Source organism: Taurulus bubalis, assembly GCF_910589615.1.
Source record: "Taurulus bubalis genome assembly, chromosome: 13".
Taxonomy (NCBI): Eukaryota; Metazoa; Chordata; class Actinopteri; order Perciformes; family Cottidae; genus Taurulus; species Taurulus bubalis.
The window spans coordinates 18,982,013-19,118,776 of NC_136601.1; the positions used below are offsets into that span (position 1 = coordinate 18,982,013).

Consider the following 136,764-nt stretch of genomic DNA (forward strand, 5'->3'; position numbering starts at 1 on the left):
AGCACAACTAATTGTGTGTTATTCCAGTGGCCAAATGAAGTGGAATTGATGGTGCATCGTTAGATTTGCTTGGATGCAACAAATAGGAATCACTCCACCATATTATGAGGGGATTATTCCATTCCCCATTGATGGCTGGCATTAACATGTACCTGATGGTGTGTGACTGGATGACTATCAGATCTAGTTCTTCCTTCAGTAAAATAGGATATTAAGGTAGTTGCTCAAATGACTTGGTGGGTGGCTTCAAATGCAACGGATCCATATGTTCCTGTCTCTCATACAGGATGTGATTTCACGCACGTCGGCCACGTCAACTCGGCTGCAGTTCCTCCAACGGCCACTAGAGGCGATGCCACCAAGAAAACTGTGAGTGCACTGCAGAGAGACTGAGGAAGATCCCAACTTCTGTCTTGAAATGAGCTGCTGAGGCTTGTTAAAAAGTCCTGACCTCATATTTCCATTTTTTGGTAATGTTTTTGATAGGCAGGATACTGCAACTCCAGCAAGACACCCACACGTTAGCCTACATTTGGATTCTATGGCTCCATTAACTGCAAAGACGGCACACCTGACCTAAAGCTTTCAAGTAGCAGGACATCGCAGATGCTACTGCTATTTTCACGGCCCAGTGATTCACTGCTAATGTGGCCATCTTGCATGTAATTCAGGCATGGAGTATCGAATGCTGCAGATACGAAACAACAAGCTGCAAATATGTGAATGCACTGCTGACCAACCACTATGAAATAAAACAGACTGGCAGTGACAGACGTTCATTTGCATTTCAGTAGAAACAGAACATTCAATCTATATATGTGGGGGTGCGGATTGTTAGCACCCGCTCTGGTGCAATCGACACACTGATGGTGACCATGGTTACCGCTATAGGCCGAACATGGGCATTTTAGCATGCTGACGTCAGCATTTAGCTCAAAGCACCCCTGGGCCTGTAGCCTCACAGAGCCGCTGGCGGGGCTTTAGATGATATTCGGAGAGCGTCACATGATTTCTGTGGTTCACTTCTATTCTGCTGCTGCTGCGCCGGCTTCACTCACTAAAGGGCTCGCTGCTTGTGGAGCTAATGAAGTCTGATCTCTACCCACACCTCATTGCTTCGGGGGAGTCTCCAGGGTCGCAGTACACACTCTCTCTCTCACACACACACACACACACACACAGCTCTCCTTCCTTTTATCACTGCCATGTTTGATAGTACACAGAGGAAAATCTGTTCTCCTCTCATTATATCATTTGTGTGCATCACAACACCACAAATGACCATGTGAAACACTTTGTCTGGGGCTTAAATTGTCAGACACACAACAAAAAAACAGTTTTATTGTTTCCTTAACTTCTTTACTTTAGCCGATGAGGCTAATGGTAGACATGTCGCAGCCCCATTTTCTGTGTTGGAAATACATGTTTTTCCTGCATTGGTGTTCAATCTTCTTCCATTTCTCTCTATGTTCTACATTAGAGCCTTATCTCCTTCCCTTGATGTAACATGTCTCCGTCCCTTCCCCAAACATGCACCGTCGCGTGGCACATTGCAGCACACACGGTTAGCCGAGACGCGCTAGTGAAGGTCAGCGGGCCACTCCGCCGCTCCCACTGGGCCCTCGCCCACCTGATCCCTGTCGGCTCCCCCTCAGCCCCCCTCTTCACATTATCCTATCAGGTTAATTTGAGCCGCTGCCACAGAGGAAGTCCTCAGTTTGATGCTAATAAGCCAAGACACTATGAAATTAATAAGAAATTTCTTTTTTTTCCAGCTTTTTACCTTCCCACTTCTTGCGGGTGGAAATCCGCAGTGCAGCCCACTATGGTCTGCTCTCAACTAGTATTTATTTCACAGTCTGACTATCAGACTGTGAAATAAATACTCTAAAGTAGTTTTTTTAAAATTGATACACTTTTAAAAATGGAGGGACTTTTATATTTGGGAGATGTGCCCATATGTGCATGGCACTGACAGTAAAAGTACTTCAAGTCAAAGTGGATTTATTGAAATATTTGAGATATGGTAAATATTATTGCGATAAAAACACACTTGCTGGTAGCTCCCTTTCCTCAGCATAGTTGTATTACTAGATCACACACCATCTTTCTGACAGTGATGAGGCTCTCATAGCTGGTAGTGTATAGCCTTTACTAACGCTTCGTGATCATTTCACAGGAACCCTGACAGCATACATTTCCACAAGCTTCAGTGTAATCAGATGATCTTAATTCATTTGTAGTGGTTTGGATGTGGCAGAATGGCTTTGTTCCCCTAATTGGTATAATGCTGATGCAAGTGGAGATTCGGGTAGTAATGAGTTCTCATTGGATTAATAGTGTGTCACTACTACTAAATTATTCTTAGAGGATTATCTTTTTCAGTGGGTCACGTCCACTGTGTTTTTCCACTATTCTGACCTGTTAGATTTTTTTTTTAAAGCGCTCACGGAGAAAAGATCCTGCTCGACGGTATTTCTCTTCAGGTTCCGAGACAGAGATTTGAAAGCTATTAGCACGCGCTGAACCTTTTCCTTCCATCACGACACCCCGGGGCGAGAGAGAGGGTCAGGCGGGGTGTGTTTGATTTAGCTGCGGTGACAGCTCTGGGTTCAACTACTCTTTTAGGATTTTTCCTAAAGACAACAGAAAGTCTCCGAAAGCTCCAAGCTCAGGCGCGACAGGTGAGACGTTAGCGCCGCCGCCGCCTCTCCACGATTGTGGCTCGCGGAGGGAGATGTGACATGTTATTTCTCAAGAGCAAACTCCACTAGATGTTGTTTTCTGCCTTTCCATTTTCTGTGCCGGCAAATTCCGCCAAGAGCAAAACATCAGGCTGCACCCTGTTTGTTTTTTTCTTTTTTAAATTTTCCCCGGTGCCGTTGTGGGATAGGTTTCTCGCTGCTCCATGTGGAGACGGAGGCCAGCATCGTCTCGAGATGAGGAAAGATGAGAAGAGAGAAGAAAAATATTAGCTAAACAAATCAATAGTGCATTTTAGTCTCCAGGAGGCATCCTAAAGAAGAGTAATACTCAGAGGCAGTAAGCAGAGAGTCCCCAGCCAACTCTAAACACACACACACACACACACACACACACACACACACACACACACACACACACACACACACACACCGACAGCTAGACATTCATCCGTTGATGGTCCCACAGTAGCTGACTGTGGAAGCTACTGGCTCGGTAAATCGGATGAAGTGGAGTGTGTGCGTATGTGAAATGGGGTGGGGGGTGCGGGGTGGGTGGATCTGTTATTCCAGTGATGTGGGGGATTTTATTACAGGAGCAATAACGGGATGAGGAGACGACTACTGTGGAGTTCAGTTTCCACTGAACTCCTTTCAGTATGGCGAGGAGAAACAGTAGGACTGCGTGTGAAATATAAAAAACAAGCCATAAAGCCTCCCTGATTGCTAATCCAAATTTGATTGATGCTTTATCATTACTCTTATGTCTCAGAGTTATGATACTCACTCGGCTGCTGTGTTATCGTCTGCTTTTGACTGCCGCATGGGGTTCTTATCAATCCAGTAATTCTTTCTGACAAACTGATAAATGATGAGTGGATCAGATGAGCAATTTGGACTATTTCTTATTTTTATTTTTTTAATCATGACTTCACTCTTTGTGCATTTACATGTCATAGCCAGTGAAGATTGAGACTGTGTGCTGCTGGTGCAGTTCACTTAAATAGCTGTGGCTGCTGCCTCAGGCCACCAGTAAATCACAAGCAATACAGCGTTTATGCAAGATAAGGAGTCAGTGATCGTCAAACATGATCCCTGTGGGCTAATGAACAGTGGAGAGATAACTTACTCTTCATCTCATGCCATTGTTGGCTTGTCTATGATATTATGATAGTTTTTTTTTATGAACTTGTTTTGCAGGGCAACTACGGTATGTTGAAGTCGGGGAAAGTTTGTGAAGAAACTTTTGGTTTGTATCCAGGGAAAGGTCATGGTTGCAGTTGGGATAATGAAACACTTAGTCAAGAAGAGATAATGGTCAGGGTTTAAGGGGAGCGTTAACTGCAGGTCTGTGACAGGACGCCGTCTCCTGCATTGACAGTGGTTTATGGCGCCTTGCCCACTCCAGCTTAAAGGGCACACTTGCTACTTCCTGGGGCTGAACTTTGGCACTCGACTAATTCATTACCCTCTTGTTCTGTGTTACAGTATGAGTAGCACAATGCACAGAGTCTCAGCGGCATACCGCCCGACTGAAAAGAGTGGCATCATTTTAAACGGATGTAATTAATGGATGGAGACGTGCAGAGGTGGGACTGAAAGCTCCAGAGTGCCCGTCTCCGAAGTAGAGATGTTCCTCTGCTCAGCGTTTTTTCCTGTGGTCGCGCCTGCTCGTGGTTACAGTCCATGTTTTGGCTCTGGGACTGGGGGCTAAGGGTCTAAATTTAGACTCAGCGTCTTCCACTCAAAGCGCAGGTAGAGATCCTAAAAAATTAGGTTCCTACAGTGAGTTAATTGTGTTGTTTTGGGAGATATCTCTGCAAGGCACCTGCATTAAAAAGTCAGTTTTATATAGTTCAGTGTTCCCCATTAATTATCCAGGCTGCTGCGGCCCACCACAGTTTCATAATGAATCCATCTTGGCCACCCACCCGACCGGATACGCACCCTGTCTCGTTTACTGTGCTTTGTGGGTGGGACTTTTTGTTGTTGTTGCAGTGTCATCACTATTCATATCTATACAAACAATAAGATTAATGTGTTGGCAAGAGCTCAAATCTGTTTAAGAGAGGAGAAAGTTCTTCATAGATCTAGCAACTTATTTTTGCTCTCAAAATCCACTGACGTATTTAAAATCTACCAATTTATTTAGCTGAACCTAGTAATTGTTTATCTAATCATGTACCTTTAGGAGACATGTTGACAGCATCGGTATTGGCCTTCCACCCCCCATCTAAGCCCACATATGTTTTACCTGAACGAGTCGTCTGCCCTTTTTTTCGTCTGTATTTGTAAGGATGTAAGTTCTCAAACATTACGACACCCATCATCCATCCATGAATGAATGGTCTTGTGACATACAGGTTCCTGTATGTCAATATTATAATTCTCCGCTGGTCCCAGGTCAGCTCTCTCTCCCACTAAACTCACATTATCCATGTGCCACTGAGAAACCCCACTCCACAGAAAAGTGCTCTGCACTTGTGTAATTACCCGGGATTTCTTTTTCTATGTTCCTGTGTCTGTCTCAAGGGGTCTCCCTCTGTTGCAAAAGGAACAATTAATTTTGGGTCACTGCTTTGGGGCATTTGGAAATTAAAACGGTCTCACTTGGATTATTCCTACTAAAATAAAACAGCTTGATTACTCCCTCTAGATGTTTTCCACACGACTCATTTCCCTTACCTTTGGTAGCCTTGATAATGGATGACCAACCCCTTGATAGTTTTTGGGGGACTGGAATATTCCTTGCCTCAAACTTAAAGTGAGTTTTTTGTTTTCTATATTAGATTCTGCCATACCAACCGTCAGGGACCGTACCCACTATTTCCCCTTTTTTAAACGACGCAAGACCCTCCTCTGCATTATTCATATTTTCTTCCTCTTTACTTAATGTGAAACCCTCCAACCATTATCCTAAACTAAACAGTATTGATTGGTAAAACTCCTTCAACAGTACACATTACAAAAAACATGACGTGTCCCCTTTATCAAATATTCCAGCATGTTTGACATGTGGTCCTCCATGCAAAGTGAGATGTGCAAAGCATCTTGGGTATGCAGTTCGTTTAATGAATGCTAGCATTGCACTCACGCGACATTGTAGGACTCGCCGTGGACAGTTTTGTAATGTAAGTGTAGCGGACTTTTGTGTTCCACACGTTCTTTTTGCCTGCCGAAACCTGGCACCAACGTGACCCACAATGCAACTGGATTGCAGACAGTTCAGTTGCAGATTTGGCCGTGTTGTTGTTGTAGCGGCCAAAACGGCCTCGAGCAATTCATAAGGCTTTGCTCAGCTCCATCTGGAGCTGCAAAAAGGCTGCAGGTCGTGAAAAGGCTTTCCACGACCTGCAGACGAAACCTGAATGTGAAGAAAGAACGGACGATGAAGTGTGTTCAGCTCACGGACAGACTGAACACGCACCAACAGAACCGATCTCCAGCAGCGTTCCAAATTGTTAACAGGCGTAGTAGTATGTTGAAATCTTAAAACAAAAGCCAAAAGCTTGGATCAAAACTGAGTCGTGTTGTCACGTTTTATTGCACTGCGTAAATCGCTGTCCCATGCAGATCAGTGTCCTCTTGAAAACGAAACGTGACTTTTGGATCATCGATTTGTGTCTAGACGTCCGTACGGCTATCTTAAAGGTTGGGAAACAAAATTAATGTACACTTTTTGTCCAAATGACTACTTTAAGCCATTAGGAGAGGTACTCTCATTTTAACGATCTGCCCAGGGACAAGACAACCATGAATCTATTTTGAGAGCAGTTTGGGATTCTCTCTCCCATCAATTATCCCGGCAGCCCCACCCCTTCGTCTTTACCTCCAGTGCTTTGGAAAAGTATGGCACTGGGTGAGTAGGGAAGTGCGGGCTGTACATCGCAGGCGTCCCTCTCCTGATTTAATTAGACTTATCCTGGTGGCAAAAGACACGCTCCGATTTCTATTAACCTCACCGGAGAGAGGGGAGGGGTGGAGGGCCTCTGCAAGACCCTGATGAAATATTTACTTGGGAGATTTACATGCTCCTTTAGGTGGCGGGCATCCGGAGAAGAGGTTGAGGGAAAAGGAATATGGTGTTAATCACCTGGTGATTATTCTCTCTGCTGTATGTTGACTGCAGGCACATGCAGATTGAGAGAGGGGGGGAAAGGCATAATGAATCATAAAGATGCATCTTAATCCAAACATTACTTCCAGTATGTACGTAAAAGAGTCCTCTTTTATGTAACTGAAACGTTGATCCTTATGCAAACACCAGTGACCTTATCCCCCACCAGCTATGAGTTAAGGGTCATATTAGGAGCTGCTGTACAGTACGTGGGCTCTGCGCTGCCTTCTGCAGACACAAAGGACAATTCTCGCCAAAGGCAGTGACATGCAGCCGGGCTTGTTAACAATGTAGAAAATGTCACACTCGTGCTTTTTTTCTTTTTACTGGTTCAGCGATAAATAACAAGGGCAGAAAGGTGCAGTTTATTCGACTGGCGCTTCACTTTCGGGATCACAGCGAGATGCTTTGAGCATTTAATTTCCTCACCTTCGCGGCAGCCGGCCTCTCTAAAGAGAGCATTTAAGTGCCGTCGCACAGGGAGAAGTCTCGATGCGTGGATCGAGAAAGATAATGGAATTTGAGCACAAATGGGAAAATGAAAAATACCAAGATAGATATTCCAATTTAGCGATCGGAGATTTCATTGAACATCTTCCACGTTTGATCGAGCGGACGGATTCGCGGCTGAAACGAGAGTAAGGTGCTGAACGAGGTCAATCTCGACGTGGAAGAGCCATCAGAAAAATCTCATTCAGTTATTTAGGGGAGGTGGTCTCTTTCCCAAAGGAGGTGAACCACATGTTTTTTTTTCGACAGGTGGTGATTGGATTCTCCTTTGCGGGGTTGCTCCGTAATGTATGTGTGTGTGTGTGTGTGTGTGTGTGTGTGTGTGTGTGTGTGTGTGTGTGTGTGTGTGACCGCGGTGTTGTGGGATGAACATGTTTACCTTCACGTGTCAGCGGGAGGTTATTTAGATGTTTCTAATCTGGTGACCAGCAATTAAGGCTCACCATTTTTTCGTTTTCTTTCACTCGTATTTGAGCTCTCTGTTCATGATTCCTGCTGAGGGAAGATCTTAGTTACTCACTTCTGTTTATAATGAAGCTCAGAAAACTGACAAGAAAAATGGGACCAAAACATAAATGAGCCCCGGAGTCCTGAAGAAAATAAATAAAAAGCAACAACTAGGTTTGCACTGCAGGTAGTATTTTAGTAGTCACTTGTTACGTGGATATTCATGTTGACAAGCTTTGTGCTAGGGGTGGGGGTACTTCTCAAACTGCCTCTCCAGCTTAATCCACTTTTCTGTCGTCCATCTGCGCGCTCAATATGTTCCAAAGATTCACATTTTCCCCAAAATACTTCAGAGCCTGTAGGAACGGCACGGCACGGAAGCCGTGTATTTAGCCGTGTTTTGGCCGCGCTGCGATTGTAACATCCTGAGCATACGGGTGGACAGTGGGAAAGGAGATTATGCTGCAGCAGTGGCTCGTGGATGTTTCAGAATCCATTATAACTGACGGATTCGAGCTAACAACATAGCCGCTGGGGGGGGGGGGTAAGTCTTACTCAAATATGGTGGTATATCACCTTAGCAGAATTACAAACGCCTCTCACTCCGAATCATTTCTAAATCGATGCACATTTTGCAGAGCAGCTGAAGGAGCTCCCCCGAACACAGACTCACACAGGACTCCACGGGAGGTCACGCAGATGTGGAGGCGGCTGCGCTGCATTTCAAGTGGAGGGCATAAATAAGCAGGTACACCGTTGGATGCACCTGCACACTTTCTTCCATTAGCAGGAAACAGCTGAGACACTTTGTGCGTCCAGCTGTTGCCGTTTCCCTGGAAATGCTTCGTTTCCTCAGACCGTCGAGCATATCCTGTGATGAATACGGTGGGCTCCGATGATGCGGGCACGTACAGCGATGTCAATGAAAAATGCATAGACATACTATTGGTCTTCAGCTGCCGTGACAAGCCGTCTTACCTGATGCTCGAGCGATGAGGATGGAGAGATGAAGGTATCGCACAGACGTGATGTTTGTACTGCGCTTATGTGGCTATAAACAGCACGTATCCCACAGTTTTACTTTGGAAACATCTGAATTTAGCAACCAATGGTGAACAATGACACCTCTCGTAATAAAAAAAAGAAGATCACAAAATTGATGTACAGCTACGGAAATGATCACAAGTCCCATCACCAGGATATGGATGTTTAAGGACATTTGACTGTGGTTGTCCAGGCATCTGTAAATTAAAGTCCCGTATAGTTTTTGCATGGACAATGTTGAATTATCAGCACAAAATATTAGGAAATGGGTTGGAGAAGATCGAAGCCAGGAGGAAAAAAACACACCAGGAGACTTTAACTACAACTCCCAATATGCATTTTGATAAGAACAAGTCACGTAGCTTCACATGCTGTTGCCTCTAATGAACGGAGGAAGCTAAAGCTTATACCATTGAGAAAAATGAAAACAATTTGCAGCTTGAATTCACTGTCCTAAATTATGGGTCACTGACTTGCTTGTTCTACAGAGCAACTGCAGCCGATGCTCATGGGTAATGCAGTATTTAGAGCGACACGCCATACCAGATGTACGAAAACGCATTGAAATCGTTTCATCCCATGAGACTTTCATCTTTCTATGGTTGAGGAACATAGTGTGGGGGGGGGGGGGGCACAAATACAAAATGCATTGTTTTCAAGTTGTGTGCCACTTTTGCCTAAATTGCTGTGAGTGGACTTTACCCTCCAAATGCTGCAACAGCCCATCACATCGGCCGCGGTTGCCGCTGTACTTGCTGGCATTCACAGCTCACCCTAATGATGCTTCTCCTCCCAGTAGTCACACTCCCACCTGTTCGACTGCTACCGTCTAATTGACACCGACTGGATGTCGTCACCCGGCAAGGGACCGCTAATGAACAAACTGCTGTTAGGCTACTAACCATGCTAAGCTAGCTCGCTGCTCAGAGCAGTCGAGGGCAGGCACAGCGAGCTGTTTCCCTCCCACCCTGCAGCCCTCCCGGGGTGGAAGCCAGGCCTTTCATCCCCACCCAGGCCTCCTGCCAACCACGCAGTGAATAATTCACAACCTTCTGGATGGATGAGCTGCAACAAAGTGTCTGCTTTTGCAATGCCTTGATGTCAACATATAACACAGCAGGTCCATGTTTTTATTCCTTCACAAAAAGAATGCAACAAGTCTCCTCGGAAAAGACTGCATGTCAAGTGTCAACGGCATTTGAGAAAAACAGACCGGCAAAATAACATTGTTATTTGCAGGATTTTTTGTAGAATTTGCTAATTGTTCTTGACTCCCACTTGCAACAAGAATATTCTTCATTATACATCACGTTCAAGCCGACACATACAAACAGAGCTGGGAGTGAAAATAAAAGATGAGGTGGTGGAAGTGTGTACACTTACAATGTCAGCACAAAGCCATATGCTTCCTGGCAGCATAATGAAGACAAGCCAGAGCGAGAGAGAGGAAACACTGTGTGAGCCACAGCGGTTGTGTCTGCAGGCATTGGATACAAACTTCTCTCAGTGAAGAACTCTGTGACCTTGGGAGTGCTTACAATAGCTGGAGTTTGCATCATCAACAGAACAGACACGAGAGTGAGGAACTCAAGATGCCAAAATTCACAATGCAGATTTTGCTATAGTTGCTTTTGAGATGTTATCTTGATTACCACATTTCCCCTCTCTGAATTGCCATCTTGTTGCAATTTTTTTTCCAGAGAAATCATCTTTTTAAGTTTGGCACAAGGGATGCCTCTAAATACTACAACATGCATCCTAGCCACAATTGCTATGGAGCAGAAGCTGGTAAGAGAGTAAGATATTTACAGCAGTTGTTGCTGTTGGGTCCAAAACTGAGAAAAAAAGACGTTCCAAAAAGTGCACACCGTGACTTTCAGCTGTCGTTGGTGGGAAAAGCATGAAGAGCTCGGTGATTCATACCTGAAAATCCACCTTGAGAATTGTCGTGGACTTCTTCCTGCACATTTGTTCTGTCTTGTGAGAGAACCAGAAGCTATTCACGTCCATCCACTCCAGTTATCAGTCACCTACTCTTGTCTTAGCAACAAATGAAGGTTATTTTTACTTCTAGAAGCAGGGCTGCTCTAAACTACTCCTCCCCTTGGCAACTGTCATGACTGTCATTTCTGTCATTTTACCGATTATTAGAGTTATTGCATCCACTATTATAGTCTCAACCCCTCCTTGACTGGCTCATTGTGGGAGCCAAAATAGAAACAATTTGTGCTCATTACATACTTCCTCACAATGCAAGATGGGGAGGGGAGGATTGATAACATCAGAGCTGCCGGTGAGGAGTGGTGAAAACCTCATAAACCAGAGCCAGACTCCCAGATAAATCAGTAGCTGAATGTCAATATGGCCTTTGGATCTCTCTCTCTCTCTTTCTCTTTATCTCTCTCTCTCTCTCTCTCTCGGCTGTTTGGGGTTTCTTCCTCTTTCTGATTTTGTGCGATGTTATTTTCTAGCTGTGGGCTCTTGAGAGTAATCAGATGGAGGTCTTTGAACACTTTAATTTGTTGAGCGGAACAAGCTGAGATGTACTGCTGGCTCTTCATTCTCATTTCAATAAAACATGCAGACCTTGAGCAGCGATGATCACCGTACCACTACTCGGATGAGATATTTTCTACTCGGCTCACGCCCGTGTGTTGTATTCAGGGGAGCTTTGACCTTTGCTGCGATGCGCAGGCCTTCTCACGAGTTGCTGACACTTAAGTTATTGATATGAACTACAGCCTGAAGGCCACATCCAGTAGAACGCCGTAAATGAGACTTTGCACAGCAGTCAAAGCTGTATTATTAGCAATATGGCGCCCGTTTACTGATGCTTTTACATATAATCATGCAGCGGACGGTCTCGATATCTTACGTTGTCTACTGTACATCCTCGACCTCGTCTCAGGAGGTGACTGTGACTTTGTAGAAGTGCGGATGTGCTACTGGTATTAAACAGCTGGCTTTGAACAGATCAGCCTACAGCTTTGATCCCTTTCTGCAAATAGATTTAAAGGTCGCGACCGTGAGGAGCCGTTCTGTCCTGAAAACAAATTACGTCTCAAGCCTCGTCTCCTTTTTGACACTTCCCCACAGTTAATATTAAAAGAAGGCAAGGTCTTGTTTTCCAGCAAAACCGGATTATTGGCACATTTGCCATTATTTGACAGGACAGTGTGGAAAGGCCACAGGCTGGAACCACCCGTCTTCCAGCCTCAGGTGTCTAATCAGTAACGGTACAAGCTTGGTCTCGTTGTATCAGGTTACACAATGTCCCCGAAATGAACAATTACCGAGATTGCTTTGAATTATGTTCAAACTAGGATGATTGTTGCACCTCGGTGTGCAGTTTGAGGACATGTGTCGGTTTGAGGACATGCATCGGTGTGCTGCAGAAGCCCTGGCCGCACCAAAAAGACCCCGGGGCCAACAGAAGTGTCCCCAGATGGATTGCCTGGGGCTTGGCCAGGCTGACCGCAAAAACCAAGAGAGGAGATTCATCGTGCTTATGTGATCAACATGATAAGTGTGGTGACAACCCCACTCCCAGAGAAAGAAAAACAGAAAGTCACAGAGGGGTGACTTTGTTAAATCGAAATAAGTTGTTGCATCACTGGCGGCTTGTCTGGGAGGGAATCTGACCTTGATGAATGTTCACACTTTATTTGTGGGCTCTGTATTTACTGGGAATGGAAGATATATATCGGTCGGTAACGCAAAAATAAGTAAAACTCTCCAAACTTTTGTCGTATTTCAGTAAAAGAAAATGAAAAGAGAAGATTTAACCCTATGGATTTGAATCTATGAAATTAAAGCCGTTTGTTTTGTTAGCGATGGAGAAGAAGTGGTTCTGAATCAGTTGAAGAGGATATTAAAAAGCAAAGATACAATGCCACGAAAAAAAAATCCATCCAGATCCAGATATGTTTCACTGTAAGTTATGAACGTAATAACAGATAATTAGCCAGATCCATTTTATGGGTTAGGCAAGCGTATACAGGGAAAGATAGACAGGGATGGAAGGAGAGCCGGCGTGAGCGATGATGAAGAAGAGAGAGAGAGAGAGAGAAAGAGAGAGAGAGAGTATTGACTAACCAACAGGACATCACAATAAAAGCATTATCTGATGGCTGAAACTGTCTGTCAGAGGCAACAGTGTGATAACATTAAGACGGGGGCATCTTTCATTCCATTCCCTTCGCGCCCCAAGTTACGGGATGAATCATTTTTAATGCATTCCATCAGTATTCACTCAAGTTAAACAGGCCTCTTGTGAGGAGGCTTCCTCCATGGTGGGATTTTATTAATATGCATACAAGTGCTCTTCTCTGGATAGAGCCATATGTTTATATGTGCGGGGAGCAGCACGGAGCATCTGCTGACACTCTGGCTCGCCAGATAAGATGTTCAACAGGAAATGAGCTTTTGGTCAAATTATATGTGAAGTTACAAACTGAGACAAACTTGGGAAAAAAGGGCTGATGAAACGTACCGCGAGCAGAAAATAAAGAATTTCTCATTCAAAAAGTAATTGCATTATATTGCATGTTGTCACTCAACACAGCAATGCCACAACAACAACAACAAAACTCTCCACACACACGGCCGTATACGACTCCTTAAAAAAGTACCATCTCATGGGCGGAGCTACGTGGAGATACCATAGAGACCGCAGGAACTGGATGATTTGAAGGGAAGCCACCGTTGAGAAAGCTGAGGAAAGACTCGGTGGTCTTCTCCTCCTCGCCAACACACACGTCTGCTGAGAAGATGATTGGCTGAAATCTGCCGTCCCTTCAGGACTTGTTCTCCTCCAGAACCCGGAGGCGGGCAAGACGGATTGTAGCCGACCGCTCTCACCCTGGACTCAAACTCTTTGAGGCCTTGCCCTCAGGAGGCGGGGGGCCACAGTTGGGCTCATCAACAAATCCCCCCACTGACTCGGACTCGGACACCCCCAGGACAATTACATACCTTCACACACCCTTTAACTCTTCACTTTATATATATTGAAGAGTATTCTTTAAATTCAGGGAAGTAATAGTCCGGAATGCGATGAGGTATAATTAAAAAGTATTTAATAAAAGGTTGATCACAAAAACAGCTTATGCATTCTCGATTGAGGCCCTCTCTTGCTCACAGATTCACAGTCTGTCCCCCAGTTACCTGCCGCCTCTGTCGTCCAAGAGAAGCCCCTTCCAGTCTCGCGTGTTAGTTTATCCCAGACATTCACATAGCTACATAAGGCCCTTCCATTGGTTAGTTATATTTTTCACACCTTTTCATGCCTTTTTACTCGTTCATTGGCCTGCAGCTTCAGGGGCGGAGCTATTATTCTTCTTCTCTAGAAAAGGGTAGATTCTATCATCTCAAAAGTCAATGTTCAGCTCCGCCACCTCAGGCGAACAAGAGAACTACACTTCCTTCTAATAAAACAGTACCCTGGCATCCACATGCACTATGCAAACGTTGTTTTAAAATCCATTCACACATTAATCATTAATAAAAACAGTGACCTTCATATGCATACATTTACACAATCTTCATAATAATATCCCTTATTAATTATCATATTTCATGCATTGTAATGTACACAAACAATTTCTTTATATAGATGTGCAAGTCCAAATGTGACAAACAAAGTTTAAAAAACCCTTCACTATACACAAAACACTTTTATAACAGACTTGTTTTGTCTTCTCTTAATTTGTTTGTCAGATTTTATTGTATAATTTAATATTTTCTATTCTTAAATAGTGTTTTTGTCATGCACCAATTGCCAAAGCCAAATTCCTGTATGTGCAAACGTACTTGGCAATAAACCGCTTCTGATTGTGATCGAGCAAAGCCATTTCCACAGCAAACGCTCTGCTATCACCAGGTCAGTGCAGTAAAGATACAGAGGGCAAAAGGATTGACCTGGGTGGGTTTGTCATTTGTGTGCATGTGAAGCCCACTGTTACTCTGCATGACACAGTAAACAGTAACAGTAAGTGGGAATATAACTAAAGCACAATGTGTGACACATCCCTCCAGTGTGGCAGAGATGCGATCAGTGGGTGAAATCTGACGCTGAACTATCAATCAAAAACACAACTTGACATAAAACAGCCTCGACGTTACTCATCAGAAAAATAATCACGCTACTGTACACATTCCTGAGTGATGCATTGGTGCCCGACACCGATTGCTTTTTGACTTTTTCTGATTTGTTCACCATATTTATATATCTGAAGAATTATGTATTCTTTTTTTTTCTTTTCTCGTCCATCTCTCTTTGCCTTTCACTCCCCTTCCTTCCTGGTGTTCTTTGCTCTGCCACTTCTATCTCATGGTGTTTTCTATTTTTCTCCTGTAATCAGACACACAGATTCATCTCTGTCGCCCTCAGACACCACCGAAATCAATTTCCCGGCACTCTCCCATCTTGGATGGCTGCTGTCAGTGTTTGGCACCTTTTTCAGCCTGGGACACACCTCTACGCGTACACACTCGCTTTCTCTTTCATTCACCCACACAGTCACTAAGGCACACAGACAAGGCCCATAAAACACACACACACACACACACACACACTCACGCGCCAGTGATTCACCACATCACTGTTCTCTAATGTCTTACTTGCTTCATCTTTGCAACATCCATTTGTCACCGCTGACAGGTCCTGGCAGCGGCATCTATCCATCCTACCTTTATCCTCACTCCTACAGCCCACACTCTGTCTCTCTCAGCACCCCTCCCCCTCTCCTGAGCTCGGTCTCTGTCTGAACTTCGGAGGACGACCTGAGGATGCTACACAAATGGTAGCCATATTGATGCAGGGCCATGTCCTCGAGTTGGGCACCAGCGTCTTCAATCCCAGCGCGTGGCTTTGGGTTAAGCTGTTTGCCAACCAGTTAGTCAGCCAGCCGCGATCAGTTCGTGTTGAGGGGGGCATGTGATGCATTAGAAAGGAGGACTCAGCTCAGGCTGGCATCTTGGGGAGGATTACTTAGACATGGTGTCATGGCTTGTGTGGGAGTGAGCGCCCATTGGGTATAATCTATCATGCTGGATACACACATACATGAATTGGTCCGAGGCCCATTTTTAAATGGGGGAACAGGAGGGGCTTGATCCTGGAGTAAATGCTTTAAGAGGGAAAATGTGAATGTGTCACTTAGAGAGAGAGAAATACAAAAAGGGCGGATAATGAAAGATGTGGAGTTATCTACAGTCCTGACCTTTCGTCCTGCTCCTCCAGATCATCCATCTCTTCCTGGTTGCTCTATCGTTTCCCCAACACTGCCACACACTGTGTGTGTGTGTGTGTGTGTGTGTGTGTGTGTGTGCTTCCACCAATCTGGAAATGTCTTGCCCTAATCAAATATTGATCCGTAGAGCAAAGACAGAAGTAGGTGGAGTTACCGCTCCCACTCCATAAGTCAACATCTTGGACAAATTATTGTTTTGAGTATTTTTTTGAATTTTTTTTTTATGCCCACCAGCAAAGCAGTAAATATCCCACAATCCCTTTAAATCCATGTCCAGGTTCACTATCACCTATTAGCTTCCGTGTCCTCTCTTTGTAGATGTACGTCTGGCTGTTTGCCGTTAGCCAAAGGCCCTTTGCTCACGACAGCTATTTCATCCGGCCCTTCAGAGCTAATGAATACGTGGAGGCAGCGTCGTCGTTGTGTTTTTTTTGCCTCGGCTTTGAAATGCTCCGTTATTAGAAGTCACTCTCCGCTGAGGCCGCGAGTCATCAGCGCACACAGAACAAAATCTGTCTTGGCTTTTCGATTCTGCTCACGGTCGTGATACTTGTCAACACTGGGGCATTTAACTAAGGGGCCTGGCCTCTGCCTGACAGGAGCAGCAACAGGATGGTATCGAGGCTGTCACAACACACAGCTGTCTCTACGCAAATTGAATACATCGCTTTTTTGGGTGGATGCTGCTGCTTTCGAATCCCATGGTCTGAGATGTTGATCTGCATTGAGTTCTTTATTGTAAAGAGCAACCAAACGCAGACTTAACCTGCCGAGGGGGGAGAGCATTCAATGCGAAGCGATGTCCAATAATTGTGCTGACGTTGATAAACCGTGATGTGTTGAGGCATACAGGACCATAAATCACATGCGACAGCTGTCATGAAGCGCGGCTGGAAGACGTGCAAGCATGACGGCATCTTACAACCTGAGACTGTGTTATCGGCCAACGCTCTCTTCTCCACTCTTGTTTTGTTCACAGTGGATCCCGCGAGCCCCTCAGGTTTTATCGCACAGTTCTGTTGGAGTTTCAGACACGTTCTTCTTTTTTATCAGGCAGAAGTGATCCGGCCATTTCCCAGCTTTATGTATTTGTTTGTGACCCGGTGATATACCCCGCACAACGGAGAATACGTACCAAACATAAGTTTTATTGATAAATTGAGTAAACTATACCTAAATCAAAAGTGCACAAACAAGAAAAATAAATCATGTGGGACTACAACTGCACTGTCAGGGAGGTCAGTGTAGAGCTGAATAAAAACAGTAAATAGTCATACAAACCAAATAAAATGTACTTATTGAATAAGTACATTTTATTTGGTTTGCTGTGAATAATATTCACAGCAAACCAAATAAAATGTATTTATTCACAGCAAACACAATTAAATATACTTATTCAGAGCAAACACAATAAGTAACACAATAGTAAAATGCCCATGCAAAATATATGGCTGCTCTATCACTCTGTCCCTCTCTTCAGCACAGCACAAAACCCCACAAGCTAAAATCAAACATAAAAAGGCCCATGCAACTTTAAAAAGGACATGGAAATATAAAAGGCCTGGGAAAAACAGTGGTCGCTCCTTCAAGGACTCAAATTAGTCCCCCAATACGGCTGGCCTCAGCTGCTCTCAGGTGTGTGTCGCTAGGAAGAAGGGTGCAGGTGAGCTTCTCACCCCTTTTTAAAGGCCTGTGGCCTGCTTTACCACAGGTTGATAAATCAAGATGGATTTGTTGTTTTTCCAAGTGAATGAAAAATAATTACAACGTTCAGCCGAAGCTGACATGAGGCTTCAGCAGTCTGAGTTGTGCTGCATTCACCTGGAATCAGGTCGACTGCGAAACGGATGTCATGTTAGTGGTCGCTAAATTTAGGTGAGGCCGGAAGAGAATATTTCATTATAGTCATGTAGCACCCTCACACCGCAGAAGTATGCAATAGAATATTAATAGAAAGCTGCATTTTCTAGCTTATGCACTGCTAGAGACACAACTTTATGTAATCTTATATATAATTCTCCTTCACCACAGCAACACATCCTCATGCCGGTTTTGGTTTGCCTCCCTGATTTCTTTCTTCTTTTTTTCTCCGTGCCTTCCAGAAGGTGCTGTCCGTCTGCCGTCTGCCGTCTCCCATATTCCACGTGACTGCACTAGCCAAATCTTCCAAAGTTAGTCTTAATCATGAGATACTTTACATTGGTGGTTGCAGGTTTGTTGCTGGCCATGTGTCGAAGTCTGTTCTGTTCATAGAGCGTTTCAAAGGGTGCTTTCCGTAGTTCTGCCCTCCGTTGTTGGTATTGGGTCTTAGGTTAGGTCATGTTTACATGTGTGGGTATAACTTATTGGGTTTAGGGTCGTTTGTGGTTAGGCCTCAATAACAGGGACTTATGCTGCGTTCACACCAAATGCCACACGATTTTTCACGCCGCGTTCACGCTACAAAGGGGGCGTGGCTTATCACTCCTTCTCTCCATGAAAGGAGCTCTCATTTCCACTATCGATCATGGAGTAAATAACCATTATTTCTGCGTTATACTTGTTGTGGAAGTCCCAAACATGTCGGAACATCAAACGCCCTCGTGTTTGGGTTCATAACACCATCCGTAGCCGCACACGGCCGCTACTAGCGCTACTTCAGGCAACAGTTTGATTCAGCAATGGCAAGACGGCGGTGATGACGGGCGCACCTTCTCAACGCTGATTGGCTGTTGCAACTATGACTTGCACGATTTTTTTTGCCAGAGTTGGGATATTTCAACTCGCGCTATTCGCGCCGCCTCAAACGCGTCTATCGCGCCGCCCAGCGGAAAATTTGCGTCTTCGCAACCTGTGCATTGACTTTGCATGTAATGTACTCGCGTGAATAATTCGTGCCGCATTTGGTGAGAACACGGCATTAGGGACTTGTGGGAGATATAAACAAGCTACAAACATTTCTCAGACCCTCTCAGACACAAGAAGTCACCTGACCCGTTATGGAAATGTCGCTTAAAGCATCGCAGAAGAAGACTGGTCGAGTTAACTTAAGCACTAAGGTTGGGTTCAGGTTGAGGTACGGGGGACACAAATCAATGAGGGAATTTGACGCAACACTGCAGCAAAACACCAGCTTTAAATCTAGCTGACTACTAAGATGAAGATCCCAGCTCGTATTAGCTTCAGCTGAACCTTGTTTGATGGGTTTGTTACCCAGGTGTGACAGTGTATTTTCCTCAAGGCCAGGAGGAACATTAACATGTAATTAAAACATAATTTTTTTTTTACCCATATTTGAGAATGAAAAAGGTCAAACTGGAGACAGTGTGTCAGAATCAAATTCAGCTGTGTCTCCGTGATACAAATCTATCTGTGTGTCAGCCTAGCTCTGTGAAGCAAAGTGATCCTCGTGATCTCCACGCTTGGCTCGCCTCTCTGGCATTTGAAGGAAGCGTATATTTGTCCTTGTTGTTTATGTTTTGCGAGCCTCAGATGGTTGGCAGATATCTTGTCTCTCTCTATGTGCGTAAAGTCTCTCGTGTGTGAGATAGGTACACTTTCATTGTTCTTAATGTCGCAACACGATTTTCAAAGAGCACTGCAGCGTATTTACCGTAGAACTCAAGCTGCTGATGCAGTCCACCCCCCCTCCACATGTACTTTAAGATAAAAAACAAACTTCATTCTGCCTCGTGATCCTCTCATCCCCCTGTAAAGCTGTCCCCCGGAACAGTGATCAAGATAAGTCTGGCAATTTTACACAGCAACACTCCAGTAGAGCCACAGGGAATACATCTGTATACGGTGTCCAATGCTCGCCGAGGATTACGAGCTATGGAAGTAAAGAGATCAATGAATGAAAAACTCACCAGTCATTATCAGGAGTGCTGGGCTCAGCAGTTTGCTGAAGTTTTTGTACTTTTACACCCAGGAAGAGGACACAACAGAGGGGTTTTGAGTTACACTGGATTTATTGATGAAGAAGCAGAGAACGCAATCAACTTTTGTTGCATTGCTAGCAACTTTTGGAGCTCGCTCTACATTTCTAGGGGTGACCTTGGTGTGAGACTGACGCTCCGTTATTGCGATCAATCTTTTAAAGGGCGACAACTGTTTTTTACTGCCTTAACCTGCAAACTGGATAGTTCTGGAAAAACTGCCTCTCTATTATCAGCTTCTCTGTTCACGGAATGGGCCTCACGTGACTCATCGTATCGCCCGGGCAATCGCCGTTCACGGGTAATTTCACGCGCTCGTAAAAAATGTTAATCTGCAACGATAATACTGCAAATGGAGTTCAATAATTTGATATGGCCTGGTAAAAACACCTTTTGTCTGCTCCAGCCGTTCCCTTCTCTCAGCCTGCCTCTGCTCCTGTCTGGCTTCTTCCTGCTCGACACCCAGTGTAAATTCAGCTGCAGAAACCACTGCACTGTCGTGCATGAAATCGCATTAGTCATAGCTTTGCCTTCCTGGCTGCAGCCACGCTTCAGAGTCGTCTAATGGAGGCTTTTAGTCGGGGTAACTTTCAGACGGCCAGTTCAGGTCACAGGGGTCTTTTGGGTGAAGCCCCTTCCTCTGGGGAGAGTCAGCAACAACCACTTCCCAGATGTCTTCCAACTTCCATCGCCATTAAGTCTACTTAGGCTGGGTTGTATGCAGGTTAGCATGAGGAAGACAGGGTCAGGTAAAAACAACTGATGAGGTACGGTATTACTCACCGTGTGTTGATGGTATTGACTCAATGAAAGCATGTTGACTGAGATGAATGAAAGAAAAAACTGTATTGATTGTAAAATGATCCATACAGTTCTAAGCCAAACCACTTGCTTGTAAGCACATGGATTAAGGAAGAATATAATCATTTCCTGGCTACGGTGAGTGTTTGCTGGCCATGCTTCAAAATGGATGTAATCAGCTTTAGTTGCAATAGATTCTCAAATCAGCTTGCACCCATTCAGTTGTGTGTATATATATCGTTTTCACTTTATTCAGAAGTTCAGTGCAGGCTCTATGGTGTAATGGCTCACGTGTTAAACCAGAATTCCGATTTTTAGGCCACATTTTTTTAAGTGTGTTTACATATTAACTGGAAAAGCAATGAATGCATGCACTCCTTCATTATTTTGTACAGGTTGCGCTGTGATGTATGATGTTGAGCTCTGAGCCCAGCTGCTGTGACCGTTGGGAGTGCTACAGTGGCTGTAGGCTACTGCTATGCCTGCAGCTTGTGATCTGACTACTGCTATATACATGAGCATTGACTCAATCTCAACCCCAAAACTTTTCCTGACAGAAATGAAGCATACAGACACCTGATTCTGTGATGGAGCTGCTGAGTTAAAGCTTGCCGGTTTGCACTTGGCTAATGACATTGTAAGGCAGTGGAGACACCAACTTTTGGTCCGTAGATATGCTACAATCATGCACAAATAGTTCTCGTCGACGGGTTAAATGAATAATCCATTCATTAATTCGTTGTGACAATCGAGTGATGAAGGGAACAGCTCCTGCATTGATTTACCTCCTCGGGGCAGCTTGATAAAAACCGAGTTACCTAAGAGTATCAGTCCAACCCCCGCAAGGTATTAGGGAGAACAGTGGTTCATGTTTAGCACAAGAACTGCACAAGGCAGCAACACGTTATGTCTCCTAATGGTCATTGAATTGGATCACCAGCCACAGTCAATATCAGCCCTCAGTGTGTGTGTGTGTGTGTGTGTGTGTGTGTGTGTGTGTGTGTGTGTGTGTGTGTGTATGTACGTGTAGGGGTCAGCGAGACAAACACAGTCTGGAGGGAGGGAGAGTAGAGGAAGATGTCCACCCAGAGCACCCAATTAGTATCACATTGTTTCTGGTCGCTAAGCAGAACAACAAGAGTACAGCGTCCTTTCATTGGGCTTCATAGACGGCAGTAAACTCAGCCCCCGTCTGTATTTTTATTTATAACATATTTCTCACTTCATCATCAGTGATGAGCCGAGATTTATTCCGATTACATCTCTGCCACAGTCAGCTGTTCATGCAAATCACAGGGCGAGACTGCTCTGTTGTCCATACGTGATATATGAACACACTGTGCATCCGAAGCTACCCCTCGAGATACTAATGAAATGATGCATCATGGGTGATTTTGACTGGTACATTAAATCATTGATTCACACTCGGCTTGAGGAATGGTTGCAGGTTGTTTGCATTATCTCACTGATGTTAGCAGCCTGATATAACCTATGAAAAGCCTCATATAGAAGGTTAAAGGATCAAGTCTCTGGACCATTTGTTAGTAGTAGTAGTTGACTTACCCCAGAACTCTTGCATAAATTGTGCAATTTCCTTTTCACAATATTTATATATATATTTGATTTAATGATGAAATGGATGTTGCACTGATTAATAAACAGTATTTTTCACAAGTTTTAAATAATGAAATCAATAAACACTGCATTAACCCTAAAGCACTGAATAAGTCACAGCATCTCACGCAATCAGGTACAAGCAGTTCTGCAGTTCAAGAACAGGTCACACATTTGACGTAGACTTTTCTTCGGAGCTTCATCAAGAACGAATTTAAGAACAAACTTATGAAGATACTGGTGAATGGGGCCCAATGATGTGAGCCGTTCAATTTGTTTCAGACTAAAAGTTCCACTATCAGGCTTTAGAGGTTTTCTTTTGACTCCGCAGATTTGCTATTCTTAGATTATGGGATTTATCTGCGAGAAACGGCCATGAACAAAACAAATGGATGAAAGTGGACGATTTCAACAAAGTAATCAGAAGCCATCCCTGTTGAGACCATTTCTCTCTCTCCCCTAATTTCCCTGCAGCCTGGCCAGCAGCTGTGGCGACGGCGTTAGATAGATAAGGCCCTGCCACCAAAAGAAGCTGTTTTAAAAGCTCGACCACAAAGAATTGGCAGACTTGTGTCATCTGTAGCTTTTCAACGTTCTCTGCTGTATTGTGGGTGAACCCTCACGTCTGAGAGTGACTGAATTGAAACCCTTTCATCTCGCCAAATATTGCATGACAGACTTAGATTGCCGATGAGTCACCTTGCTGTCTTTCTTCCTCCGAGGCTTCATTGTGGCCACTTAATAAAAGCTTCTCCAGAGCCGCAGTGTTTTTGGCGCCAGCGTGACTTTGAGTCATGGGTGTGTGACACGGCAGTGAGACGAATAACTCTGGGCTTCAAATGGAAATAATTCAACCTTATTGTCCTAAGGCAAAACCAGGAGGAGAATGGAGAGGAAAGCATTGGAAGTGTTATGTCTGAAATGATTGATGAGGGGTGGGGGATGTAGGACAATATGAATTTTACCTCCTCCAGCTAAAAGCCAGCAGCTTGCAGTAGGAAAGCGGAGCAGCAGGGTTAAGGAGGTGAGAAGTCTCCCATCGTGACAGGAGTGCCGCCATTATAACGCAACAGCTCTGGGTATTAAATTGAGTTATTTCTGCCATGTCCAGCTGCCAGCTGGAGATAAGCGCTGTTTGGCTGAACCTGCAAACCTACCAGCATCTCTTGGAACCTGTCCTCGCCACGTTAATTGATGTATGCGCCTTTAGCACTGTTGCCCAACACAAATACTGTAGTAGGATAAGGATGGCTTGGCGGAATTTGATTTCACATTAGACTGCATTATTGTTCCGGAGGGATAATGAATATGACGAGGCTTTGAGCGCTCACCAAAAGATTACAGGAAACACATCAAGCTTCCTTTTTTTGTTGTTCTTAGAATAGAAGAGATGTGTTTTTTTTTGCTTTTACCTGAAGAAAATGTCTCCTCTCAATAAGACAAAGTATACCTTGATGAAAGTGGAGAATTTACTGTAAAGTTACACTCACATTACGTCCACATTCCCATTTCCAGTCAATACATGCCAAAGAAAAAGCTGTGTTCACCATACATTGAAACTACAATCGTGCATTGCTACATTTGCAGATTGACATCAGATGTTGGATTGCTCAAATTTGAACTACACACACCTTTCTAATCCTAATCCTATCTCCTAAAAACTAAATTCGGAATCTTTAAATGATAAATTAAAGCTCAGACATGTTTTTCAGAGACCTTTTCTGTCATACTTCCCTCTGGAAGCAGAAAAGAAACCCCCTCCACCCGCTGCATATCCATTTCACAACCAAGGGGAATGATAAAATGAAACAATATGGGGGAATCTAGTCACAAAGTCCGCCCATCTCTAAATCTTGCTCACCTCAGTCTTGTCGCCTTGCTAGCATCAGAACACTCGTTTCTTTATTGTTCCCAAACGAATCAGGCTCCCACAGCTTTTTCACAGCAGCTATTTTTATTAATAGTATTAACATTAACGATGTCTCCATTTCAGCTCCAATGCGATGCAGCATTTTTTAAATCATTATTTACACATGCGTTTAGCGAGTTAAGACGTCTTCACTCCACATTTTGCCCCCTGGCCATGTGCTTCCTGCTATATAACGAGCCAGTTACAGCCCCACAGGCTCCAACCTTCACCTGGATCTTCTAAATACAGAACATCCTGGTTTTTTTTGCAGGGTTTTCTTCCTTTAACATCTGTTATAGTATTGGTATGACTGTCATGCCCCCAATTCCCAGGGCCAGTGTCCCAGAGCAAGCAATTTGGACTGACTCACCCCTGACACTTTGGAGACATGGATCCTCTGAAGACTCACCACACTGAGGTCATATTAGTGCTGCGAATTGCTGCTAATGCAGATGACATGCAGCCTACCAACGGGAAGATAGGGAGTTCCACAATATAATCATTCATTAATATGCATTAAGTATAAGAGAATGAGCGTTTTAATTACAACGACGGCAGCGATGGTGATGGTGATGATGATGATGATGATCATTTAATTTATGGCTATAACATATAGATTATTAGATTATTCCAATTATTATACAATTATCTCATGGTAAAACAGTAAAACCCTTTTTATTTTTTATTTTAAATCAATCATCCCAGCCTCCGATTCTGACCTCCAACTAATCAAATACCCCGGGGCTTCTATTTCTTCAAAGGCTGTGCTGCTTCTTCTTTTTTTTTTTTACGAATGTAATGCAGTATTTATCCTTTCTGTCCTGATTGGTGTTATATTTCCTTGAGTTATGTTGCACTTGATTTTTAAATAGCCTCTTGTTTAAAGACTACGCTCATTGGGTATTAACCTTCACTCCCCGTTGTCAGGCTTAGAAGACACAGATCAAAGAAACAGTTTTGTTTTTAATTTCCATCACATTAACCACCCTGGTGATTGGCTCTGTAAAACCAATTACAGCCACGGACTCAAATACCATTAACTGTTTAATGCTCAGCTCAAAGAAACGGACTGGGGAGTGATACATACAGTTGATATGGAAAATCATTGTGTGTTTATTTGCATTTGAAGATATTTTTCACCTCAAAATGGAGTTAGGAAGAGCGTTGATGTTTGGTCCAGGACAATGCTAAGCCTTGTGATAGGTTCCTGTAAAAACAGAAACAGCAAAGTCAAGGTTGAGGATTTGCTTGATTGCAGGCATAGCTGCAAGGTCAGATAGCGAGGCTAGTCTGCTCTAGACTAAAGATTAGCCCATAATGATCCCCAGGTCTTTGAGGTAAGAGCTTCAGCACAAGGACCATTAAACACGCTCATGGCCTATCATCAAAAACAGTGCAAGCGTCTCCAATAAACCCTAACCCACAGGCCAGTTTTCCCCCGTCTTCCTCTCCATTCACGTACTATGCTGATAAAACGCTGTTAGTGTTGCGAAGCACTCTCTTGACCTTGATAAGGCAACCAGCCATGATGAAGGTCTAGGGGGGATTCATGCATCAGCTTATCTAAACAGCTGACTGCCAGTTTACACACAGAGAAAGAAAGAAGTGGGAAGAGAGAGAGAGAGACGACAACGAGATGGGGGAAAGATGGAAAAGGAGAAATAAGGAAGAACGTAGAGAGACAGCACATGTGGGTGTTGGAAGAGGTGTTCAGCAACTGAACCTGTATCCCCCTCAGAAAATGCTGTATTTCTGTATTATGGATGATTGTACACACAAACAATTGCCTCTAAAGCTGCCCAAGCTGAATAGCTGACCTATAGTTCCACTATCGGCGACAATCTGAAAACAAAAACCTCTCCTTGTCATGAACCAAGACTTGAAAGACCGCCCTGGAATGGGTAATAGCTGTCGCTCTGTGACAACACTCTGGTACTGGGGGATTGACCAGGACGATCAGCAGCAGCTGAGTCTTTGCCCTGTGAGCAGAGCTTACGGCCAAGACCCTTTGAATACCGCTCTGCCTTTTAATGGGGACCACAAAGATGCCCCTCCATCAGGGCGGTCTGAATGAATGCCATCCGTTTATTTTACCACCGAGACTTCGGGGTCACTCTAATAGCCGACGTGGCTAATGTGCAAAAATACCCGGCAGCACCACAGGATGAGCTGCCAACATCCGATGCACTGAGGTGCATAACAATCAGAGAAGTTTATAAGTTGGACCCAAATCCTCATGCTATGTTCTCACTACGAGTGGCAAAGTAACAAGTCATCTTAAATGAAAGCCAGTGACGTGAAAATACAAATTTAAGCCTTACACTGCAGTGACGCAGTGAAGCGTCAACTTATGACATGCTTTTGTTTGACCATTTCCGCCCCCATCCTATCTGCTCACACTTCCTGTTCAGATATGTCTAAAAACTGAAAAGAAAAGAAAAAGGTATTCATGTCGATAGCCGGTTCCAAGTACCATTTTAACAGGGACTTAGCCGTTTCGTAGCTTTGTCGTTTCGTAGCTTAACCGTTTCGTAGCTTAACCGTTTCGTAGCTTTGTCGCTCGTAGCGTTAACATAGCATCAGTCCCCAAGTCTGCAGAATGTGGCTCCTTCGTTTAACCTGGCCATGATAAAAAAGGCATTCAGTTGGAAGTAGACAGGCATTACCTAACTGATGCTACAGTGTCTTGAGCAATGTGTTCATACACTTTGAGTGCAAGGCACTAGGGAGTAGCCAAACAGTAAATTGCTTTACTCACTGAAAGGTAAAGATGAGAAGTCTTGCTGTGCCTGTGGAACCACTGACACATGATGAAAGTGGGTTTTTTCAAGTGTATCTTTGGAAACCAGTCAGTCAGCGGGGAAATCTTTGTAAAAAAGTATTCTGTGGGTCTAATCCAAGCATGCGTCCTGTCTCCTATTTTTTTTAGGGGTACCAGCAAATGAGCCGAATACTGACTGCTGTTCCTGTCCTCTTATTCCAGTTCAGTAATCAGCAACTTGTCTTCCAAAGAAACGGCACCAGCTTCCTCTTGAAAGGACACGGTTCATCCCAGGAAGCTAACTTAATCGGGAATCCCCGAAAACAGAGTACCAGGATTCAGGCGACTGAAGCTGGAAAGCCCTCATGTGTCCTCCACCATCACCAGTCCCATCACCAGAGATGAACACAAGGGGCTGGAATTAAAAGAAGAGCTCCTGTTCAGCGACCCCCCCCCCCATGCTAGACTGGCCAAGGGAAGGGAGACCTGCAAGAAGAAGGGAGTAGCTTTCGCTTCTGTGGTGCTGCCCATGAAGGCATGAATGAAAGGACCTGAGAAACTGAGCCCTTTGGGGGAGAGAGGAAGTCCCTCTGGCTTTCCCCTTTCAAGCCACAACATGCACTGTTCGGGATCTGGGACCGCACACTCGAATGAACTATCTTTAGACAGTGCTTGCACTGAAAAATCCTGCCTTGGACTTGCACTTAATGGTGCTTGACACAATTATTATTATTATTATTATAGCCAGCAAAAACATGGTGACATTATTCCCCATTAAGGAATTCATAATCCAACTAATTTTAGCCTCATTATTCTCTGTGAACCAACAAACAATTTAGAGAGCCATGCATTTGTCATAGGGTGGGAATCTTAAGCCCGGAGAGCTGCAAAGGCACAATACAAATACAATCACTACCACAACCTACTAGGAGACCATACACCCTTATGGCTAAACATCTCACATAGTGAGACACTGCCTCATCATTATCAATGCATTTGATAATATGTCTCCAATAGTGTACATTACTGCAATTTGCCTACCGCCTGGCGTTTTACCCCACGCTAGGAATATTCATTTGCAAAAACAAAATGCTTCAGGGCTTTGTGAGGAAATATTATAATTACACCGACATTACTTCTCATGAATATGTCACTTCTGGAGATGAATAAGAGTAAGAGTGTACTGTGTGCGGCTTACGCAAATGTGGGAAATATCTGACATTCTTGTAGCAAAACAAGATTTAAAACTGTGATGCACTCTAAAGTAAAAGAAGAAGAAGAAGAAAAACACTAGTTGAGAATAAATGTTTCTCTCTGTTTTCTCCCCCTGCCTTTTTATTTATTTATTTGTTTTATCCATCATGGCCAAATTACCACTAAACTTTCATCCATCACTTTAGGGGGCGGCTGCTTAACAACACATTATTGTGGCAGAGGAATGAAAGAAACACATAAAAAAGTGAGCTTGCAGAGAAGCAATAGCACAGGAATGCATAACGTCTGCTCTTACAAACCCCTCTATAATAACGACTCCAGACTATTATCACGTAACGCACAATGAGGCAGACCTGTTTTATTGCGGCGGCAGTGTTATTTTCTAGCTTCAAGATATAACCAATGAGATACACAAGTGAAAGTATGTTGCTGTGTTGTATACAAGCAGCTGAACGAAGAAGTCAGCCTTCTGCCTCACGGCTTGTGTGTGTGTTCGTATCGTACACACACGTGCAGTATGTTTCTGCACATGCTTGCAAAAGCATATTCATTCTTTTTCTTCTTCTTTTCTGTTCGTTATTGTCTCATGCGACATCGAGTTATGCATTCTCTGCTCTCGTATCTTCTCCACGCGTGTTCTCTGAGGCCCAGTGAGCTTATCCCTCTGCCGAGTGTTCATCCAAACCATACGTGGAGCACTATCGCCAAACCCCCAAGAGAAAAGGTGATGAAACATCCCCCCTCAGCAGCTTAAAAGAGAACTGCAGTTTCCATAGGAACAGATCTAAAAAGCAATTAGATGTGACGCGCAGAATGAGGCTTGATGAGCCATCATTCAGGAATGGCCCTCGAAATTCCATCTGAGGCTCCCTCCTTCTCTCTCTCTCATTTCCTTCTCTTCTTTGCTTGTGTTTCTTCTGTCTCTCGTTTCCTCCTCTTCACCAGGTGCTGGTTTAAAGCAGGCTCTCTGCAATGAATCTCATCTTTACATCACCAGGGCCCTATTAATCTTCTGATCAGCCAGCATGTCTGAAGTGGAGATCGATGACACAGTCTCGCTCTCTGAAGAAGAAGAATGGGACGGCGAGGATGAACCGGGGAGGCAAACACAAGGATGAGTTTCGGGGAGATTAAGAAGTATGGGGGAGGCATTAGGGAGAAAATTAAAAAGAGGGGGGGGGGGGGGGGGGGGGTATGGACACAGACCATTTGAACCCTGAGGAGAGGAAGAGGGCGTTGCAGATGGAGGAGACGAAGAGGAGGAAGAGGGAGATGTACTGATCGGTGACCCTGCCTCAGGTCTGTGGTCCACGCTCCATTAAGGCTCATTTGCATAATGTACCTCCTAGCCTCATTAAAGATGAGCAGAGGTGCATCTCAACATTCTGCCAGGTGATACATGTGATGGCATCTCCTCCTCCTTTCCCTCCCTTCATTTCCCCCCATTCCATCTCCGCCCTCCCACCCTCCTCCTGTCCGACCTTCCTCCACTCTGCCTCTCAAAAAAAGGCACGAGAGAGATAAAGGGAACATCTGACAGTTTGCATCCCACTCCACCTCTCATCCATCATACATAAATGCTTCCCTCCATCGCCCCCCCCCTTTACTCATTTGTTGGTATATGTTCTGCCTCTCTTCCTCTCCCCTCTGGCGTATCTCTGCTTGCTCTGGGCGAAAGAATGACTGCACGTCAGCAGCAGTTTAGCAAAGTACACATCTTTCCAGGAAGAAGTGAATGGTTTGATCTCTATTTCTGGCTCCTCCTGCTTCCTGTTCAAATTAACGGAGAGTGACAACAGCTCTGGCGCCGGTGTAATAGGCCACTAGCAAGTGGATAGCATGTGGAAAGATGTGTTTTTTTTTGTCCCCTGTGTAAAACTAAATATCAGCCGCCAAATGTGAGCCCCAAGCAATAAAAAACGACGGACCCCATGAGGGAATCACATCAAATACCATCCATTCCATCCCCCTTCTTTATCTGCCTTAGTCTCTTGACTTAGAGAATAATGCCTGCTGTGGCAATCAATAGATTTCCTCACAACTAATGTCACTCCGTGTTCTGCTCTCTCCCACACACCTACTCACTTTTTGAGAGGCTAGATAGCACAGCACTGATTTTTTTTTTTTCTCATTTTCCGCTCACACACTCCATTTGTTTTTACATCTTTGTACTTCTCTCCAGCTCTGGTCCCTTTTTCGCTCTCTCCTCCTCTGTCGCTCCCACCCCCTGTGTCTTTTCTGCCTCCCTCTCCTGCCTCTGACAGCTGTTGTTGCTTTGCTGTGTTTGCAGCCTACGCCTTATCTGGGCATGAATTCATTTAGCTGCCATTAGATGCCTCTCCACAGTCCCTACCCAGAGCTCGTCGAAAGGAGGGAACCCATTTAAATGGCATAATTCATAACACAGAGCAGCCGCACAGATGGAGGAGTAATGTGCTTTAATGCTGTCAATGTGAGTAGACAAATAGCTGGTCATTAACCTCCATATCAATGCATGGGGGTTGCAAGTAGATTCTCTAGTGTTATCACATATGGGATATGTTACAGTAAGCGCTGCGTTTTTTGACATCAAAGTATTCCCCTAGAAAAACGACATATTCCGTGGGATTTATGCTGAAATGTCGGGTCTTATTTTGCTCCCACTGCCTACGTATGCAAATTCTGCTCAACTTTTAAACCTTTTATCCAACTTCCCTGGATTTTCTGGCTCTCATGCTTGCCATCAGCATATTTCAGCAGTCACCTATCCAGCTTTGTGTACCATATGTTCTGAAATCTGCATGCATGTTCTTAGCCTTTTTTCCCCCTCCTTCAACATATTACTTCACACGCTGGAAAACTGGGTGGGACTTTTCTGGCACAGTACCAAACTGGTTTGAATTTGTGTCAATGAGTAGTTACAGATCTGATCTGACCATACACAAATGGCTTCGGCCTTGGGTACACTTGGTCTTTTCAGTGGGACTTTTGTGATCGGTGCGCCACATTAAATATGATATGTTTTGAGCAGAACTGCTGTAAAATGTTTTTTTTACAATTTCGTTAATTAAAAGCTTTTGTTTTGAAGCGGCAAAATAAAGAAATGTTGGGTTTTTATCAGCAGTAGATGAACACGACTGGAGATGCGCTACAGCCTCTCTCTGCCATGTTGCTCTCGCTCTGGAGAGGACTGCCATGTTGGGGGAAGATGACGTGATATTTTTGATAAATTGTCTGGATTGCGGCCACATGCTGTCTACACCGTCACAGAGATACAAACTTAATGCTAGCCAGACCGCCTCGGCATGTGGTCTGGCTGATGGGATCCCGGTGTAAGAAAAATCCGATCTTGGAGCGTAAAGACCATGACAGTTATTGTGACCTGGCATGATCGGATGACGAAAGCCACACTGAAAAGAAAAGTGTAACCACGGCCTTCGTGGCGTTCCCCAAGGCTCCATTCTCGGACCTCTTCTGTTTAACATCCTCTCACTGTCACATCTGATTTAACAGAGACACTTTCTTCTGGCGCCAAGGAATACATATACAAGCAAGCTTCAGGCACTGACATTAAAAACCACAAAGCCAGTCATCTCTGTGTAGTCATGAACTCAGATCTAATATACAATAGCTACATGAGGAAAATTACTAAATCCACCTACTGACAAGAGCATATCAAGAAGTAAAGGATTTACGAAGGATTTAGAAAAACTGTCCATGCGTTTATTTTCAGTCGGCTCGACTGTAACGCTCTCTTTACAGGTTGATCAGACAGCTGCAGCTGAGTTCTTACTAAGACCAGGAGAGTGGATCACATCACTCTACTTCTCAGATTTTCACACTTCGTTCTGATTTGTCAAATAGTTTAAGATATTACTACTGGTTTAAATAAACCCACAGAAAATGATGCCCCCAGTCACAACTAAACACTGAGACACATATCTCCATTTCCATATGCAGCACATATCTGGAACAAACTGGAGCCTTCTGACTCCACGGTTCGCCACTACACATATGTTTAATTCAATTTTGTTGTATTCATGTCTCACACTGCACTTTGTCTTAATGCCTTTTTTGTCTTATGTAAATCACTTTGAACAGCCTTGTTGATGAGAGGTGCTGTCCACCTAAACTGGCCTTGCCCCGCCTTGCCTTTGTCCTTTCTCTGCTGTCTCAGTTGTGCGGCCATTAATAGTTTGGTCACTTCCTCTTTAAGCCAAGTCATCAGATAGCTTTGTCACCTCCGCTCAGCTCTGATAATGTGTCTTCATATCATCCTTCTCACACAGGTCCACTCATACATATTAATTGGAAATCAAATTGAAGAAGCTCCTCCACCCCCCCCCCTGCTTTTTTTGCCGAGGTATTAATGAGAAGCCATTAACCTGTTAACGACCATACAGTAATGTTCAATTAACTGACATTAGACATGCATTTATTCAATTTGAGTTGCAGGGTTTAAACGTCATAGCAAAGCACAAAATGAGATGCCTCGAACGTGCAACAAATGCAAATAATGTTAATGGTACCTTCATAGTCTATGCGAGAGTGTGTGGCGTATTAGTCTAGTGCTTACCCAAAACCAAACACTACGCTTTTCCTTCCTGCAGGGTGGAAGAAAATGAAGCCGTTCTCCGCTGAGATTTGTCCCGAGTTGCAGTTGTCATCGCTTCAAACTGTTGGGTCATTACTGCGCCACAAGCAGCTCGGCTTAATGTCTTCTGACTTAACGCTAATGACTGACTCTGCATCTGTCCCAGCGGGGACGTGCGCCAGGCCGAGAACACTATGAAAAGTCACTCAACAATTAAGGCGGCAATTCTCATTTCGTCAGTTCTGTTAAAGTATTTCCACGAGGATGTTTGACGCTCTCATACGGCCGTTAACGAAAAAGGAATTGTGTCCTAATAAAGACGAGACGAGACGAGAGGACGTTTTCTTCCTTTCTTCCTAGCACCTCTTTCCCACCCCTCCATCTTTTTTTCCCCACTCCATGCACTGCGTTGGATATCCCATGCATATTTAACATAGCTGCATCTTCAAAGCTATGAACTTATTCATTAGCATCTAGACTGCTAATGAAAGCACACAGAGTGCTAGCGCCTTCGCTGTTTCCCTGCACACCTCCTTTGACTCCTCTCGTCCAGCACACTGCTGCAGCGCCTCTACCCCCAACCTGCCCGAGCCGCCTCCGTCTTCCTATCGCGTTCCCCTTTTTGTGTGTATTCAGCACAGAAAAATGCATTTCAAACTTAAAACAGAGTGTGGGAGAGGAGAAGAACCCCACAAGGTTTGTCTTTCTCCTCACCACTTCCACCCATGTGCTTTATCCATATTTCATCCTCCTCTTTATTTCTTCATTCCTCCTTGTTCTACCATGACTTGTTGGGGTGGGAGAGAGGAGGAGGAGATGCACAGGAGGTCCCAGGGGTCATGCAAGCGAAGGTGTGTTGTTCACTCCTTCGCTTGCCCTCATTCTCTCTCTGTCTCTTCCTAGCTGTAATCACTTTCTCTTAGCCTCTCGCTACACTCACACAACAGACAGGAAGCGGCTGGATGCTCGGCTAATTGGACAGGAAACAATGTCCTCCGCTCCCATTCGGGAGGTGAATGAAGGGGAAGAACGGGCTCCTTTCCTCGCAGCCTACCTCTTCCCAGCCTGTGGCCTCAGTTGGTGTCCGTCACCTCGCCGTCTCTCTCGCTCTGCCCCTTTCTGACGAGATAAGCTTTTTTTTGTAATGCAGAGACTACATAGGCGCGCTGGAAAGAGGGGGTGGATCTCTACGCCGCCTCCTGAGCTCCAGATTCATCGCTCTCCCACATAAATACACAGGGGCCCATGCAGGTAGCCTGATTGACAGAGCGCGAGAGAGTGACAGAGAGAAGCAATAAGGGAGAAACTGGAGGGAGTGATGAGGGAGGAGGGAGGGATGGGGAGAGGGATGGAAGGAGTGAGGAAGACAGACGATGGAGATAGTGAGTGTTTTGGAGGAAAGTGGGGTTTGGAATGAGAGAGTTAATCTGCAGAGGAACAGATTGGCTTTCCACCCCTCCTTCCCTGTCCTTCAAAGAGAAGCACAAATTCAGCACTCTGAGACACACACACACACACACACACACACACACACACACACACATACACACCGCACACACACACACACACACACACACACACACACACACACACACACACACACACACACACACCGTACACACTAGTAGGCATACACACACAATTGAAAAATAACATCCACGTGGTGAACACTTAAGCATGGAGCTCTTACTGAGAATGTGCTCAAGCGAATTTTACTTTTGACGAATAGAAAATGAAGGTAGTCCAATTCCATCTCACACACACACACACACACATACACAGAGGAGATCAGGTATGGATGTATCGGCTACACACTGTATACCTCAATCAGAGGCCCATTGCCGCTCCATTTTGGCCCCTGAGACACTCGGGGTGACCAGGGAACGGGTTCGGCGACTTGGAAGATATGGGTCAATAAAACACGAGGGACATTTTAGCTCAATATAAAATTGATTTTCTCGGCAGCCCGAATGTGCTTTGACCTTCACAAACCTTCACGGGTTCCTTTTCTTCTCACGTTATGAGGAATGAGCTGCATCTTGTCCCTTGTTTGTTCCAAACAAGTCACTCTGCAGCCGCCGTGGCCCTTCAGCGTTTCACACTACATTCATCAATATTATGGACTCGTCCCCTCGTGGAGGAGCTCAATTGGTTTCACTGTAGTTAAAACTGTTGGAATCTGTGTAAGAAGCCTCAGACTCGTTGAATTTATTGTTTTCCTATTTCACATCATTAACTCCTAATTAACAAAGAAATACATCCGTGAATGTATAATAGATAGATATATTTTGTAGGTAACATGTTAGTGTGCTATTTTAAATAAATACTTTGTATTCATTGTCTTATCAAGTGTTAGGTCAACAACACTGATTAACTGTGTCAAAGATTTGTATAAACTCAATCCCCATTTTTGATTATTATAAATGGTTGGCATTTTTCCAGCAATTGACTCTTCGCTAAGTACCGCCCCTCGGACACAGACTGTGAAGGGTCAATTGCCATTTACTGTATTTAAATTCAATAATGACCTCTCTATATAATTGTTTTCCTTGTTAGTGGCATGGTCCACCATTCCTTATGCTGGACTATATATATATATATATATATATATATATATATATATATATATATATATATATATATATATATATATATATACGTTACAGTTACTGCAAATGCAAAGTAAACATTGAACCGTTTAGTTGGCTGAACTGTAAACGGGCACAGTTGTTACTCGTGTTTTCTGTTTTATCAAATCACACTTGCTGTTACCACCAGTTTCCATGGATTTTAAGGATGCTTTCTTTATATTCATTTGTTCTGGCAGGTGTCGGCCCCCTGTCAATAGCTTTGGCTGGTTTTCGGTTTGTCCATATCGATGTCCGCCTGATCTATTCTCAGTCATGAATGCGATATGAACGCCTGGAGGAATTGTATTTAAATTTGGCACAAATGTCCACCTGGACTCGAAAATGAACTGATTAGATGTTGGCAGCCAAGATCACTGTGACCTCTCAAACCAAATCAAATTTGGACATAAGTAGGAACTGATTTGAATTTTGGTGGTCAAAGACCAAGTGCTGGCCTTTTTTTGGACAAACATAGGATGTAAACCGCAACCACGAGGCGGTAATTCTAGTGGGGCTCTCTTGCAGATTCACCACGACTTCACCCCGCTGCACTTCTTAATCCAGAAGATAAAGGGAAGGCAGTGACACAGTAACAGTATGGCTACAGTAACATACATTCCTTAGTTAGGACAGGTACAGGAAAGTGAACATCTCAGCACGTTTGTGTTTGTATATGCAGGATGTGCATGTGCAGCTGACCCATAACGGTGGGCATTTCCATCAGTATTACTCACACTTGTTTGCTCTGCACAGTTCCAGCCGCCTGACAGCAGACTGCAATATATCAGGCTCACCACTGAATCATAACTCCATGGAGTCATGTTTCAGGGGGGGACTAGAAATTAGTGTGTGTGTGTGTGTGTGTGTGTGTGTTTCTGCTTAAATGTCTCAAGTTCTTCTGCTTCCATTGACTGCGCTCCCTCCCCCTTTGTCTCTTCTTCCATAACCTTTCACTTCTCACTGACCTTTTCCACCTCTGCTTCTCTCGCCCACTTTCTCTGTAAGTATCGAGTCAGTCAGACTGCACCGGGCGGTGATTGAGATCATAAGAGCTGCTGATTTAACGAGCTCATAGCGTCATGTGCAGCTGTGGCAGTAAAAGTTTGCGCTGTTGACAACACACACACACACACACACACACACACACACACACACACACACACACGCATACATACACAGGCGGGGAAATTGATTGGGCCAGCGCTGATTTCCCTCGGCAAATATGTGATACGTGGTTGCTTTCATGGGAAAGAGCTGTCAACTCCATCACCTGCAATGTATGCAACACATGAGCCATGATATTGGACCCTGTGTGTGTGTGTGTGTGTAAGTAAAAGGGAGAGAGAAATAGAGAGGTACAGTGGTTATTCAGACTAGCCTCATAGGTTTTCTGAGGGGTTTCATGATTAGAAAATGAATTACTTTGCATCCACATTTTTTCTCATTCTTTCTTTTTTTACATGAAGATTTCGAAAGGCCACTGATACCTGCTGTGTGTAATAATTAGAGTCCACTGTCTAAAATAATAACCATTTCAACACTGTATTTTTTTATTCTGCCCCCCTCACTACTCAAAAACTTTGGAAAGTGTTCTTCTGAATGCACTTCTCCAGTTAACTCTGGTCAGTAAGATTGACAGCTCCAGGTCCCGGAAATCATTTATTTTCTTCCCTTGACCTTCCCTGTAAGCATGTCTGATCTCATTTGGGCTGACCCTGTTCGAGGCGCACTACGTTAATTTGTTTTGATTGATCCTAAATGCTTGTTATCGGAGGCAGAACATTCATACGGATACAGCAGGGCTGGATATTTCAAATGATTAGATATCATTTGGAACCTGTATCAATCAACCTGGCGTATCAATTAAGGACCCACAAAGTTACTGTTGTGATAGCGCACATTCACCTGAAATGTGACCCAACCATCATCAAGTAATGTGTAATAAAAAAATCGAAAGACATGGATTCTGTACTCAAGCAAATACCGTTTCCCACTAATTGTTTACTGCATCCCCTTTGCAATAGCAGATGGTGGAGGGACTAAAAGGTTTTATGTAAATACCAAGACGTGTTTATCCTCTTCAGTAAAGCAATTAAGAATACACAAGCCACCTCAGATGTTTATTGTAATTAAACCAAGTTGTCATAATTGCGGCGGCCATGCAGTAAATGCTTTAAACTGCTTACAGAGTCTGTCACAGGTGTCGGTTCACCAGGTCAAACTCAGACAATGACGGTCTCCTCTGAATAGTTTGTGAAGATTCACAAGTTCCTAATAGGTCTCCTTCTTCACAGAGGACGTTTTGACATGTCACGGTAGGAAAAGCACATGTGTAAATAACACAATTAGTTAGCTGCTTCAGTTTCATGGTCCTGGTGGTGTGCATGCCGGCTCGCTGTCACACTGTCACGGCTCACTGGGACACTGTTAATGTTATTAGTGAGACCTGTGCTTTCACTGCTGTGACAAGTCAAAATGTCTCCTTAAAGCATTGTCAAAATAAAAATTATATCTGATATATTACTTGAGTATTTTCTTTTTTTATGACATTTCTAATCTGCAGGATTTCCAGAAATATGTTCTTGTTTGACAGTTGCTGTAGTTGCTTAGTTACTTTGCACACAGAAATACTCACTGTGTGCATGAAAACATGTGTTGCTTATAGGCTGAAATACCCACAAGTATATACAGTTATTATACTTAGCACTTCCTTGATGAGCAACAACATGAAAAAAAGAATGCTTCCCAATTAATTCATAATTCATCACAGCGGACAGTCCTTTGAGTAAAATCTTAAATAAAGGAGTAATGAATATTAGTGTGCCTCTACTGTTTCAACAGGTGTTACAACAAAATATCTCTAAGTATTGGACCTAATTGGAACTCTAACACTCTAATGAGTAAAATGAGCAGCCATGACAGCGTGTGGCGCCCACAGAAGAGGTGTGTGTGGTGTGGTGTGAGCAAAGGCTCCAGAAGTAGAGGGGTCAGGAAAAGGTGAACACGCCCACTTTATCCCCTGGCCAGATTTGGCAGATGTGATCCCCTGAGATGATCTCTAGTCTAACTAGTATTTCTAATAGCATGATCGTATGATACTTCAGGCATGATTGCGTATGTTTTCTCACAGTCTATAGGTCAAAGGGTTTTAGTTAACATAAAACCTATGAATGAATATTAGTGCCTGTTAACTCTATTCCTCATTTGAACTTATTCACAAGTAAACAAATCAGTAATCATTTATTTCACGACATGTTGTTATTGCACAGCCAATGATAAAGATCAGGTCAGTGCGCCACAGCAGCAGCAAAGTAGCTGTAAACTGATACGGATCCTCTGAGGTTTTTTTTTTACACTGAATCACCATTTCCTCAGAGCTCACAGTGACTTCCTATTAATCAAGATCTGGAGACAGTCTGATGAATTCACAATCATGTCAAGAATCTACATTTGAAATGTGGCTGATTTATCATTTGGTTCCCTGTCACGCGTTGTCAGGCAGCCCTCGCTATGAATTTCCACTCCGTCGTCCTCCCCTCGCGTGTGCTCGGCTATACAATGGGTACAAAAGCCCCCCGAGTGCGGTCCTATTGTACGGCTCTATGTCCTCTATGAGTTCACAGGTATTCACAATATTTCCATTTCGCTAGAGGGGATTAATCAGGCCATTATAATTTGTTCCCTGAAATTTGTCATGTCTGTGTGCGCCGATGCTCGATGTTCTGGAACCGCACAAGCATCGACTCCATCAATCAGTATTACCACGGTAACGTTGCGAGGGCTTCACTTCCCCCGCGGCCAGTGGAGGGGAAAGGCAATTATGCAGGTAGCATATGAGGGAGAGGGAGGCAGAGACAGAGCTAGAGAGAGAGAGAGAGAGAGAGAGAGAGAGAGAGAGAGAGAGATAGAACACCTGAATGGCGACAAAGGGATAGACGGGAGGAGACCGTGTTTATTCCTCACACTACTAATGGTTTTCTGTTTGTACTAAGCCTGTTTGGTAATTGGTATTATCTGATCGACTGTGCTCTGTGTGCACAAACGGCCTCCTTGGGTGTATGACACTGAATGATACAAATTTTAAGTGTGACCATCTGCAGTTCCTTTCCATAATTTGGGAACTGCAAACTGCAGAGTACTGAGTACAAAACAATACTGCAAACTGATTTGATCATTTTACTTGTCCCTAGGCATCGACTATTTTCCATTCAATTCACTACAGTTATTTAAATATCAAACAAAAAGAAAAAACGAACACTATCCATTATTTCCTTTATAAGAATATATAAATATCAACTTGGAGATCCTTGAAAATTGCAGTGAACAATAGTAAACTAACGTCATGTTTAAAATATGTCTGTAAGTGGATATGAAATGAAAATTACTTTTTACATTTGATTAATGTCATTTTAAATGATTTTCTATAATTATGTAAAAACATCATGATATATATGTATATTCAAAATCCCTTAAAGGACTAACAAGATCTCTTGTCAGTATTTTCAAAAGTCCCAATCTTCTACTTCTAAAAAACACAGACCTCTTTCGGCAGACCTGCTAAATCAATTATAGGGGAGAGTAATTAAGCCACATGTCAATAACTCATCCCAATTAAGGCGCAGAGCAGAAATCAGGCATTCACTGAGTCCAGACATTTATGCTCCTATCGATTCTGTGCTAATGCCAGGCATTTGTCCAAGGACCGGTAGACGTCCAGCGTCTGTCAATCAACAAGTGCTGTGATCAAGTGTGCAGATAAAGCAAGTAACAAGCCCAAATGCCAGAATCCATTACTGATTTCTACATGTGACATACAATGCATCACTTCTGCACAACTGGGGGATCACATTAAGAGAGATGGGAGGACAATCCTCACACTGTCTAGCGCTTTATGCATTAATTTATGAATTAATTTGTCTTTTATTAATGAAGGATGGGAAACAATAGCACGCTCAATTGGTGTAGTCTGCCCTTCTTTTATGCAGTTTAGTGTTCCAAAAGGCAAATAACTGGAAAATCTCATAGGATTGTGTTAATGCGTAATAATTATTGGATGCCTGGTGTAGCGTCCGGAAGAACTTAGTCAAACAACTTCTCTCGTTCTCGGAATTTATTTTCCTTGATCACAAATAAGATAATTATTAATTATTATTAATCGCGATAGCAGACAGTCGTCCAGTCAACCGTTCACCGTCCAAAAACACACCGAACAGACGGAAAGGTCGGCTCTTTAATACACGGTTTTCCGTCATGAACATCTAACATTTCTATTGGCTCTAACAATTCTAAGAGGAGGAGAATCGTGTCCTCATCTTTTCTCACAAGACTGGAACGTGCAACGACCAGTCTGCTTCTCTAATGTCAACATACTGATAAACAGGTGTGAGTGTTGAAGTGCGCAGGAGTGTGACTAACTTCCCTTGAGAACTGGACATTTCATAGACACAACCAACTCCAGCTGCATAGCTGTGTTATACTGACCTCGCTAACCTGAACTTTAATAGACATGAAGAGTAATGAGAATAACAGCAGAATATAAGGATTTATATTAACAATTGGGAGAATTCTTTTAAAAATCTGAGCTCTTGGTTTATCTTTCTTTCTTTACATAGAGTACGCTACTAAGAGCTCAGACCAGCTCAGAATAAAACACTCCTCCTCCTGTGTCCTGTTTTATTGTGTTTCCGACCCAAAAAAAGACATTTCTGTTTTACTGCCATTAAAACGAACAATTACAGTATATATTGAGCTACTGTTTCTGATGAACTAGCCTCTCAGTGTCAACAAAGCAGGGATGCATTACTGTACTTATCTGTTTTGATACCAAACGCAGAACATATTCATTGATTGACTTATTTGCCAGATAAAGATTGACAGCTCTTGTGTATATGTTAGGGTTTCTTCAGACAGTAAAATATTAAAATTACAGTACCTTGATTGATTTTTGGCGACCACCACCCTAGCGCTAGCTTATGACATTTTTGTGGCTAACGCGTTAGCAAGTATTCTGCTACTCACGCATCTGGCTGACACAAAGCAACTTTAGAGTTCATTTAAAAGGCGTGTTTGTGGCCACCTGACATCTATAAGTCCAATACTTGCCGACCCTTGCTCTGTTTTGGTGCTGGAGAAAATATGTAGCTCTTTAGCTAGCGTTAGAGAAATGACTGAATGAATGCTAATTTTGTATGCTTGCTGTTTGGCACCAGGCAGATAGCTTACAGTTTGTTTATGATGACTTATTTGTTGTAATTAGCTGCCTTTTGGGGTGGATGAAAGCAGTAAGAATACCAAAAAGGATTTGGGGGGTCAAACCACAACAATTAGCTAAACAAAGGCACAGTTTTTTCCTGTCGGCAGTCTTTCTTCTTACCGGCCACTCCCCTGCACACTTCATATTTAAACACTCATGCCACTTAAGATACACTTTAACTTAAACACACATGTCACTTTAACATACACTGACATTAACGATATATGTTTGTCTGAGCACTTTATCTTATACTTGATTTAATATCATTGCACTGTTGTTGTCATTGATTGTTGTTTGTCTCGTCTAACGTCTCATGTATAATGTATGCACCTTCCGTCTAGAAAAATTCCTCGTTTGTGTAGACATTCCTAGCAAATAAATGGTTTCTGATCCTGATTCTTTCTGATTCTGGTAGAGCTACAGTGTTTGGTAATGATTTGTTTGAAGCACTGTAAGATGCACAGAGTGGTTTCATTCAAATATATTGAATAATTCAGGTTGAGTAGGGAATGTATCACAAAATATGACTAAATTGTTGTGATATGAATGTTGGACCATACCCAGCACCATTCCCACTATACCAGTGTTATGCTTAATGTCAATAGTTCCTGTTTCCCCCAGAGCTATGGCCGGTTGACATTATATTCTACTCCACATCTACTTTTCGGCCTGTTTGACATATTTAGTTCCTTTGTCACCTCTGCAACATGTTTTTCTTTTTTTTTGTCATATAGTTTGGCCTCCAGCAGTATGACGTATGCAACTTGACAACACAAGTGCGGTGGCTCAATTATAGCTGTAACACGCTGGGGACTTTTCCTTTTTTTTCTTCTCCCCTCCTCACTCAATCTAGTGAAACCAGCATATTTTGATGGATTAACCTCATTATACTCTTCACATAGACTTCTATAAAAAACCCTCAGACAGACACTCGTGATCCATAATGGAGACATCTTTAGGGACAAAAAGACGGCGTATTTCCTTCTTTCTGTTATAGTGTCTGTCTGATAGTGGTGATATTTTTAACCTGGAACAACACACTCTGTGATTGTTATTACTCTACTAAGCGCCATTAAATATTTAGCCATTGTTACCAATGCTATTCTGAGATCTATTTGCATTCATCAAAAGTTTAAAAAAAGATTGCATGGCACTCATTACATATGGGACACTACAGACAAGCACACACACACACACACACACACACACACACACACACACACACACACACACACACACACACACACACACACACACACACACTGAAGTGTGCACTATGAAACAGGCTGGTGAAATATGCATCAATCAAATGTGGTCTCACACACGGAGAATAAAATGCCAAAAGATGAAAAGACTGAAGGGTTGTAATGAAAGCCCGCCCAACCATTTATCTTTAAACTAACCCCTAATCGTGTTGAACAAAGGCAATGAAAATGGACCATAATGCCTGTATTTATTGGACATCCATCAACCATTCGATAACCTTTCACTTCTTGCATCTTCTAAATTTCTTTTTCAGGGAGAAATGTGTTCATGGCTGCCTTCGCGTGGTGGTAACATAATAATTGGGGGAAGTGATTTTTAACTTAAAACTAAGAATCGTGCCCTGGTCTGATAAGTAAGATCATCCTTAATCCTAAATTGTGTCAAAGGCAGGATTTACTACTTCATATTCTAAACATGGTGTGGTTTGCAATCAATCTCACGTGAACATCGGCACTCGGCAGTGATGATTTGTCTTTCAGTGTGTACAAAAGCACAGGGGCTTGTACCTTTTCTTCAGGAAATAATTGGATGTAGCCATCTGTAAATACATGGTTTAAATCATAACCCTCCTTATCAGCTGCTCGCCAGTCCAGCACCATGTGAGGGGAGGGGGAGCGTGCAGAGCGAAAGTCCTCCCTCACATTCAGAACTCTAAAATGTTGTATCAAATCGAGCCAGATTCTCCAGTAAATCCTGGCAATATTAAGCCCATTATCCAGAGTTTACATCCCCATTCTGAAACTTCTAAAACTCTGGCAATGTTTTGCTTGCAATCCAAATGGCTGGCCATGTGCTTCCAGCTCCAGTGATATCAAAGTGCAGTAATCCCTGGTGGAGATGTTGCTCTCCATTTATTGTTTTTGTATTTTCTAATCCTGTTTTAGAGATTAAGCAAAGGCAGGAATGACTCATTCTCGTAACTGTGCTAAAACTGTAAGACTTGTTGTAATCAAGAGCAGATTTTAAAAACAGGAGCATCATCATTATTGGTCTTTTTACTACTGACTGCATCATCTGATCTCATCTAAACTACAGTACATATTCATTACAATGGTGTACGGAAACCTGTCAATCACCAGCTTTAACTGCAGTTGGTTGTACATAATTGCAGTGATTCTCCCTTGATGCTAGAAAGGCCGAATTAAAATGTTCTATTCAAAATTAAGCACATTTTGTGTTTTATTATTGACTTGTTTCACATGTCTTCCAATGCAACAGCATGTCAATGATGACTTCAGAGACTAGACTCGGTTCTTTTTGCATTTGGACATCAAATTGAGTAGCTGCCTGGAGCTTTCGGTCATATCGCGTGAGCTTTATCAGCAGAAGGAATTTGTCCAGTTTTTGTCAACAACCCAAAAAAGTACCATTGAGCACTTTTAGCTCAACAGCTTGTCAAATTGGGCTTTTTATGTTGTGTTGTGTGTTTTTTGTTCTTGACCTTGGAAACATCAATAAATGTAAAAATAAATTAGGAAAAAAATAGTTTAAAATCATATAATGAAACAATTTACAGCTTGTCCTTGCTGCTCCAGTACTTGTTTTAGTTCCAGGGTTGTGAATGGGATTGCATTTTTTATTGTTTCAATGTCTATTTTTACCATATGCAGATATTTAAAAACACACACACACACATACACACACACACACACACGCACACACACACACACACACACACACACACACACACACACACACACACACACACACACACACACACACACACACACACACACACACACACACACACATTTACCTGTCCTACTTCACTTCTGGGTAATTGTGTCACTGTTAGGAAATTCATGATTTAAAATATAGGCAAAAAATAAACTCCCTTTTTTCTCTTGCACTGTTTTAAAAATGCAAAGATTATTAACCAGAGAATAGATGCTCATGTTGATATGCGGCGGATAGTAATGTGGATCCTGAATGGATATCCGATCCCGTGCGTCTCCCGAGGGACCTGTGGGTGCGCTCTGAGGGTGCACACTGCAAAAGATATTCAGCCCACAAGTCAACCAGGGAAGAAGTATAGAGTGGGCGTGTTATTGTGTGTTCTTTCTTCAGAAATGATCCTACACTAACCTGAGATAACGACACTTGCTTCCTGTGCATTTTGTGTTCGTTTTGTCGTGTCATTTCCTTTATGAGCGATCGGCTCCTGCTCTACCCTGTTGCATTGACACTTAAATCCGGACATGTCGAGAAAAGAACCAAAAAAAAAAAACGCAAACAATTAAGAAACAAAGTGGCATCCCCTCCGCTGGATGGAACGAAACCCCCTGTTGTTTGAAGATAAAAACACATTTAAATTGACATTTTAGCTCAACAGCTTGTCAAGACAAGCAATTTGTGTTGTGTTTTTTCTTTCTTTTTTTTGCAGTGCGGCTAATGCTGAAGTCATTCTCCGTCTCGTACAACAGCAGTCAAGGACGAGGGAGCATCAGCAGAGAGAGAGAGAGAGAGAGAGAGAGAGAGAGAGAGAGAGAGAGAGAGAGAGAGAGAGAGAGAGAGAGAGAGAGAGAGAGAGAGAGAGAGAGAGAGAAAAGAGGAGAGACAGAACGGTGCCTCCTCTCGCCATTGCGATAACTGTCTCGGTGCTGAGTCCATGTCGGTGTGCACGCTGCTCTTCTGAAACAGGACACGCGTGAGGAGGAGGAGGAGGAGGAGGAGGAGGGGATTTTAACTTCACACACGGACACATCTATGCTTGGATTTCGGCTCTTTTCCCCTTCACCAATGCAAAAGGAAATATGCAGCGAAGCTTCACCATTCTCTACACCAGTTTACTGGGGGTGTGCTTGGGATCAAGCTCAAGTTTCCCAAGTAACATCAATATAGGTGAGAAACGACCTTTTGTCGCCTCTTTATCTCTTTTAAATGTATATATTTAGATATGTGTGTGTTTGTGTTATCCTGCTGGGTCCAACATTAACTCCTGCTTCTTTGCTGCTCAACAGGAGGCTTGTTCCCAATCGAATCGCACGAATATGAGGTGTTTCGTTTCGCCCTCTCTCACCACCAGGACATCCCCAAACTGGTGCCGCAGGTGGATATGGTCAAGATGGGGAATAGCTTCTCCATGACATATGCCTGTAAGTAGCCCCATTACATCTCACTGGGAGCAGATCAGCCTGTAAATGCCGGCGCTCAACATGTTTCTTTGTGTTTTATTCTTCTCCATCGCCCTCCATCTGTACATCGACTTCGTAAAGAGCGCGTATAACTCCACGGGTACACAACCTGCGCAGGTTATAATCGCATATATAATATAGGCCCACTGCAAAGACCCGCGTGCGTTATAGGTTATATATCTCAGTAACTGTTGCGTGGGACCCAGATGGACTTATTTCCTCCGCTTTCTTCCGCGTGATTGCAGCGCTATTTTGTCGCTCCGGGGGGTGAAAAAACCCACGGGGATTGCAAAGCAACCTCTGCAGCAGAGATCCTATACAGTCATATAAGATCAGTTTTTTTTTTTATAGCTATGATCTGCAAACGGCTGCGCGCCTTTCCGTCTGTAAACCGAGGGAGAAAAACAAAAGAGCCAGGGCGCTGATCGACGAAGCGAACAAAGAGGGGAAACGACTCTAAGTGCATTTCATAAGTAGCCACGGAACACAATACGATTATCTTTTTTCTTTTTTTTTTGAGCACACATTAATAAACCCTCCCTCCTAAAACCTCGACAAAGACATGCGCATACGCACGCTCAATACATAATTCAACTTTTAGGACTTTAGGACTACCATCCTCACCTTAATGATTTTTTTTTTATTAATGTAGCTTTTTCTTTTCTCTTTTCCACAGCTGAGAGCATCTTTAATCAGTTTATGTGAGGGGAAAGTGTTGCTTTTTATATTAAGGTAATACCATGCTATCAACAAGGAAGTAAAATCTTTATATTTATATATATAATAGGTTGGTCAGAGCAGTGGGCACACCACTCTCCTGGGTGATAATGTGTGCCATTACGCCAGCCAAACAATAACTGTGCCGTTGCTGTACAAAAGAAATGCCAGTCTGATGTGTTTCTTCTTTGTTAACCCTGCACTTATCCCTTCTTTGAATTCTGACACAATGTTGTCGCCCTTGAGGCTTTTCAGCCCTGTTTTTCTCATTCCATCCTCGACTCCTCTGAATTTGCCTGTGGCTCGCTCAGTAGTGAAGTCGGACACTTCCAGGAGATACCCTTTGACAACTGTGCCTTCCTGACTCTCTGCCAGGAGTGTGCCTCAGCGACAGACGTTTGATTACTTCTTTCAGACATTGATTTTAGCATTTCCTCTTTGTAGCGTGTCTGGAATGCCACTGGGTTGGATCCATCGCAGATATCAGTCGAGTGGAAAAAAACATGATGCAGTTTCATAAAGACCCAAAATACAAGCACAATGACACTCTGACTGAGTGAGGGGAAGTCAGAGGAAACGAACTCTATTACCTTTTGCATCTTCTGGTTCGGTATGTTGAATAGTTACAGATGTCTGATCAAGGATGAGGCATTTAATACTTTTGTTCTGTCACCACACTCCCCCTGTTGGTGTATTGTTATCTACAAAAAAACAGATCAGCAAAGCTTCATGCCAAAAAGCAAATCCCCAAATCCTACACAGTAGGAAAATAAACATTATCTGTGATAACTGATTACTCCTATTAGCAGCAATCGAAACCCTAACCAAGTAGTTTTGTTTCCTAAATCGAACCATTTGTTTCACTGCGACTTTGTGAGTTTCAGCAAGCGTGATACAAAGCTGATATGAAACACATTTATGTTTTTGGTTGAGAAGCGTCAGTGGTCAACATATCCCGTTGTTTGCAGAAACGTACAATGGAAAGATTTCTTTTCTGGGTTTGGAGACCACAGGTTGCTTGAGTCAGGCATCATGGGCCTTGCTGGCCACTCCCCTAAGGTAGCTGCTGTAGAAACTTGGACCAGTGTGACCGACTAGTCGGAACATAAAGCGTGGCAAGTCTGGCAGTGGGTTATGTCTTCCGCGGGGGTTGTTCTTTGTGTTCATGTAGTGCCAGTCCTCATGAGTCGTCAACTCAGCCAACTGGGCGCCGCTAAAGGATCACATTGTTCTAGCAGAGGAGTTTACTGCTGTTTTTATGGTGGAACCCTAGATCTTCTTGAGAGGAATATGACTTCAATCTATCCATCAAGACTTTATGTGACCGGTAAGGCAACTGAGACTATAACTGATATCTCCTCTGGGTCAGTGAACTCTGCTTGCCGGGTCCCACAGATGTTGGATTGGGTACTTAGCTTGGGTGGTAAAAGGAGCGATATACCCAGAGGAGTCATATTAGCTCACCAAAGTCCTGTAAATATACTCTGCATGGAGATCAGTGGACTGTGGATTGACAGAAGGCCGTGATTGATCCAAAGGTCAGTGCGGGTTGATCTGACATCTGCAGGAAGACGGCTGATGACAGACGGGTTGTTGTTTGCCCGCTGCTGCAGTTTGAAGCCAGCGGCCAGGAGATAGCAAAGCTTCACCACCAGGGCTTTGGTCTTAGTTGCCAACATTAAATAACTTTTCCAGTGTGCATAGCCATGGCTTGGGGACTGGATCCTGGGTTGGGTTTAACTCCAGCTCTGTTGTTGTTTTCAAACCCTCAGCTGCTCATCAGCCTTGCTTGCTTGTCTTGAGTTGCTTCATCTTTTTATGGACTGCTCTGCTGTTAGATACAGTTCCATAATCGTTCTCCTTATTTCATCGCTGCTCCTACTTAAAAATATAGTCACAGGCAAATTCACAAGTCATCTCGGTCAGCTGAATCTCAGCAATTATTAAGACTGTAAGGCAATGATTATTATTGGAAGTGAAGCCTGCACGACAGCATTCATGCCGATAGATATTGTGCCGCTTTACTTTACACACATTGCATATTATTTAGTTCAGTTATCCTACATGTTGATACAAACAGACTTCAGGAAGTCCTCCCTGTCCAGAATGGCTTTGCAGTATGTGTAATTTTGCAGAGATGCGCCCCTCCCTCCAGCCATTTAGGTCTGGGGAGCCAGGCAGAGCTGTGTAATGAAATGTAAACACACGCAAGATGCCCTCATTAATGAGATGGTCCTCTGTTCAGGAGGGAATGTGAAGTGAATATGAGGGTCAGGCGTTTCCAGGGATGTTGCTCGTGAAAAAAGAAACAGGGCGCTTGTAGCAGTGGGTGGGTGGGCCGGGGGGTACAATGATGTCTTAGTCACAGCGTGCACCCAGTGGAGGGACAGCAGCATACATGCAGTATGAGTAGGATTTGTCAGTTGCGGTTTGCAAGTGCAACATTGAAAGTTGGACCCTCCTCCCCGGTTTAACGCCAGTGAGTGGCGTCCAACCCCAGATTCACTCTCCTTTTTTGCCTGTGCATCCACCATTTTTGGAATTTAAGAACACTACATTTTGTCATAGAGGCTGACGTCCCCAAACACAGCGAAATAAGACAATATAGGCAGGAGGCTGTGTCTCTGTCTATAACTCAGTCTTGTCTTATCTTTTTACTCAGTTAATTGGTAGAGTTTCTTCCAAAAAGCATTTAAAATGTAAGAGCAGATCTTTTGTAAAAGTACCCACAAAGATCAAGTATCTTGGCCTGAAATAATTCAGGAAACTCCCATAAACTGATTATTTGATGAGGGATGCTCGCCAATATTCAGGTCTTACTCGAGCGTTACTAGATCCAGTATACTTCAGTACATCCACGGATTTTCCCTCCATCCAGTCATCACCCTCTCGGTTTCCCACACGATGCCATCAAATATGACATCTCTTCTTCGACGCATCACTCATATCAATGCGGCGCATGGCTGTGATGGTGGACTGTGGAACGAGCGTGTCAGAGAGATTCGCAGTGGATGGAGACGGCTAAAATGAAAGTGTCACCTCTTCCTGCTCCGCGTCACTCGTCCTGAACGAGTTTTAAGATGTGGAGGCGACAGGCACGTGTTTGTGAGGAAGGAAAGAAGGGCTCCGGGGCCTGCTTATAATGAGTCAGATGAGAAAAGCCGTCTATTCCTGGGTTCGTATTTTCGTGCGGAGGAGTGTTTGCGTACGTGTGCGTATATGTTTCCCATTCTGGCATCTGTGTAGGACGTCTCGAGTGAGTGACAGTTCACCTCTGTTCGCGTGTGCGAGAGTGGGAGCGTGCCCGGGGGCTCTTGGGGTCCACGAGTGTGAAAAGCAGCGGGTGAATGGGCCCTTGTGCACAGCGATGAATGGAGCTCCGGATGAGGGTGATACTCATCAGCTGGCTCTTATGACTAGCCACTTCCTCCAGAAGAAAGCCCTCCCGACACACACACACACAAACATACTCACACACATGCACTCGCTGGCACCTGCCTAGAGAGCAGGAGAACATGGGGCAGGAGGTTGGCTAGATTAGGGCAAAGGTGAAACGAGAAAACAAAGACGAGAGAGATGGGAAAACATGAAAGAGACATTGACTGTTATTGGCGAAGCGATCCATTTTATTTCCCGCCTGAGGAGCCATCGGGGAAGTAATGACGATGGCAACACTGTCGGCATAAAGTGAGACAGGATACTGGGGCTAATTTGCATTTCTTCTTCCTCCTTTCTTCTGCTCACACGCACAGGCCACGCCATAAAGTGGTAGAACGCCTGTATATTTTTTTTTTAGCTTTTGTTATTGTGGATCACGGCTCTTTTTCTATATGTGCCTTTGTTTTCACGCCGTGAGTGAAAGTGCTTGCTGGACGGGCTCATTTTACATGTTTCCAGTGGTTAAAAATAACTACCAGGGATGCTGTGTGTACATGGAGAATATTAGTCACTGTTCCCCCCAGTTAGATATCACATTACCATAATCTGCTATTGACTTGGTTTGTAATAAGGACGCCAATGAATCGCTATAGCTTCATGTCAAATCCCCTGCAGGCTCACGCCTATATGATCTACTTTTCTCTTTGATGTCCCCCATGTGTGTGGTGAGATTTAGGCTAAGCCTTGGCTATTTTTGGTTCAATATCCTGTGTGCACCTGCAAACTAAATTTTACATTTCAGCCCGTGGGATTTTGAATTATCTGTACATTTAGTTACTAACTCGTTTATTTTATTTTGTGTCCTGGTAATATAGCTTTCATTAAGACTAATTAGTGGTCATGGAATAGACGATTTGGGTTGTCACTGCGATGTAGGCAGCAGTATTTCCCCGGGTCTCCGTGGGTCGTTTAAAGAGGACTTGAAGAAGATCTATGAGGCAGCCATGATCGATGAACTGAGCACAGCACAGAGGCCGATCAATATGGCCCAGATGAGGCGGGGTTGGAGTTGCTTCCCTTCGCGCAGGACTAGAGTGCAGATATGAATAACTGGTGGGTGATGAGATGAATGGCGGTGAGTGTACAAGTCCAGGTCAAGTACAGGATTGGTCAAACGTTGATGGTAAATTAAGGCTAGAAAATCAGTGATGTCAGTGATACTCACGTCTTATATTTTATAATGGCACTAGATGTACTGTATTCATTAAGGTAATTGATACAAATAAAGGGTTCCATGTGTTGCTTCAAGATCCCAAAGATTTGAGTCGAACACTGTCATGTCCTACGCAACTATGTAGTTGTGCTAGGTAGTTTTATCCATCGCTCTCATCAGTAATTTTTGTTGTACTCGCCAATTTGATTTCTAATTAAATTAGGGAACGCTGCATCATCCCTAAAGAGACATCCGACATGAGCAGTCAGGCTGCTTTTTAAATACACCCCTCGGTTACCAAACCAATTTAAAAGAGGAAATGAAGGAACATTATGAAATGCATCAACCAAACGGACTCCCTGATTCAACTTGACAGAACACACTTCCAGGTGTATTCAGTTTTCCCTCAACCTTTTTTGGCGTGTGACCCCTTAAAACAAAGCAGTGTACCTGTGATCCATCGCCCCTGCTTCTCTCTATTGGTAGAAACATCTTTGACCGACCTGAAGAGCTCAAGTTATCCAGTAAATCAAAGCCAAAATGGAGTCCGCCGACTTCAACATTCACCTGGCTTTTTAACTTGTCCTCATCAGACTTGTTCCTTGCTCTTACTGCTAAATATAAATGTGTGCGAGCATGTGGGACTGCTTTGTGAAGTCCTGTGGTCACACAATCGCTAACAAGAGACAGAGCTCGAGCAGCAGATGCATTTAATGTATTATTCAATGCAGCACATCCAATACTATCACTTCACGGAGACATAAGCATTAATATGTAATACTAACTCAGTAGGGGAGAAAAGACAATTGAGCTGCACTTAATATGTTATGCACTGTAATGCTGAAGATTTCTTAGCTCTCCATGGGACCTGGCAGGAGAAACTAAAAATGAAATGATTGTCTCCTGGAGGCTGTATTTGTTACACCTTTGCAGGGACAAATAACACCCCAGAAAGGAGAGTCTAAGCTGGGATGAAAGTGAAGAAGAAGAGGGTGGAGGTTAAGCTGCAATTTCAGAACCGGTAGCTGGTGTCACTGAGTGCTCTGGGGTTTTGTATTTATTGTCTAGATACTGTGTCAGTCAGTGAGGTACAGCTGTGGCGACGGTCTTCAACGGTGCACACATGTTCAGAGGGATTACCGAAGGTTCAGCGCGTTATTGAAAAAGGCGGACGAAAAGCAGATCACCGCTCCATCCCGACTGTTCGGGACATGACAGTTATTTGTCGAGGAGAAAGTGAAGAGAATGGGCTATCGGAGACCAAAAAAACAAAAGAAACGGATGGTTGTTCTCTTGGGCTAGAGTCTGGCAGGTGCTGGTTTGATGAATGAGACGGCTTGGATTTCTTTTTCTTTTTCTCCGGGAGCGCCAGAGATAGAGAATGGCCCATAGCAATCAATGTAGATCAGCCAAAACTGCTCCCCAAGCAGCTGAGTGATGGAGTGTGGAGAAGAAGGGGGATGGAGATTGTTTTGGTGGGATGTGTGTGTGCCTGCATTGCTTTGTGAAGGACAGGAGGAGGGAAGGTGCACGGGGTGAGAGAGAAGAGGAATGGTTGGGAAGGAGAAAAAAAAGCAACCTGTCATTTAAGCTCCTCACCCGCTGAATGACCTCTTCTTCTTTCTTTCTTTTACCCCAACGGCCATTTAGTTCCTTGAGGTTTGAGAACTATTTCGTGCTGAAAAGACACGTCTTCATCCCGCATACACTTCTAGCTCAACACATAAACACACACACACACACACGCATACATACACACACACTGTACTGATGGCTGTGTTTCTATTTGTTCTCCTCATTGTCTTTCTAAGCCCGCTCAGAGTCCTTCTCTGTATTCATACCAGCTCACCAAGTATTTAAAACAAATCTGTCGTCTCTGGAGGTAACGGCAGCTGGGACGTGGAGGTCTGAGCTGAGACGCGTGGGACTGGCAATTACAAAACAATGTGTTCGGCGATGAGGACCAGGATTTGTGCCGCGGGGTGGAGGGACGAGCGCCGGATGGTGGCAGCTGTCATGTTGTTGCGGCAAAGACAGGATCGGGTTCCTCTTTTGTCGCACGGTACATCTCGGGAGCTTCTGTGTTCTTTAATGAGGAACAATGTCTACAAGCATATTAACCGCTGTGACACAGTGTAGCTGCTCTCACAGTGACAGCACAAGGCTGCTGTTGTTCGCAGCACTTAATAACTGCCTTGCCGTGACATCAGACCGCCAACAGTTGTCGAAAGTTGGTGAAACGAAGAAAAATGATGAGAGGACAGTATGACAATGTGTACCATGAGGCAATATGAATTTGTCTACTACCACAGATTAGATTGTATTACTCTTATATCTGTCAAACAGTTGAGCCTAATGTTAGAAATCTGTGAGTCAGACTAATACAAGATGATATTGGATATCTGCTGTAAATAATTGACCGCTTTCCAAGTCGTGTCACTGGAACACAGACTGGCCAATTACAGCGTAGCCTCAGCCAGCTCCAACAAGGCAGCTCCGCTCCATAAACTCTAATGCCATGGTTTCAGATGTTCTTCATTTTCAGGCTCGGCTCCCTGGATTTGTAGCTCGTCGTAGTCAAACGTTGTGTAGGAGTGACACTTGTTACCCGGAGATGTTGGAAGGATGTATACATTTCTAAAATGTTACATTCCTACATAAAAACCTGTACCTTAGCAGAGTACGTGCGCTCATCATTAACTAACTAGCGCTTGCACCTCTATGCTACCGTAGCTACTGAAGGTACACACATGCTGCTTATAAAGACACACCCGGCTTTACAGGAACAGTGTTGTTCCTCAATTTCCTTGTCTTCAGCACGATCACCAGGTGATGCGGTGGTCCACTTTCACACTGTAAGCTACAGTTAGTGACAGTGTGGGCTCCATTTGAGGGTGGAACTTAGCGAAGGGTAAATTGGCTGTTTGCTAAGCCCTGTCCACCAATTAATTCATGTTGCTATGTTCTGTCCTGGCACAGGAGATAGTTTACAATGATATCTGTTGCAGATTTGCTTGAAATTCAAAGAATAATTGAAGCAAAGGGTCCTTGACTTCAAACAAAGGTGGCTTGTTTAATTACGTCCTTACACTTTTGCTCTTGTCTTTTGTGACAGCACCCTCCAAATGTTTTAGATATTACACTAACTACAAGCCCCATGCACATCATTTCAACATGAGCAGAAATACAAAGACTGACTGGCCTAGCATGCCTGGTTACAGTTGCTATGGCTCTGATTGGACATTTGCAGTTCGGCGGGAGGCTTTCAGCAAACTGTTACATCAGGAAGATGAAGTACCTCTGTCAAATGTTTTGTTTACTGTTATTTACCAACATATACTCATATCTGGTCATTGCAGCTATAAACAGTTTCTCTCGCGATTGACAATTAACAATAATCTTTATAATAATAAATGTATCAAACAAAATTGGCAACTAAGCTTCTCAAATGAAATAATTGACTTGAAGACGTCATCTTGGGGAATTAATAATATATTATTGTTCTATGTATTTTGGATTAATCACATAAATAATCTACAGCTTGTCAGCAATAACAGCCTATAGTTGTAAAGAAATGAATCCAACGTTCCTGGTGCTGCTTATAGATTCTGCTCATGTCTGCTCAACGCTTAATTTCCCACTGGCTCGGCAGGAATCTTTGTTGAAGACAATTTAAAAAATGTATTTAGCAGTTCCTCACGAATTAGCATGCAGGTTGTGTGGTTGCCTCTTCCTGTCCACATATCCACCTTCAGCACTTCTTCTGTTCGAGAAGGAGTGTGAGCGGGACCGTCCCTCTGCACCTGTCGACACTGATACGCAGATGGGGAGATAATTGCGATGGGATGATTGTTAAGGAGATAATTGGAGTTTTCATACCCCCTGACAGGAGCTGGTCTGCGCTTGGTTTCTGACCCGGTGCCCAGGTAAGCATTTATTCTGCAGACGGCAGGGCTCTGCAGCGAGCCAGATGGAAAACGTGTCGAAACAGCGAGGAGGAGAGACAATGGCCTTGCGTGAAAGGGTTAGAGAGTGAGACACAGGCGGAGAGAGAGATGTGTTCGGAGCCGAGGGGAGTGCTCTCACACCCTCGATTACCCATTTAATGAGGCGATGCAGTGCCATTGTTTTATTACTTAGGAAATAGGAGAAATCTAGATTTCTCCGTGTGGTCCCTGTTTCCCCACTGCTAGGCTGGCATCTGTTCCCTTTGTTCCCAGCAGTCCCTCTATCATCTCCTCTCACAGACACTAATGCTTCTGTTTCTTCTCCTCTCCGGCTTTGCCCGACGTCCGCCCTCACCTACATTTCTTAAGACACGCTTGTTTTTTAGCTCATCCTTATTAACCTTCCATTACCCCCGTTTCGACTAATGTAATCTCTCAAGAGTCTCCAACGCTTCTCGCCATTAATCTAAGATCTGTTTGGCTGGTCAGCTGCTCTGAGCGCTGCTATTCCCAGCGGTGGAAGCTTGAGAGTTTAGAGTCTCCCTGGCTGCCATACTTCTCTATTTTCTTCAGTTTTATTCTTTCCGTCTTCTCATCGACTCCTCATTTGTCTTTTCCTTCCTTTTCTCTATCATTCTCACTCAGATTTGTTTCTCCACATACACCAGTAACAACAGTGACATAAACACAATGTTATTGCTCCTGCACAGGCAGTAAATCTCCCTTAAGCTTGAAAAAGCTAAAGCTGGGGAATAGCGAGCGCACCTCTCTGGAGCGCACCCCTCCATGGGGCATATGGATTCTCTCGGGGGCAGAAAGGCAGTGAGGCAAAGCCCGCCCCCACCGGAAAACCTCGTTTTGTATGTCTTGACTCGGTATTACAGAGTATGCATGGATGAGATCATCTTTCTGCAGGAGCCTACATTGACACGTTATCATGGAACGAATAATTTTCAGAATTGATTGCAATTCGTTTGTAGGAGATCCAGCAGAAAACTGTTCTTGCAGTAAAACCCTCCTACTCAGTAATGTCTGGAGACATTCATGCAGATCCACATCGGTTCTGGGTCCCCTCTTGGTCTCTGCCCACCGAATAGAAGCAGAGTTAGTGTATGTGTATGGCTGAACAATTAATTGCATCCAAATCAACATTGCGATACGGAGTCAAAAAAATTAAAAAAGCTGCGATTAATACAAAAAAAGAGGGATTTTCTTTTTATGCCACACAATCCAACCAACCAGAGGGTCTTAACGCTGCCTCCCCCTACACGGTAGAAGAACACTATGCAATCCACATTAAATGTCATTGTTATAGGAGTAGCACAGCTCCTTTGGGGAACAGTTCAGTGTGTCGTCGAGCGAGAGGAGAATGGAATTAACAGTACAGTGTAGTCAAGTGGTGGCAAATATACAGTCTAGGTTTCAGTTTGCTTCTGAATAAAAGCTGCTCAATTCCCAATTAAAGTCCTGTGTCTTGCTTCCCGCTTTCTGGGGGAAGCAAAGGGCCCTGACGCGTCAACCTTGGCAAAACAAAGTCTCCCCTGTGCTTCCCGACCTGCAGCCGGGATTGTTTACAACAGGAAAAGTGTGCACTTTAGTTTGTGTGGTATTGTTACTGTAACAGGAGATCAGTAAGGTTCATATTTATTTGTCTTGTATTAAAGTCCACAACAGGCCTGTTTGCTTTTTTCAGATTTTATTCAAGTAAAGGCATGATACTGAATTGAAATCGCAATATTGGTCTAAAACTTGTTTTAATCGCAATTAGATTATTTTCCCATTCTGTTTATCCACTTCTAGCGCTGTATGAGTCATTCTGTGTTGGAGTGCTCACGAGGGATTATTCACAAGTACAAGCTGTGTGAGCTCTCTTGTCAAACCCAGCAAGAATATTTTTTTATTATTTTTAATTTTTTGGGTTGAGGCGGGTGCAGGTAGCAAATGTCTTCGTGTGGATCGGCTATCGACTTCTTTTGCCCTGCCGCTCATTAACGTAGCTGATTAGCTCTCCGAAAGATGGATGGGACCGTCGGGACTACAACATGCTCTCTGTTTTTATTACGCACATCATCTGACAGTTATTAGCCATGGGTGGCTGAGTGGAGGATGATTGTGTGCGTCTTCCAGTGTCTGGTGTCAGATGTGTTTATCTCCCCTCAAAGTGCTCTGTGGCTGATTGAGCGACCCTTCACCCTCGTGGAGGTGGTGTCTATTCCCGTCTGATGTGACAGCAACCTCCCTGCTCCTGCCATCCTTCTCATCTTCAGAACGGACACCTTGAACTAAATATGGAAAAGATAGTAAAGCGTATCTCCTTGTGAATGTGAGTCTTCACCAGCCAAGGAAAAGAACTGTAGGCCAGCCAAAATGAACACCTGTGTTCATACCTGCACTGCAGATTCTGTTTAAACGTATATACATATATATATTATTTTGGCGGGGTATTTTATGCCTGTCCTAGATAGCTAACAATTCACAGATGACAGGAAATGAGGGGATAGGTAGAGATGGAAATTGACATGCGAAGGTGCCCAAGCAGACTGGATCCAGGGACCTTCTGGTTCACAGTCGGCGCCGTGACCCTGAAGCCCAAACCTGCAGTGGTGAAATAAGCACCTACAAGATGTGTTTGGCTGCACATGGATAGGCTTTATGCAGAAATCCTTCTGTGCTGAAAGATTTGTGGTAGAACATTGTACATTGCGCTGCTCTTCAGTAGAGTAATGTTCACCTTATGAAACATGAAGTTGAGCATACTACTATCTGCTACTACATTGTTTGCTAGCATGGCTAAACAACAATGAATGATCTGCTTCCAGCCTCACAGATTTAAAGATTTGCTTTTATATCAGGATGATTATATCTCTGTGGTTTTAGAAAACAACAAGACTTTTGAAGCGGTTGCCTTGGGGTGTGGAGATTGTGACATACAGACTAAATGATTAATTGAATAATGGAAAAGTAATTAGATTATGTTGATGAGGGAAAGTAATAGATAGTTGCAGCCCTATAATATAGTGTCCTTGCCACATTTTGTGAGCAGTTTTGACTGAAAAAGGAAAACAGATTTGACCTCCTCGGGCATCAGCCAGAAATCTGTATTTGTGTGTAAAGGTGACATTGGATGGAAAAACATAAACCCGGGTGGAGTAATAGGATTGAGACTCACTGAATGAAGGTGGTGCGTGACTCCAGGAGTCAATCTGGCAGGGTTATGGGAAGGAGGAGGACAGTTGGACTGGATTCAGCTGTTCACTTTTTCCATTGCATGGTCTATGTTCATCGGTGGCCGGGGGTGGGGGGCAGTTTTCTTTGGCGTGGCACAGCACAAAATAGACAGAATGGTATGTAGTCGATCTGTAGACAATTCATTGGATGTCTTATTTCGCAGAGTCTCCGAACATGTCAGTCCTCAGTAGTGAAGCTCTTTTAAAGAACAAAAAAAGGAAAAGGACCTTTACAGATGGCTGAACATGAACCCTCCAATCAGTGCGTTCTCTCCGGCTGAACCCGGCTTCCTGCTGTGAGATTCCGTCTGTACCGCTGACCTTAATGTTGCACAGGATAATGGGCATGCAAGTCCCGGGGGTAGGAAACAGTAGAAGCCCTGTGTTCCTTCAGTGTATGTTTGTGGAGGCGTATAATGTATACAACGTCCTGATCAGAATCTGTAGTCCATGAGCTCAGGGTACATGTTTTTCCTGAGCCAACACGCTCCACAGACATTCCTCATATTGATTCTCGCAAACCCTCGTTGCGGCTTCCCCTAAAAATTAATTTGAGAAATTGTTTTGCGACTGCACCCAGTACAATTCAATCCAGCTGTATTGATTTCCTTTGACATATCAAACAATTCAGAGCTATTGAAAAAAGAATCACACGCACGAAGGAGCTGCTCTGCAATTGCACAGTCATATACTGTACACAGGTTAGTGTGTGCAGCTCCAGAGGAGCAGCTGGGAGGCAGGTACCATGCACAAGGGCACCTTGACATCTTGATGCAGTTTGCCATCAAAAATAATCCTGTGTTTGCATGCTGCCCATTAAAATGGCCTGCCTTTGATATCAGGATCATTTCTGTATTTATAGATTCTGTTTCTTTTACATCTGAACATCTGTAAAATACAGTCCGGGCTGCAAAGGGAATTCGAAGGCATCGTTATTTTCAAATACATATATCTTTTTAAAGCGTCATTATCAATGCAGTCATGAATTCAAAGTCAGACTTTTTATTTTTAAGAGGGAACCAGCAATGTGTGAATTTCTATGGGGCTATAAACATTCCCAGCAGAAGGATGGATGCATCACCCTCCCCTCCATCCACAACTTCAGATGCAGGACCGACTGTCACTAACACGCCCTCTTTGTGCAGCCGGCACAGACACATCTGTCATTTGATATTTGGCTCATGCTAAGCAGAGGAACAGCTGCGGGGCACAGGAAACAGAGAGCAGGGAAGACAGTAGCTGCGTGAGTTGTTTCTGACAGCTCCTCCTGTTGTGCGAGTATCAGTACCTTTGGGATTTGAGTTTCTTTTTCTTTTTTTTTCCTCTCTTCTCCTGCGGCTCGAAAACTCTTTGACCACGGCAAATGCAAATCAACTTATTGTTCATTCACAGGAAAAGTTTAGGACGGATGAAAATATAACATCAGAAGACAGTCCCCTGCGTCATGTGTTTGCGTCCGCTGAAGAAGGCTTTTTTTTTATTTGATCGGTTTTGGAGAGTAAACTAAAAATGCGCCGCTGTGGAAATGGGCTGCAAATCCTCCATTATTTGAGAAATCATCGGAGGGGCTTTGCAAAGTCAAGTCAGTTTTGCAAATTTGCAAATTCCTTGAGGGGGAACCTAATTAAGACAAAATGTCCAAACACTCACGATTCCCACTTCATCCCCCAGACGTCCTTTAGCAGCTCTGAGCGACTGTAATCCCTGCCAGAGACACAGGCCGTTGCCCGGGCAACCTCAGTTCTGCCACCATGGCAGCTGTAACTGTGGCGAGGAGACACGTTGCCAGGGTGGACAGGTGTTGCCGGGGTCTTGGAGATCACTTTGGGTCTCTCCGCCACGCCTCCAATGTCGTTACACATGTTGGAGCGGCGCTAACAAGCCGCTCGCACGCAAACACGCTCCTCTACGCCGCTCCTCTACGCCGCTCCTCTACGCCGCTATCAGAACCGGACACGAGACCGCTGACAGAGTTACACTAATGTTCTGTGTCACGCTCTTGTCGAATTAGACGAGCACATGCTTCTCTTGCCAGCTCGGAGCAGGAGGTCCGTGCCACATGGCTGCGTGTTTTCTTTTTCTTTTTTTCTTCTGCCGGACACACATACTGTAGGTATGAGAAATGACTCATATTCAGCGAGACACGGTAACCTGCTGCAGGGCAGAGTAATGGGACACTGCACAAAAAGTCAAACAAGCTCTCATTACCTTTCATCCAGGCAGAACATGGAGGCCACCGCTGAAATTGGTCCTATGAAATTGTAAGGGGAAATATAAATGTGTGCTAGTGGAAAGCAATAGCTGAGAGTGTGTCTATTTAAAAGCAACAGCATGTGCGGACCATGAAGGAAAGATAGTTCTGTTACTGAGTCAGTGTGGCGAGGCTCAAAATGTCTATTTCAGGGCTTGCTTTAAGTAGGGTGAGTCACCAGGCTTTTGGAGCACTGGAAACTGCATGTGTGTGCGTGTGCACATGTATTTTTATGTGATACGGCTGAATTTTCATCCCTCTCCCTCTATCTCCGTCACACACACACACACACACACACACACACACACACACACACACACACACACACGTGCCTGCCCGGCGGGTGCAGGTCTGTGACGGGTTCGGCGTTTTGGGCATGGGCCATCCTCTCTCTGTCCCTGAGCTCCTAGCAGCGAGCTGGCCCTCGCGCAGGGACAGGCAGCGACTTCAATCTGTTTGGTAAATACTGAGATAAGTAAAGGCCCACCCATCGCCGGGGCAGAAAATAGCCCGGGCCGGACCTGCGAGTGCCGAAAGCGAATGAGAGGACAGACCTTCCCAAAGAGAAGTCTGTGGACATACATTTATTTGCTTTTTTTTTTTTTTATATTGGAGTGTGTGAGGGGAAGTCGGGTTGACGAACAGACAATGGGAGAAAGAGAAATGGAGAGAGTGACTGGGGAAAAGCAAATGAAGGATGCAAAGCCTCCTGCTGCCAGTAAAATGTCAATGGAACCCTGGGGATGCATTGATTAACCTCTCTCCTCCTAATCTGCCTTCAGCCTCTGCACCTCTCGCTGAAGGCAAACACACACACTGGTGGTACACAGATGGACAAACCGGCTCTGCATAAACATGTGAATTGAGGCGAGGACGAGGCCATTAGAGCTGTTTTCAACTGAGAACGCAGAGGCACTCTGTGATGACAAATTGTTGCCAATGACGAACATCTCTTTTTGCTCTCTTTTTTCAGATTTGGGGATAGATAGGTGGAGAGCTTCTTTTTACACATTTGGGCATGCAGGCGATACAAATGAAAACGTCCACACTACCTCGAACTCAATATTGTTCAATTCAGTTGAGCTAGATTCAGTTCAGTTCCTTCAAGAACAAATTCAATACAGGGATACAACAAATGGCTATTTTCATTATCGATTAATTGATTAGTTGTTTGGTCGAATAAGCATAACAAAAATATAAAGACATTGAACATCATCATCTCCCAGAGTCCAAGTGGATGTCTTAAAATTGCATTTTTTCTGTTTGACCAAAACTAAAAAATGTTCAGTTCACTATAAGACGAGGAAAAGCAGCAAATGTTCTCATTGGAGATGCTGGAATCGGCCGTCTAATTGATTATTTGACCTATCATTTTAGCTTTGATTCACTGTGGCTTTGTCTTTCCCTTTCCCACATGAGGAAACCAATAGGACATCATTGAAAGTACTGTACAACGATTAAAGGACTGCATAGAATGTAGGTGCCATGTAAAGATGTCAGACTATATAATCAGATGAACATTGTGTTGCATCATGCAGAGTGTGAATTGGTGTACAGTTCAGTCCACAGTATGAAGTTTACATTTTCATTTTGGTTTACTATAACCGCCTAAGGCCTTCATTCCAAAGACTAACTTCCTCTCACTGTTTTCTTTTTTCCCCCTTCTCTCTGGCAGTTTGCTCCCAGTTCTCCAAAGGCGTGTACGCCATCATCGGCCTGTACGACAGGAAGACGGTCAACATGCTCATGTCCTTCTGCGGAGCGCTGCACGTCTGCTTCGTCACGCCGTCCTTCCCCATCGAGACGGCCAACCAGTTTGTGATCCAGCTGAGGCCCGAGCTCCAGGACGCTCTGGTGGGAGTGATCGACCACTACGGATGGAAGAAGTTTGTCTACATGTACAGCTCTGACTCAGGTAGGAGACTCATTTATTTCATTTCACATCTTACTATACATATTTGTCATAGTGGTTTTTAGTGGACACCTTTATGTTTGATGAACACAAACACCCTTTAAGCTGTTGTGACTGTGAAGTATGCATGCAGATTATTCTCGAAAATATTGTGAAACCTTCATATGAAATATAAAATATTTCATATGAAGGTTTCACTATATTTTACCAACCTATTTAAACGCGTAGAAAGCGTTTCAAAAGCAGTTTAAGTACAGCCACATGAAGACGGCAAGCGGCAGTCATTGCACTAACCACCATTAACCGTCTTCATATTGCCATGGCGACAGCAATGGGGTCAATCGTAGCCATTGTGCAGCAATGAGCTGCCATCAGGACATCTTTTTCAGAACCGCCATCTTTGTGCAGATGGAGAACAGTGAAAAAAAAAACATTGACCTGAACTGACTAGCAGATGAATCACACAATGGAACAAAAGATGAAGCTCTTCATCGAGCGGTCCTCAGCAGTTACCATGAATAATGCTGAAGCACAAAATTTAAACATCTTAGAAACAGTCCTGCAGAAATAGAAGCAGCACACCTGTCAGCCTCCTTCTCTCTCTCCCCTCTCGAGCCAATCAGCTGTAGCCTTCCCATAATGCCATGCCATCTGTCCCAGGTGTTGTGGGTTTTTGGAGCAAGACTGTGAAGGGTGTATTTGTGTGCCCAAAAGCATTTTGTGCACATTTTGCACATGCAAATTACTGCAACATTTAGTTTGCACTCGTGTGAGAGACATAAGCAGGCTTAAGTCGGCTTTAAAAGACGGATGCCATCATGTCACTCTGCAGAGCACACGGAGCGGTGACAGGCGAGATTTCACAGTGGTCTCTACCCCGATTGATTTATAATGGCTGCCACACATCTCCCACAGATTTTTTTTCTTCTATTTTCTGTGATCCCTTTATTACCAACTCACAAACTGTTGGATAGTAGATGTAGACACATATTGTGTGTGTGTGTGTGTGTGTGTGTGTGTGTGTGTGTGTGTGTGTGTGTGTGTGTGTGTGTGTGTGAGTGTGTGTGTGTGTGTGCGTACGCAGGGTCACTTCTGTGTGATTGAGTGGTGGGATGGAGCAGGTGGAATTCATATCAGTAGTCCTCTGTTGCCTGGATACTACGCTGTAGTCACCCTTCCTACAGGGTTATTTTAAGCCTTTAAGAAGAAGAAAAATTGTCTGTGCGTGTTTGTTTGTGTGTGTGCTTTTTCCAAATAATCTAAGTACTGTTATGTGATATTGCCTATAAAAAGTTCAAAAGTTATCTAGTCTAGTCTATATTTTATATAAGATATGTATTTATACTTCCGATTTTTTCAGTGTTTTTGTCGTTTCTCGTTTAGTGTATACTGTGGCATACAAATATATCATACGCGGTGTAGTGCAGAGCTTTAATATTTATTTGAACCCGGGTGGGGGTTTATGGCATGTAGAAGGGCAAAATTCGGAAGAGCTCAAAACCCCAGCAACACTTTTATTGTGGAAAACAATTTTTTCCCACTTTTTTTTCTCTTAACATTTGTCTTGCTGTCTTTTCCGCACAGCATCCACTCATAAAAGTGCCTCTCGTTTTTATTTTCAAAAGCCAAGAACGGAAAAACACATTTGATAGCCCATTAAACCTATCATAAACAATATTCAGGAAATGGTTTCCCCAAAGTGTTATTTTCTCTACCCTCGATTGCCGGGCGCCCAGGTCTCCGTGTATTGCCTCTGGCCAGAAGGATGCTTATGACAGCCAGATTCTATTATGATATTATTCTCTTCCAGGATGCCTTTTGTGGACCATTTTTACCTTGGCCAGTCTCACGAGCCTCCCTGTCAGTCTGGCTCTGATTTATAGGGGTGCATAACCCACATAGCTACATTTGCAAAGGCGAGAGGATATTCAATGCAAACGCAGCGAGACTAAAAAGGGAAGAAAGCAGGGGAGAAAGGAAGAATAGATGGGATATAGGAAAAGATAAGAAATGTAATACTCCAGCCACACTGATAACATTGAAGGAAAGTTGACTCCAGGTTTTCTCTTTAATACTTTACAGTACGAAACATCCTCAACGCAAGAGAAAATGAACAATACGCCTATTATAGCTCGTCTTGCTCAAGCGCTAGGACTTAATGCACGTAATGCAAGACCAGATTAACAAACAAATGAAGAGATCAAATGATCTGCTTTTGTGGGGCCGAGCCTGGTGCTGTCCATGGTGCTGAAGCCAGGGACTCGACTTCATCCAATGACTGTTGCCTAGTCCTATACCTCAGGACCCACTGTCCTTATTCACGGCCATGATTAACTGTCCCCCCGTGTTGCCATGCCTATCATCAGTTTCACAGCTGCTTCTGAATCTGTCGGCACCGAGGACTGCGATTATTCATGTGCCACAGTGAATGGATGGCGACACCGTGAAAGGTGCTATACGTCACCATGTACATGTTTTTCTGGGGGTGTCTAATTTATATACAGAGACCTGTATTGTGGTCATATGTGGAGGTGAAACAGTATCCATCTTTTCTTTTCTTAATGACCTAGTGTCAAATAGGCAGCAGGAATTGCCTGGAGAGCAGCTGGCGTGCATTTTAATAAGGCCAGGCAATCATCTTTCAGAGGCTGTGACTATGCCTTTCTCATTCTTCTTTTGACAAGGTCTGTGCTGCTGTTGTTGTGGATAAGCCACATTTACATTTGCTCAATATGCACAAAATGCCTGTATGAACATGAACAAACACACATGGAGGATAGCACAATATGTAGAGGCCCATGCTGGCTCTTGCAGAGTTTGCCAGCTTAGCGGAGGAAAAACAAATACAGCTACATTGTGTATTAGTTTACATTTTTTAATTTTTGTAATTGCTATAATTCATTTGGGTAATGTGTGCCAGTCTGCTGCGGGTGGAATTACTTGATTTACTCTGTGGAACAACTGTGGCTGCCAGCTCGGGAGGAATCTGATTGGTCTACCGCCAGCAGCAAAGGACTGCAACAGTGAGTCAGATTGTAAATCAGAGCTCAAGATCAATGTGTTCTCTAATCGCCTCTTATTTCCTGTCTTAGCATGAGCCTTTAGCTCATTGGCTGCTCTACCTCTGCCTCCATGGGGCTCGGGTGTCTCCGAGGAGCAGTGGCGACAGTGTAATTGAGTAACGACGCCTGTAATTGGTGCTCCGAGGACGTAAAGTTGGCTGTGTGTGCGTCATCTGCCATGATACACGAGCTGGTTATTTGTTAGTGTAGAAGTAGCGATTATTTAGCCCTGCGCTGTACTCACTAGAAAAGCACACCTGTATGTGCCAGAGTGCTTAATGGGCTGTCCCACTCGTTATCCTTTATCACTGGCGCTACAGGGGAGGTTCTGACGGATAAGCTGATCGAGAACAGTTTGGTTTCGTGCACAGCGTCTGATTCTTTCCTAAATTGTTCATAATTTATCTCTCAGCTCATAACATGCTCCACACACTCATTGGTCCCTGCTGCTGTTGGTCCGTTGAATATAATAATAATAACATTATGTATTCCGTGTAAATTTTTTGTGTGCTGATTGGTGCGATTGTATAACTGCTGTCTGTGCAACAAATTCCCCCCCGGAGATAATAAAGATCACCTTACTTTACATTACCTTACACTGTATATGATTAACCTGCACATACATTGCTTGATGGAGTCTCTCAGTAGACTCGTCATTCACCGCTTCATTCAACGTGAACGTCTTTGCGTAACCGTTAATGAAATTGGCCAAACCCTTACTCGCAATGAGAGTTTCACCCTTCTCTACTCTTCTATCCAGGCCTGTCGGTGCTGCAGAAGGTTCTGGACACAGCAGCGGAGAGGAACTGGCTGGTGACCTCGGTCAATGTGGAGACCATGACGGAGGCCTCCTTCTTGAAAGTGTTCCAGGATTTGGACAAGAGAAAGGAGGGCCAGATTATCATCGATTGTGAGACCGAGAGGCTCACTGGCATCCTCAGAAAGGTAAAGAGCTTTTCTCTGTTTCTGCAATGAGAGGGGATTGTGTAATTATGTTGCAATAGCATAATGCAAATTCAACTGAAAGGCCTCATAGCATAGTGAAACCATAGTGTATGTTATGCACTCAAGTAGGTATTCAATACGCTCAGTCAGTTAAAGTATTTATACAGAAAATTATATACAGTATATATATGTATACTCTGCCGTGGTGTTTAGTCTCCTGGAGCATAATATAACATAGCTTTGGCATTGGGAGTCTGCAGTTCTTCCGTGATAGGATCATCACTTACTCACTGAAAGTAAAACTTGGCATCACAATTGGCTGTTCATTAAACCTCTTCCCCAAACAGAGATTTCCCAATTCTAGCTTAACTAGGCTTGGCAGGTCTGTCAAGCTATAGATTTCACTGCACATTCAAAGTGTTCACATGGGGCTATAGTAAGAGTTTTACTCAACATTTAAACAGTTTGTATGGTGGTTTCTTCTTTTGTAGCCTTTTCAAAATCAAAACCACGTGAGCAAAAGTGTAAAAATTGCATTAAAAAGTGTAATTTAAAAGCTGCAATCATTAGCATGTCTGGCTAACTAGCTTACTGCTTATAAAACAAGCATTACTTCCAAGTATTCCTGTGTGGAAGCCGGTCCTAGGTAACGGATAATGGAGACTAAGGTTGTAACTCTGTCCTAGTAGTTATCGTACCGCACTAAATTGTGCGTAAATCCTTCACCTAAAAGCCTTTTCTCCTGTTAAATTAGAACTGCTGTTTGAAAATACTAAACCGTATGCAAGCTAAATGAAGCCAAACAGGGCTATGTGAGAACAAATTAACAGAAAACGGGTGAGGATGCCAAGACTCGTAGCTTTAGCTTCGGTCTTTAGGCACACAAGCATGCATGTAGCCATCAAGTCCTTTATTGGACCCTATTAGGTTTCCTATTAAAATAAGTCAGACAGAAACTGCTTCTTCAAACTCACGTAGCTAATGTCAGCTAGCAGTTCGCTAGCAAGCTACAGCTGATACAATGTGCGATGGACAGTTGACCTTCCAGCTGGCTGAAGCGAGAAGCCTGTATTTATCTCCCTCTGTCTGCAATCAAGTACCCATTGTTTAAAAAAATGACACAAAAAATGTGGAGCATTAAATCAGCTACTGATTATACACCAGGAACATCACAGGTGTAATTAATAATGAATGCATTCACGTCAGCTCGTTCCAGGGCTCTGGTACTGCGCATGCTGGCTCGCTGTCGTGGCTTATCGTTAACCAAATGTGTTTCACCTGTGCCTTTACCCCGCCATCACGGGTCAAACTGCACATTTGATGTGCATGAACCCGAAAGCGAGCCTCAGTTAATACATGCAGGCAGTTGCGTCCCCAGAAATAGATGACACATTTGTCACATAGAAATTGTTCTGCTTGTTGATGTCACTTGTATGATTTATGACTTTTCAGTCAGATTTTAATAGCTTTTCTTCTGTTTCAGTAAATTGTTGTTCTTAAGAAGAAGAAAAAAACATTGCACACACATGCACTTTGATGATGCTCGTAACACACACACACACACACACACACACACACACACACACACACACACACACACACACACACACACACAGTCCTTGGTCTATATGTGAAGGCAATGGCTGCTCTGTGTGACTGTTATTGATGGCCCGGTGTCTACAGTTAAGGTTATTGCATCAGTTCTCACCAGTTTACAGGAGCTGAGCCTGAGAAGTTCTCCATTCAGACGGCCATCATCAATCACCTACATCTGCTCCTTGCCTCCACACTGCCCCGACTGTGCATCCAAACAGTGGCGAACACACACACACACACACACACACACACACCTACACCCACACACACACACACACACACACACACATATTGTTTCTGAGGCTCAATAGCTACAGACTGGCTACTCGCGAAGTGTGCATCTGCTTGAATGCACTCCCTATGTTCCCCCAAGGGTTGATGTAAATAATGATGCCTGAGACCGATGATCACTTTAATGCACTTTAATGCAATACACGCTTGCCTGTGTGTATGTGTGTGGTTGTGAAAAGGTTAACAATACAATGTTAACGTTAATAATAGGTCTCTCTTAATGAAGACAACACAGCTAATAGCTGCATATATCCAATCATTTACAACTGAGCTACAGCACCCAACCTTGCAAACTAACAAAAGGGAAAGTAGCTGCAGTGGGTTAATATAACATAAGGAATTCACCAGGCATTTACATATGCATTCAATAAACTGTATGCATCATTGTCAGCATTATACTGTATATACATAAAGGTAAAATGATAACAAACTGTTCAGCATTTAAATTACGTATTTATACCGCTTTCTATACACACTGCAATTACAGAATCATAAAGATGACAATAATAACGATTTATTCGGTAAATAAACATCAAAACTTACATTTCTCTGGACGCACACACACACACACAGGAATGCAAACATCGGATCAACTGTCAATCTGCGTGGCACATCAACCCTGAGCTGAATCGCGCTGCTCCCACTCGCTCCCATTAAAACCTACTCCGGTGAGTCCGCGGCAGCGCTCCCTAGTGGCGGGGCCCTCAAACAACCCGTCCTGGTACGCCCTTCAAAACACATCTAGTACACAGATTCTCTCCCGCGATAATGTCACTGACAGATTCCCTCGGGCGACTTCTCACATGAACTGAATGTTGTTGTATCCTCCTTGGGGAACATCCGTGGTGACAGAAGAGCTACCGCGGAAAAGTGACCCGTCCTCTTGGGTTGACCTGTGAATGACTCTTATTCTATAATATATAATTAATTACATGATGAAAGAGCTACTCGCATCCAAACCATTTCCATTTTGACGGTCGACCGTGGCAGTAATGTGTGTCCCCCCCCCCCAGTGTCTAGCCTAATGGTGTCAGCGCTGGTGTGTGTGTCTCTCCCCCTTCCCTTCCGTTTTTCCTCGCCCGGGACTCGGCCGCAGGGCCCGCCTTGTGCCGGGGTCACTATTAATAACAAATGCCACCTTCTGTCATGACCTACAGCATCATTAGACACACATAACACACAAAAACAAATGAGTGCACTTCCCTGAAGTAATCGCGAGGGAAAATTCTCGCAGAGAAGGAGAGGAGTGAAAAATGTGTGAGGTCATGCGTGGTGCCTGAGCAGAGACGGTGGAATGAGCTTCTTATCTGCTGGCCTAAGGCTATTAATTGGATGGTGCATGGCTTTGAATAAGTGCTGCCCACTCGGCCTTATTTCATATGACAGCCCAGTATGCTCGGATGACACACACACACACACACACACACACACACTCCGATTTGTTGTACAGCACAGCAGGCTCTTTTTATTTTTTTAGGCAGTTTGCCTTGAGTGCCACCAGCTGAGACCCTAATTTATCGATTTATTTTTGTCTTATCTCTACACCACACGCGTCGGTCAAACTAGTGTCCCAACGGGCTCATTTCTTTTATAAATAAACCAGATCTGGCGCTACTCTACACACCTCTCGCCGTGCTCTTCAAGCTGCCATGACCCCTCGGTGCTCGGCTGACCTGCGACGGGAGAGCGCCGTAGGCGTGGGAGAGGGGGCGTGTGCACGGTTCAGCACTTGATGATATTAGTGTGAGATCACGTTGGAGTTCTAGGATGCTAGAATATTGTAAGTTATTTAAATATTAGATCAAAGATCAAATAAGAGCTCTCAGGGGAACACTAGTGAAAACAGATGAGGAGGAGGAGGAGGAGGAGATAACGTGTAGTATGCAGTGTTATATTTACAAATCGTTGACTTATTTCACCACACGTTAAAGCCTAGAGGACGTGAAGTATGATATGTTATGAGCCGTTTACTTTTAAAAATGGAATATTCAATTACATGTAAATTGTTTCTTTTTTCCTCCTTTTTTTATATTGTTATAATAACTATAATTTCTTGCTTTTCTAATGGTCGGCTCGGGCGGTTTTCAGGGTTATTTGTGGTGACACATCCTCATTTTCAGTGAATTCATTAATTCAGTTGTGTTTGTTTTCATAGGAATAGTATCAGTGGTGGGTTTGTGTGTGATAGATAATATGTTTTCGTGGGAGCGGGTGTCTGGCCAAAGGCAAAAAAGTTTGAATTAAGAGAGGAGAGGATGAATTGAAATGAGATGAGAGAGGAGAGGGCATTTTCTCATTCGTAGCTGTTTTTTTAACTGACTCCAGGACAATCATTTTCCTTTCACGATATGGAGTCTTTTGTTACGTTGAGGTTTTATTCATGTATTAGAGCTGCTTGTTCAGTTACTAGTCTTTTATTGTATTCAACGTATAGTGTTTAGTCCATTTGCTCTGATGTATTGTGAACCTATTCTCTGTCTGTCCTCTACAAGGTGCTGTGCACTCTAGCAGGGATGCTGCTGAGACACTGTCAAAACCTGTCTCTCAGTTGTACACTCACACACACACACACACACACACACACACACACACACACACACACACACACACCAAGCCAACCGTCTGTTTTTGTATCACAGGCGTTTCATTCTCCATATCTGACCTTGTGTTCCAGATTGTTGATCAAGGCAAGAATGCAAAGAGCTACCACTACATCCTGGCTAACCTGGTAAGAAATCGTCATTATATCACTGCATTTTGTTTGATCTATTTTCCACGTACTTGTCGACATACTTTCGCGGCTCGATGAAGTCATTTGCATTGCTATTAAATGTGGCTTTTAACAAGATTCCAGGCTTTCGGAGCTTTATTGCCAGTTTAATAGACTTGCATGGGCCGAATGATTTAGCCTAAAACTGGCAGTTTTATTTTTTTATTTTTATGTCTTCTGTGTTCTCCATCCCATTTCCCCCCTCAGCTACTTCATATATTCGTTCACTGGATCGTCAAACCAGCAGACATAACGGCTGCACAGTACAGCACAAGAGTAACTGACAGTCAGAAATCTTTGCAGATTCACAGTGACGGGAAAATGTCAGGCAGAAAATGTATGCAAGCTCACATCCATCAGCTCTCTCTGTCTGCTGCCATTTTCACCGTGCAAATGGTGTGTAGACCCCTTCAGCCTCCGCCAGACTTGCTAAATGCAACCAAATGAAGAGAAAATTGACATCAACCGAAGCTGTAATATGATAATGTGCATTAATATGCAGCTGCTGGCTTGAACAATTTCTCAGTGCTGCAGTTTTAGATTGGCTCAATCTCTCTTGTCTCGCCAGTTTGCCAGATTTAATTTTGAATGATAAGGCTCAGACGGTAATAACAGATGATACGCAAAGTGGCCGCAGTCTTTTATAATGGTCCCATTAAAAGGTTTGTGCAAAAACTACTCTTTCTGTGTCCTAGAACCATTTTACATTTACCTTATTTACTGACAGAGTGATAGAGAAAAGAAACAAGGGTTTGAGTGGTTCAAATGTAAAATATGTCAGAAATACCAAGCGCCATGTCCTGTGCTGGCAAAGGCTAGTTTCTATAGTAACCTCTTCAGCTCACTGCGCCACATTAGCTCACGCATAGAGCAGAAAAAAGACACTTGTCTGCCTGCTCAGCTGAGAAATATGGACACCCGGAAACACACACACACACACACGCAGGTACGTTAGGGAGACTGAAGTGAGAGGAGTTTGAGCTCCCCAAAACTGCCTTCGCTGCGTGGATGTGACGACAAACTAAACAAGTGAAAGCTCCAGTTAAGAGAGAGGCCAAGAGAGAGCCTGAAGCTTCAAATGACTTGAATCAAAAAGCATCAGAGCAGAGAAGAAAGAGAAAGGATAGAAAGGTATGTGTAGCCTGGTCGAGCAGGAGAGGCACCAGAGAGACACCTTTTTCTTTTCATCAGTCAAAACTTTGCTCTTAAATCTGAGACAAATTGTCTCCACTCCCACCCGGTCCCACTCGTCTGCCTCCTCTTCTCCCCGCGCTGACAGGCGGCCGGCTCAGAGCCCGGATCTGCTTCTCTGCCTTTCTCCCGCGATGAAAAACAGCCTTCTAACATAATAGTCAGGGGAGAAAATACATGTCGGAGATACCATTACAGTAAATCGCTTCTTTCTCCATTGTGCTCTGCCCGAGGCATCTCCTGCTTTGTTCCCAGTGGCCTGGAGAGTGTACGGTTTTGATGCTGCCATTGTTAACGGTAGCCTATGAGGACTCTGCCTATCACAGATTAGCTCCAGACTGACCGCAGATGTGGACTGAGTTCTTTTTTATTTTTCTTCTTCTCATGTCTTGTTTTTCAGAGAAGGCAGGGATGATGTGTGCTCAATTGGATAACCTCTCTAAGTGCCGATAAAGAAAGGCTTGCCACGCTTTCTAAGCAAGTGACAGGAATAAATAGAGACATATAGCATCTGACAACAAGTTCGAAGCTGCGCAGTGCTGTGGCGCTCGCGGCAGTCAGGACCGGGTGCAATAGAAATAATGCGCAAAAATAGTGTCAAATGTTATATTTGTCAAATGTTTACAGCCCAGTAAGAATTAATTTCTTTTAAGGGGTCACAAAGGTCAAAAAGGTTTGGAATCATTGCGATGAAGATTTGGTAATGTCACTGCAGCATACGGTTCAATGTCCAATGACAGGCATGTCATTACATTCCACTGAGGACTCTGCTAATCATACATTGTGCACATGGTTGAAATCGTAATTATCTTGCTCACCTTTATTTCTCAGTTCACCTCTCTTCCTGTCCACTTCCTGTCTCAGGGCTTCCTGGACATCGACCTGACAGACCTGAGGAAGGGCGGAGCGAACATCACCGGCTTCCAGCTCGTCAACAACTCTGAGCCCGGCGTCAGCCGTGTCGTCCAGCAGTGGATGGAGTTTGACAACAAAGACTCCAAAGTGCCCAAGAGTGGACTCAAAGTACTGCTTTTCTCTCTGATCCCTCCTCCTTTCCCTTTTCTTCTTCTTTGAAGCGTTAATACAAGAAGTCGAAAGGCACGCTAAGATGCTAAGATGTCAGGTTTTACGTCACGACCAAGAAGGTTGTTATTGCCCCTATCAGTTTGTTTGTTAGTGACTTGTCAGCAGCATATTGCAACAAGCTATGACATGATTTCTATTAGATTTGCTTGACAGATAACACATGATGCTATCAGAGGTAGGTGACTCAGATCTGGGAGTTCTGCTGTGAAATGATTATATATTTTTGACCATAACAACCAGCTGAGATAGAGGAGTGATGCCAAATCCAAACAGCTTTGTTATTACAAGGTCAAGAAATAAACCTTAAATCAAAGTATTATAAATGTCTTTAGATGTGAACGCAAAGTATATGTATTGCTGCCTTGTCTTTCCTTGTCCAAGACCGGTATCTTTTTTGTATTTTTATTGCTGTGTTTGCTTCTGTTTGAACGGTCTGCTCTCTCTTTGCAGTACACTGGCGCTCTAACATACGACGGGGTGAAAGTCATGTACACGGCCTTTCAGAATTTAAGGAAGCAGAGGATAGACATCTCTCGCAGGGGCAACGCTGGAGAGTGTCTTGCCAACCCACCAGCTCCCTGGGGGCAGGGCATAGACATCCAGAGAGCCCTGCAGCAGGTCTGTGTGCATACATAGGGACATGCTAATGTGTGCACATACATACACACACACACACACACACAAATTCTTGAGTGGCACGTTGGCTAACGGCTCCTGAGTTGGGGCTGGCTGAACAAATTAGGTCTCATTCTGTCGTGTAAAGTTCACATTAAGGCGTAGGAGAGCTCTGCAGTATCAAATGTGACATCATGGCTGGTAAACAAAACCTGCAGGCAATAACACTCAGCCATGATCATCATGGAATATGACAGTAGCAATTGAGTTTAGAAATGTAATATTTGGCACTGGAAATAGAAATGTTGGTCTGCCCTTGAGACTTCACATCGTCTCACGGTGACACCCGTGCATGTGATGGCATGTATTTCGAGGAACGGACATTATTTCATAATAGAACATTTGAAATTACAGTTTAAAAAAGAAATGAAGTTTCCAATTAAAAACACAATGTGACATGTACTATTTGTGTACTCTCGAACAGCATTTACATAAAATATGGAGGTTTTACAGATGCACTTTGTGTGTGAGGGCGCACATGTGATTGCTTGTGAGTTTGTGTGTGCGCAGCCCGCGGCTCTGTCTGCAGAGTGACTGTGCAGCGGCCTGCTCAGTGTCAATCTCGCCATCTGCCTGCGCCTGGACTGGAGATTGAAGCCGCGTTCGCTCAATTAACTCCGTCACACAGCCAAGACAAACACGCTGCACTGTACACACACACACACACACACACGCAGACACCGTCTGTCATTCACTTCCGCAGGGACCCGGCTTTGTGGACTTTCACAAATGAATACTATACAAAAGGATGCAAGCCGCGATGAACATGCGTCGCGTGTAGGCGTGACATGCTAATGTCCGACAAGAAGCGGACTGTATGAATATCATGCTTCACCGCAGCCATTATTTACCCATCTGGCGAGCCTTGCAATTACTCATTCACTGTCTGTGACTCCATTACAGGTCCGTATAGATGGATTGACGGGTCACATCCAGTTCAACGAGAAAGGTCGCAGAACCAACTACACTGTCAGTGTCATGGAACTGGCCCCCTCCGGACCAAAGAAGGTAAGCCTGTAGCCTGAGGACGCTGTTTATAAACGGTGCAATGTATCAGCGGAATAACCCTGTGCTTCATTTTAGGCCATATTTGTCAAACTTGTAAGGATTACACTCAAGAAAGCAAGAAATCTAGGAGTGAAAGAGTTCTTCACTGACTGAAATAAAGACATATTTATCAAGCGGCTTATTCCTTTTTACAGTGAAGTGAAGAGTAACATATTAGAATAATCCCATTGTAATCCCATGTATGCTTTGAGCAGAAAAAAGACAATCAGAAACAAGGAGGTTTCTTAACCTTGACATTTTACTCAGTGATGCTTTCTGCAAAATCTTGTGCAGTTCAAATTCTTTTAAAAAATGTAAGAAATCCTGAATATCTCCAGCAGCAATTAAAATGTGAAATCAGCAACAATGTGATCTAATGCAAATAGTGGCCCAAACTACCCTCCACACATTTCAGTAACACACCATCTTGCACATTATTCATAATGACCAATGTCCTTTTTGGACATTTGCTCCTAAACATGTCTCCGAAGGCGTTCGCTAACCTCTGTTTCAAATGTCGTAAGACATTCGATAAATTTCTTTGATTCACTCAAGTCCAAAACGTCACTTTAAGCGCTTGTGACATTATGACATTCTCCTCGTCTTAGGTTGGCTACTGGAACGAAGATGAGAAGTATGTGACTACTGCCAGCTTCGTGAGAGGCATCAACGAGACGTACGGCCTGCAGAACAGAACTTACATAGTCACCACGATCTTGGTGAGTAAAATAGAGAGGAATGACAGATTTGGGGGGTGAGGGGGTTTGGAGACGGGGAAAGGCAGAGTAACATTTTTCATTTTCTTTTATGATAGAGTTCCTAAAAGTTCAGGCCCCTGACAGAATTCAGCAGACATTTATGATTGTATCTCCCTCCCCTCCACCCCGTACCAACTTCTCTCTGTCTGACTCGTGCTTGCTCAGAATCGCAGAGTTCCCCTGTACGTGTTTACGATACGTTTAAAAGAGAGCGCAAGAACAACACAACCTCACGCTGAATGAACACAAAGTGTGCATTCATCATGTAATGGTACTTAGTGTGTATATACAGTATATAGAGTAGTAAATAGCACAATAGAAGCCTACTTTCTGAGGCTGTGCTTTATCCTCCGATGCTATTCATTCATTCAACAAGACCTGGCCGTGTTGCGTTCAGTGTCCTGGCGTACATTACAGAGATGGAGGTCTCGTGAAAGAGGTTGTGTTTGCGACACCAGCGATTCAATCTGGCCAGCTCTCTTCATGACATGTTCTCAAAGGAAAGCGACATAGCTGGCAATACATGGCTCATATACAGTGGAGGATAATACAGATCTGAGTATATCTTCCCAGGTACAGGATGTTCTCAGGGCCAGCATCATGTTAAACATTTTATCTCAGAGAATACTTCATGTCTGTGGAGGCCTGTGGGCCGAGCACTGGTTATTTTTCTAATCCTGGGTTTATTTTATTTTTCAAGTGGAAATGTATTTTATCTCTGCAATCACTGCCACCATGGTGTTGTTTTTTGCTGGGCTTAAAGCAGATATAGCTAACTATGCATAGATGAAATGTGTGTGAAAAAAAACACTGGCAGTTTTTTTTTATATTCTGCAACAGCCTTCAGGTCTAGCAGGGCAATGGGTGTGCAATGTCTGTTCTCCACTGTGAGGGTTAATGGGGTAAAGGATTTCAACTGTGTGCTTCCCTGAAGAGAAATGCACTGCTCACCAGATAAAGGCTCGAGCAAGGTGATGGAGCTGAGAAACGATGTCGAATAATAGATGGGGGGGAGAAAAAAACACTCCAATCTGTGCAATCTTTTTATAGAGGCAAGCTTTCAGTCAGAGACACTTCGGCATCAGCGGGATACAGCTGAACACAACAATATACAGTGACATTACCAATGTGGATCATCTGGTAACGCGGCTTTAATGTCATAGCATACAGACTGTAAATACGAGCACCCTTGTGTTAAAGAAATGGGGAGTTTCTGACGACAACTGTCTTTGCCACTTTGAGGAAAGAATTGATCAACTGTCAATTGCAAAAATGGCTGTAATAGTGGGTGGATAAACCGCATTAGCAGCATTAACACTATTACAATCAACTGTGCTAATAATACAGGAGCTGCATGGCTGACACAGTTAGTTGTTACCTGATTCAACTCAATGAGAAAGCCAATTTAGGCCACTTTTATATAATAATTGCATGCATTAATACTCTTATATATAGCTTAAAGTAATAGATAAATGGTTCATAACATAGATATGGAGGAATGGTTGAACTGAGCCTCTGCCACACATGTCAGTATTCTGTTTCCCAACTAACCTCAACATTGATAGCTCAATTGTAGCTTTACTGTAACAATAGACTCAAATGGATACGACTATGGGAAAACGATTGTGTCGCTGAACACACGGTACTGTGGAGGAACATTTGCCAAAAAAAATATTGGAAACTGATGTGGAGCATTGGGTACACGATGCAAAACTTAACATGTAGTCGATTGGCATATCATTTAAAAAGTAAAAAAAAAAAAAAGAACACTCATTTAATTCCAAAGGTTGCAGTCTCCCAAGAGGACGGACCTAAATTAAGTCTCTCTGACATAATCTCCTATCAGTGTCCCCTTTTCTTGGAAGATAAATTGCTCCTCTGTCTTGGAACCGAAGAGAAGAGATAAGGTGTGAACAGTTATTGGGCAGCAGGCGAGCTTTTACATCGTTTAACTTTTGTGCTCGCTGTTTCGCTGCTTGAGGGAGTGTGTTGTTTTTGCCAATGTGAAGGTAACACTTTGTGCTTTCCCACATCCCTACTGTCCCAGCCTGTGAACACAGAACCGGCCTGGGGTTAACGGGAGATCTGGAGGAGTGAAGCGGAGCATGTTTAATGGAGGACTGCAGTTTGGTGTCTTCACAATCGTGGCTTTACACTAAAACCAGGCAGTGACTGGAGTTTTACAATTCCGTGTTTGCATGCCATGCATTGGTTGTTAATGGCATACTGTCTGTGTGCAGCTTTTAGAATAAATATAGTTATTTTAAAAGGCTTTCAGAAAGAAATGGTATCGCGAAAGAGCAAATAATGTAATGTTGAAAATTCCCTCGAGGTCTGTTTAAATTGGTCTCAGAGGAATGAAATGAGTTGATTTGAACAATTTAGCCAATGGCAGAACCACCCAAACGTACTCATTCCCACGCATGTTTTATTTGTTTGCATTTCAAACACAGTTGTGTGTTTGAAATGCTGTTGTGTGTCTGCGTTACGTGGTCGAGTGACAGCCGATCTCAGTGGAACTGTTCGAGGTCAATGAGACCGAGTCCTGGAGGACCTTCTGTATGCCGCGTCATGCCTCACTGTGCACGGGAATTGCATGCATACTCAAATGTGTGTGTAGCCGACTATGTCTGTGACCGCAAGTGAAAGTTGCATCGCGCGTCGATGTGCTGCACGCCAGACCTTTCTCACCGCCGTCTCTCTTGGGTGCCGTTTCTCAACCCGCGGGCCAGGGGCTTCCATGTGTGACAATGATTACCTCCACTTCAGCCATAAAAAGCCAGAGAACCCAGATAACTGTAACACACAAGGAAAAAATCATCTCTAGACCCTGATGAAATATGATGGCTGGATTTTCTCCGCTCAGCACAGCCTTAGCTAAAAGCAGGCACGCGTAACAACTTGAGGGAATTGAGGCCCTCCTAGTGCTGGTGGACAGGTCAGACCGAGTTGACATGAAATTCTATATGAAATGCATTTTCCTTAAAGTGAAGTGGGGCCCCAGGTGTCTTGTCAACTGTAACTTCTCAGGACACCAATCAGTGATAGATGTGCTAATGTCGGAGTGCTATATAACAAAAAGAGCAGCCTGGCCCTGGAGCAGAGGTCAGCAATGTCTGCTCCACCATCTACATGGCTCACACACACACACACACACACACACACACACACACACACACACACACACACACACACACACACACACACTAATGCTAGCAACACTCCTTTCAATGCTGACCTGATTATCATACAGTACTTCGGCACCTTTCATAGTTGAATTACACACCATACCTTTAAGGAACAAAGCCAAAATAATACCTGGTAATTTCATATAATTATCTGTTCTTTCGAACCTGTCACAGAGAGCTCTTCTTTTTCCAAAGCCTCAATTATGAGCAAGGGGTAAAAAGATATGTGATGCACTGAAGCATACAATGCATAACACCGCTTCTCAAATGTTTAAATAGTAATATAAAACTTTACTAGATGCTAAAGCTTTATTATCATCCATAATTATGTTGTCTCTGACTTAATTTGCTTAAAAACCAGCTGTAACAGCTATGCTAGTCACAATAGCTTGTGTAAAGAGATGACGCACATCAGGGCGCATTTAGGCAGCAAAATTTTTAATTATTTCAGAAACGGCTCGGTGACTACCTGTCTGTTATCTTTGACATTTGGTGTATTTTAATTAAGGTTGATGATTGTCCGGTTGCCCTTGCATCCAACAGGAGTCTCCATACGTGATGCTGAAGAAGAACCACGAGCAACTTGTGGGAAATGACAGGTACGAGGGCTACATCGTCGAGCTGGCTGCGGAGATAGCCAAACATGTGAGCTACCAGTACAAGCTGAAGGTTGTTTCAGACGGCAAATATGGAGCCAGAGATCCGGAGAGCAAGATGTGGAACGGCATGGTGGGAGAACTGGTGTATGGGGTGAGAAAACACACATTCATACACTGACTGCCATGCAAGGTGCAACCTACCCATTAGGATCCAAAGTAATGCTCATTCTCTCTCTCACACACACACACACACACACACACACACACACACACACACACACACACACACACACATACACACACACTTCGGAAGCAATTTGTGGTTCAGTGTCTTTCCTCCATTAGAACGTGCCTACTGGAGGAGACTGGGATCGGACCGCTAATCTTCCAATTAGTGGACAATCAGCTCTACCTGAGTTACAGCAGGCAGCTGTTAGTCGCCATTTAAAGCTGGAAAATAGACATAGACTACTAAAACATGCCAACTTTACATGCCAAAACCAATAAATTCATGCAAAGATTCATTCTAACTTCATTTTAGTAGTCTGCCACGATCTTTTTGCATTATCTAAAGACAGAAAATGTCCAACTTTGTCAGCCAGTAAAAATACTGAAAAAACAATGTTTCACCTCGTATTTCAGTCAATGTCCATGGATTTATAATGCAATATGCTTTATCAGCCAAAGGTGGCATGGGTAATTCAGGTTCTGGTTGTTTGATAAAGGGAGGTGGTGGTGGAGTTCAGTATAAAACCTAGTGTAGTTCAAAATAAAAAGATAAAACAAAAGAGAGAGAGAGAGAGAGAGAAAGTAGGCCTACAGCATGATAATTAAAAATATATATTTCATCGATAATGGTTTGCTAACATGAAATTAATGTATAGCTTTGAAGGCAAACATATTACATTGCAGATGAATATAAGGTTAGAAAATAACACATTCAACGTTACTCCCGGTATAAACCACGGCCAACAGAGAGAGATAATAACGTCTCAATACACCTCTAGTAGCATGCTAGTATTTGCGAATTAACTCTGTATTATATAGCTGAGGCCCACTGAATGTTGCCATTCCTAAAACAATGCTGCTAGCTAGAAAATACTACACAGACAATACTAGTTGTAGTGGCACAACAGGTGTTTTGATGAAGGCAATCCTGTGCTTTTCCCATTCACAAACACATATTGTCAACCATAAAAGACATGAATGCTGCTTAACAACTGCCTGCCTCTGTGTAACTTCCCTCCCAGAAAGCCGATGTGGCTGTGGCTCCTCTGACCATCACCCTAGTTCGTGAAGAAGTGATCGACTTCTCGAAGCCCTTCATGTCCCTGGGTATCTCCATCATGATCAAGAAACCCACGAAATCCAAACCCGGCGTGTTTTCCTTCCTGGACCCGCTGGCTTACGAGATCTGGATGTGCATTGTGTTCGCCTACATTGGCGTCAGCGTCGTGCTGTTCCTCGTCAGCCGGTTCAGCCCGTATGAGTGGCACGCCGAGGACTACGAGGAGGGGGGTGAGCCGCAGACTCCCACCCAAGCCTCGGCCTCCAATGGGGTGCAACAGGGCCAGGCGCAGACGCAACAGAACATCAACCAGCAGAATCTTGAGCAGACCAATGAGTTCGGCATTTTCAACTCCCTTTGGTTCTCGCTGGGGGCCTTCATGCAGCAGGGCTGCGATATCTCACCACGGTAAGAAACTCGGGCCACAAGTGTCGATGCGTTGCTTCCGCGGTGCTTTGAGTCCCCGCAAAGAGACACTAAGCGCCACCTACGTACAATATCTTTCTTTCTGCCACACCAACGCTTGGACGTGCTCCGTTGCTTTATGCTCAACTCAGTTGGGCTTTGTTTATTGAGAATTTGTTCTGTGCCAGTCACTTGTCATACAGCGCGGCGATAGAAGTGTGATGGAGAGCCGCAGCAGAGGGAGTTTATGATGTGGTCACGTTGTGTTTTCGTTCTCCTCTTCCCAGATACCTCCCGCGGGACTGTAAACATGCCATGAACTTCGAGGACGATGCAAACTTGTTGTTATAATGTTTTCACAATGTCTATCCATCAGTCAGGGCTAGGCTGCGTATCTATCGATCAGTCAAACTGCGAGTGAAGGTACATGTTAAACCCTTTGGAGATTGTTATTAAGGATCCCGGTGTGAGTATTGAGTGGTATGTGTCGGCTTCCCCTCAAGTGCTCTCACGAGCTACGGTATGAAACCATTCTCAAAAGGTCACCAATTAAAAATCTCATTAAGTGTCTGAAATTAGAGACACGGAGGTCGACTTTCTGAGCTTTCCAGAGGGACCAGCAGTAGGAGATGAGGTAATGTCAGTATCATCACTGTTAGCTTTGCACCAACTGAGACAGGTTAGGTCATGGATAGACACAGAGCTACTTGTCTCTTTAAACTTTAAACTACATACATTATGTATGTGTGCAATGTGGTGGTGCACGTATGCATAATACATCTGTACCGTGGTAGCTTTTCTTCTTCTTTTTCTGAGGGTGGAGAGGCTGATGCTGTTGCTTCGGGGGGAAAGAAATAGCAAGCGGGCTTTGATAATCTGCTTTTCTCAGATATCCGTCTCTGGGATTTCTGCCTCTGCCAAAAAACAATGGAGGTAAATTGTGGTGCTCACAGAATTGAAATTTTTTTTAAATAATTCAGTAGCCTCATCTGTGTCCAGAAACAATGTGCGGTTACCCTGAATAGTCGGAAGAACACACGCAAGGTAATAGTCCCAATCAAAACTTCTTTATGTAATTGCTTTAACGCAGCGAGCACCACATGTGAAGTACATCGTTTTTTTTATCCGGGAATATCTGGAAAACCTGAGCAAATGCAACAAAAACTATCTGCATGCTTAGATACCGTGAGAGGAAGGTTAGAACATCAGGTGTTCGTGTGTTTTGGGCTGATCAGTGACCGACAACCGGAGGCATCTTGTGTTGCCGGGCGCCATGTGCTTTATTTCGATGGACAAATATCTGCAGTGCTCAGTCGACCATCCCGGATGGAGCGGCTGAAGGTTAGAGAAATTACAGCAATGTGTAACGGTCCACTCTTGTCTTGACTTCCATCTTGTGACATTAACCAAACGTATTTTCGCGTTGCTCTTTCCTTCCACAAATATCAAACGGGAGAAAATCTGTGCACCTGCAGGCCTCGCAGGCTGCAGGTGCTCGGCGGTGTATGATGTAGGTACCGGATTCCTACTCACACGGGCCCTCACCTGACATTTACCCATTTTCTGCCCGGAGACTCGGCTGTGCTTCGTCCAAGGATGGAGCTCATTGTCTGAGCGTTCTTCTCTTACAGCCAGAAAATGCATCTTCAATAACTATTGATTTCCTCAGACAGAGAGAGAGAGAGAGTGAGAGAGAGAGAATGTGACCATGCATCCACAAATTGTCCGTTCCCTGTGGTCTCTTTTTGTGTTCTCTTTCATGTGTGTGTGTGTGTGTGTGTATCGCTCTGAATTCGTGCTTGACTACACATGAGTTCACGCATATTTGCACAGCATTTGCATTTGTTTTGCTTTTGGAGGGGGGGCGGGGGGGTAAGCTCTGCTGATGCAAGACGTTTCCCTGACTGTTCACAAAGCAGATGGTTTCTTTACTTGCAGCCGCTCTGCCGATGCCGCCTTTGACTGCAAATGAACCAGCTTTGAGAAACATTGTATTTCATCTCCAGCTGTTAAAAACTGAAGAAACCAAAAGTTCCATTTACCTACTGATGAACAGAGGATGGACGTAGTCGCGATACAGTTGTTGCGTTTGGGTGTTGTTTGAACTATTTGGTGCTTTTTGTATGCTCTCTTTCAAATAGGTTTCAGGGAGAATGGAGCATTTCCCTTTGGCGTTATCAGTGAGGGTGGCAGCTTTAGGGACTCCTCTCCTCCGAAGGCTTGACTCAAATGTCTTCCGTTCCCCACAGTGTCCTTCCAAGGTGACTCTGACTGTCCCTCTTCCGTGTCTTGGGAGTCAGTGTAGCAACATTAAATAACAAATTGAATATAAAGCACAAGTTGTTGAGCGTTCACGGTTCACAGGGTCTTGCTGGTGTCTTTAAAACCAACACGGTGAATGTTTCACCCCGCTGAATGCTGAAGGAAACATCTTCCCCTCGAATATTTGGGTGACCTAGTTGCTCTAGTTAGCGCGGCGCGGCCCGCATTCACGCATGTTGATGTATCTCCTGAAGCGGCGTGGGCTCCTGCTAGATCTAAAAGGACATGTAATGCTTGCGTGTGTTTTGTCAGATGAAAGCAATAGTACTTGCAACCCTCCCATATTCTGTTGTCGGGGTTTGAACCACGGTTGAATTTTGTCTTTTGGGATTTGAGAGGTTGTTTTTTTTTCATCCAGAAGTGGTGAGAACATTTTTCTTCTTGTATGCCTGTGAGCGTGTGCTCATTTATTTAGATTTTAGTTTGGCCTCAACTGATTTTTTTATTCCATTCCATAATCAGCTGTATCATTATGATAGCAGGTGTGTTCGGTGTGTTTTGTTAACGTCCTCGTGTTTCTTTTTATGATTACTTCAATTTACTGGATTGTTATTTGACTGTTAAGTCAAAGAAAGAAAGAAACAACGAGAAATATGATTTTATTTATTTTCACAGTAACAATAGATTCTGAGAAAAATCAGCAATGCATCACGTAGTTTACAATTGTAAACTAGATTATTAGTTTATAAAAAAAATCAACATTACAAGTTTACAAGTATTATCAAATAATGTATATGTTTGGGTATCCAAAGTACAATTACTCATAATGCACAATGATAAATTATTATAACATGATTTATGATTTATGTGTAAGCAGTAGCTGGTCACGCTCGGTGATTATATGTTTTGTACGTTAAATTATATTTTGAAAAGTATGAGCTATCATATATACGTACTAGAGTATTTCTCTCTGAAATGTAATGAAGTAGAAGTATAAACTCAAGTAAAAGCATCTCAAACTTCAGTCTTTGGATAGACGGTTACTTTTATATGAAACCCTGATCTGTTCATTAATGCTAATGATGTCCAGCATCTGCAATTTCTGCTTAACTAAACAATAGTTGAGACTAGTGTCTGGTTAGCTGCTTGTTGCAGCTAAAAGAAGCTAGCTGGCTACATTTGGTGAGCACTTGTCGAGCTTCCTGATAGATGCACGGTCATGTGATTGGCTAAAAGACGAGGGGCGCTATGAAATAATAGACAACGATACAAAAAGTCTAACTTTTGAATAAAGAAAATGGCAGCGTGGATTCCCTCCGGGTTCTTCAGTCCAAAGACTGCATGTCTGAGGTTAATCGGAGGCTCTAAATTCCCCGTAGGTGTGAATATGAGTGTGAATTGTTGTCTACATGTACCGAGCTATAAACCGGGTGAACCCTGCTCGCCCAATGTCGGCTGGGATCAGCTCCAGCGCCCCGCGGCCCTGAATAGGATAAGCGGTTTGGAGAATGGAATGGTCCATTTCGACATACAAATACACATTCGTCATGTGATTATTGATTTCATATCTACTTCATTCTTTATCAACACTTTTCTGCCTCGATGCTTTTCCACCCCTGATGGTTTAATAATGTGCTATTGTTATAAAATATTAAAGAACAAAAACGTGTGGAAGACATTCTGTCTGCTCCCGAATCTGCTGATATTTCTGAGCAGGTGCTTGTAAAGCCTCCCGTCACTGAGCCTTTATTGTCACTGATAGGTGAGAACAGAATGTACTGGAGGTGCAGTCAGCTCACAGCGCCTCACTCTCCATGCTTCTCCGTTTAATCAGAGACAAAAGTCCAAGGAACAACACTGACGAGCCACTCTGTCCTGGATTAATCAGTAGGCGTGTTTAATTTCCCTGTCTGCCTGAATCCGCGAGTGTGTGTGTGAGTGTGTGTGGTGTGTGTGTGTGTGTGTGTGTGTGTGTGTGTGTGTGTGTGTGTGTGTGTGTGTGTGTGAGCTAGTTCTATTAAAAGCAAGCACTTATTGCATTTTCTTTGTCTGCTGCCTAACCGTGTCTGCTTGGACCAGTCTGAAGGTATCTCAAGGTTCACTGTGTGTGTGTGTGTGTGTGTGTGTGTGTGTGTGTGTGTGTGTGTGTGTGTGTGTGTGTGTGTGTGTGTGTGTGTGTGTGTGTGTGTGTGTGCTTGTAGGCATGTATTTGCACATTAATGAGATGCATTAATGTGTACAGTATTTAAGTGTGTGTGTGTGCGTGTGTGTGTGTGTGTGTGTGTGTGTGTGTTTATGTGTGTGTGTGTGTGTGTGTGTATGTGTGTGTGTGTGTGCATTAGCTCCCCTTGGTCCCCATGCTATTTATTCTCTGAGACCTTGTTTACTGCTCTTTCTAAATGTCAGCACTGTCAGTCAGGCCCTCCCATAAGCCCCAGTCCGTGCTGTTGGGCCCTCCTTTTGTTTATCTCTGCTGCCGACAGGTGGACTCTCTGAGTGAATCTCCCCCCTCCATCCCCGACCCCCTTCACCTCTATTCAGTCTTCCTTTCCTCTCGTCTGCTTCCCATCCTTTATAGATCTCTCTGCCTCATCCAGTGGTGAAGAGTGCATCACGTGTGGCACATTCCCTCTCATCCCGTGGATTCACCGATGCTTCCTGTTTCAAGAGAGGGATTTTTTATTTTTTTTTAATAGCAGTATGCAGGCAGCGGTCGTTTCATGCAACTTCTTTTTCAAACTCTGAAAGCAATTGTAAAGTACTGCTGGGATGCTTTTAACCGTGAAGCCGCTGCAGGACAAAAGGTGGTGTGACTCCAGGTGTGTTAAACATTGCAAGTGAGGAATTTACTTTCATACAGCACCAACAAATTATGGCAAAGGGGAGCGAATGAAAAACAAAAGCAGCAACGTATACATTCAGCAGGCCCTGGGCCGTGCTCCAGCTTATCCCTCAAGCTTTCCCTATGAAGCTTGCTGGGTGAGAGCTATTGGCAGGCGGAGAACTTGACTAAAAGGCGTGGGTTCAGGATGTTCCTCCCGTGGATGTGTGAGATGTTTCTGTCTGATGTCTGTGTGTGTGTGTGTGTGTGTCTGTGTGTTGGCCCCGTGAACCAGCCTCCCCTCCTCAGCGCCTGTGTTGCTCTCGTTACATGATTGTAGACTAAAATAAATCAGCTCTGTCACTCACACTCCCCGCCTGCCACAGCAGCAATTTCTCAGCCGGGCGGTCAGAATCACTCAATAATGTATTGAATACATGGTGTGTTGTTGTAACCCGGAGAGGGTCAGCATTTATCATTTTTTTGCCATACAGTGATTCTTGTTGTTTATTGTTTGTCAACATTGGCTTGGAGTAATTCTATTCCCGAACATATGCCGTTTCAAAATGCTGTTTATGTATTTAGAGTGGCAGAGTTTCCAACTTGATATTCATCGTGCGCTCTCAAAAGGGGAGTGGAAGCCGGTGGCTGGCTGAATAGTGTCAAAATAGTGTCAAATTCCCCCCCAAAGAAATTTGGCTTGGAAGATTTAACTTGGCACCGCCACTGCTGGTGCTATTTTTATCCATTTTTATTTTTGCCTCTCTCTCTTGTTGATGCTGTACGCGTGTTTGTGTTTATTTCAGGATGCTCACCTTGTTGTACAGCAGATGCTTCTCTCCCAGATTTTACACGGCACACTGTACTTTACATACTTCTGGAAAAATGCCACGATCCAATGCGTCTGTATCGCAGCCAAACCCCGCTTCACAGCGTTGATTAAAATGTTACAAACGTTGCGTGTTGCCTGATGTGTTGTATGATCAAATGTACACGGCGGTTCAGTTGCTAATCAAGTCCACTGGGAGGCGCCAAGACATTTTTTTATTTTTTATAATCTATCAATTTGCGTTATTGTTATCATCCCACTGTTGCAAGCCAGGGAGTTACATAACTGTGGTGTTAGTGAGTTGCTGTCAAAGCAGTTGGGGAAGACTTGATAGGAGGGGATGATTTATTCATAAAGAGACGGTTCAGTTTAGTTCACGGCATCGCTTATGTTTTATTTATCTGGAGATTGCATGAAGGCAACTTTTGATCATACATGCATGAGACACACACACACACACACACACACACACACACACACACGTACAGCCCCAGAGGATCTCGCTGGCGTATATCACACTTTGTACACAGACAAAGACACCACCATGCCCTCAGAGGTGCACACTGAAAATCTGCAAGACACAAAAAACACAGAGGCACATGTATGTTTCCAGCGGCAGAGAGGGGTTTGTGTATGACCGTGTGTATGTCATGTAACGTCTTCCCTGCAACCATGAATTATACACCAAGCCTGAGGCCACATGGGAAATCGACCTGGACCAAAGTAAACATTGCCAATAGTTTGTCTGGAAAGATGCTTAGAGGCTTATCAGTCAGCTCTGTTTGCTCCCCTGTAAATTGCAAGGAGCCCTAACGAGAGCTTTCACTCTGCAGAGCAATTCCATCCCACTATAGGCTGGTTCCCTTCTAGAGAGGAAGGCAGGCAGAGGGAGGGAGATGACTAAAGTCTCTCTCAGCTCTACTGTTTGGAGTGCAGAGTGTGCTGCCATGGCAACCGTAAAGAGACACAGATTTTTTATATATTTATTGTCAAAGCAGTGCAGCTTCACATCAAGTGGTCTGTGTAACTGCGTGTCATCGCTTTGTGTTAATACATCGGTCAAAGTGCATGCGGTGTGAGTTCCGGCGACGTGCGTGTCGATGGTATTGATTTTCAGTGGACGGTTGAGATGCATCCGTGTTTTTTTGGAGTCCTGTTTCCTGGCTGGAGTGACTAAGAGGCTGCTGCGTATGCGCGTGGGCGCAGGAGCGAGCGCCCGCCAGCGCTGACTTATCTCCGTTTGCACGAGACTTGAGACGGCGTCCGTGATATCGCTCAGCGACCCCGTGTCCGGCCATGGATGCAGCGATTATGGCCATATCTCAATCCTATCGATTCTCCTCTCACGCATGTTTTAATGCACCACCGCTCAAGTTCTGTCTGTACGTCACAAAGCAGCACTTAACTCCAACAAACAAACATGCATTTAACAATTACATAGCTTTTGATTCATAATGCTTTTGGTCCTATTTTCTATTGCATACTTGAATGTGTATAATTACCAGCTTTTGGTGAGGTTTGCTGCAGGCTGGTACCAACATTATCATAATATTCTCTTTTTAACTCAATGGCATGGTAATGCTGACCTTTAGAGGCAGGGACAGAGAGACGTTTTAATAAAACATTATTTATTTTTTGCTCCTTGCTTAAAAGCTTGCATGTTGGTTTGGCCTTGAAGATGAAAGCCCTCTGAAAATATACAATCTAACAATCGCACGGCTATCAAAACTGCAGCAGCCAAGCAAAACAAAAATCAGAAGTAAACTTTGCAACTACTCTGGCCGGTAGCACATTATCATCCCCCGGAGCATCATTTAGCAATATCGAGACAGAGAGGCAGAATGAAGTGGTGGAAAGACACTGTAAGCGTTGTGTTTTCTGGGGCCCGGCATGCACTAAAAGCATCGTGAGTTGCACATCAAACCAATTTGGCGTGTCTGCTCGGAGCTTAGTTCAATTTTGAAGTCACGGCAGAGGACCAAAATTGTCCTTTTGCGTGTGGTTTCAGAAACCACGGTGACCTACATGGCTGCAGAGTTACATAAAAAGGTAATCTCGTTCATAAATACTTGATTGTGGTTAATTATCCAGACATCCCCACATTATTATGCATGTTTTTTATCGGGCTGTTTTTCGCTGAGGAGGCTGTGGGGAATTGAGAGCTTAATAAAACTTTTATCAACTCATAACATTTACAAGCAGCTAAGGCATAGTTGAGGAAATGCTAATTAACAAAAGCCCTGCGATACAAGTCAGCAAATTGAAAGGACTGTTGAAGCATTGGAATGCAGCTGAGATGTATGGGACAATAACTCGTGTTTTGATGATACACATTAGCTCCAAATCGCGTGCGGTGTGCAGACAAAACATCAGGAGACGTGTTGCAGTAATTCCATCAAACACGATGAAGGAGCAGCAGCAGCAGCAGCCTACCGTTCTCCGCCTGCACTGGGAAACACAACAAATTACGTAATCCTATAATGGTTTGCCTCAATTATGAAATGATCACAGCCTTTACAGATTCTCAGGCGGATTCACAAAGAATGGATGCCGGCTGCCGACAGAGCCGTGAATTGCGCGTCATTAGAAAGCGCCATCTGCCATTTTCATCTGATTGCAATTTCCTGTGTGGCAAAGTATAAATGTTGTCTTTTCATCCCCATCGTCAGAGGGAGGTTTAAAATGTGTTGACACAATTGATTATTAGCCACAGTCAGTTGAAAGGGTTATTTTTTAAATAAAAATACCACATTCAAAAACATATCCCAACCTGCTTAGATGTATGAATGGATGTTAAATGTTTCATCAAATCCAAATCACGTGGGAGCCTTCAACACTGGGATCCCCGTACACAAATTCACTGGCCTTGTTCCATCCACTAGTTCCACTTCTTTTGAGGTTATTTTACGCATTATATCCTCTGCGTCTTTCTGAAAACGAGGATTAACGTTGCTGAGTACTTCGTTAAAGATGACGTTTTTTCTTTCACCTCTCAGGGAAGGGGAGGGAAATGGTTTGTTTCTCTAGTTTCAACTTCCTTTTGTTTGGAGATGAAGGTATCTTTGTCGGAGCATTTATTTGTTGTCATCGGGGGGATATTCCTCTTTTATTTAGAACCTCTCTAATTTTTCCATCCACACCATTTTATGCTTTTTGTCTGATATTTTCAGAACAACGGGGTAAATTAGCTAAAAGCTTGACGCTCATATTTCCAGTGTCTGTACTGATTTATTTTTACAATTTCAGGATGGTCCTTAGCTTCAAAAACAACGCCGTCCAAACCCACCAAGTGTGGTGTTGCAGATGGAAATAGATGTTCATCTTCAAAGGAAGCCGGCAGTCCTTTGTCACATTTTATTCTTTTATTCATTACTTTGTAATTCGGCATACATGGTTTGAAAAGAAGGATAAGTCCCAAAAATTCATCACATTATCACAGTTTTCAAGGACTTGTTTTACAAAATAAGTTTCCCCACTAAAGCTGGGCCCCACGATCAGACAAGAAAGAGGTCCACGGTTTCCAGGATAATTAGTTTCTTGTACTTCCCCATCATGTGACACACAGACATTCTCCTGCGTCTCTCCCTTCTACGTGTGATACAACTGTTCCTTGGAGAGAGTGATACAGCACTCTTTCCTGTAACGGCTCCAAGTAAATGTACAGTTTGAGACGTGCGTGGGCGGCGCTGCTGGAAAGCAGGGAGAAAGCATTCTTTGTTTTGTTTGGATGCGGTACACTTAATGCCGTTATATTGTCTCTGAAAACATGAACTTGAGAAATTCTGCGGGATCAGTGATTATTTTTCCCGTTTGCTTAACCTTTGTTCGCAAACTGTCCCCAAAAAGTGTTCAGACTTTCTTTTGAATGTTGGTGTAACCCAGGGGTCGGCAACCTGCGGCTCTTTAGCCCGTCTATTGCGGCTCCCTGAGGCTTTGACAAAAAAAAAAAAAGATGTTTTTATTTTCTTCTCTTTTTTTGCCCAGTGGAAAATCTTTCAAAGGGAACTTCTCTAATCTTGGCGTTTGAGGTGATATTGGGTCACAGAAAATAAAAATAAATGTTTAAATATTTCTTTAACTAAAATGTGCATCACATCCTGTCACGTCGCTGTCAAGCAGCTTCCCCTGCAGGTGCTACTCGTGATTCAGAGCTCCGCCCTCGCTAAACTATCAACAGAGAAAGGTAGTTTAATTCTGCGTGGACGTATTAATTAGCTTTCACTGCCAACGATGCTGCTGACCTGTATGCTTGATATGTGGCGAGGAGTTAGCAAACAACAAAACATTTAATGTTGAAAGACTCTTCCAGAACAAGCACACAGCATCTGATGAAAAGTATCAAGCTGCAGAAGAGCGATTTATCAACTGCTGCAGCAAACTGAGCAAAGTAGATATATTATCAGGAAGTGGATAAAGTCTCCAAACTCCACTCCTGCTGCTGGTTCTGCGTCAGCTCATGAGACAGTAAGACGTCCGCTCGCTTTATTCTTGTTCTATTATTTCATAAAGACATATAATATATACTATATATACAACTTCATAAGCCTTGATATCAAATAACTTTTGCGGCTCCAGCCACTTTTTTTTGGTGGAAAAAAGGGCAAAATGGCTCTTTGGATAGAAAAGGTTGCTGACCCCTGGTTCTGGTGTAACCGGTTCACCAATGCTCGCGCACACATTCACACCCGATAAATGATTCTGTAAAACACCACAATTTTACAGCCCAAAATGTGTTTGACTTTGGGGAAGTCCTCTTGACCAGCCTCACCTGCTCTAATTGTAATTTCTCTGCTGCACGCCGGTGAGAGAGCTTTACACATTAAATGAGGCAAATTAATGGCGTATTATTAGCACAGCCTCGAGGGTTTCGGACAATTTAAACAACAAATTCTGAAGTACTGTCTGTTGCAACGGAATCAATCCAAGAGGATCTGGAAACCTGAATCGTTCATTTATATATAAATATGTGAGAAACTGTGTTTTTTAACCTTTGACCTCTTCACCATTGTCGTAGCATGCGGCAAAATGTGCCCCCGCGTCACCTTCGGAGCGAGGGACATTCAGCGTTGTGACATGCGGCTCGTTGTTGAGAGGAGTCTGTCTGATTTAGGCCGCGACCTACAACCTAGAAGTTCCGTCTCTAAAGATAGCGAGGCGGGCGGTTCTTGTCCCGATAAATCGTTTAAAGCTCTGTGGAATTCTCTCCAGTCGTGTTCACAGCTAAAAGCTACATTTTGTGAGCGCTCTAGTTGTTTCCAAAAGTTCAGTGTATAAAAGCCTGTCAGAAATTGCATTTAATAGTGAGGCAGGCAGTTCTTGTACCGATAAATCTTTGTTTTCCATACTGAATATTTTAAAAAAATAAGTCACATCCTAGTTTTCAGCATTTGCAGCTTCTGTCTATATGTGGCACGCAGTATTCTCCTGAGCCCGAACAAAACAGTTTTCATCGCTGATTCACAGTCCCGACCCTCGCGCCTCCTTCGCCGTCTGTCTGTGCGTTTGTGTGAGTGACAGAAACGGCCTCCGTCTGACCGGCCATATTGAAAACTACAATTTATTGAAAATTTAGTGAGAAATTATTCACTGTATTAAATCAGGGAGCTGAGAGACGGGGATATCCCAGTCAGATTTGTTGTCAGAAATTTAAAAAAAACATTAACGTTCTTGAATGATTAAACGTATTCAAATAAGAATATAACATATCATACCTTCAGAAATCTTATTTAAAAAAAGAATACAAATGATTGAGAAAAGACTCAAAATAAGTCTTCAACCAATTTGATGCAGGAACGCTCCACATGCTTTATTTATTGCAGAAAATCTTTTCTCAGTTCTTTGGGGAAGAAAGTCTCAGAGGGATGCTTTTTTGAAGATGCTGGCGACTGGGGGATGCGGCGTATTCAAGATGCATATGAAACTATTGAGGGGCCTGGACATTTTCAAATACCTGTTATGAATCACATGTATTTAATGAAAGAAGACTGCAAGACAATGTCGGTATAGAGGCCCAGAAAGGAGAGAGAGAGATTCTCACCGCAGGTTTTTAGTTTCAGGTTTAGTCAGAGTTATGTTTCGGAACATTTTTACTATTGCTTGCATAAACTATAAAGCATTTAGAAGCCATTTGTCCGATTCTTAATCTCCTATCTTATAGCCACGTATACATCAGCATGCATCTCTTGAACATTTAACAATTGCTGGCAGTATTATCAGCTTCTATTACATCAGTATTAACGACGGGGTCCTGCTCAAGGTGCATCATCATCATCCGTGGGTTTCTTTTTGTCTTGTAGCCCTTTTGTGAATTCGCTCCTCGCTGTGCACAAAAGATGACTCTGATGAATGGCGAGCAGTCCTTGACTTTTTGACTGACTATTTGTATGTTTGAAGAAATAACTGATGTGCCCGGCAATACAGAATATCAATTTTCTACTTGGACGCGTATTTCTTTGGCCGAAGCGCACAGAGAAGGTCTTTGTGTGAGCGCACATAGAGCTACACACAGTCTCCCTGTATCTGCTGTGATCCCGTTGTGTTGATTAGTGGATGCACTCTGATGTGGTCTTGATATAAATAGCGCTCCGGTTTTTAACATTTTTTGTGTTCATATCTCAGGCATCTTTTTCACATGGTTTTTCACACGTGAGCTGTGGTTGCTAAGGACATTTCCTGCCACAGCAGAGGCCAATTAGTCAGCACATACACGAATGCCTCAGACTCTGAATACACTGAGTCTGCATGTGTGTGTGTGTGTGTGTGTATGGGTGTTTGTGCCTCTCTGTCATCTCTGCTCCTATGTGTGCTTTTTTTAAGTGCGCTTGCTGGTCTTTTCAATCGACTGGCACAGAACAAGTCTCGTCCATCCAGACGAGATATCGTGAGCGGCTGTGCCCAGTCATTAAGAACACACAGCTGTCTGGCTAATTTTGAAGAAGCAAAAAAAAAAAAAAAAAAAAAAGCAGTGTAGCAGAAAACTCCTTTTCCATCCCTGATTTGTCTTAGAATCACTTTATAATTAGAGACCATTTTCTTTCTCATTTAAAGCCCTGTAATTCCTAATCCATTGTAATGTGGCCATTACTGGCTCATTTTTTACACTTGCTAAAGTCATTAGTCATTGCTAATTACCATATCGAATAGAGGAGGCCAGCCGGGGGAATTCTAATGAGAGTTTAGTGCTTCTCAAGCAGCTGTGGGTGGAGATCATATAGCAGGGGATGGAGATCTGGATCTGACATACTGTGGAGAGATGGTCTAATTCGTTTTGCCGTCCATCACAACAAATGGAGGAGTGGTGGTCTGGCTCATAAGCATGCACGACTCATAGTGGCAATGATACTGTACATATGCTCACGCACTCTTGGAATCATTAAAGCTGCTATAATTAGTATTTTTCATATTAGCAACGGATCAAATGACCATGTGACATCTGACGACCCAACAGATTAATAATCTCCCGACTCTGCAGTTTCCCTCAGCTCATTATTTGTTTTTTCAGCTTTTAAATCAGTCTAATAAACTCCATTTCCACACCTGTTTTATTTCATTGCACTAACTCCAATGATTCATACTGTATATGCCCCCTCATATTGTGAACATCTCACTCATTCTACTCAGAGAACAGGAGTTACAAATCAGTAACTTTAAGTTTTCTGCAAACTATCAGCAAATGCTATAAAGCCCGAACCTTATACTGTGAACTCGTGTTTCTTAATCTTTTGAACAATATTTTAGTTTTTGATCAGTCCTTCTATTTATTCTACACAGAGCCTATAGTGATGTCTTCTCATGTTTTTGGAGCTTTAGATGGCAACTCGTTGGTACAGTTTCTCCGCTTAGTTGCATCCCTGTGTGCACCACTGCTGTGGAGCGAGTGCCGGGGCTGCTCCCTATTCCTTTTCTTCATAGCGCAATAAAAGGAGCGAAGGAGTGAATAATTGATTAATCATTGCCTTAACAAGACTATGAAATTACAGTGCTTGGAAAGATTTGCCTAACTCTAATAAGACAGCTTAGTTAATGTTTTTACCCCGGCACCAAGGTTGGCTGCCGTGCAATAATGTATGAGCAGCGGCGAGGACGCTCAAAGGAAACGAGTTCAAAAGGAGACAAACAGAGACAAACAGGTCTGTGTTTGCCAGTCGCTCTGCTCAGCTAGGGAGGAGGACTGCTGCAGGAGAGCCAACACACACACACACACACACACACACACACACACACACACACACACACACACACACACACGTACATCTCTCTTTCTCTCAGTCACACAGTAAATGGTGACCTGGTTGTTCTCTTGCACAGACAAACTCACACATTGTGTCTGCAGGAAGAGTGTGTGTGTGTGTGTGTGTGTGTGTGTGTGTGTGTGTGTGTGTGTGTGTGTGTGTGTGTGTGTGTGTGTGCATACTTGAATGCATCAGTGTCAGTGCCAAAGCGTAGGCCATTGTTCAAACAAGCTCCTGTCACCCCCCCCCCCCCCCCCCCCCCCCCCTCACCCACCCTTCCAGCTCACGAGGAGACAGGCAGGGAGCACAGTGGACGCGTCGGCTGGATGGAGAGGAAAGGAAAAAGAAAGGAGAGAAAGAGGGAGCGAGGGAAAGGGAGGAGAAGAAAAAAAGGGGCGATTGAAGAAGAAGGATTAGACAGCTGTTTACTGCCATCTCTGGAGGCCAGCAGCAGTCAAAGCTAAATAGTTTGTCAGCCTCTGGTGGTACTATCCAGTTTACTTTTCATCTATGCCATCTCCTCCCTCCCTCCCCTCAATCTCCGGGTAGTCCTTTGTTTGTCAATGTTGTCGTACTGAAACCTTCTTCAGGTAAACTGTGTGTGTTCACTCCTGGAACGACGAAAAGCAATCAGGACAGAGAGGCCTGTGGGCCTCACTGTCACTTCTCTCTCAGTGCGACGCTGTGGTATTGTGTCAGGCCAGTAGTTAGAAGAGAATCAACCATTTTCATTTCTTTCTCCCATTTAATGGAGATCATAATCATCAAAGCTCTTACTCTGATCATTATGTTCTTTGAGTATTCTTATTTTCACAATTAGATTTTTAAGCAATATTGATATTTTTCATCCAACTCTAAATAACATAATGTTATGAAACTCAGCCGTTTTCGATCTTTTTCGTAATCCTGACAAAATGTTCTTGAAATGTTATGGTATTCATACACTTCATCCACCCTGTGACATTTAAACCCCGACTGGATGATGTGTACCAACTGGCTCAACCTTTTGAACGGCATCAGCATTTATTTAATTATCCTCGTATATGTATGTGTAGTTTATCTTTTGACATTTCTCGATGTGTAAATTCTTGTTTACAGATTGAAAGACACAATACGTTAACATATAACGTTATTCATCTCTCGGGGAATTGTTGTGCAAAGTGGGAAAAGAGTGCAAATATAAGTAGTAGTAGTAGTCGTACAGAACTCCGGATGGTTTGAGCTCATTGACCTGATTTTGTTCTGTTGAGGGGCTGCACTCTGGGATGTGAGGGTTTACATTATTATATATAACACCAGAGCTCGTTGCCTATATAAACTCCACCTGAATGCCTGGGCACCAAGATGCTGTGAAGTCATGAGTCATGAGTATCTTACAGGAGGATTAGGTATTGTTTGCTCCAATACTAAATATGCACTGAGCTATCAGAACAGGCATGTTGCATTTCCTGCCGCACAGGGGGAAAAAAAAGCTTAACCTTACCCCCTTTTGAACAGTGATCAGTGAACAAGTCAAAACACACACACACTCCCACACTGAGAGAGAGACACCCTGCAGACAGCTCTGCACTCTCCCAACTGGTTTTCAAAGGCTCTGCATCCATTCTGTGTTTGCTCCCCGCTCGCTCCCTGACTGCTCTTTCATCATCCACCCGTCATCTGAAAAGCATCTTAAATGATTATGTTTCAGCTTCTCTCTCTTCTTCCTTTTTTTTTTTTTTTAATACTTAATCTCGCCTTCATGTTCACGCTCCATTTGGCTTGACGGCACAAAGGTGAATCATGAAAGCCTTTTTTTTGTTTCAGATTTGTGTCATTTTCGTTGCGTAAGCTCCGCCGCTCTGCGCCTCGGCGCATGTCGGGGGACGTGATATGTAACGCAACATGATTTCAGCTGTTGGAGCTGGCTTCTCTTGAGGTGAAGCGATGTGCACAGAGAGAGAGAGAGGGATTTGACTCAGGGGATTTTGCTCTCAAACCATCCAGTTGTTTTTTTGTTGTTTGTTATTTTGAAAGTGCAATTAGAGCAGTGGCTAAGTGTTCTCCTCTGCCTATTAATCCCCAACAATTAAAGTGCGTGGTTCCGTGAAACATATTGGCAACTTTCTTAAAGTGAGATTAATTTGGCAGGCAGGAAGCTGAGTGGGCCTTTGTGGAGCCGGTTATCTTTCCTTAGCACATTGGTCTAAGCTCTCCAAGCCTGCTGGAATGACGAGTGTGTGAGTGCAGTGGGAGCACGGAGCAATGTAGGTCATTTGGATGGTGTGAACATGGCACGGCTCTTAGATTGCTTTTCTTGATTGTGGAGAAGAAATGCGTTTTCCAAGTCAGTGCATGAACATGTAATTGATTCTCGATTGTCTTCCATTTACCTGTTTGTGACCAACCGGAGATCCTGTCCTTCTGTTTTTAGCTCTCTGTCCGGCCGCATTGTTGGAGGCGTCTGGTGGTTCTTCACCCTCATCATCATCTCATCCTATACTGCCAACTTGGCTGCCTTCCTGACAGTGGAGAGGATGGTGTCTCCTATAGAGAGTGCCGAGGATTTGGCCAAGCAGACGGAGATCGCCTATGGAACGCTGGATGCCGGCTCCACCAAAGAATTCTTCAGGGTGAGAGACAAAGAATCCAACATTCATTCAAAGATCCCCTGTGGGGAATACGCTCCTGCAACTGCTTCACAATAAAATCCACCTTGTGGAAGGCTTTTAATGTGAAGCAGCAGGTAGGGGAAGTTAACATTATCAGAAATGTAATACAGCCGCTACAGTGGAAGGAGAATAAACAGTGAAGCTGACCTCCATGAGATATAATTACAAACAGTAACGCATTACATGCATGTATCATTTCCTGTTGAATCCAACACTAAAATATTAAGCTATACTAGATACTGTAGAGCAGCTCCTCAACCACATTTTTCTCCTTTTTTTTGGTCATTTACTTTTAACAATCAGAAGTGGACCTTAAGATCTGAAAGGTTAAGAACTCCTCCTGTAGCGAGCTAACTAAAGACTGTAAATGCATAAAATGCCTATTGATTAGAAATGCCAACCATGAATAACATCTCGAATTAATTTCATGAAAATTTAACACAACAACAGCTTTAACACGGCATCAAACAGAATAGAAAATAGGTCATAAAGTATTCGCGCCGACGCCGTCTCATTCTCTGCCTTCCCGTCTCGATCGTTCACAATTCTGTCTTTCAGAGGTCGAAGATCGCCGTGTTTGAGAAGATGTGGTCCTACATGAAGGCGGCCGACCCGTCCGTGTTCGTCAAGACCACGGACGAGGGCGTGATGAGAGTCAGGAAGTCCAAGGGCAAGTATGCCTACCTGTTGGAGTCCACAATGAACGAGTACATAGAGCAGAGGAAACCGTGCGATACTATGAAGGTGGGAGGAAACCTGGACTCTAAAGGTTATGGCATCGCCACGCCCAAGGGCTCGCCTCTCAGGTAAGCTCCTGCCACTGCGCCGTAGCTGGATAAAAGCCTCAAAGGGCTTTTATTGGAGCTCGTGCATGAGCATCATCTGTGTCGCCGGTTGAGTTGTCCATTGAGCTTATTTATTTATTCATTTATTCAGGCATCTTTTTCTCATATTTAACACAACATGCCACGCTAATCAGACATTGAACGCATGGCATCCATTTCACCGTACTTCATTTAACTTTTCTTTTCTTTTGCACGCTGTCACAAAGACATTCACACCTTCATCCTGCCCATGTGACACTTTGTTGGTGTCTGCATATGTGTGTATGCAGCTAGCCCTTTCAATAGCTGACTTGTGAGCCCTAGCAGAAGTAGGACAGCAAGTCCTCTTTAAGAAACACTTGTTTTCCCTGCTGCCCTCTGATTACATTCGGAAACCTTCTTCTTGAGCATTTTGTGGTGGCTGGTTTCACGTCTGCTTTGTAACTGAAGCCTCCCCTCAAACACACAGCAAATGTACCTCTCACCACCCAACAGGGCCCTTGAAAGCAGGATTACGCCTTAAAGGACCACTTCCCATACGGCCACTTTGCCACTTCCGCCAAGGCTCACACCCTGAATCTGAAGTCAGCAGAGTTGAATTCATATTTGCCACGTGCAATGTGATAACTGATGTAATGAACGATAATTCATATTGGATGTACTTTTTCTGCCGTCGAACGTCCGAGACCAGCAGCTGTCTTTTTCATATCGCATTAGCAATCTTAACCAACATCCCATTCATAATCTTTCCTTGCAACTGCAGAGAGAGTGCAGGAGCTGAAGCTTTTAATCTAACTAATAGGCCTTGGTCATTTTAATGAAAGGAGCCATATGGGGAGATTTCATTCAATCTTACTTTGGATTCATTCGGGGTTCCACCTTGGTTGACAGCCAAAGGTCAGAAGACGGCGACAAGAAATGTCCCGTGTGTCTTACTCAGAGGCTCCATTTAAATTTAGGACAAATGACATTTCCGCCAGCGAGTAAGTGCTGTGTGACAAGACACACCTGGTGAAATGAATCAGCTCTCAAGCCATGTAGTCAGATTGGTCCAACCTGACACTATACAGCAATGGGATGCAGTGTTGAACTGCAGAGGATGGACCCATTTCCTCTCTCTCTCTCTCTCTCTCTCTCTCTCTCTCTCTCTCTCTCTCTCTCTCTCTCTCTGTGATACGTATTAACAAAGTGATGTATGTTATTCTCTGGCCATTCACAGATGTCTGATTCAGAGTTTCGTCAACAGATAACATCCGTAAACTGGTGTAAAGTGAACACTCAAAGAATTTTGAGGGTTTAGTAGAAATGTAATATTTGTGCTTCTCGCATGGGCTCAGACATCAGTGAGTGTCCAGTGAATTCAAAGAGTTGAGTTCAATCATACCTGCAATGCATTGTTAGCGCATCGATTTTGCTACCGGTGCTCTGTTGTTTTTCTCCAAAATGTATGTGTCTTGTTCCCACGTTCTAACTGCGGACAGACAGGTGGACAAGTTAATATTGTGTTATACGTACAACATACAGAGTTCTTCCTATGAGATTTCTGGAGATGCAATATTCTGGAGCAGCTTACTGACAAAAAGTGTAGAAAACACTCTAAAGAAAACATCATGTTATTTGTTTGCTTACATTAGCTATAACTGGGAATGAAACTGTCAGCACAGTAAAAGCTTACCACTTTCTGCACATTGAAAAGCTTTTATTGTGCTTAACAATAGAGAGTAACAGCAGCCCCGAACATGTATATCAAATATATATATATATATATATATATATATATATATATATATATATATATATATATATATATATATATATATATATATACAGTTTTCATATTGCACTGCAGGCCTAATTGAAAGTAGCGCTTTGAAAATAAATATACTCAAATTCTTCATTTTACAGGATGTGATGACGGTCTTCAAACTGCACTCTGTGATCAGTCTGTGAAATGTTGTGTATATATTCTCCCTGCTTCATTTCTGACATGTATGCCCCCATCCCACCTAACACACAGTACAGTAGCCTCGCTGACATCCGCTCACCTCAACCCGACTGACCAAAAGCAGGACACCATGTCCGCACACTTTGACTTCTTTCTCTCTGCCTGCTCCCGCTGGGCTGAGAAAGAAATCAGAGGTTTTACCAGCTCCCAGGAGACTTGTGTTCCCTACAGTTGTGTTGTGCGCTCAGGTTTGGGGGGAAAGACTCTTCCGCGTCGACTGGTGAGAAAGGCAAATCAAATTATCACTGCGTGGAAGAATTTACACTGATTTGGGGGAAAAGACAATCTGGCAAAGGCTGTCATCTTCGCCTTCCTTCATGCAAATTCTGATTGCAGATTGTGCCTTTCTATGATCCGTGGGTGGGGAGAGTCTTTGTCCACAGCCAGTCAGCTGTAGTAAATACACACACACATACACACACACGCAGTCACCAGAGAGAGAGAGAGCGAGCAAGCCTTGAGATGCTTTGGATGAGCTGCTTCATATAGATCCGTGCTCAGGACTCTGTCTACAGCTGGTCACACAGTTTCCTTGTAAGTTTGAGGAATACACTTGTGGAATCCAACCTGGCAGTTAAAACCTTGAAAGCCTATGTCTGCATTTGTCTCTGCTGATACTTCAAAATGAATCAACACAGGCTTCTTTCTACTCACCATCACGCAGTTATGGGTTGAATATTGATAGGTTTGTTACCATAGCAATCTGTATGCTGGTGCCACTGAAAGGAAATTACCACATGTAGACAGACTTCCACATCCAGTGCATCTCCATTTCCAGTGTCAGCTCTGCCTCCTTCTGAGGCCCCTGCTTGGTAAAACCTGACTACTGCTGTATGGGCGCTCACATTTCAGCCCCATTGCAGAAACACAACTAACACCATCTAAAACCAGCACTCCTGCTTCATATCAGTAGTTACGCGCAGGAGTTCCAAATATTAAATCAATGTTTCCATGATCACCACCGCCATGCGACCAATCTCTCTATATCTGTCCCATAGAGTGTCTCCTAATGGCTATCATTTTACATTATTTTCAAGAAACCCAGTTAACCTGGCAGTGTTAAAACTGAACGAGCAGGGCCTCTTGGACAAATTGAAAAACAAGTGGTGGTACGACAAGGGAGAGTGCGGCAGCGGGGGCGGGGACTCCAAGGTCAGAGCCAGTTTGATAAACCCTGCGGGTAACCCACCACCACTGGGAGTGGAGGGTTGTGGGGAGGGTGGTGGCCGGCAGGCCCACGCTGAACTACCTCTCTAGCAACACTTAATGCCTCTGCGGTGTGGCGAAGGTCAAAGCAACATTGTCAAAGGGGGGGATGATTATAGCCTATCTGGCAGGCGCTGGCTAAATTTGAAGACCGCAGAGGAGGGAATTTCGTATCATCCACCCTGCAGAAACTACATTTATGTGGATGGTTTCAAATTGATCAGTGTATTAAACCAGCAGCATCCCTGGTGCTCAATGATGTTTGAGGAGCCCCTAAAGGCTTTGGGATTTGTTCAGTTGTAGTTGTTAACTGTGTACTTTGTACACCTTACATTTTTGTGACAAAAGATACAATTGAGACACCGGTGTTGCATTAGTGAGGGTAAGCAGTGTGCCGGCTACCCAAAGTGATATAGTAATACACATCTACTGCCTTAGGGAGAAAGCCAACAAAGATAGATGGAGTATTAATGCATATCACTTTGTTTCTAATGATGTTTATGCTGTATATGTATGTGTGTGTGCGTGTGTGTGTGTGTGTTTGTGTGTGCGCGCTTGTGTGTGGTGTGAGTGTGAAAAACTGTTTTTATTTTTTATCATGGAGCAAGCTCAAGCATTAACGTGTGTATGTATTTGCTGCTCTGTGTCTCTGAATGAATAACATAAAATAACATGGTATATAATATGTTATTTATGTTATTTCCTTATGGTTGGAAGAATCCCAGTAAACCTAGCGGTGTTGAAACTCAATGAGCAAGCCGTCTTAGACAAACTGAAAAACAAATGGTGGTACGATAAAGGGGAGTGTGGCAGCAAGGACTCCGGAAGAAAGGTTAGTCTCCGACCCAAACCTGGCACCTCACAGCACCTCCCAGCACAACCCTGCCCTGATCCTAGACCAGCCCCAAGCCCAGCCCTCCGCCTCCATTATACTGAGCAATACTCCCCATGTGGTTTTTACGAGTACCGCTGTAGTGGCCCAAACATAAGACCCATGTTGCAACACATTTTTTTGGGATAGAAGGATTTTAAAGATGAGATGCACACAAGGAAGATGAAGGCAGACGCAGCGTGTTCAACATATTTTAAAATGCATTGCGCATTTAAATGAAGATGGTAGTGATTATTCAGTCAATATTTTCAGTCAAGTTATGAAGGTAGCAATGTACCCTTTCAGATGAATTTGTTCATTCATTGTAAATTATGTCAAAGCAATGCATCAATCTACTGAAACAAACAATTTAATCAAATCCCTTTTGGCTGCAGCTTTTGATGATTCAAAGCAACTGATGGTTTATGATGATAGTGACTGTATCATTGCTATCACTGCCACTTTCTGCTGCTGTTACGACCTCAGCAGCTCCTGCTGCAGAGCATTAATGGAGAAAGTCGTCAGCCAACATCAGTTAGGACTTTGTTTTCCTTTCTGTCCGAGCCATGACTGTCAAATCCACGTCTGCTGTCACATTAACAAGAGGCAGCAGTAAACCTTTGTAGGGTAAGATGGGCCTGTGTCTTTTGCTGAATAGCAGCCACTGTGACCAGTGCCAATTAAAAGACCATTGTGAATGCTGGAGCATAGTGTAACAGAAGTACAACATAGAGCAGGGTCATAAAATCTGTCTGGCGTTTGCAATCATTAGCCAACATTCGCCATAAAAAGCTAAAAGCATTGTCTTATATTTGGGCCAGTACTCTGGTGGTGCTCTTGTGTCTATTTCTCCCCACTGAGTTTGTGTATTCAGAGATTTAATGTTCATTACCAGCGTGTAAATAAATATTGTGTGGTGGATTAGTTAGGATTTTTACAATGTTTTATATATAGACACAGTCACCGTGTATTCCACTTCCAAAAATAGATTACTCAAACACACACACACACACACACACACAGACGATCAAGTGCGATGATAACCTTGAGCTTGTGTTGTAGATTGAATATGAATCAGTCTAAAAGCAATTTGCAACTCCTTCTCAAGGAGAAAGAATTAGAGAAAGAAACAGAGAAGGACGCGAGGGAGACGGATGACGATATTAGGCCATCGGACTTTGCTGAACCTCCTCAAACACGTTGATCTGCAACCTTTGCCTTCTGTCACTGTAGCGTGTGCATGTATGGATGCACACGCTGTCAATCTGCTATAGTCCCACCAACTGACCTTATGTCATCCACTGATACGGAAAAGCGTTTGCTCTCTATCTCAGGTATCTCTGGAGGTGTTTGCCTTCTGATCCCGTTGCCACAGCACTAGAGCAAAATATTAGTTTTTTCTTCCTTTCCCTCGCTCATATTTTTTTGATACTTGAGCACAGAAGCGTCAAACCATGTGTCACGAGGGGCTGAGTGTCCAGGGAACGCAGCGCTTTTAACTCAGCTGCAGACTCAAAGCAAAGAGGTCCGTTTAAAGAGAGATTTAGCAGAATGCACTGCCATTGGTCAGTCAGGAACATCTTTGCAGTACGCTCACATAAGTCTAAATTTAAACATGGTTTACTGTGAAATGTTAAATCCCTCTGTAGAAAATATTTATGTGTTGGGGAACATAACCTTCCTTTAAAGGAATCAGTTGACAGTTTGGGAGATACGCTTTTTCGCTTTCATGCAGGAAGTTTGACGAGAAGAAGCTTTGCCCTCTCATGTCTGTGTGCTCACTATGTAGCTGGAGCCAGCACCTACGGGTGACAGTGGCCTCGATCTTCTCCTCCAACTCTCAACACGGAGCAAATAAGCTGTACTTTTAATATTTGGCGCGGCACTTGCAACCTCGAATATGTGCTGCTTTTCATTTGCAGCGATTTTCTCATCTGCTTGAAAATCTCCCGAGCTCTCCAAAACAACTCCAACTCTGCTACTCTCAACACTTATTAGCTGTGTGAGAGGGCTAAGGCACTTCATTAGTGGCTTTTTTTTATTGGTTGGTGTTAATGGGTTTAAAACACACACACGCACACACAGAGCCTATTTATTCCAAAACATTTCTAAGGATGTGGCCTCTAGGACCAACACTAGGAAGCTTGGTGAATACAGCTTCGGGGGATAAACGTAAATTCCGCCAATGAGATGGAAATGGTTTTCGAAATCACCTGGTCTTCCCCGTGTTTGATGCAAAACCCCACAAACTACTCAGTCCTCCATAGCACATAGTTTGACGCACACAATAATGTTTGGCCAAAATGCAGACTAAATGTATTCAAATACAAATTTCCCCTTGGGGTTAAAAGGTATTTATTTAAAAAGAGCTCAATAAGCCTTAATGTCAGCGGTAAAGTTGAGACACATATAGTGTAAACCATCCTTACAGAACAATAGCTTGCCATGTGCCCTAAATCTCCTCAAGTGACACCCCCTATCTCTCAAACAGATCCACATGAAATAGTGTCCTCATTAGACAGCGATTGCTCCATGAGAGCCCTTTACGTTGACTGATTTAAGTCTCAGGGAGCCCATTTAATTACAGACTATAAATAAGCATGAATGTAAGTAAGTGCCATTGAGATAGAGAACAACGACCTATAATATGGAGCAATGTGAAACTAAAAGACTTGTTTGTGCTGTTGCTGCATGAATGCATGTGTTGTGGGGCGTTAACACACTTTACCTGTACCTCTCCCCTCACACAATGTGATTTTGAGAAAACAGCCATGTGTTTGGGTTGATGTAAGAGGTTAATATAGGCTTTGTGTGTAATGTTTAGAAATGTATAATTAAGTCATAGAAACTCTTGATCAGTCTCTTTTTTCATTATCTCGGGCCTGTCTCACAAAGCAAGGCTCAGGCTTTTACATATTCCTCAATAATATGGCTGACATTTGAATATGCTAAGTAGCCTGGAACCGGGAAATAAATAGGTTTGTCTTTTTCTTCTGCTTACGGAGAAAAAAACAGAACATGGAACTGTTTCATTAATGTTGCTTGAGTTGATGTGGAGAGTAGCTCTGCAGGAGTACGATTTGTTAAAACAAAAAACAACTCAATAAAACCTGTGACCGAAATGTAGCTTTAATAAATCACTGGGACCTAATTGACAGTGTGACATGCTTCCTTTTTTTTAAATTAAAAAGGCTGATCATCACTCAGTAAAAATACCTTTTTAAAGTACTATTTCTATGAGAGTGTCATCATGAGGTTGCCTCAGATTCTCTGTTCCTGCAAAGATGAAACATGAATATGATATATATATATCCAAAGCATTTCAAATAATATGCAGCAGTAGATTTTATTAAAGGCTTTTTAAACTACTTACTGTTTTTTAGAAGCCCTGTTTTATAGCCAGAGAGGAACACTTCTTAAATATACATCTGATGGAACAAATTATCTTTGTTCCTCTGTGCTCTCTCTCTCTAATTTTAACGTGATTGCAGTATTTTGTCCCTCCTTGGATGCTGCTCGCTCCTATTTTAACTATTTTTTCTCAAACTGAAAACCCAGAGTTGCATTCAAAGTTATCCAGCCAACATACAATACAATACAGTGCATCTTGTTGTTTTTGTGTGCATAGATGTATGCTAGGAATTCTAATGCCACTGTGATGTCCACATCAAATAAATAAAGTCAAGTCAACATATTACATCCCACTTTGTGAGACAGGCCTAACAAGTTTTTTATTGTTGATATTTTATGCTTGTGTGGCATCATATATGTGTGTCTTGTCCTTTAATCTTGTATGTGTGTGTGTGTGTGTGTGTGTGTGTGTGTGTGTGTGTGTGTGTGTGTGCGAATGTGTGTAAATCAGTGTGTCTGTCCTCAGTTTTTGGTCCTATGTGTGTGAAGCTGTAGTCTATCTCGTCTCCACTATCGCTCCTCACCGCTCGACTCTCCCTCTCCCTCCCTTCCAGGACAAGACGAGCGCTCTGAGCCTCAGCAATGTGGCGGGAGTCTTCTACATCCTGATCGGCGGCCTGGGCCTGGCCATGCTGGTGGCGCTGGTGGAGTTCTGCTACAAGTCCAGGACCGAGTCGCGCCGAATGAAGGTGTCCACCGCGCGAGCGGCTGCCGCCTCAGCCGCTCAGGCCTTTCACTGCTCAGCCTTAGACAGTGGTGCTAGCGCCCCCTACACAGAGCTGCAGAGCTACGGCCTGTACGCCAACAACACTGTTAAGATATAAGGGCAGAGCACAGCCACGGGGTAGGAAACGCAGTGATTCAAACCATGATGATGATGATGATGATGATGATGATGATGATGATGACATCCGCCTCCTCACCCCTCCCGCCCATCTAACCGTGATCACAGTAGGGCCTCTTACGGCTTCCACCGCAGTGCAAACGCTGTCCTGTGCCTCTCTCTACCTCTGCAGCTCCCTCGCTCAGTCTTCACGTCACTGGTCTCCTTGCAGTGTTGTTCCATCACTTGATTCTAAAATTGCCCTCATGCCTGTTTCTTCATGATCTGAAGCCCACGTCTTTTGTAGCGCTGTAGCTTACATGGTAACAAGACTAACAAGTTGTTGTTTTTTCTTGCGTTAGCAACGCAGAGTTGTTAGCATATAGCATTTTTGGTGTTAACCTTTAGATGGCAACCCTTTACACTGTATTATATTGACTATATGTTGATAATATAAAATCTAAACACTTAGATTTCATATTACATTACACATTGCACCTTTTTAAGAAAAAGACTCCCTGTAGTTACATCCCATTACTACCGTCATTAAAAATAATCTCGCAGCACAGGTATGAAGGCAATTTGAATTACAGTGGTACATCTACCTACCTCTGTCGCTCTGAGCAAACCTCTCCCCTGCTCCCTGTCCTCTTTTTGCTGACTGTCTCGCAAACGCAGGGCCCATTGTAGTGAACATCTTTTATCTGTATACCATAAGGCAGGCCTGGTGCGGCTCACATGTGTTCCATCTCTGCTTTAACCTCGAACAGTCAAACTCTTGTATGTGCACAGATCTGCAGACTTGTTGCTTGTAAAAAAACTCCCTCCTCCGACAGCAGCAATATCGTAGCTGTTAGTCATCGGCTTCGTGGATCAATTTGCAACAAACAACCTTTGATTCATTCTTCAACATCAAAGCCTCTCGCTGATACGCTCTTTGTGTAAACAGCAAAAAAAGAGAGAAAGAAGCCAACCTGGGCCAAGACAAGGAGGGATCTTCCAAGTGAATCTCTTATCTTTTAATCAGCCCACGAAGAGGCACCTGATCAGGGTGCTGATGAGCTTGGCGAGCGGCCTATTAGTGCAGCGGTGCCTTTACGCTGTGTGGCTTGAAAGAAACAACAACGCTGTTCCAATTAGAGGCCGGTATAGTTCTCCAATCCCCACGCAGCACTCACCGGTCGCTCCAGATCTCACGCACTTTGCCCAATTTAATCAGCAATAGAATACGGGAGGCAGGCAGACACCAGAGAAGGAACACACACACACACACACACACACACACACACACACACACACACACACATCATTACATCGCCTTTCGAGCCCAGTGGCTTTTATTGCGCTAGACTGGAGAATGGAGCTCTTAAACCAATGAGTGAAGTGTCAGCTCCCTTCTTACTGCCCACACTTCACTCTGCTCCTCCTGTTACAAAGTAGAACATTGATGCACACCGGCCAGCACCGTGGTTTAGCACTCGCGAATATCACCCAGTCCCAGATAGGGAGTGTGAAAGCTAGCACCCTAGATTCCTAACGACTCATTCTGCTCTGGGTTTTCTTGGAGTGCTAGCACCACAGTCAGATAGTGACATAAACAGCTGCTTATGCACATATAGTAATGTAATAAAGAAAGAGAAACTGCATAGCGTATTTACTACAGTATAGCTGAAAGACTTTTTCAAGCACATGTTGCTTTGCGCTGCTAGCTGTGACTGTTTCCCTGCTCTGATAACAATGCATGCATGTGTGTTAGACTAAAAACCTGGTGTGTAGACTAACTGTAATCCCTTTTTGTTTGCTTCTGACAGCAATCCATCAACGACGCCATGCGCTGCTCCACCCTGACCAGGATGAGTGGCAACGGGAGCGGCGGAGAGAACGGGCGAATCCTCACCCACGACTTCCCCAAGACCGTTCAGACGCTGCCCTGCATGAGCCACACCGCCAGCATGGGACTGGGTGCCTCCGGCATGTGATCGTCACGTGACTGTGCTGGCGGCGGGGAATAGGCAGGGCGGGGCAGAAGAAGAGCACTAAAGACTCTAATGACCTCAAAAATCATGGCCGTCCGGTTTGACCCATCCACCCCGACCGGCTGTCAAACGCGCCCGACTTGAACAAGACTTAACCTACTGCCAAAATGCACTCTCGAACCGCTCCGTACAAACTACGAAGAGACTCGCGACGTTTTTTTTTTTTAAATACGTGGATGTGATGGAAAAAAATGAAAAAAGAAGTGTGCTGCAATAACGAAGCCGTCACCGGGGGCGTGTTTTTGAATTTTTTTACAGTGTTCATTTGTGTGAGAAAAAAAAAAAGAGAAAAAAAAGGAACTTTGTTCTTCAGTGTGACGCCTGCGCTGTGCCATTGCGATGGAGCTGTTGACGTTCGTCTGCGTGTGCAATACCTTCACCTCCACTGCTGACCTTGTGCTACCTAGATGCTTTCTGATGGGCGTGTCTTTGCACAGACGTGGCAGAGGAGGACAAAGACTGCTGCGATGGTGCGATATTGTTTTGGGACGCTCTCGTTCACTCACATTTACACGCCATTTTCTTTGGAAGGACCAAGTGCTCTGTGTAGCATAGCCAGTTTGTATGATATACTATATGATTCATACTGATGTTATAGCGCAAAGAGCTGTGTCAAAAGTAGTTTAATTTTATTTATCCTCAGTTTAAGGTCAGCGGCGGTTAAATCCGTGGCTGATCAAGCGACAACAAAACGTGCATTGCTGCTACACCTCATTCAACACGTCATGCCTTGTCTTTGTGCCATAGGACCATTCTCACAAATGCACACAGATACACTACACACTTGTTTGACCAACAGGTAGATGGAGAGTTTGACTATTTAATGATCAGAAAAACAGATTCAGAAATGAGAATAAGGCGATTAGAGTAGAGAAAACACACTGACGCATTATTCTGTGGCTACGTACTGAGTGACCTTACACTGTATTCTACTGTTGTGACATTCATAGCATATCTATTGATATACTAGGGGTCAATTTGCAGCACCCGCTGAAGAAGAAAGATACAGCCTGGGGAAGATATTGCTCTGACTATTGTTGGAAGTGTTGCTGCATAGTCCACTCCCTCCTGTGATGTATTTCCAGTTGTATTCCGTTTTAACGGAATGGCGAGCGCAACTATTCATTTCCAAATTATTGAGCCCCCCTGTAAAAGGGAAGTTGGCCTCCTCTGGCGATGGAAACACTGACAGACACACAGTTCACTTTATCTATGTGTATTGGAAGTCAAGGTTCCTGCTGTGGAGTTCTCCCTTTCAGATCAAGTCAAGTAAACATAGATTAGAGCAGCAGGCCCCTGAAAGGCAGAGGGCAGAGGGGCCAAAGGGCAGACAGCCTGGGTTTGGCATGCATGCTTAAAAGAAAATTCCACCTGAAAACATTTCAATACATGCAACTCAAAATGATTTTTGGTGATGTACTTTGCATTTCTTGGCCCATTTTGTCGGCGAGTGGATTTATTTTCTATTCCCATGGGTGACTGACCAACATTGACAACAACAGAAAACAGACTTTAGGTCATGTTGTGATTTAGAATGAAATGACAGAACAAGAACAAGGCTGGCATGATTTTATATGTATATATTTCTTATTGTCAGAAACCTCAAATGAAAGGACATGACAACAATACGTTGGTTGTCGTCTCTTTCTAGGAAGTAACACTGAACTTTGACTGTGCATTTCCTAATGAATACATAATGTTTTGAGGGGATTTAATACTTTCTTAGCTCCCTGCCCTGTCTGTGACACCCACCCATAAGCCTATTGATTCCTACAGAAGACATACATCATTATTCAAAAGCAGTTCCTAATGATATAGTTTGATTTTAGAAATATGGTCAGTATTTTTCTAAAACAACTGGGCACTGTAGTTTTAAGAAAATGTTGCTTGAACAGAAGTATATAATGAAAAGGATTCAGTAGCAGTATATCAGGCTTTGTCTACACAGGCAATACTTGTTTGATAGGATCAATCCATAGTTGATTTTGCTCTTTCCTTGGGAAAAGGTTGACAATAAGAAAAATATCTGTCTCACAGGCGAAAACTATCAAAGGGACCGGTGAGAGTGTTGCACTCTGCATCACAGTAAAGGATGCATTATATGTCCTCTTCCAGCACGAGCACCGTTTCCTCTCACCCTCTCTCTCCACCTGCACAAATATTCCACTGCAGAGAGAGTACAGCTGTTTGATCACCTGTGTGAACAAAAATCATGTGGAAAATTGGAAATCATCAGCTTAACAAAAGTTAAAAGTCCTGAAATGCACTGAACATCATCATCACCATCATCATCATCACCACACTAAGAGTCCAACAGTGTCCAAAGGTGTGATTTTATTTTAAGGTGACTTGAAGGTTGTTGCTTGAAATGGGATTTCCCGTGCCGCCGGATGCCAGGGGTCAGCTTTACTATACGTACTGCACAGTCTCACTGACCTCTGGTTTCACAGCGGAGGCCAAGCGCCTTAACAAAGGCTGCACTCGTCCCAGCGGATTGTGTGTTATTTTTCTTCTCCTCTGAGTTCCTGCTTTAAAGAATATGGTACCAAATCTGATATATGACCTCTCTCTTTCTCTACGTCGTCATACGCGAAAGACAAATTGTCAGTCAGAGTTTACTGGAATCATACATACCTCCACCTATTGTGTATATAAAAGGCTTTTCTCTTCCCATAGTGAACATATTTGTTCCGCTCCCCCATCATGCCTCAGTGTACCTGAATTAGTTACCTACCGCGTGAGTACTTTTCCTTTCTTCCCTTCATCTATGCGTCTTCTTTTGCTGATGTTGTATTAATTAGATCAAGGCACAGCACTCTTCAGTGAAGGCTTTACCTTCAGACAGATGTTTTATATGCCATAACAGATTTGTACAAAAAAAAAGAAGACAAAAAAAGACACTCAATGTTTGTATTATAAAGGAGAGTTGGGGTGCCGGGAGAGTGTTACACTTTGAAGAGTGTAAAACAATGAAACACTCACACACTGATGTTGAATAATCTGTAGACGCTAATGTTGTTTAAAGACGGTTTTGAGTTTATTTAATTTTAATTTTGTTTTTGCAGTTTCAAAAAAGGATTTCCTGTTGGTGTTTTTTAAGTGCTTGAGATTTAACACCATTTGAGTATTTCTTTGTCGTTTTCCTTTTTCACAGTATTTTGCTACTGGAATCGAATCACCAGTTTGTTCAACGGAAACATCATTATTGTTGTTTTTTTAGACTATGGAAAGGGTGTTACTGAGTTTTAAAACGAAAACAATGGTCAATAAAAAAAAAAAGTAAATGAATACAACTATTAGGATTCAGTATTTTGAGAAATAATCTTCTTTTTTTCTAACCAAAGTGTCCTGGAAGGAAGTCATCATGCTTTTGTAACAGAATAAAGATATAAACTATTTTTTTTGGTTTAGTTTTATTTCCACAGGAGTCACATATCTCGCTCCGTGCCTCGGGCGTATGAGATAAGACTGCGTATGGGATATGACTTTCTATATGACAAGCAGAGAAGAAGAAATGCGCTGCCTGGGCCAGAGAGGAGTGCAGTGATCCAAAAAGAATCTTTTTTATTTTGCCAGGAAGTATTATTGAGACCCGAAATCTTTTTTTTAACCTGGCCAAGATAGCAGCCGTACAAAATAAACATGTAACATATACAACATGGCATACAAACAACCACAATAAAACAGAAGAACAGCTGATTAACAGTCACATCTCAAGAAATACAACCGCATGCCTCCATCACCACATTCTTTAGCATTCATACATGTCAATGGACATACATTTATATATATATTTTTTTTTTTTCATGAACAAAACATTTGAAAAGCCGCATTGCATGACAATCATAAAGAACCAACTTGTGTGGACTTCAATGGTCCTCATGAAGGTCAGACAGATTAGAAAGTACAGACGACATTTAGTTAAGGAGCACCTTCACATGCATTCCACTCAAGACTCATTTGCATCTGTATGTAAACATAATTTGCATAAAAGCAGGAAGATAGACCTGCACAGTCGATACAACAACAAGAAGGAAACAGAGAGGAACCGCAGATTATTTCACAACATGTTTCCGTTCTTCTTTCATTCAGCAAAGAGCGATGCATTCTGTGGTGAGAGAGAGAAAGAAGAGGATGGCATGCAACAAACGTGTGAACACCGGCCTCGTGGTTGAAACTGTCTGTTGGACCCGTCCAGCTCCCCTCCAACCCACCAAGGTGGTCTCTCAATACTAAATACTGCATCACTATAGCTCTGACCGTTGCAGAGTCCCGTGGATGCATTTAATTTGTGTGTCGACCACAAAATTGGAATATCCTAATTCACTTTCCATTAACATTGTTTTGTACTGAGTGACAACGACAATGTCCCGGTAGATGAAACCAATTAATTGCATTTCGGGCCTATTTCACGACCTGCCGTGACTCTGGGTTGTTCTGCCACTTAATTCAGTAATCATTTTTGGTTTTGACTAAGACACATCTTGCACACAAGCTTTTTTTCTCCTACAAACATGATCCAACCTTCTTCATAATGCGCTCCCTCCAGTGAGGCAAGAGTTGAGGCCCTTTGGGGGATTTAATGTCCAATATTCACTCTTCTTTTAGCTCAGTTTTTGGTCCCCACCAACTCTTGTTGGGAAATGTCTGTCTCTTTAACTGCTAAACGCTAACAGCTTCCTTCTTTGTCTAAAAACAACATTGGAAACAACTTTGGAGTCTGGAAAACCAAAATCAATGCGCTGAAAGACACTGTGAGGAACTGGAGAATCCAGTGACTCTCTGTGGGTTGGTCACCACGAGAGGCCACAACAGAATAGTCCACTTGTTGCTTCTTCCCTTACAATGGAACACTTCTTCACCATTTTTGACAAATATCTTTGTTGTGCCTTTACATTACTCGGCTGTGGCGCATTAATTCACTTAATTCAGTCGGGCAAATCATTTGGGATAGCCCATTATGTAGATGTGGATCATATGTACCGCATTGATAATGGCGTCTCAGCACTGTCCTCATCACTCAAGGAACAGCAAGCTCAGCACAGCAGGGAGTGGGGAGTAATGATAATGACTTCCCCCTGGAGGGAATTTCTCATCAGAGCCTACAGGTGGAGGTTTGGCTTTCTGTATTTTTTGGGCAGTGTTTTTTTTTTGTTTTATTATTGTACTTCAAACTCAGTGCACTTTGGTGCATATTTAGAACACCGATGACGACAAGTCAAAGGAATGCACCCTAGACAATTTGAGCCAGTTATTTCAATGGCCATTTTGAGGCCGACAAAACCGCACCTCTGCAAAGTTAATCAACTCGCTCTTCATTAGACATTTGTTTTATCAAATCTGCAGAGTTTCATCAATCAGAGACTTTCTCTGTGGACTCTGTGTAACACTTGGACCTGCTGTCCTCCCAGCCCCGCGGCGCATCTCACCCTGCTTGGCCACGCGCGATGGAAACTAACTGGAAAGCAGGTCTGCGTTAGCTCGCGAGCTAACTAGCGCTCAAGGGGGGTCATGCGCGTATTTATGTATACATATCAGACAGCAGGCATAGGTACAAAATGCACGGCCCGCCATTGGTTGTTATGTTATTTGTTTTTCTTTGATTGCATACATTCTGCTTTGGATATTGCATCTGTGTGCATAAGAGTTCAAATGAAACGTACATTGCTCGGAAGAAACATGCAACAGTCATTTATCATATTCTTCAGCCCGGAAAGAGGAATTATTGTGATGAAGATACAAATATAGAACGTGCCATTGTGTGGCGTATTGCTTAATGTGTGTGTATGAGTGTGTGTGGTATAGCGATAGCATGGTGTCATGCTGTGTCACACTCCGTGATTAGTGACATCACAAACCGGAGAGGCCCCGCTCACTCTCACTCTGACAACCCAAGGCCTACACTGTATAATTATCATCTCTATCTTTCTCTTTTGTAAGCTCGGTGCTTCCACAGTATTTTTGAATTTTCTTTGTTCCCTCATTCAGGTCTGAAGATTCTCGTTCATGATTTAGAAACAAGGTGCTTCAATAGAGTTGTCATACACTTACTTTAAATGTGATTTCCAGCACAATTTATATACCATCAGACATATAGTACTGTCCTCACTACATGTCTTGACTTTAATTTCCAGGGACTGCCCACTGAATTCCAGGAGTCATTGGCGCTCTGAGCGAGTACCTCAGATGAAATTAAACTTGGGAGAATGAAACCACGTCCCTAGGTTTTAAGTCATCAGTCCTTATCTAAAATTAAATCTGGAGGCGTCACCTGTCCTCGATCATTTGAAGACCATTAAATCACGTCCTGAAGATACAATGTCCTTTGAAAGTGTAACGTCTTCAGTTATTACAATTAAAAAGAGACGCCTCCACCAGTGAAGTAATGAGGATATTCAAAAAACACCTGCAGGTGCACTGATGATGGTGAAGGCAGCAGATAGAGGACGTAGGAGTGAAGAAGAGACTTTGATAAGAAAACAGAAATGCAAACAAAGAGGCGGAAAGTACAAAGAGAGATCTTGTTCCAGTTTCGAGAGTCATCGAAAGCAATAGTTAATTGTGTCCAGGTGCAGATTGCTCACACACACACACTCTGCCTCTCTCTTTGATGAGCAGCAGCATTATACAGTGGACTCACACACACACACACACACACACACACACACACACACACACTAACTAGCAGATTAACTGATACAGGGACAGTTGATGAGTGTGGTGGAAACTAATCGTTTCCTTGTGAGAAATCCATATCACACATAATGCATACAATTTATTTTCCCTCCGACAATGAGCAATTGGGAAAGTTTCCAGACCAAGAAAAAACAAGACAAAAGCAGGCTTTTCATTTCTAACGACGGCTGAAATGATTAGCTGGCTAGCTAATTAAGCTAACGTTAGCTAGATGAGTTGGTCAGCTGTAGGTGGCTAGCTAATTAAGCTAATGTTAGCTAGATGAGTGGGTCAACTGTAGCTGGCTAGCTAATTAAGCTAACGTTAGCTAGATGAGTTGGTCATATTTGCGGCTGTCAAGTCTCTTGGTTACATATGTACAAGCTACCCGTGAAGACTCAAGCTAAAACTGCATGTCCTTGGCAAAATTATTCATGTAGTGTATTGTAGCGTAGAGAGCTAGCGTTAGTTTTATATTATCAAGTATGATTTGAAAGAATAGCCCACTTGGACCAGAGATTAACACTTTATTGTTGGAATTTTATAGCAGTGTCACTTTTAACATTAACAGAGAAAAGGCTTTGGGGACTAGAGACAAATGTAACTAATCCTGTCTCAGATAAAAACGTTATGCTGGCTTTGCTGGATTGTAAACTTGCCATTTAGTGGATCTGTTATTATAGGATATTCCAATGTTTTATGTAACCGGCGACCCGACTTAGCTAAATTACATGACTTGCTAACATGTTTAGTTTACATTAAAGCAGATCAACACACGCTTGATGATTTGTCTTGTTTTTTTCTAGATTTTTTGGGATTGGAAAGGCTTTAAAAAAGACATCACCCTCCAAATTATTTCTCCATGGACTATTGCTCAGACGTGACACACACTTCAGCACATGGACAAATCCAGAGCCTGACAGGTCGGCTGTGCCTAGTTACGCTTGCTAAACTGTGATTGGACCATTGCTGCTGCAGCAAACACTCAATTTCACCAGTAGTCATGCTTTCTTTTCTTTTTTTCTTCTTTTTTTTAACAAAGTGGTACCTCTATAAGATAATACAACACCACAAATTAATTTTTTACTAGATAAGTAGATACCTGGGAATGTGATTTAATGGCTGAAGGATGTTTTTATTTAATGCCCCTTCAACTTCAAGTGTTTTTGGTATTCCATGAAACCTTTGACCTTCTAGAAGTGATCCTATGGTTATGTGTGTAAACAGATGCCCGGGCCTGTGAGAATATTTTTAATTAGTCATAATTTTGGTTTACTTCAGTTATCGTGCTTGTGGTGCTTGCTATTGATTTTTGCTGTTGGCATTTTGTTTTATGAATGAGATCCGATCCCAAACTATCCTCTTCTCTTCCTTTGCATTTCAATAATACTGTTATGAAGAGAGGAGGTCTAACTTTGTTGCAGTGTCTCCTGGCATGTGAGCCACATTTTTCCAAATAGTGGAGGAAAGGAAATCAATAGTGGGGAAGATGCTGCTGCCAGCTCGTGCTGGGAGGGAGACGGGGCAAAGTCTTGCAGTCATCAGGGAGGTATGCTTGCTCCTCTTAGGAACAGCTTCAGTAAACTGCCTTAGTCCGTAGCAAAAGGGCAGAGTCACACATATCCTCACGGATGTGGACTCTTCTCATTACTTTTATCTTGGAAGTCACTTGGAATTCAAGTATCTCTTTCTGTCCTCTCTTGTCCCCGTTCCCTCCCTGTGTGCTGCATACACCCACAATCGGCTGTAGGCAGTAGCTGCACACATTTCTGCGTGGGAGTTTTTCTTCCCGCACGTATACATGAGCAAAGACATAGACTCCGAAATGGACATGGGCGCACATAAGCCCAAGCACACACTCTCTCCGCCCACGGAGATGCTGCAAGACTGAGTTCAATGGCGTGTAGCACCTCTCGTCTCTCTTCCATCCAGCCCTCAGGCCGTTTCTCTCAGTCTGCGAGACTGGTATACAGCAGGATGAGATCTGAACACAGTATCTAACGGCACTTTGACTGAAATTGCCTCAGGACAGTCTTGTTGCTTGCTTGATTTCCAAACACATATACACACATTCTTCTTTCACTGGCCAAAGACTGTTCTTGTTTGGCCAAATCATTCACCTGATTTCAGACTGACTGAACACGCGTGTTTCACGCGCTACAGCCTAGACGGCAGCCCTTAAATATTATGTCAGATATACGTAGATTGTGTATTTCACAAGTGAAGGGTTTGGATCTGGTGTGGATGTAAAAAGCCTTAAATCAAGCTAAAGGTCTCTCAAACTATAATTCCATTTTCATTGTTTCAATTCAAATACACTGTGCTGCAGTTCAGAGCCAACACTACAAAAAAAAGGAGTCACTTTCTGTCCTCAATGTACAGGTGGATAGACACGGACACTAAACTGGCCTGAGGCAGGTTACAAAATTAAATATTGCTTTAGCACTTCAGTGGTCAGTGCACACATCAAGGCTCATAGTTTGAAGCTTCACGTATCCCATTAGCTGCTGATTTATACCTCATAATGTGGTTCTATTGCTCTGTAAATGAAAACGTATGAGGTTATGATGAGTTATCATCCAGTTGGATCTTTATGGGTCCTCCCACATCCCTGTGGTGTTGAGGGTCACCCAGGGACCCACTGAGAGGGACAGTCAATCACGAGACAGAGCCTCTTAGTCCGATGCTCTCGAGATTAACTGTCCCCGTTTGAAATATATGCTTTCCCACTGTTAGGGGAACCGAAAAGTTGCTCCGCTGCCAGACCTCCTGAAGTTAAGGGAAAGCCGGCGCCCTGAACCCAACTTCTTTTCCTCTGTTTGCCATCTGTCCATCTCGGTGGACGGATGCAGGCGACGGCCTTGAGGGGAAGATGGATGGGGGTAGTAAACGGACGCTGGATACAGAAAGAACAGGAGAGCGAGTCAGGGAGAGATGTATGGCAGCACACATTGCCTCAGACAGGATGACAGATGAGGGGATTATGGAACAGGGCTTCTTTCCCAGTGATCAAAGTTGGGGAGGCTCCCTGCACAACCCAGGTAGACTCCAAGGCAATCACTCTGGTGGATAGGGTCAAAATCCAAGCAGCAGGAAATACCCTCTATTTCAATGTAATATTTCACTCAATAGGCCAGAATTCCCAACTTAAATCTCTTCACTGCAAAGCAATGCTTCAGCTTTCCAGTTTTTTTTAAAGGAACAGTCTTTTTGGACAATAGGAGACATTTTTCATTCTACCAGTGCATGGTGGTGTATTTGCTGGGAGCTGTGAGTGGGCAATCTCTTCTGTTTAAGCGGACAGTTTTTTTTTCTTCTTCTCATACTCGATACCAGAGTTCACTTGAAAGACACTCACATCACTATAGAAACATTCTTAACTCTACATTTCATCCCTCTCCTTCAACACCCAATGCATATTTAGCAGGCACACAAATCAAATGTGCTAACACAGTCACTTTACCTAAAATGCCTCACTGCAGTAATGACGCATTTAGACTAACGCATTTTATCTGCAGTGGTGTGTTATTGCCCGAGTGCATGCAGGTGCATGTGCATCAGTGTGAGAAGCTTGCAGGTGTGATTGTGATTTTGGTAAACACACAGTGTGAAAGTAAACCTTGAATAATGGATTCAGCCCCAGTAAGAGTAATCAGTGAACCCTGAGCTCAGCCTATTGAAGTTTAATAACATTCTGAATGTCAGAACACATGACAGCAGAGAAACATAATCCCTTCTCCCTGTAGAGAGAGAGGCCAAACTAACTCGCTCTTTCTATCCTTCTCCCACCTCTCTCCCTTGCTCTCGGTCGCAAACTGTATACACACACACACACACACACACACACACACACACACACACACACACACACACACACACACACACACACACATATAAACACTGGTAAAGCCTTTCAGATTAGCTGGTGTGATTTAAACAGCATTTAGAGAGCAGTAAATAAGTGAGAGTTCCAGTTGAGCAGAGTTCACATATCCCTATCCCCTGCAGGGGTGGAATCAAAGGAACACAACGTCCTCTGTGGCATCTTTGTGTTTTGGGCGGTGTGACTGTGCGGCCTGTATCAATGTTAAACACCTTTCCTCTGTGAAATCCCGACTTGTTTATAACCGAAACCTTGAAATCCCTGTCAGGTTTCTGCTCAGGTCTTGATGAAGCTATACACGAACACGGGACAGCAATATTCATGAGAAATCATAATTCTACGTGCGGGTACAAGGTGAGATCAGGTGTTACACCTCTTGATCGTTCACTCCCTCATACACACAATCACTTAATAATATTCACACAAGCTCTTCACATAAAGTGGTGACATTTTTTATTATATGACATTATTAATAAATAATTAAGCATTTTGTTGTTGTTGTTGTTTTTTCCATTCATGCTCACACAGGAGTACAACACCACACTACTTTCACCCAATTTGACTGATGATTAACATCCAGCCCAAGACATCCTCACTCTGCCTCCAACTTTGTTTCACTCCAAATTCCCGCTGTTGTCTGAGAAACAAATCAGCGTTTATAATTCATGGGCCGCTGCCAAACATCAATCACACATGAGAGCTGTGAGAAGTTGCAATGCACACATTCAGTCGATCCCACTGTGTTCCTCTCATTCTGCTCATTCTAATCTAATATAACCTGCGTGATATAGAATTATGGTCAAGATCAACGTGCGCGTAACAACGGCTACCCTGTGAGTGCTGATCATGCTCAGACTCAGAAATGAATGCTATGCATCAGCAAGAGTGGTTGGGTCGCATGTCAGAATGGAACGTGATGTCAGCAGGCCTAGTTCCCAAATCAAATGACAGAAACAATGGGGGTACATTTTTAAAAGAAACTAATAATAATCCCACGTGAGCCAGGAGTCAGCCAGCAGTCAATGGCAATATAAAACAGGCAATAAAAGGTGTTTTGAGAAAGTGTGAGTCACCGTAAGAGATCCTTGAGCATGCAGCCATAACAAGGCACCCACAATAGTATGCAGTTTGTTGCAGCAGAATACCTTGAAGAAGTGAATCCAAGCCGTGGACAGACACAGAGGTTCACAATCAAGTTCCTATCAGCTTTACAGAGCGTCTGTCAGCTCATTGCTTTGGTTTTTACTTCCCGCAACTTTACTGCTTTCGCATAATTTATGGCTCTCATTGACCTCACAGCCGTATGAAGCTAAAAAGCGCTCATAAACCCACTCAACACTAAACCTGTTGGTCCGAATGGCAGAAAGACCAAGTTGAACACAGTTTTTGTCAGGTGTTGATGGAGAGCAAAACCGAGCTGGAGGAGAGTGAATATTGGATTTATTGGTGATCAGGTGGCAAAAGCACAACTACAAATCAAACGTTGCGCCGTGTTTGCTGGACATGTAAATAATAAAAAAAAGTCAATATCACTTTTGCTTTGACAGCTTGTTTCTGCTGCCAAAAAAAAACACTTAATGCCAGTTGGTGGCCGTGCGTGTCCCTTGAGCAAAATCAGAAGCTGATATCCCCCAGTGGATGAACTCTGTAATCCTCCTGGTGCAGTGCACACAAAGTACACAGCCAAGTATATGTACAACGCCATTGTATCACAGTCTAAGCTTATCACACATCTTAATGTCACATTAACATGTGACATTTACAGGGAACCTATATTGATGAGCGCCATGATATTCTTCCCACTGACACTGGTGATTTCCATAATGAAATGCCAGAAGTTGATTGTTGACATTAAATGGGGAACATGTAAATAAAGTGAGACGGGAAGACAGGACACAGGAACACTGAAATCATGGCGGCTAATGATGCCGCTGTATTTGAATGCCTCATTAGCATGAGTTTGCATTAATTCAGTACTTGAATGCCTCTTTATCTCTCTCCATCTCATCCTCTCTCTCTCTCTCTCTCTCTCTCTCTCTCTCTCTCTCTCTCTCGCTCTCTCTCGCTGACTGTGCCCCCTCGCTCTCTCGCATCTGTCTCATCTCCTCCCCACACCACCCCCATCTTCCCGTTTACTCACTGTCCGCCTGTCTAATCTGTAAAACTGCACATTTGGCTCGGTACAGAGAGTGATGAGAGGAAATGTCACATTCCACCGCAAGCAGAAGACTATCACGCTGGAATGTCAATTGGCCGACACTTGTCGGGGTGGAGGGATGGAGAGATGGAGAGATGGAGGGATGGAGGGATGGAGGGATGAAGGAGCGGGGGATGACAGGGGCCCTGTTCCATTGTGTGTTTTTTAAAGACATGGCGTTTTTTGATGATTATTCTAATCCCACCGAGGACCTCTCAGACCGAACTGAGTGCCTTATCTCCCCTCCGCAGTCATTCTCTCATTAAAACACAATCACAGGCCACCAACTCTAATAAACCTTCAACTTCCTCTTTGAAAGAGGGATGGGGGAGGGTGGTGGGGAAAATGCAGATTACCGTAGGTCTGTCTGCCGGTCCCTCTGTACGTGACACGGGGAACAGGAATGCTGTTTCTAATCACTTCTAGCGCAAAAAGGCCATTTAAAAATCATTGGATTTGGAGATTTTTTTCTTTTTTTTTAATCCTTGTTGAAAAAGGTCACTTTAATAAAGGCTATGGGGATTATAGAGTGCCTAGTGGGATTTAGACTGTATGCACCTTGATTGTTTTTGGTTACCTTGAAGAAGTGACTTGGAACACATTTCACTGCTCTTGGGTCAAGTTGTCCAAAGTTAAAATCAAGCCAAGCACTGGCAGGCATACAGCCTGCAATCCTTTTTGACTACCATATCCCACCTCCTCTCGCTGTGACACACACACACACACACACACACACACACACACACACACACACACACACACACACACACACACACACGCGCAGACACACACTCCAGACAGGATTTTAAACCCTTCTTAATCGTGAGCTCAAGTGAATATTTCAACCCCTGCAGCTTGGCTTAAATTCAAACATGTTGCAGTGAAGTAGGCCAGTTTGTTGCCTCTCTCCCACCTTTTGGGGATATTTTATGTGTGTATGTGCTATAACTAAGCAATAAAGAAAATGTACCGACATTCTCAATCTCTAACGGATCTAGATTTACTCTTATAATTAGTCTCATGCACATATCATTAACAATTAATCAAGTCAAGAAATCTAATCTATAACTGCTCATATTGGGATTAATCCAGAAAGAAATGTCATGTATTACTGTAAAAAGATACTTGCTGTGAGATCTATTGTCTCGAGATGAATGCAAATAAGTATTCAGATCCAAGTTAAGTACAAGTAACTCAAAATTGCCGAATTGTAGTAGTCAACAACTTTGTCTGGATGTGGTCCCAGTAAGGCACATCAACGTATATAAAAAGTTTTGCTCAGAGTTGTAAAGAACTTCTGCTCGCCAACAAAAACAAATCAAAAGTAAACATGATAAACAAAACTATTGTTCCTGAGTTGTGATGATTATGCAAATGTTACTAATGACTCAGCAAAACTGCAGTAACAAGCTTTTCTTTTGTTGTCTCTGCGATGACAGTGATGGGAGTGTGAGATTAGTAAAACATCTGGAGTTCAGACAACATCTGCTTCTTTAAAGGTTTGAACACTGATGTGACGCTTGTTTCTGACTGATACTGGACCTCCGCAATGCAGCAACCTGCTTTTAAACATTTCCCGTCAGCGTTTATTATCTCCTCCTGATTTTGAAATCAACAAGGCCACTAATCACCATCCCACAATTATATCTGACAGAACATTGCAAATCAATAAAGACTGCCTGCCCTTTGCAAAATGCTGATGATCTAAGTGTGGGTCGCTGAGAGATCATTTTGTACTTCATCATCTGTAACTTTGCAGTGATGTCTTTCTCCAGTCCAGGTCCTGTACACAGCCTCCTTTAAACCACTTTGGGTTTAATCCCTAAAGTAAACTATGAGTGAGATCTTGCAGTGTTATTGTTTCTAAAAGTCATTTAGCTTTGTCCCTCAGGCCACAGTCCCTGTTTGCGTGTCGGAGATTCACCGCTGAGCACTTTGCGTCCAGACACAGCTTAGAGATGTAAGGAGAGGGATTTATGGAAATAATATGCATTAAAAAAGATGAGAGAGGAGTCAAAGTCAGAGCAGGCAGCTGTCATTGGTAGTGATTCAGAGGTCTATGAGGCTTCTCACTTTGTTCCTAAATTATTCATGCAATCTGTCAATGCTGCTGTCGAGGCAGACTCCTCTCCCCATGTGTTCAATGATGACAGAAATCCTGCGCTATGTTCACTGCTATCTCCTGCAAATCCCTCACGGGAGGCACTCGCACCGCACTCACAAAGCTCCAGCACATCTTCTTGTGCGTGAGCATACATGTGAGAATGTACACTTCCATTCAGGATATGATATGTCTATAAGATATGTCTATATATGGCTACATGCTTGTTTTTAATCCGAGCTTTAGAATCATTTTGCATCTTTACTATGCGCTTTAAAGTCTGTGAGTGTCGTATGTCTTTGTAAGTGTTCCCTCGTGCAAAACAGATACAATACACACATTTGCAAATACATATTACGACACACACACACTCTCACCATGCTTACAACCACACAGTGTGTGCTTCCTCTTTCTCTCTCATCCCAGTGAGAAGTAGCTTTGCTGCAGTTCCTCTTCACTTTGTGGGGGACTATAAAAGACAAGATATTCCTCAGATGTTGGAAAGCATGTATTATTGAAACTCTCCCTCAAAAGAGCCTCCTGAAGCCCCTTAGTGATACAACTAGTGATATACTGTATATATTAGAAAAGAGAAACAGCCAACATTCACACTGAGTGCCCTGTGGTCACATGTCAGGACGTGTAGATCTAATAAAGTCTATCCGGCCCTCTAACTTTCTGCCTGTTGTGCTTTTGAGCGGGACCACGCCGCTCAAACTGGGACAGAGACGACTTTGCGTCATGGTGATCCCGGCCGCTGTCGCTCAGCTTTAGGACGGATTGGTCTCATCTATCAACGCTATTTCTTTAAATCTTTTGTTTTGTTTTGTTGACTTGAATCTTAAACACTTTACATAAACCCATAAACTTAGTAATGTGTGTTTTTAATTCACATTTTATGGGGCATTTTCAGCATTACAAACAAATAATGATAAATGAGTCTTCTTGCGAGCACTAAGTGTGCCTATTAATGAAATGGGAGCATTGCTTGTCTCTATATCTGATGTCAGGAGGCTGAATACGCACACTGATGGTTATACGCAGATGTAGAGGCAGACAGTTATGTATTTGCATGCACTCACAAATACCAATAAATAGTGTCCCGGAGTACACAGGACGTCTGCATCCAACAGTGATCTAATTAAGAAATGCCCAGTGAGCAGATTATCAATGTAATGGTAACCAAGGCCGACCGCCTCGCCTCCATGACAACCAGACATCCCAACATGAGAAAGTTCCCGTGCTTGGTGACGCTGAGCTGCTTCAAATCAAATCAAAGCAGTTAGTCACTGGGCTGGTGCTCTAGTTCATGTTTCAGGGGGAATAAAACACTTGTTTCTGTCTTTTAATCACTGCTTCCTGATTATATACACATATACTGTATGTACTGTTGGATAAGACTCAAAAGTTGAACAGTAAATAGGATTTCAGGGGTGGATCTTTGATTTCCAACGTATCTAGTAATAATTTTGGGATGGAATCTATTTGATTTGGTGAAACAATTCAGACCGACACTATTTTTGCATTAGTCTATATCTACTATATCTCACCTGGTCACTGTAGCGTTGGCATGAGACCTTTGCTAAATATAAAGTTGGAAAAGCCTATGATGACGATCTCCTTCATAATTAGGCAGAATATAGATCTATATATATAAGATCAGCTCTGGATTATGGCAGCATGGCATATACTGTAGGTCGGCATCTAAAGTGTTGTTGGGAAATCGGGATGCAATACAAGCACAAGCCTTACGGATACGTAGTGGGGCTTATAAAACAACATCTCTGCCAGCATTGCAGGTAGAAATGAAGGAAATGCCATTTAAATTAAGAAGAATGCAGATCATAATATATAACATATTGGGTCAATTTGACGAGGACAAAACAACCATCCGACAATAAGTGCTATTGAGCCATGCTGGGCACATGATAAAAGGCCAACTAACAGCTTTGGTTGGGTTGTTAAGAAGAAGGCTAGTGAATTGAGTACACTGCATGGGAGTTATTCTACAACTGTTGTTGTGCCAGCTATTCCTCCTTGGTTATTGAGACAGCCAGAAATTGATCTTGGCCTCCTTGAACTGATAAGAGATTAACTTTGGGGAAATTTTAAGATCATACATCAAAAGGAATGACTATTTACAGATGCATGCAGATGGCTCTAAATAACCCTAAGACTGGGAGAACGGCAGCAGCAGCAGTAATCCCAGAATTCAATGTTGAGTGTGGGAAGAGACTTGATGATGATTTATTTGTGTTTGCATGTGAGTTAATGGTCATAGTTATCGCCTTACAATTGGTAGAGGACATCGGGTCAGAGAGCGGGGTAATTGCATCTTATTCATGTGTGGTATTAATGAGTTAGAAATGTTGCTACTCCAAGAGTAGAGAGGATTTATTGTAGGAAATACCATCACTATTCAGAATTCATCAAATGCAGCTGTCTGTTTATTTTGTGAGTCCCTGCCCACGTTGGGGTTGATGGGAGTGAGAAGGCGGAAGAAGCCACAAAGGGGGCTTTGAAGAGTGGGAGAAAATAACATTAATGTAAATATAAGTAAGTCAGAAGGGACAAATCAAAAAGATATGGCGGAACAGATGGATCAAAGGGAGCAAAGGAAGAGCTCTTTTTAAAAATAAACCCTTGGTTGGGACCAAGGATCTAGTGGACTAAATAGGAAAATGGATCATGCTGGTATCAACAGTTCCCTCTATGTTACTGGAAACATAACAATGGAAAGTGTGAACTTTGTGAAGAAGAAAACTGTGGACCGTGTTTTATTGTTCTGTCAGAAACACGATTCAGCGAGAGAAGTTTTGAGAAATGGACGAAGAGAGATTGGAGAGGAAAATATCAAACGAAAGAAAAGTTCTGGTGACAAATGTTGGAAACTTCTTTGAGAGTATTTAAGGTCAACAAGACTAATGAATAGAATTTGAGATTAAATATTTTTCCATTCGTTTCCTTTTGGTTGGTTAATTCATGTCATTGTTTTGGATGGGTGGATATATACTGTATTCATCCCCAAGGGGAAATGAGTTGTCAAAGTAGCAGCTTACAGATACAAAAATGAAAATAACAGGGATGATAAATATATACAAAAATAAAAACAACAGGGATGAAAGATATGTACAGCTCAGAGAGTATTCATTTAGGAAGTTAAATTTAAACAATAGAGAAAGGGCAACAAAAAGTATGTGGAGTGTAGTAGTAGTAGTGTATATGAAGTAAAGTGTATATAAACACAAACATGTACAGTGAGTAACAAACAACAAAAGCGGTGCAAGGGCTATTGATGTTGATTAATCTACAGAGGATCTGGCCAGAGGTGACTTATTGTACAGACTAATAGCAGTGGGCAGTAATGTTCTCCTGTATCGGTCCTTGTGACAGTGGACTTGAATGAGTCTGTTGGAGAAAGTGCTCCACTGACCCTGCAGTAGGCGATGGAGAGGGTGGTCCGGGTTGTCCAATAATTTCTTCAGCCTCCTCCTCTCCACCACCTGTTCCGGATACTCCTGCTTGCAGCCGATGATGGAGCCGGCCTTCTTAACCAGTTTGTTATGTCTGTCGGTGTCACCGGCTCCAATGCTGCTCCCCCAGCAGACAATGGTGAAGTACAGAGCACTGCTCACAACCGACTGGTAGAACATCTCCAGCATCTTGCTGCACACATTGAAGGATCAAAACTTCTTCAAGAAAAAGAGTCGACTCATCCCCTTCTTAGACAGCATTGACGTTGGCCTTCCAGTTCAGTCGGCTGACGATGGAGACACACAGGTACTTGTACTCCTCCACCATGTCCACGTCCTCTCACAGAACACTCAGAGGCTGTGGAGCCGTCGCCTTCCTCCTGAAGTCGACCACCACCTCTCTGGTCACCACCTCTCTGGTCACCACCTTTCTGGTCACCACCTCTCTGGTCACCACCTCTTTGGTCACCACCTCTCTGGTCACCACCTCTCTGGTCACCACCTCTTTGGTCACCACCTCTCTGGTCACCACCTCTCTGGTCACCACCTCTTTGGTCACCACCTCTCTGGTCACCACCTCTCTGGTCACCACCTCTCTGGTCACCACCTCTTTGGTCACCATCTCTCTGGTCACCACCTCTTTGGTCACCACCTCTCTGGTCACCACCTCTTTGGTCACCACCTCTCTGGTCACCACCTCTTTGGTCACCACCTCTCTGGTCACCACCTCTCTGGTCACCACCTCTTTGGTCACCACCTCTCTGGTCACCACCTCTTTGGTCACCACCTCTCTGGTCACCACCTCTCTGGTCACCACCTCTTTGGTCACCACCTCTCTGGTCACCACCTCTCTGGTCACCACCTCTCTGGTCACCACCTCTTTGGTCACCATCTCTCTGGTCACCACCTCTTTGGTCACCACCTCTCTGGTCACCACCTCTTTGGTCACCACCTCTCTGGTCACCACCTCTTTGGTCACCACCTCTCTGGTCACCACCTCTCTGGTCACCACCTCTCTGGTCACCACCTCTTTGGTCACCACCTCTTTGGTCACCATCTCTCTGGTCACCACCTCTTTGGTCACCACCTCTCTGGTCACCACCTCTCTGGTCACCACCTCTTTGGTCACCACCTCTCTGGTCACCACCTCTCTGGTCACCACCTCTCTGGCCACGTTCAGAAGCAGGTTATTCTCCCGGCCCACTCCACAAAGTCATCCACTACTGCCCTGTACGCCTCCTCCCGTCCATTCCTAATACACCCGACTACTGCAGAGTCATCAGAGATCTTCTACAGATGGCATGACCCCGTGTTGTACTGGAAGGATGAGAGAGAGGGTGGATCCCGAGTGGATGAAGAAGAAGGTCCGGCCATTATTATGAGTTACGCTCTCCAGTGCTGTGCTGTTACCTCACGTCGCCTGACAGGTGTGTATGCATGGATTGTGAGTAAATTACGCAGACTACAGTTATGCTCAGGAAGATTGAATGAAGTGAAGACTCGTAGAGGAGAACTTAACTGCAAACTTATCTGTACGTTTCCACATTGTGCCGATAACTGTTAGCCAAATGCTAATAAGCTCGGGGAGTCTACATGATGGCAATGATACAGTGCACGTTTGTGAGATTATTTTAGTTGGTTGGAGATATTCTCACTTTCAGGCTGCTATGGCTAAATGGGTTTGTGAGCTGTCATGAAAGAGCTCACATGTCCCTACATTGTGAGCTGAAATGATGTATGAATAGTGGACATTGGGGGAGTGAGAAGTTAAAGATAATGAATAAGATATACAATAAACTTCCCTCACTCTAACTGTTGAGTCCCTTTTATCTCTGGATATTCTATCCAATACACTCTTATGGTACAACGGTGAAACAAAACTTTAGTTTCAGACTTTAAAAAAGTGGAGGGGTCCAACGCCGTCACCCCCAGTAAATTACGCCCTTGTCCACACATCTTTGGCTTCTGCTGTTTCTATTCACATCTCACCTTATCTTCCAGACACACCTTCGCTTTTACAAACTTAAATCCCCAACTCCCTCGAGGTGACGCACGCTCTCCAGTGAGAACAGTGTGACTTGCCCCTGGGGAAATTATGACCGCCAAGCGACGAGATGAAATGGACTGGACTGATATCACTGTGTTTACTGAAACGTGCGTATTTGTCAGATTTGGCTCTTATCTTGTTTTCCACCCTGCATGCCTTTCTCCCCACTTCTTCTGCACCCTCTCATTTTACTTCAGCGACTTCCTTTATCATCTTTGTCGCGACCATCTCCCTCCTCAATGTCTTGAAACTTGTAGATGGGATCTTTCGCGCTGTTTTTCATTATTTACCTGGTCGATATTTAAAGGTTTGCCCTCCTGTATGTCCCCCAGCTATTTGTCAGCGTTTTTATTGAAGCAAACATATTTGCTTTCTCTACAGTATGCTGAATTTCTGAAGACTGGCGTGAGTTGTTTTCTGACCACCTCCAATGTAAAAATGCTCATGGTGACTTGTAGTCTGTAGTCTTGATTTAATTGAACCCCTTGACATACAGTGTTTGTCCTTGAAGCAGTCATCTTTATGTTGTTTTATTTAATGTTTGGCCCCTTTAGGACAGTAATGTTTCTGGCCTTCGATAATTGCAAGTCCAACATTAACCCTCCGTTTCTGTTTTTGGTCTCCATCAACTCCAATAAGGGAAATATCTGACTCATTAGCTGCTCTTACAATGAGCTAACATTGTCTGTCTGCTGTTTATTGATGCTCGCAGGTAGCGTACAGGAGGCTACGTCAAGATACAGGGTCAAAGTTCATTTGGTGACATGAACTGAAACAGTAAAGGTGCAAACCATAAACGACAGATGCTGAAAGTCCCTCGCTAGATGAAGGGAACTGTGGACTTGTGTGATATTTCTCAAGCTTCAAAAATAATCTCAAGTATATTTTCTCTGTTCCAACTCTTCATTGAAATGTATGTTTTACGCTACAGCTACACCCCCTCTGTGAAGTGAAAAGATTTTTGGAAACTTGAGGCATATGAAATTTAGCCTGGAGCAAACAGCTGGACTCGGACACGCATGAGTACACACCCCCAAACATGTGTTGTTTGCACAATGCAACTTCCAGATGGGGAATCAGAGCATGCACACACACACACTCAGAGCTTTTTGAGCTCTCTCTCTCTCTCTCTCTCTCTCTCTCTCTCTCTCTCTCTCTCTCTCTCTGTCCTTCAGGTGCATAAATGTGCACAACACACCATGCACACGGTCCACTTCCCACCACCGCGAGGGCCGTGCGATAGCAGCCCCGCAGCCAGGTGTGCGTCTCAGCAGGCGGCAACTACGAATCAGTGAGCAAGTTGGGTGACATCATGTCTCCTGCAGCGCCTCCGCTACCTCCTGTTTCTCCTGTCCTTCATCTCTCAGCAGGCAATCCCTATCTGCTTCATTTGTCTTGTATCTTTTTTTCAGGAATCACCCAGCATATAAAAGGGCCTTTTTTCTCTCTCACTCTAGCCCACTCTAGTCTGTACCATTGTTGCCTTCTTTGGGGCAAAGAGTTATCTCATCTATTTATAATTTGTTTTTAGGCGTTAAACAGTCAGTGGAAGGTCAAATTCTTCTTGTTCGCCTCACAAATCCTACTTTTCACGGCTTGGATCATCACACGTCTTCTTTGGAAGGAATAGAGATATTTCAGAAGAAGAAAGGAAAGCGTTTTGTGGGCACCACAAAGCTCCTGCCTGGGCTTTTTGTTTCTTTGTACGACTGTGTTGCATTATATCAGAGCATTTGTGAGGTGTCTCGTGGTGCTATCGGAGGCAGGTGGCCAACGTGTTTACCTTGGCTCTCAGAGGCCCTGTCACACAAGAGCGTACTCATGGGTTTATCATCGTGTTGACACTCAAGGGGGATTATACAAAGACAGAAACAAGCAAAGTGCACACACACACACACACACACCAACTCGAGCTCGTTCACTATCTCCTTCTCCACTTCACTTTGATTCACCACACTTCTACTCAGGAGGGAATTATCTGCCTGTATATTGTCTTTCAGGCTGGGTAAGGTAAACAAAATGCTTTTCACTTTTCACAAGTTCCTAATTGATAATCCTGCTCTTGTCAGGTTTGCTTTCTTTAGTTTTTCTCATGACAACGGCATCCTCTGATGACGATGAGGATCTCTGTGGCTATCTTGATATTGTTCTACTGTATCTTATATTGCACAGACTATAGTCTATTTAGGGGAGACCCCAGCGAGTCGTTCCTTAATTATGAGCGATCATAAACTCACTCATTTGCTTTTTTCAGGACTGAAACCTCAGGACTTAATTTCTCTCTGCTGTACGTCTCTCCTTGACTCTTACCATAACATAAACAAACACAATATCCTCCCTGTCGATGAGCTTCCTCATCCGTGTATCCCTGTGAGGTAACTCTCTTAACAGCAGCACAGGAAACACACACACACACACACACACACACACACAATACCAAACGCACACTCCTACAAAACGCCTGTCATCCTTACTCAGTTATACACACACGGGGAGTCAGCGCGAGCCGATGGATCAATTTAGTACAGAAAAGCTGTGGCATTCTTCAAATGTAATGGGCTTTGATGTCGACGCTGAGCTGCATTACAGGAGCCCTGCTGAAGCCACTGAAGCCTCTTTTCATCTGCCTGCTTCACATGCAGGGGACGCTGCCAGGAAACGGGCCTCACTTCTCGTGCTTAGAGGCGTGCAGTTTGTGCTCGCACACCTACACTCGCACATCCTCTCTTTCACTACTTTATGTTCCTTTCAGCTGCATGGGAAATAGCTACTTCCTCCCAGTTTGCTTTGTGTGATTGGTTCTCTCTGTCAGACAAAATATCACCCTATTGGTGACACTGACATGATCATTTTTGAGCCTTTATGTGTCTCATATGAGATTTATTCTTGTTTATAAAGTATGATTCCATCTTTGTGACTCTATATACTATCCCTCCACAGTTGCAGACTGCCCCCTTGTGGACGGTTTGTTCATAGCGTGTGCGTGCATTGTGTTGTTTCCCTGTATACATTTTGTTTTTATTATGTTTAAAAATGATAATGCATGCCAAAATGAGTCTGCATACACAGAGTGATGTGAAATTGAGTTGTTTCTATGCATCTTAAATATGATCATCTTTCGGGTGTGTGGCACATCAGGGATCATAACGAACAGCACGGTTCATAAATAGGTAACTTTCTTGCCGTACAGTCAAGTTAATTATAATCATCCAATTGGGCATTCTCTGGGAATACCCATTCTATCAATTCTAATTTTAATTTCTAACCACAAGAGTAAACCCAAGGCTTCTTTCACTCCGCTGCAGCTGCAGCACTTCACAGTTCTCGCAGTAATTATAACGGTTTCATTGCCAACGCGTCTCGCTATCAGCATGTGAGACACGTTTCCCTTCCATCATCCTTCCTTTCTACCAATTTCTGTCATGCTGTGAATTGCAATAGATCCCATCACTTCCATGTGGCTCGTAATGCCGCCTTAATGACCGAAAAATTGGTTGCATGAAGTTCAAATCGCTCAGACACTAAACAGGGCACATTAAATGACACAAATGCAGAATTTGTTTTGAAAAGCTTTATTTATAATAACATTTAAAAAGTCATCCAGGGGGCAAGCGAATGAACAATAATACGATCAAGATAATTTACTGCTCTTGGCTTTGAGGTGGACTGAATACAAATGAATCAGATGGTTTAGTTTTTAGTGTGTTTTAAATGTCTTAGGGATTTGAGCACCGAGTGTCGGGAATCACAACTCGTGTCCCTCCAGTTCATGCTGTCCACGGACCAAATCAGACCACATCAGACAACATGTCCAGCGAGCTGCAGCACATATCAAGAGCACGCCACCACGGTGCTTTTCTCAGACTTTCCCAATTGTAAGACTGGCTCTCGCTGCCAAGAAGGGTAGTCGTGACCTCCGTGTTCTGCATTACAGGCTGTGGATTTGGTGCAAATTGTTTTAATTGTGTCAGATGACATTTTCTGCCATAACCCAATTATACCGAGGACATGAAAAGGCATGAATGTGCTGAGACACATTAGTTTTCAAAGGTTTGTGTGGCAAATTAGGGCCAATAGCTGGATCAAAAACATGTGGGCTACAATCATCTATTGTTCAAATGTATTGAGCATTTTATCATGAGGTAAAATTGCACATCAGTGCAGAGATTAAGTTCAGTTTCAAACAGAGTAAAACGAATATGAGAGTCTTCCATGAAAGGCGACATCTACAAGTACTGAAAGAGATGCACACAAATATGCCAATATGCAAATATGCGCGATTTGATAAAGAGAGATAAACAAAACACACAAAATGATTTCACTGTGCAAAAATATTTTCTTCTCCGATAAGAGGCCCAACTGCGGAGTGGAATTCACCCCGATGGCTGCGGGCTTGTAGTCATGCGTTTATCACAAAGGGTTCATGAGGCTGGTCATTCAGGAAAATTCTATAAGAATCTCGATCCCTTTTTATTCGTGAGTGAGCTTTAATCGTGTCATGTAGCAGCAAGAAACTGACCTTTATTGATGCGAGTGTCGTTTTTTTCAGTGAAATTAATGGCACTATAGCTTTGGAGACATGTTGTAATAACTGGCACATTAAAGTCTTTGACGCCAATTTCAATCACAGGTGGCTTCAAAAACATCCGTATATTAACTAAGTTTGATTAACCGATCCTAAAAGATGGTAAAAAAAAAAAAAGGCGGCTTATTTGACCTTAAGTCGAGTGTAAGTTCCCAGGTCAGTGTGTAGTTTGTCTATTACGCAACCGATGCTGCCCCAGTATCCATCAGCCCATCCAATTGGTTCACCCTTTAGTGGGACATTTGTGTGTGCGTATCAAGTCTCAAGATCCCCCCTTTTATTCTAAACAATATCTACAACATCACACTAGCAGGGCTTCTGTTTGTTGGACCGACTCTGACCGTTTCACGTGATATGTTGACTGATGGTCGTTCAATATTCACCAGGCAGAAGGCATGACGGTTTGAACACCGACGTCAGAGTCCGTGATGTCGACAAACATAAACACAGTGACTATTTATCTTACTATTCCTGGAAAACACACAACATAGAAATATCGATGGCACGTTTTAATAAAGTAAACCTGTATTTGTTAGTAAATTAACTATACGTAACATTCCACGGAATGTAGCACTACGTCAACGGCAAAAAAAGAAAAGTGCATTAAACATATGTGGTGTAGAAACGCTAAGACTTTGCAGGTCTCCTAGTGCGTTGGCCCAGGCACTCAAAAAGGCACCGTGACTGGTGGGAGAGGCGCCACCGGGCGGGGAGACGGCCCACGCAGACGCACCGCAGTCTGACCCCTCGCTAGATTATTTTACGGCCATCTCTGCACAAGAGACGATAAACACTGCGTCGACGGTAGCCGCCGTGGGAAATTTAAAACACAGTAATACCCTAATGGAGATAGCCACAGAGACAAACCACTCATTATTTACAGCCGACACACATGCATACGGTGCAGCGTCCGGCACCATAGTTAATCACGCGGGCTCGTATTGTAAAAACAAAGCTGACTGCGCCTCCTCATTGTCGTCACTTTGCTTCACACTTTTCCCACCAGATGATGAGAAACAGCATCCAGCAGCTTTCATTCATTTTAAAAAAAGATACTCCAGTTGCTGCCATGTGAAACTATAAATTATTATTGCAATATTTAATACTAAATAGGGATCATTTATGTTTATTCAATAGTATAAAATGAGCCAGTCAATGGCTGCCAAGGCCAATAGATGATAGCCGATCAAATGCAAGTATTACAAATAGTGCCCTTCAGCAATCTCCAAATAACTTTAATCCTGCGATGTGTATAGTCCTAAAAAAACACCTCTCCAAATTGTGTGCGTGCTATTGTTTATTCTGCCTCCAAACTGAGCTATTTTAATGCAGGAGTGTGATTTGATGAGGCAACACACGACAGTACAGGACACAGTACTAGCTCGGCTGATGCTGTATGTTCTTCTTGTTTATAATAATTGGAGAACAGTGACACCTAGTGCCTATTTTCAGCAGTATCATTTGAGCTGATTTAGTTGATCAACAAATAATAATTTACCACTTCTGAGCAAAATAATGAGCATCTTTGGTCAACCCTGTCGTTCTTACTGTTGCAGTGAGTCCAACGTCTATAAAGAAAGACTTCTAAACCCTTGATGTCCTCTGGGGGAAACAAAATATAAAGATAACACATGCAAACAGCAAAAACCCAACTCTATACAACTGCACTGTGTTTTCTAATAAAAATCACTGTCTTTCTGATATAGACCCTTTTTACAGCAGATGTCCTCAAAGGAATGCGTGTGCATGTTGGCAACGGGAACAGCGCTCTGCCCCGGCCACCCAGATGAGCTAGCGAGCTTTAAACACAACTTAAAACTGTTGCATCTGAACATCTGGTTGGTGCAGGTTTGGTTGTCTGAATCAAGACTCTAACAGCAGACTCAGGTTCTACAAAATTCCTACAGGACCTGGACAGTGTTGGAGCAACAGGTGTTTCAGCTTAACGAGTGACCGTGTTAACTGATTGCATCCGCAGCGGCTCAAAGTAACTTTTGTAAATGGTTGGCATGAATATTAAACACATTTAAAATCTAATTGAAGGCTTTTACTCGGACACCTACATGTTCCGTTTGTGTTTTCAAGCAACAAGCATCCACGGACGCATTCGGCTGAGAGTCTCCTTGGTCACTCATTAAACC

The 136,764-nt window shown here is 43.4% G+C and overlaps 1 protein-coding gene across 1 annotated transcript; it reads left to right on the plus strand.

Moving 5' to 3' along the window:
- Positions 1-45,765: 45,765 nt before the first annotated feature.
- Positions 45,766-109,605, plus strand: gria1a (glutamate receptor, ionotropic, AMPA 1a; the record flags this gene model as incomplete). Its single annotated transcript, XM_079228273.1, has 16 exons — positions 45,766-45,853; positions 45,973-46,107; positions 62,555-62,794; positions 66,614-66,798; positions 71,360-71,413; positions 73,511-73,669; positions 74,183-74,350; positions 75,311-75,415; positions 76,063-76,173; positions 79,944-80,150; positions 81,250-81,695; positions 98,249-98,447; positions 99,045-99,292; positions 102,353-102,467; positions 107,358-107,492; positions 109,438-109,605. 16 exons carry the CDS (start codon positions 45,766-45,768, stop codon positions 109,603-109,605), a joined length of 2,763 nt encoding a protein of 920 aa, XP_079084399.1.
- Positions 109,606-136,764: the final 27,159 nt, after the last annotated feature.